The sequence below is a fragment of the Lichenostomus cassidix genome, chromosome 3 (assembly GCF_008360975.1).
Source record: "Lichenostomus cassidix isolate B80296 chromosome 3, HeHo_3.0, whole genome shotgun sequence".
NCBI classification, from domain to species: domain Eukaryota; kingdom Metazoa; phylum Chordata; class Aves; order Passeriformes; family Meliphagidae; genus Lichenostomus; species Lichenostomus cassidix.
Genome location: NC_139483.1, coordinates 52,977,717 through 53,101,692, shown reverse-complemented (window position 1 = coordinate 53,101,692; position 123,976 = coordinate 52,977,717). Strand labels below are relative to the sequence as shown.

At 37.9% G+C, this 123,976-nt stretch overlaps 1 protein-coding gene across 1 annotated transcript; it reads right to left on the bottom strand.

Moving 5' to 3' along the window:
• Positions 1–18,464: 18,464 nt before the first annotated feature.
• NOX3 (NADPH oxidase 3) lies at positions 18,465–57,280 on the bottom strand. The gene is made up of 13 exons (XM_085057398.1): positions 57,236–57,280; positions 56,466–56,561; positions 56,153–56,263; positions 54,222–54,306; positions 45,509–45,654; positions 42,661–42,842; positions 39,833–39,962; positions 36,600–36,692; positions 35,293–35,546; positions 31,728–31,890; positions 24,352–24,498; positions 21,183–21,307; positions 18,465–18,950 (listed from the first exon to the last, which is right to left on the bottom strand). The coding sequence occupies exons 1-13, from the start codon at positions 57,278–57,280 to the stop codon at positions 18,824–18,826; spliced, it is 1,704 nt and encodes a 567-aa protein (XP_084913524.1). The 3' UTR covers positions 18,465–18,823.
• Between the last annotated feature and the right edge of the window lie 66,696 nt (positions 57,281–123,976).

Sequence of the window (123,976 nt, the reverse complement as noted above, 5' to 3'; positions counted from 1 at the left end):
CTGTTGGTGAAAATGTGGGATTTCAAATTATATTTGTTACTAGCCCAGTGATAGTAGCTCAATTCCAAAAGGGCTTTACAAGAAGCTAATATAAGGGTGTTCTTTTCTGCTTAAAATCTGAAGAAATTTGAAGGAATATAGGCTGCATCTCAGGAGGAACAAGTATGAAAGTGGCATGGGATCAGTTGGGTTTATGACCAGCTGAGGCATCCAGGCTATTTTAGCTCTCAACCAAAAAATATGCCAATTCAAGTTTTTCTCTACATGGAAAATGTCATGTAAGAGCATTGTTTTAATAATGCATTTCCTACTTGATTGTCGCCAAGGCTGATCATTTTCATCTCACAATCTCAAAGCTTCTCAGTCTTTGTGTACAAAGATTGTTCTGCCATGGTTAAAAGAGCACACTTTTTCTTGCTTAGATGTCCATACATAAAAGTTTCCAAGTATTTAATTTGGTTATAACTCTTTCTGTAATAATGACAAGCTATAATAGGTTTGTAATTAAATACTTGAATGAAATTCTGTAATCTCTGCTAATACTTCTACCTGTAGAAACTTTTTGGTAGAAAAATTGCTTTCTAAAATAAAAAACCCAGTTTACAGCTGAAATGTGTTCAGATCATTTTGCTGGCTGTGGTAGCATCAGATCAGTCAGACTTCTGCAAGCAATTTTTTGCATGCAATCACCCTATTTGATACACTGTTGTTATTAGAATCATTGCTGTTCCTGTTTGTTTTTCATATTTAATTGCTGCTTTACCAGTAAATTATTATCTCAACACACGATCTCTGCCTTTTGTCACTTTTTTACTGGTGGGGGGCAGGGGGAATGGAAACAGCTGCTTGGAGTTTAATTTCCAGCTGGTTTTAAACCACAACATCTCATCCTTTATAGAAGGTGTCTCCAAATAAGTCTTGCATACTCTGCGAGAGGAAAAGCGAGCCTTCCAAACTTTTATTTGGCCATTCTGCTTATTCCAGCCATTTCATGCCTTTTCAAGTTAGGTAGGGTCTGCAGGAAGAGCAGGCCCTAGCTAACAAATTATTGTCCTAACAAAATTCATAAAAGACATGTGGGAGAAGGAAGCTGGAAGGAATTTTCCCATTCCTGTGAATGCCTGACACCCATCCTGGGACTCTCCAGCCTCTTTCTCCCTTGCTTTGCTGGAGTTGTCCTGGGAAGATATTTCTGATTCCTTACCACAAAGGTACCCATGTAACAACAAGGGGTTATGAGCACCACAGTCAGGAGAGTCCTTAAATATGCAGAAAGAGTGTGGAATATAGAGAGCACTTGTATAAATAACAATAATAAAACTTTAATGACCTCTTAAGTTAGACTTTGGACAACTCCGTTTTCATACTGGAGCCTGGCCCAAGAATTTATTAAAGAAGATCTTAATCTATTTTCTTTTATTCCTCCAGGGTGAGAGCAATTGACAAAATCATTAACAAAATAATACAGAATTTTGGAGTGCTGGAGAAATGTTTTATTTGGAGAATGGCAGCAACCCACCGTCTGCTTATTTCATCATTCTGTTGTGTCATGACCTTACACGCAGATCCTGCTAATTTTGAAGCCATTGTAACATTCAGCACATATTCCATAGATCCTGTAGATGCCAGAGAAAGATAAACTGGGCATGTGAAGAAGCTCAGGGTCAAGTTCTGAGATCAGCTGTGCAGAGACACCATCATGGGATTGCTTTGAATTCTCATGACTACAGCCTCAGTTCAGGTTCACCTGCCAGCATTGCAAGGGTTGAAGCCAAAGTTGCATCTGTAAAGATGAAAAAGCATGTTTGCCAGTGTGTAAGTTAATTTTACAGATTTGCTGAGCTCATTTGTAGATACTAATTAATTACTGGTTCTATGTTCAGGTTTTTTACAATTTAAAAATAACTCCCTTTAAAAGGAACTACAGTGTTACTGAGTACAGTAGTACAAAACAATGATTTTGTTGCTTGGGAATATTGTTACTAGTTTGACATTACAGCATCATATTGTAAAAAATAGGATCCGCACCATGTTCTTGAAATGCCATGCTCCACTCAATTCTGAGACAGAAAAATCTATTTGACAATTATTTTACATCAAATTAGGGTAAGTAAGATGACAAGTTGTAAGTGTCCAAATTACATTGTAAAATGATAAGGAAATGTAACACCCAAAAGAAGATAGAGACAGAAAATCTTGTATTTTCCACTCTGCTGGAAGTATTTTCATATCACAAGGCCTCTATTCTTCAGCTTGCTCTCAGAGACACTGTTTTCTATTGTTTGTAAAAATAAAATGCTTATTATTTCTCTTACACTACCTCATAAGGATCCTAACTAGATGTTAGGAGCCCATTGCACCAGGCACTGTACAAACAAACACAGTGACTGCCCTCCCTCAGGAAGACTTTTGTGACCAAATAAAATAATGAAGAAAATAAATTAGCAAATGGGAAGAAGTTTAGGGAATACAGCAGCAGAGAAATGTGCATTTGTGTAGTCACAGTAATTTTAGAAGCCATGAGCTGCAAAAAAGTACAAAACTGTTATGAAACCTCTTCAGTTTTAACTCTGCAGAGGCTTTGTAAGATGGTTTCTTGCTCTTTGACAGTGAAGGCGATACATTTTAAAGTCCCTGTTTTGAGCTAAATGTTCTGCTCTCTTCAGTGTTTACACTCAATGTGAAATAAACTTGAACAGTACTTTGGCTATTTCTTCTGGTAGAACCAAATAATTTGGTGGAGGAGATCTTCCTGCTTATGTCAGTCTACTACTGTGGATTTGTCAGGCCACATTTTGATCAGGAACACTGTTTTTCTTGTTACCATTTCAATAATGTTGTGTAGCGAAAACTAAACACTCAAAGAATAAAGACTTCATGTTAACAAAAAATCTGGCAGAAATTCTGTCCAGACTGCTGAGTTCTTTCTTAACATAACTCAGGAAGTACAAAGATCCATGGCTTTCAGTATTGTCACAGCGGATGGCTAAAAATCATTATATTTATTTTAAAGCATTAGAATTTCTTTTAATGCTTGATTCTTCTGATGTGCCTTTTTATTTGTGAGACACTTAATCAGCTCAGGTCACATTGTAAAGCTCTAGCTGTAGCCATCCACACTAGAAAGTTTATTTTTAGTTGACAATTTTGACTTTCACTTGATAATGCCATTTTATGTGTTAGGGCATTTATAAAAAATACCAATTAATGTAAATTTTGGGTTCAAATTTGAGGAATACCAGGAATGATGAGAATCAAGATTACTCTCATTTACATTATCTCCTGGCTTCTGTAGAAATGGGGATTTTCACATTGCAAGTAGGACCTAAAACCAAAAGCTCAGACTCAGTACTGCCAGCAGCTATAGCATCATCATCTATTTGTCATTGGGAATTTTAAAGCATTGTGAAACATTGGTGTTTTAGTGAGCTTGGTCTTGTTCACCCAACACCCAAGTGTCTGTGTTGGAGAATGTTCCCTTGAGGGTAATAGTTTGCATTTTAATTAGGCTCTTGATGGAGGTTTTTTTCAAAATTAATGTTCCAGTTTTAAGCATTAAGTATCCCCAAGTAAAAAATATGGAGAGTAAAAGCTTTCTCACTTGCAACAGCTCCCACAAAGATATTCATTAAAAATACAACATACCACATTACTGGAACTCAGACTTTTGTACTCTGATTGTGTATCACGGGAAATAAATATAAAATTACCTAAACCTTTGAGAAGCACACAGGTAGCTGTTCATTGTCACACAGTGTTGCCATCTGTGCCTCCTTTGCAATAGTTAATTTATGGTCTTGTAAAACCCACCTATGGACTAGGAGTGGTACAAAGCCTTGTATGTCCCCCACGGAGGGAAATCACAAACCAGATTATGTCCCTGGATTTTCCTTCCCTGCTGCCACGTGTGTTTTGCAGGATAGTTTAAAAACATATCTTTGCCTCATGTGGACCTCTGAACAATGTATTAGAGTTAGATGAGGTCCTTGAACTCCTCTTCTTCCTTGCTTGTGTCAGGCAAGATAGCTGCTGTCTGATCCCTCAGAAATAAGCAATACCCTTTTTAAGTGCCTCATAGCTGTGGTGGGTTGTTTATGCTCCTAGAAAATGTGACATGAAAAAAGAGGACAGAGAAGAAACCTTTTAGCTTCAGTTCTCTAGCCTCTGTCTTTCAAGTCCAGAGGTGGCATTTGGGTCTGGGAGCTTGAGCATGAAAAAATTTATGTCTTCAGTGTGTGGGGAAGGGGATTTATAAAATGCGGAAGGCAGAAACTTCGGGGCATGAATGTTGGGCTAAGCTGTGTGGCCACTGGGTGCCACTCTCGTTCCACGACGAGTGAGCTGCTGTGTCTTTAGCAAGGACCAGAAAGTTTACTGACTCCACTGAACGTCCTTATGTTGATTCAGGCTGCCAGAATACGAATGCCATATATTCTGCCTAGCAGAAATAAAAAGCAGAAGGTCAATGATAGACTCTTACAGTAAGCAAGAAAGGAAGATTCAGCAAGCAAAATCCAAGCAGTAAAACCTGGAAGTTCAAGTCTGCTGAATATACCGCATGTAAGGGTAGGTTGTTAATCATAGTTGGGAGCTCCTAAGAAGGCAATGTCAGAATTTGTATTTTCCTAAGGAAAGTATGAAGAAGCTGATTTTAAAATCTATTTTTAAAATAAAGCATTTAATCAACAGATTTTAAATAATTTTTTTGCATGTAATGCAGCTGGTAAAATAAAACCTCTGTTTGAACCATTACCTATTTCTATCATTAGAGAGCTGTAACAACCACAGCATTTTGACCATGCATTTCTAAGGGGGCAAACAACCACCACTGCTGTAGTACTGAGTATGGGAGAGTAAAGCTAAGTGCAATGATTTCTCTGTCCAGACTAAGAGAAGTGCTAAATAGAAATAAAAAATCTTTAGCAAGACATTGCTCCCCTCATCAACTGTTTTAGTTTCTTTTTCTAAATATATTATTCTGAGGCTTTACCTGGCATAAATTGCTACAGTTCTGTTAAAAGCTGTGGTGACAGCACTGATTTCTAATAGGTGGGGAATGCTTTTTAATTCTTCTATGTCTTGTTGGTTTGATTTGATTTTAAACAAAAAATATTCAAACATCTTAGAAAATGCAACAGTGACCTGTGCACTTCTGGATATATTCTGTCATTCTGTGATCTGAAAATGGAGGTGGATGGAGAGATTTCCTTCTGGCTTTTCACTTGTGGAATTCTTGTTTGAAGTTAATTTGGAGCCACTGCTTCTCTTGGACTGCTAATGAATGTATCTTCTTAGCCCTATGTATTAAATAGTATCTATTCAATGTTGTATTCAAAGCTTAGAATGGATATTTTTTTAATTGTAGTTATACCCAGAGGCCCCCAGCAGAAGTCTAGCATGTCAGAAATTTTACTAGCACTGCAGAAGATGTGACTTCTGTCAGGGAAACCTTGCCATGTGAATCCAAAGAATAGGTGAAAGTGGATGCTGGCAGTTTAAGAGAAGAAGGAGGCACTGAGTTAGTAGTGGTCTGCATGACAAGCTATGGTCTCAGCAAGGCAGCATTTTTCCTATAGAATCACAAAAGAAGGATCTGAAGGGTACAGTGATGGAACTCTGCTGATGTTTACAGGGAGGGCAGAGGGGAAGAAACATCAAGGTGCTTCTTTGAAACACGGGCTACTCTCATGACCCATGGCCTCTCAACAATAAGTAAGTTTCAAGGAAGCAGCCTCAGAAATATTTGTACAGAAGCTAGTGAACGTGAGAGTTTGTGGCATATGTTGCAATATAAAAGGTGAAGCTGTGGAAGATATAAAGAGAGGAGGGATCAGACCAAAGCAAGAGGTAGGGAGAAATGTGATGAAGGATGGATGACAAGTGGTGCAAGGAAGCATTTATAAAAGCCAGAGAGAAGGTTATTTCATTTTGCAAGATATGAAGAGTTGAGAATTGGATGAGAACTTTAACTCTATTTATGAAAACTGTAGCTTACAGATGTGTAGAAAGATCTGCAAAGCAAAGTTTGGGGATGAGGCCAAATTAGACATCCAAGGTGATAACGATAATCTGATTATATGAGTAGATGGGAGCACAGTGATCAGAAAAAGCATGGCTAGGAAAGAACATTCTAAGGAGGTTTTTGTCCAGGCCATCCCACCCCAGGCCTCATTCTGGGTGTAGAGGTACACATTGGATATGTTAGCTCTTGTTCCCCACTACGCTAAGAGTAAAGCGAGATCAAGAGTAAAAAGCAGTTGCAAAATACTCCATATACTTGATAGCAGAAAGAATTTGGAAAGTATTTGAAGGAAAGGAGGAGTCTGCCAGGACTGAAGCTGTACATTGAGGAGGATATGAAAGCTTGGATCTGGCTATGATTTAGAAGGACAGCTGAGTATTAGAGAAGATTCAGCCAAGACTCAGAAGCTTTATTGCTCTAAGTACCTTGGAAACTTTGGTTCTGTGTCAAATAAAAGGCGTTAAACAGGAATTTAAATCAGCAGGAGTCTAAGGCATGGCTTCACCTGGGAAAGCAGCTCACTGACTTGTAGTGTCACAGTAGTGAAGAAGAGTGGTAATAGGACATTGAGAGACTTTTGGGTGAAGATAAGTGGCTTATGTTTGATATGAGAGAAATAGAGACTTCTTTTGATTAAACCCGCAGTAACTAGGCTGCACAGGGTCTAAATACCTTTTTAGATATTACTAGAGCCTGCAGTCAATTATGTGACACTGCTGGAAAAGAAGTCCTTAGAGACTTGAGATCTCTGTGCAAGGACTTAGTTTGCTAGGTGGTGTATCAAGATGTATGTCTGAATATCCATAGTATCAAAGTACCTCATCTGCACATTCCATGTAATCATAGCAGCTGGATATGGAACAAGTACAGCTGATACAGGGACTAGAAAGGCATTTAATATAACTTTCAGTTTTCAGCAATAACAGAGCTTACCAATATCCATTCATTAACTCCAGGCTGGTTTTTTCAATGGCTATTCACCATGTATCTTGCATTGTATCAGTTCCAAGCATCAGAGTGGGTCAAATTCAGGTGCTTAATTTTTTAGTACTATTCTAGTAACCAATACAAAATGCAGATACTACAAGCTAAAACAATTGGTACTTTTCAGAGATCTTAAATGAACTATATTCTCCAACCATTTCTTGGTTGCCTTGGATAATTGCCTCACAAAGTGTTTTCTTACACTTAGGCAGTGATTTTGTATAGTTAGAAAGGCACTCAGCTGACCTGCTTATAAACACATCTGACAATGTCTTATTCTTAACCAGTCATGTAGCTTCCTCTTTGAGATCTGTGATAGGTTTTCTCTGAGGAATCATGTAGATCCTCTGCCAAGACCCATATTTGAATTGCTAAGGTTAGTTTGGACAGCACAACGTTGAATTTAACACGTCCTCCTTGTTTTCCAAAATTACAGTAGATTATCATGTCTCCATTTCCCCACTAAATAAATGACATCACAGCTTCTACAGTGACCTTGGTATCTCAAATGAGACATGACAATTACTGACACTTGGGTGTTGTTTTTCATCAGAAAGCAAAAATCTTATTTTTGGTAAATAGCTCAACACTGAATTACATCAGCATTGAGAATACTCTATGAGATGTAGGTTACTGGCAAAGGCTCCAACTCTGTGCAATTTCTCCATCAGACTGAGTATAAATCAGATCACATTTTTACTTTTGGTCCTTGTTTTTTTCTCTGCAGGTACAATATTCCTTGGTGCTACCTTATGTATAAAAATGAAAAGGCAGAAACTTACATAAATGGCCCTGAGACTTGTAAAATTGCAAGCAGGAAATACAGCAATGTCTTTACAGTGTCACAGAATTGTTAAGGTTGGAAGGAAGCTCTTGAGATAATCTAGACGTGTGTTTCAGCTTGTGCCCATTTCCTCTTGTCCTGTCACTAGGAACCACTGAGAAGAGTCTGGATCTCTTTTTCTTCATTTTCTCTCATCAGGTACTAAAGACACTGATAAGATCCCTCTGAGCCTTCTCTTCTCCAAACTCTTTTGGCCTGTTCTCTCATGCTCCAGATCCATAATTATTTTAGTGGTCCTTTGATGGATTCAGTCTGGTAAATCCGTATCTTATTCTGGGTAGCACAGCCCTGGACCCACCACTCCAGACGTGTCTCACCGATAAGGATTGCCTCCCTCATCCTGCTCTTCCTAATGCTCCCCCAGATGCTATTATATTTGATTTTTTTTTATTTGAATCAAGATCTGGTGTTTCGAAGTTCTGATCCTTCATTCTGTTCTATCCTCAGGACATCTGCCTTTCACTGAGGATCCTATAGGGGATAAACTGCATCTCATTTGCTGTTCATCTGTAGAGTGAACTAAGCAGTGTGGTTACCTGTCTTGGACTTTTGCCTGCCCCAGAAACACAGGTGGTTTCCAAGCCAACCTGAAGAGACTTTTTCTGGCATACATCACTATCCTCCATTCTGGACATGATTTTCATTGTTTCGAACTGGTAGGAGGAAAGTACATTTTCTTCTAGGCAGCTACACAAGTGCACATAATTTGATTAATGATCCATAACAGATAGTTTCACAGTCCCAGTTTCAAGTCTAAACCTATACGCAGCAGGGTCACAGCTGTTTGTCGCCATCACTTTATATGACTTCAGTTATCAGTGTCTCTTCAGCCACATGGTAGAAAGCTGCATCCAATAAATCTGCCTTGGGTCTGTTACTCAGCTTTGGGAATTCTGACTTGTCTGCTACCTGTATGCTTCCACTGTAGTTCTAGAAACTCTCCAGCAAACTTTGAGATGCAGCTACTGGTAGTCAACATGAGGGATCCATAGACATCAGTTTTTGACTGCTCACAGTGAAATCAAAGGACCTCTCCCTTCTGCTAAGGTGGTCACCTCTCCTGAATCAATTCTGTTATCCACCGTGATTCCCTGTGTGTATGGGCAGAGAAAACTACATCCAGCGCAGAAGGAGGGGCAGCCTAGAAGTTCAGGAGGAGTTGACAAACTTAAGAGCTCAAGACCTTAGGGTTTTGACTCCTTTGGTCGTCTTAAAGCCCAAATCAAAAATCCTATCAATTTTTTACGTTATATAATTTTTCCAGAACTAAGGACATTGCCAGAAGCAAAACTTTTCTTTGTGTGACACCAGATAGAAAGCTATTTCAAAATCAATGATTCATCAAGGGAACATGTTTCTGAGTGAGCTGTACAAACTCCTGAGCTGCAGTGCTGGTGTTGTCCTGAATATGAGTCTGAAAAGAACATTCCCTGCCTAAATTATCAGTATCACTTTTCTGCAGTCAGAGATGGCACCTCTATGCCTTGTGCCATGCAGCATGCCATGTCACACAAAGACATCCCATTCACTTCTGGGACATATATGGACCTCGGAGATCACGCTGAAACATTTCTAAAGGAGCTTCTGCCATGTTAATATTCCCTCTCTCTGTGTGACATATCTGAAAAAATATTATTGCTAGGACTTCCACCTACTTTACAGCTTCCTGCGGCTCATGTTGCCCTACCACCCATTCTGCCACTGAGCAAGTCCTTGTTGTCCATATTTGCTCCACTGTGGGACTGATCTTCATATCTTCAGACAATGATAGAGGATTGCCAAAGCCTGCTGGTTTGAGTCTCTTAAGGTGGCTCAGTTTGCATGTCACAACCAAGGCAAACACCAGGCAGAAGAAGACAATAATCCCACTTCAAGATAGCCTGGGAAAGCCTTCCAGATACTCCTGATAGAAGGAAGAACTATGCTTCAATGAACAATGGTCTCTAGAAATGCTGTGCCCCCTCTTGCACTTCCTCTGCCACTCCCTTTCCCTTCACTTCTTCCCAATTACAGTGTGCTGGTTCTCCACAAAGAGAAAGCCCTCTTGCCTTTGACGTGGCTTAGTATTGAAAATACTAATCTATATATGTCACATATTTATGTCACATGGATGCCTGCATTGTATTGAAAGTCAATGCGATTTAGTCTCCTAACTCAATTCTTTTTGAAATGTTACCTTTGATAATCTCTTGTATTTGATGAAAAATCCAGTTGCAAATATAATTTTGATGTAGTTGATAACCTAGACAACTAAATGGTATGATATTCAGCAGCTGTAGCATCATTTAGAGACATTAGCAGATGTGGGTTTTATAGCCATATTCTTCTGATCATCCTCTCCCAGCCTAAACACACATTGAAATCTTACTCTTGCCTGTTTCAGAAAGAAAAGTATCCAAACAAGAGCATCAAGGTTTGCAAATGAAAGAGAAAGGCTTGAAAGCACTGTCACGGACAGCGTCTCAAAGTCATTTTGCTAAATGTGAAAATAACTTGCAAATACTATAGATTCATACTCATCTTAAGAATGGTCTGTGCTTTTTTCTGCTCCTAAGGTAAAGGGATCTGCTCAGTCTAGCTTTGGTTTTTATTTTAATATTTTCATATTTATAGTCTTCCAGACATCTTCACGCAAAAATTATTCTGCTTTAAAAAATTGCATAGTTCATGCTGTCAGCGCTGTCATTGGGCTTTGATACTTGGATATTCAAGTCCTTTACTGAAGCAGCTGTGTAAGACTGAGCTGACAAAAGTACCTTTTCTAGAGCTTCCAAACAGAGATGTACAAGGAGTAACTCTGTGCAGATAATTAAAGGATGTTTTTTTGCAGAAAGTGCTTTTGCAATATAAAGTCATTCTGTATTTAAATATCTTAGGTAATCTGGGTTTAGGGAGATTTTTACTTTAATTGTTCATCTTTTCCCTTCCCATAGCACAGTTTAATCATGTGCTCCCTCCTTTTAAAGTGACTGGGTGGAATTTTAAGTGACAGCATACTAAAAAAGTAATTCAGCTGTGGAGCCGCTATAATTCTGATGGTTTGGGTTCAGCCCTACATGCGAGCATTAATTAGCTTCAGTTCATGAAGCAGGCTTTCAATGACTGAATTTCTGGATTGATACTGTCTTTTAGAGTAGTTTTCACTCCTCATCCTAACAGTATGCTCCAGTGCTTTGTGGTGTTGGCAACTAGCGGAGTTGAACTTGCACAGTTAGGTATGAATTATATTTTCCCCCCTCAAATTTATTTTCTTAGCAGGGAATTTTGAAAATGCATAGATCCCTTTCCTCTGATGAGCCTTGGATCTTTGTACACTAGTTAACACCAATCAAAAGAAATGGGATAAAATCAGCATAATAAAATACCTTCTGTTCTATTCTTCCCAACTGCAAATGTTCGTAAATGTTTTCTGATTACTTCTACAGAAAGTGAAGTGTTCTAAAGCCTTCCTTCCCTAGCACTATTATAATAGGAAATACTAGTGAATAGAATGAGAAGGAATGAATTTACTCTTGTAAATAGTATTATTGCAGCACAGCTTTAACATAAGCTGGGCAATAACCAAATACATTAGTCTGGGTGACTACGGAGCCAGTAAGTGAGATGATAAAGAGTCACAATGAAGACTTCATATCTGGTTATGTTAGAATTTGTTTTAAGCTGTTAATGGAGGATAGACATAAGAAATAACCAGCTCCCCCATTGCAATCTTAGAAAATTCTCTTAGTACAGGCAAGGTGACAGAAATCAGAAAGCAAACAAACGTGGTGTTGCCTCAAATGGTCATAAAGGGGATGAGTGCATCCCAGGAAACTGGAGCAGAATGTTGCTTATTTACCTGGCTTTATTATTTTTATTGTATATTCTTGACAAGAATTGTTTAAAGAGGAGCTTTAATGCACTTGAACATTTTCGGATCTGCCCTACATAAAAATGAAATCTTGGCTTTCCTGACAGTGTAATGCTGTGCTGTCTGGTATTTAGCTGAATCCTGTAATGGGAGGTAACAAGCATTTTCCTGTGTTCTTTTCTCAGAGTAGAATCAGGCTTGAGTCCAGCATCAAAATCTATGTTCAGATATTTAATAATATTTCTTAGTAAAAACTCCAAATCTTGTTTCTTTTCTGATAATTTTTTTTTGTTTGTTTTAAATGTCCTATTTTATCTCAGAAATCATTCATGTCTGCCAGAGGATCTACTTTTCATGTGCATGCTTTATATCATAGATAGAATTCTAGGAGTAAGTGAGTATGAATCATACTGGTCCTGAGAATCAAAACACTTGCTTTCAAACCATGCTGCCCAATAACAATATTAACCATTGCCAGTAGAACAGAAAATAATTCAAATCAGTTTTATGTTCAGTCAGAAAGCTCACAGATACTTTTAAGGGTCATGTCAAATATATGTAATACAGTTTACAGAAGAAGGAGATTGCTGTAACAGTTCAAGCTATAGTCTTTGTCCTGAAAGCCTGTTTAATCCTTGTCCTGACTTTTCTTTGAGAGTTTGAGGCAAACCACTTAGCATTTCTGTGTCTCAGTTCCTCATCTATAACTGGAAGTAATAAATTTTCTCTCTGACAATGACATTGTGAGAAAACATACATTCAAAGCATTTTGAGTTCCACTTGGAACTTTATTCATGGCTATCTACATGTATAGGAATAAGACAATCAGCATGTAGCAAAGCACTGGCTATTTAATTATAAACAAACCAGACAGTTTAGAGATTCTTTTTTTTTTTTTTTTGCTTTGAAGTTCAGTGTTCAATATTTGCAATATATCATTTTGCACTGATGTTGACTAACAGCTGAATTCTGCTGTCCTCATTTTGGCAAATCTCTGTTTAACTTTTTTGTTTTGATTCCAAAGTTTCAGCTGAGCAGATACTGTTTCTTTTGGTTTTGCTAAAAGCTCTTGCAGTTCAGCACCTCCCAGCGGCAGACCATTTTGAAGACATTTTCAGGCTCCTTTGAGAAGGCACAGTTATAGAAGGATGATCGACTTGCTCAGATAGATGTGGGGCGGCAAGCGTTTGTTGTTGTACTTGATGTTTCTTACTATAGATACATCTTTGTAATGCCAACCACATGATAATATATAGTTGATGTACATTCCAGTCAGAGAAATTGTACTTGGGAGTGTTTGTATTACACAAAGTCCAGTTCAGTCAAATCTATCTGTTCTCCCCATGATTTGTATTTCAAGTAACTTCAGTGTTGACCAGTATCACAGCATACATTTGTTTGTTTCATCCTCAAACCTTTGATATTAAATTCAAAGTTGTCCAACTGCGCCTCTTAACTATATTCCTCTTGCCAGCATGGTAAGGAATCTAAAAAAGGGTGATCTTAAATGGCTAACTCTGCATTGGTATGCATTCTGCATAGCCCTCTGAATTTTCTTTGCAGCATGCAAACTCAGAAAATTACATGGATATTTTACTAATATCAATGAGCAAATGGTAGGCATTCTTCAATCTAAACATTTTTATCTAAATGTAATGTAATTGTACAGTAATGTATAATTAATGGATGTGATATGTTGCAGGTTGATTATGTGCCTGCGACCTTTTTGAATTTGAAGTTTGTCTTTCATTTTTTTAACCTTGATGAATTCCTAGAAACATGAGAACAAATACATTGTGCTTGTTACAGTAAGAGGGAATCGTGTGTGTGATATCCAAAGCAGATAGCTATCTGCAAATTTCCTGTGTGCGTCGACACTGCAACTGCTGTGTGTTAACTTGGGCTTGTGCACACACCCTTATCTTTGCTCACAAAGTCCCATTTAGTTCAGTTTTTTGACAGTAATGATTTCTGTGAAGGTTTTTGCAGCCTTAGACAGAGGCAGGAGGAAAAATGTTGCTTTTGTACAAAGAACCAGTCTGAAGCAAGGGCACAGGAGATTCAGTGTTTAAGGCAGTGATACTGGGGAATGGTCAGCAGTAGGTTGGAGACCAGGGATTCTCTCTCAGAGGACAGGCTCTTATCTGCCCTCTCTCCTCCTTATTTGCATATATCCACAGAATAAAATGTTCAGATCTGCATATTCATCGTTTGGCCAAAATAAAAGAAGATAAAAGCTCCCCCCAAGCCCACTTTTTTTTTTCTTAATAAAAGCTGTAAGACCACTAAAAACTAGGACTTTTATTAGAGTGTATAAGTGCAATCAGATTTATCTGTGTACCTTAAGGCAAGCGTGATTTTAAGTTATCTTTCATATTCAGAATTACTGTACCAGAGAAATGGTCTCTAGACAAGAATCAAGACAGTCTGGTAGTTTAATAGCTGAATAATAGAGATCAGCCTTCAGGACCCAGCCTTGAGCCTGACATCAGTCCTCTGCGCATGAGCTTCAAAGGAAACCATATTTAGTCCTCTAGGACAGTAAAAAGATTGTTTGAAGTTAGTAAAGCACATGTGTAAGTATTGGCAGGCTCAGGGCTTTTATCCTCAATGAATACAAATGTCTTACCATGTTAGAAGTCATTATTGTTTAGAAATAATAGATGCAAATATTTGAAGCAGATAGCCTTTGAAATATGCCTGTTTGAGTGGTTCATTATACTATACAACTTTTGTTTCCTTCTGTGTATTCTGAAAGGATACTAATATATCTTTTAAAGAGTTTAAGCTTTTTTTGTCCTTTCTTGCTTTTGAAAGGAGAAAAAGTGTGTTTCCATGTCAACTAACACATTTGTTCCCATATATTAAGACCATTGTGTAATTGAGATTTTTTTCACTGCAAGATATAACTTGTTGAAGGACAAGTAGACTCTTGTTAAATAGACTATACTGGTTAGAGTTTTAAAATGCAAATCACCAGCCCACTCTCATTTGAACGTATTCAGTAACATGTAAGTAGACATTCCTGGAAAATGTGACTGCAGCTTTAATGAAATGGACACTCAATTTTATTCTGCAGAAATGCAGAATTTCTCAGACAATGAAGTGATCACACTTTAAGGAGTCAGAGTTGCTGCTGCAGAATAGAGAACCTGACTGAGGTGAGAAAGCCTCAGCTCAGCCAGGTTCCAGCACAAGGAAGGTTTAGGCCAGCCAGTCCTTAATAGGGTGTCCTCCACCTTGTAAGTGGTCACCAAGGTGACTTCACGCCTGGTACTTGATTGCCTGAGAAGTGTCAGGAGATGTAGTGAAATATTGCACCTTCCAGCCCATCACCTGCTATGCTGCTTTGACCCTCACAGGTTTGCATCCCTCATTACTTCGCTGACTATGCATGTTTCATTTAAGCTTTTTGTATTTATAGAGCAAGCTGGGTGGAAGCACTGCCACATTTTTCGTTTTCTTTTCTCTGTTCCTGAAGAAATTCAGGTAACTTTCCATCAAGAAAAAAAGACAGCACTGAAATTGTTGACCAGTTGAGATTATAAATCTACCGTGTCATTTAGTTTATTACTTTTCTGAAGGCAACTAAGCTGCCTTTAAGGCAGTTCTTATAAAATCTCCTGCTAATCAGGAATACTCCAACCTTTGAAAAGTTTGTCACTTTTTTGCAGTTAACAGTATTTGCACTAAATCATTTGATTATACCTAAAAGCAGGAAAGAAGCTGAGAGTCCTTGTAATGGTGTTGATATGGCACAGAGATCCTATGATGGATTTTCTGCTAAGAGTGGTGGTTTCTCTTTAATATTTTAGTATAAACTAAGGAACAGATTTACTAAAAATAATTTCTACTACATACAACTTAGAAGAAGGGGGAGAGGGGGGAAAGCCAGAACATATAAGCCCATGTATTTCAATTTATAATTCCTAGTGAATAAACTTAAATTATCATAACAGAACTTCAATCATTATAATAGCACTCTTTTTATTGTAAGAGCCAAAGTAATTAATCTGTATATTTATGATCCTTGTCTATGATTAGTTTTCTGTCACAGGATGTGGTGAATCTGTGCTGTTATGACTATATTTTATTTAATAATATTTTCCTACACAGTGCTGAACACTTCCTGCTGAAGCAGCTGAATGGACAAATCCATGAAGATATCTTTCATTTTTCCTGACAGTGAATGATGTTTCCATATATAAACATAATAATAGAGTCGTTACATATGCACTCACATTATCATAGCTGCTGTGTGCTCAGTGTTATTCAAAACAAGGCAGGAAGCCAAATTTTCCTAGTTCCCATTTTGATTCAAATTGTATTTGTAATAAAGGGATTTTCATTCAATCTAAATGCAGTTTCATCCTCATCCAACAAACCTCCCCACTTTTTTTTTATTATTATTATTATTTTTCCTTTATTCTAGGTCACTCAGTCTTGATGCAAGTGAAATTCTCCTCTGGTGGTGATAACAGCAGTGCTACTCAATGAACTATAACAAGGGCTCTAAATGCATCTCCTGTAGCATACCACAGTGATTTGCAAAAGTGGGAATAAATCAAAGCAGTGAAGAGATGCCATGTTGAGCCAGAAGCTAAATGTTACATCTTGTTGCATGAGGCTGGGGGGAGAACAGATCCTGTTTCTCTGGCAGCACAATATCTTTGTGCTTGTTACCTCCGATCCAACCCCATTAAGACAATCATTCAGAATCTGCAGGAAATTGTCACCTCTTTCTTTCATGCAATGGCAGCTGGTATTGGTGCCTACACACATTTCTCATTTCCTTCAAGATTTCCAACACACATAAAAAAAAAGAAGCTTAATTTATATTAGAAAATGTGTCAGCTTACCCTGAGGCTCAGCACGGGCACCAGGGGAAAAAATAAAAGATAAATGCCTCTAGGTGAACTGGCAGAGGCTCTAATTCTCTACTCACTCTACTGCTGCACAGTATGCTCTGCATTAATCATTTCACATAGGCAGGCATTTAAAAAAACTTCAACTATTTTAAAACAAAGATGCATTGCCCTAAACTTCACAATAACACAACTGTATATTGTGGAACAGTTTCAGTTCACACACACATATTCCCTACTCGAAAATGTATAAAATAACATTGGAGTCTTTCATAATTTTTATTGTTCTGTTTCTTTTGTCTATACAGTTATGTCCCCTCCAGTGGGCATTTTTTTGTCCATGGGTAAGTATGCTTATATAATGTTGATGTTTGTTGTCATTCGAATGCTGACATACACAGGATGTTTCCTGTCTCCCATTTTTATCAAGTTGGATAAGTGCATTATGTGATCCTAGTGAACTGTTACACCTCAGTCCAACTCAAATACAGGTTGTTTTTAACTTTTGGTGCTAGAATAGAGGGAAATACTTTTTCTCCCTTTTGTGGCTTTTGGGAATGTTGCATGATGGGGAGGGAGTGGATGACCAACAACCAAATGAACAAGTGATGAACTGGAGCAACAAATAAAGTGTGCAGGATGATGTGAACAGGAGAGGGGTCACAACTAGCAAAACAAGGCAGAAGAGGGCCTTCTGCAAGGGTATCCACACCAACAAGGAAGTGCCTATAGAAAAGCAGAGTGGGGGAAATTAAAGCACCAGTTTTGGAAAACTCACATGACTGGATACCTTTCTGAAGTGCATGTACACTAACACACATGGCATGGAGAGGACACAGGAGGAATTCAATGCTTAGAAGTTTCCCTTGCAGTGTGGTCCTAGAGAGAAGAGGGATCCAGGGGAACTGGGAGGTTTTCAAGAATCACCAGGTTCAAAAATGATCTCTCTTACTGTGGATTAAGTCAATTGAAGATGGTAGGAGCCTTGTATGGTTGAACAAATCCCTCCTGACAGAACTGAAGCACAAAAGGAGGCATACAAGAGGTGGAAGAAAGGACAGGTGATGCAGAGAGTAGAGACGATGACTGTGTGGGGATGGGGTCAGGAAAACCAAAGCCCATTGGGAGTTAAATCTGTCGAGAGAAGTGAAGGGCAAGAGGAGGAGCTGCTATGCTGTCAATAGCAAAAAGAAGGCTAGGAAAATATTGCTTTGCTGCTGACTGGGTGCCCAAGGCCAGGGAGAAAGGTAGAGGTACCCAATGTCTGTCTTGCCTCAGGTAAGGCTGACCTTCAGAGATCCCTGGCTTCTGAGGCAAGTGAGAGGAACTGAAACAATTCATACTTAACCTCAGTAAAGGAAGATCATGTTAGGGATATTTTAAACAAGTCCGTGGAAACTGATGGTATGCATCTGCAAGTGCTGAGGGAACTGACCATTCTGTATTTTTGAATAGTCATGGTAATGGGAGACAGCTCCTGAGTAATGGGAGAATGCAAATGTCTATTCACTCTTCATAGAATCAGCTCTGAGCAAGAGGTTTGGAGTAGATGCCAGGAGTGCCTTCCCACCTCAATCACTGCATCAAGAACCTTTTTTCCATAGTTTCAGTTACATGTCTCAGGAGATCCATTAAATGAGTGCAAAAATTTCTGGAGTTTCTTTAGCATATTAAATCTAAGTACATATTAGTCGATGGCATACACAGCCACCATTCTCGCAGAAATAGCAGGTTTAAATGGTGCATAGTTTGTAGGGCAAAAGGAATTTGTTCCTTTGGAATTTTACAGTATGTATAGAAATAGTATTGCTATGGCACAAAAGATAATGTGGATATGGATATGTGTGCAGTGGGAATGTAAAATCAGAACACCAGGAAGGAAAATACTTTCAATGGGCATGATTTAAACAGCAGGAATATATTGCCAGTGATCATACACAACAGCAAAATACAACTCTAAATGTCCATTTTATTCATGCCCTTTTCTTCAAAGGTTCACTTCAATTATGGTTTGTGGGTATTTTCACACAGGTGTAGAGGGATTCAGAGCTTCATTAAGTAAGCAACGAAAAGGCTAAGGAAGAGTCCAAATCTTTAGTTGGTATAGGATGGCATTTTTCTACTGAAGTAAATACACCTCTTTCAATTTGAAACTCTTAATATCTGGCCTGAATGCTGCAGAATGAGTAGAGGACAGGAGAAGGTGAGAAAAAACCACACAATTTGGTAATATCTATTATATAGTTAAGAAGTACAGCCTAGAAACTTTCTTTGTTATAGTGAAACTGAACTCCTCTTGGATCAACTGACGAATATGAGTTGCATGTCTTTTGCAGGATTTTAGAGAGAGACTTAGGTCCACAGAAGAATACGCCAATACTGTTGCTGTAATCAAAATAACAACAAGAAATGTGAGAGTAGCAGCGTAAATGGATACATTGTGCCTTTTGGCTGCTTCCAGCTTTGCATCTTTTCAAATGATCTTTTGAGAAATATATCTGAAAACTCTTGTGTTACTGCATATTTTGTGTTATGTACTGTATAACTTGTGTTGTTATATTAGAATATAATAATTTTAATACTTTCATGTTTATTATGTCTTATTACATTATTTATTAGGATTGCTATATTAGAGGTCACAAATTATTTTAAATGGTAGCTCTTTGGTTTTGATCTTCATAGCTCTTTCGATCAGAGGCAAACACAATTCTTGGGCTGAAAATTTTAAGTGCTTTTTCTCCAGCTGAGTTAATACACAAAAATAATACACAAAAATACACAAAATGCTCAGTTACTTCTGAGTTTCCTTCTCCTCTCCACCCCCCCTCACCAATGTCTAACACTTTTCTGCCTACAGACAATTTTTAAATGGCTGATTCAATAACAACATTTGTAAATAAGTACTTCTTATAAAATAAGAACATGACAAATGTGACAAACAACTGTGTTCATATGTGCACAAGAATTACAGGGAGCTGGTAACCTGGTTGCCTGCTGGAAACTGCCTAAAGGGTTTGCCTCCAAGTACACTACACATACTGTTTTAAAACATATGTGCAGGCACAGATTCACACGTGTTGGGCTGCTGGGGAAAGCTCAATCTGCATAAATGCAGTGCAAGTGACAAGTGATAGCATGAGTTTAAAGAAGTTTACTCATGTAAAGAAGGGGCTGTGGATATGATTTTGGTGCCCAAGCCATAGATAATCCCCATAAGTCGTGCCCATATTGCTCTGGTGGTCAATTGCACCAGGTTTAACCTGGAGTGGTATATTCTATATTCCTGCTAATCTGCTAAAAGACAGTTGCAGCCAAGGGGAACTCTGTCAATCTAGGTTCAGGACCCTGAAATTTAGTCAGTTCCTAAAAGCTAATTGTTTTATCACAAAGTAGAAACTCTTTAGTTTTACTCTTAAATCTTTTATAACTCAGAGCAAGAAAAAACAGGGTTTTTTTTCCCATAAGGAATCCTTATTTCATGCAAGGTTTTCTTTCAAAGTTTCAATATTGACCAGAAACTTGGGCATCTAGGTTCAGGGAAAAAATGGAGATTTTTCTGTCAGTTTACGACTGGCTTTCTACAGAACTAGCTCAAGACTCAGTATAGAAAGCTAATGCCCATCTCCCCTTTCAGCAACAGAAAAACATTTTTTATCTCACCTGTACTTAACAAAAGTAACTAACAAAAAGTAATGTTTCAACTATAACTTTAAAAGCTCTGTTTAGGTAGTAGAATCCTTACGAAAGGTCTTTCAAAAGTCATATTTTCTATTCTTGGCCTTTTTATGGTTTTAATCTTTCATATTTCCTGATTGTATTTATTTTGACCTCCATCAAGCGAATTCTCTATTACTGTTATTTTTGCAATTTTATGGTATTCTTGTAGCTTACTGTATTCTCTTTGATCTCTTCCCTTTCAGCTTTTTCTTGGGTCTTTTTCATCTTTTAAAAAAAGTTTTCTCCTTTTTCTTTTCGTATCTCTGTCTCCCAAGTGCCTGCCTTTATTTTGCATTAGCAGGTAAATGTTTGGAAATCACAAAGTCACAAAGATTCTGGAATTTTCTACTGCTGAACACAAAATATTTCAAATTCTTGCTTCAAAGGCTTTCAGGAACAAAGAAGCTTTTCTCAGACCACTAGCAAATCCACCAAGTTCAAATGAACTGTCTTTGCCAGCAGAGATGAACTAATAACAGAACAGCATAGTCTTGCAAGAGCAGCCAAATATGTTAAGGGAACAAACATATCCTTGACATCATAAGAAAAAAATCACAGTTTATCTCTTTAATAACCATCTTCAAGGGAAATTAATGCTACTTTGTCCTTTGTGCAGAACAGTAATTGGATTGTGTGTTTCAATTATATCTGGACAAAGGCCAGGATATTGAAATACTTCTAAATATTAGATTTTCTTGTCCAAAAATTAGATTTTATTGGCATTCTCTTTCCGAGATTTCTTCATTAAAAGCTTCATTAAGCATAAATCTTCTTTCCACGCAGCAAAAAAAGAAGAAATTATTTTAAAAGGGTCATTTAGAAAGGTTTGCTCTCCCCTCCTCCCACTGTTTATGCTGAGAGAAGAGTTACCTAACAAGGTTAGAAACCAGTCTGCCTTACCTAGGATGGTTTTCAACTAGTTGCTTGAACTCATTGTCCCAGTTTGGCCTTCCATAACAGGTTTTCTGTCTCAAACCAGTAATTACGTCCATCTTGTCATCACAATGTAGGGCTATGTGAGTAGCCTAAAGGCAAATTTACGAGATAATAATTTTAGAGTCAACAACATATATTCTAAGTAAGAGGCAAAAGCAATAATGCAGCTTTGCTGTGAAAGATGGAATGAGGGAAAGGAAACTGTGTAATTATCAAATGGGAGGGGAGAGGGAGGGGGAGAGGGAGAGGGAGAGGGAGAGGGAGAGGGAGAGGGAGAGGGAGAGGGAGAGGGAGAGGGAAAGGGAGAGGGAGAGTATTATTCAGGAGTTGACAATATTACTAAAATTGTAAAAAAGCACTTCCAAAGATACCCAAGACCCAAATCTAGAGCATTCTGTTTCTGATGGAAAAGACATATCAGGGGTAAAAGCAGGGTTCCAGCAGAGGACCACAAAGATGATGAGGGGTATGGAGCAGCTGGAACAGCTGCCCAGGGAGGATGGGGAGTCTCCCTCTCTGGAGACACTCAAGACGTACCAAGACAAGTCCCTGTGTCACCTGCTCTAAGTGAACCTGCCTTGGCAGGGGGTTGGACTGGATGATCTCCCAAGGTCCCTTCCAGCCCTAAAAATTCAGTGATTCTATAAAAAACCCTGATTGTTTTGACTCTTCTCCTCAGGTGGAGGCAGGTACAGAAAGTGGATCATCTCAGGTGAAGCACTGAACCAAGTGAGGGGCACAGTTCCCAAGCGCCAGGAAAAAAAATCCTGATTTTCATGGGCATTTACTGTCCTTCAGCTCCTATACTACACCCATTACCATGCTATCTGAGTACTTCCCAGGTACTTAAAAACAAAAACCACTGTCACTCCTAATTGTACTTCTATTGTGGAGGAGTAATATGCTTGTTTCCAGCACAGACTATCATCATTGCTGTCACTATCAAGAAATTACCAGAGGAAAGCTAAGTTTAAAAACGGGCTTTGCATTTAGTCCAGGCCCTAGTATGAACTGAGCATCATTATCATCTTTTGCAGAAGTGGTTGCTGAAATTTAGATCCATTTCCTGGGAATACTATATATTTCTTCTTCTAATGAGTCTTCCATGTTCCTTACCAACACAATTATTCTCGTCAAGCAAAGTTGTCACAAGAGGTCGTGTTTCTAAAAGCTTCTTCTTGTTAGTTTGAGCCACTGTCATGAAGGACTTGGAATAGTCTAAGAAAGAACTTGAAAGTGTTTGGTGAGAGTGGGAGGTAGAAAACTGCAGAATTTTTCAATTGTTTGCAGCAAAATTTTTCCATTGAGAAGATGGGCTGTTCTCATTAAGTGGAAGTTTCCCAGGATTTTTGGTGCTAGTCTTTGCAGTAGCTCACAGTGTTAAAATTGCCTAGGAGTCTCAGGGGCATTGCAGGGAGCAAGAGGCTGAAACACAAGTTTTTTTCCAAGCAGAGGCAGAAGACCATGTGCCTGATTTTCTTGACCATCTGTTGCCAACATGGAATCTGCAAAGATCTCAAAGCACTGAACAAACATGTCTGAGGAGTAGACACATGTCAGTGAAGCAGGGTGTACTAGAAGGTGTAAAGTGCCCATCCTCCTTGGGTTCAGCTTCGCTTGACTGCTGGTCATGTCTGTGGTGAGACAGGGGAGAGAATGCAGTGAATGTTGTTTTGTTTTTTGCCAGGGGAGAAGTAAAATATCATTCAAATATTTCTGGTGGTGAAGCTCAAATTTTGAGGTGGGATGAAGAGGAATTTACTAAATATAATAAGTTCTGTAAGATGAGGGAGTTTTGTGGGTATCTGAAGAAGGTGAGGTTGTTACTGAGCACAGTGCCCAGGGCTTGGTCAGAGTAGGAGAAACAGCCACTGAGGAGAATTCCTCTGACAGAAATGGAGATAGCTGATGGAGTTGAAGAGAAGAAGGGTTCTGAAGGAGGCCCTTCAGAAATGTGCAGGTCACACAAGTCAAGAGACACAGACACCCCAGCAAGAACAGTTGTCACTCTGCCTGACTTCTGGCCTGATGTTTGCCCAAGAGGGAAGTGAGGTGATAGTTGAAAGATGAGGGCAACTTGTGTTTTGTTAGGTTCCCCAATAGCTTCTTTAACAGCAGGTTTTAGACAATACCCTGTGATATTGCAAATGCAGAGCAGTAGTTTCTATAACTACCATATACTTCACAATGGGAGTAGATTTTTCTGAATACAGCTTTATGCACATACCTCATTACTTGACAGAAACTCTGAGGAAAGCAGAAAGAAACAATGGGGGTTTTGTACCAGCAGAGGTAAAAAAGGAAAAGCTCTATGAAATCTGTATTTTTTTCATCTCTGCTAGACAGTCCTTCATTCAACAGAGACAGCAGGAAATAAAACAGTAGAGCAAAGGCTTTCCTGTGAGAGTTTTTCTGGCAGGTGCCTAACTAATCACTGCATGGTCTGAGTGATCCATTAAAAAGGAAAGAGAGAGAGACAGAGAGAGACAGAGAGAAAATCAACATATTTGTGTTTAGGTGAAGACTAAAGAAGCTGGATAATATTGACCCAGTCTAAGAATTAAGTGCCTGAGGTTGTACAATCCAATGAAATTATGAGATAGCAAATTTAAAGTCACTCAGAAAAAATGTCTTTTCAAACAACATGAATTAGACCACAGAGTTGGTTGCCAAAATGTTCTAAGTGCAGCAGTTTTCAAAAGTGCACTGGATATATATAGATATGTGAACAACAGAAGTTATAGTAAATAATAAGAGTAAACAAAACCAACACTTTTTAGACAGCTGTCCATGTTTCAGTACAAAAATGCCAGAATCTAATGAAAGACTGTTCCAAAGATGTGGACAAAATGTTCCTTGACAAGCTTCTGAAAGCTCTATTCACTTGTCTGTGAGACACCTGGTAACCATCTTTGCCCAAGACAAAATGTAGGACTGGAAGAATCACTGGCTTGATTTCGCTATTCTTGTTGTCCTAAATGTGAGATGCAAAGAGACGTCTTAGTGTCTTCATATTTACAGTTCTTTGTCTCTCTGCTTCATCCATCATTTATTCAGCTGTTCCTGTTCCATATGTTACCATACTGGAAAAGTAAGGTACATTAACTCAGACTTGTAACAGTTTCATTATTACCTGACTTTCATCCCAGCTAGTAAGAAATATGTGATAGCTTAGAAAATCATTTTTCCATTTTTCAGCCATTTTTGTTTCCAAATGGAACAGAAGATCAGCAAACCACTCAAAGGCTGATGGGTCTCTACAAATCCAGTAAAAATAAACCTGTCAAATAAAATAAAGAGATTTAACAAGAAGCAAACTTTCAATAAAGCTTCCTAATTACTGGCTGAACTTATTAACCATACAGTATGTGACTCTTCTCCACTCTAAATTTATTGTAAACATAATTACACATAATTTTGATGATTTAAAATTTTTATTTTCTTCTTAAACAATGAGTGAATATATTAATGTGCTAGTAAAAATAGGCTATGGACAAACTTCCCATATATCTCTGCCAGTGTATCTCAGCTTTCGCTTGTAATACCTAGCCCTTCATTTCTTTGCAAATAGCTTGATAATTATTTGAAATTTTGGATTTATTTAATTTCATTTTCATTCAGCATAGAAGCAAGGAATTCCTTGTTTCTCAAGACCTTATGCCATAGTTTAACAGTTGATGTTGCCAAAACATAGTTATATTCTTCAAGTCATATACCCTGTATAAAATAGGTGAGAGAATGTCCCTGGGGTTTTTTTGTTTGTTTGTTTGGGGTTTTGTTGTTTGGTTTTTTTTAAATGTATTTCATGTTTAAATTGGAACTTCTAGTTCCTAGAGAAACATGAGACTATAATTTTACAATTGTCGAAAGGGTGAAATGAGCCACTCTCCCATGACTGGTTTTCTATTGGTTGAAACCCTCCTCTCTGCCAAAAATTGACGCAGTTTCTCTCATCCAGATTTCACTAGTTTCACTTTTCATCTCGTTTTGTTTGTTTTCTATTGATTGGAGAGCCTGATATCAAAGTTTTGTTCCACAGGTAGAAATTAGAGTCTGGGATCACGTATTCCTGTAATTGTGTCTATGGCAAACCAAACGTTCCTGGGATCTGTCACTGAGAGGCATCCTTTAATCATTCCTGTGGCTTGTTTTTCCTACTCTACTGCAGTAAATCACAAATATAGCAGAGTTTTACTTTCTTTTTTTTTAAAGAAAGAAGCTAATTTATTAATATCTTGGCACAAAGTAATGCTTGCATAGGAAAAAAATCTTTCAAACTAGGTGGTTAGTCATTGTCCATATGATGAGAGTTTCTATTTCAAGAGTCCTTCCTCTGGTATCTTCAGCTGCAGCAGTGGGTATCCACAAGAACCTTTTTCTGCTCAGTTTTTATGGCCAGCTGGCCAGGGATCATTGTGACCACTCCAGCATGTGCATGATCTATTGTGATCTATCTTCTTAACTGCACATAAACCATCTTGTTACTAATTAGCTATTTCTAGAAAGCTGTCCTAAATGACCACTTCTGCAGGAACGGTTTCTGATGACCATTTGCAAATGTCTTGTCTGTGTACAAGTTAATAAACTTTGCAGCAGAAATTGCCTCAGGATTGACGAGATTCTCTGGTCAGGATATCAATGCACTGAGACTCAGGCCTTCCTAGGCTCATCAGGAATTACCTTAGGGAGTCTTCAGCACAGTCATGATTTCCCAATTGGAAATCTCCTCTAGCAATGCTCTGCTGTGTAGAGGACTGGGACCAGTGGGATGGGACCAGTCCAGCGGGATGCCCTGGTTTTAGCTCAGTGCCTTGTATGAAGCCAATCCAGATGTGGAGGTGACTCAGGTGTGAGTTCCTGTACTACGCAGAGGATGAATGTCTGAAGTTCCCAGGTTGTCTGCCCAGGCACTACCCTGATGAGAGTCTGAAGCAAAATTACAAGACAAGTCTGATTGCAATTCTTACTACTCAAATTCTGCAGCTCTTGCCCCACCCTTCATCATTTTTTTCACGAGGTGGTGCCAAACCTCGAATGGGCCTCTGCAGGCTGTGTATTTTCATACATTATCCAAAGAAGTAATTCACAAACGTGGAGGAAGTCTAAAAATACACCATCTCAGATGTAAAAGGAATGGCATGAAGGACAATGTATAATCTTATAAAAACTGGATGATTGGAACTTATTTATTATTATTTATTGTGACTGTGATTTTTATTTTGTTGCAAAATCCCTTATCTTCCTCCAACCCATCTCCTTTTCTGCTCACCAGCCCCTCTGTCTTTTATTGTACTGCAATATCAAAGGTGGTCTGGAAGGTATGTCCCCAAGGCAATCATTGTGGTGATTTCAATGTTTAGGAAATTGTAGCTCTTTTCCACAGGATCAATGAGATAAAAATGCACACTGGACACTTCTGAAGTGAAAAACCAGAGAAAGAAACCAGAAAGCTATAAAGAGATATCCCGAAGATTTAATATACTAGGTGGTCAGACTTCTGGTAAGGTGGTGGGACAAAAATGTGGTAATACCATGTTTCAGTGGAGATTTGGTGAAAGACATTAACAGTAATTTGAGATGTTTCCTAGATCTGAGTGTACTGTAAGGGACCATCTGTGGTTTATGTAAGAAATATAAATGATGTATGATCCCAGAAACAGAGATAAGGCATTCAGGGTTAAGTAGGGTATTTTTACAGCCCAGGAATAAGACTGTCTGTGGAATTTTAGTACCAACCATCTTGTCTGTTTGCTTTTTCCGCTTCTGTTTCAATATTTTGCCTTAAATATGACCTTATTGCCTTATGGAGGGGGGGTTGCTGCTGATTTATGCTGGCATAGGTTATGAGGAAAAAGCAAGCCCACTGACTTTACAGAATTTCATATTTGTGGCCAGCAACAGCATTATTTTAAATTACCAAAACTAGGCAAGATTCATAGCCTTAACCTTTACGTAACTTTTTTGTGTATGAGTCCTAAAGTCCCCACTTTTTCTACATCCTCAGCACCTCAAAAATCAGCCCACTAAGTGCTGTCAGTCTGTATCACACCATAGCTGTTGATTTGTAGTGAGAACTTTCTTCCCCCAGACTCTACTTGATCATCTTATTTCTCAAGTTTTTTCAGCAGTTCATTTTGTGGAAATGTATATTTAGTATGTGTGTGGAGAGGAGATATGTATTTCCAAATGAATAAAGAATTGTTCATTGGGTAGCAACTGGGAGCATGTGGGCAGGACTGGGAGATAAGCACATTCAGGGAAGGAGGAAGAAAAACTAGCCAATGAGTTGAGACAATATGATCTTCGAATTGGGGAGCTGGTTTCCAGAACATCAGCCTATGGATCTTGAAGGAGTGCTTTTAGCTGTTTGCAGGCCTGGCTGTCACAGTAACAGCCAGTCCAAGTGCTTGGGTCAAGCTGTCTCTGGCACAGTCCTCTCAGGAAAGAATGCAGCTTTCTGAAGCTGCAGAAATTCCTGAAGCTCCTCCTGTGGTACCCCTTGCATTGCCTCTGATTTTCACATTAGAGGTGGCGAGCATTTGGTGATGAAGAAAGACTGTCATTACAAGAAGTATTTTTGGCTGTGATTATAATCTTAGAAAGAAAAGAGATAGTGAAGAAGGATGGCGTATGGGTAAATGGAATTAGTTTCCCTTAGATCAGAGAGGACTTCTAGTCTAATATGTTGAAATAAATGGTGTTTACAAAGAAGTCTTTCTTTCTTTACACTGACTGCCCATAGCATAGTACAACATATTACATGTATAATTAAAATACAATAAATGCACAAAAAATTAATCCTTATTAAAACAGTAGAATAAAGTAGCACCAGTGCATCTCTATAATTGAAAATTATTCTAAATCCTCTTTTTTTTTCTTGTAAGCCTCATACAATTATCTGACTGCAATTATTTAGGACCCTTAAAAATCTGGTTTAGATTTATCTTCCATTACTCTCCACCCACCCTACTGCCATCAATTGCATTCATCAGCTTGATGGCTTGCCCAAGTAAACTGTCTTAAATTTTCCAAGTGCTCTTTTTGCAAATTGAGTTAGATGCAGTATTGCTATTAATCAGATCTGTAATGCAGGGGTTTGAGTAGTCGCTTATTTCTGTAATGCTCTGCTCCCTTGCAATTCATCCATATTTATCCTTCAATTTGCAAAATCCTGAATTTTGTACAATAGCAAGAGCAAGAGCAAGAGCTGTGTTACCTCCTTCCTGTAAGGTGAAAGAACATTCTTTGTAAATCAGCTTCCATCATGAGGAAAGTCATTAATAATTATCTGTTGATGAGCATCCATCTGTTTCACCCTGCTCCCTGAAGGCAGAGTTGGAACTGCAGCTCCAGGCAAAGCCAGCTTTTCACTAAAGGGGTGTCTGAGGAGGACACTCCTCATCCCTGACTCTTGCTGCTCCTTCTTAGGCCTGACTATCCCTGCTAAAACCTCTTGCACCTGCAGCTGGGCACCTCCCACCAAGCATCCAGTCCTTCCTGCTCTTGGGTGTGCTACATTACCTGTGGGCTGGAGCATACAAAAAAAGAAAATCAGAGCTCTCCCTCTGTGTAATTAATTGATCAAGGCAGCCACTCCAGGTCAGGCATAGCAGTGCCTGCAGCCTGGGTCATGCAGGAGATGGGGATTTGGCAGCCTGCAGGAGGCACTGATTTACAGTTAGGGTGGCAGAAAATGGCCTTTCCTATAAGTGCATAATGAGGTTCAAATTCGTATTCCTAAATTTGAGGCAAGAAGCTTAACCTGATCTCAAATAAGATAAAAACCAGAAGATTTGACAGAAGAAAGAGACCAGGTTTTTAGGTCAAGACAAGATTTTAGTGCAGAAGGCTGTGGGCTGGGGCAGAGATTTACCTCAGGCAGGGAAGTCGGTCTCAAAGCAAAAGGAAGAGGCTGATTTTGTTTTCCTCTCAGTATGTAGCTAAACTTACTGCCACAACATGCTATGGTTGTCTGAGGTCTACATGGATTCAAAAAACAATTAGACTACGTTATGGAAGAAAAAGCTACAATGGGATGATAAAGACAGAGCTACAGCTCTTGTATCAAGGCATTACTGAGCTACAAGTAGCTCAACAGTGAGAAAGTGTTCCCTAAAAACTAATCACCATATGATTTTTGTGGTCTGTATATTTTTCTCTAGGTGTTCCTGAAGAGCCACCATTGGAGACAGGATACTGGGCTAGAAGGACCTTCAGTGGTACTCAGTAGGACCTTTCATGCATCTTTTGTAGGGAAGAGAAAGTGGATGTTTGCTAACACTAGAATCTGATGGATCAGTAAAATTTTATCAATTTCAGTAGCAATTGATCTGAAAAATGAGACCACTAATGTGAAAAAAAAAAGCATATTATGGATAACTAAAGCCCATAGAAACTTTCTGGCCATGACTAGTAGTACATGCAAAAGAATTATGGGGAAATGAGGGCTCTAAGGCTATTTAATTGGGAAGAATCAATTAGATAAATGTGTACTCCTTTTGATTTGCTAGGTTTTTTAAATTATACAGCTGCAGACATTATGGAAACTATGAGTATTTATATCTGAGCCATATGTGGGCAACACTAAGAAATATTAGTTCAATAAGCATAATGATAGCTGTACTCAAATCAAAGCGAAGTTGTTAAAAAAAAGGAAAACCTCTTATTTATTTCCTTAATAGACATTTCTATGGTACTCATCATGGCAGAAAGAGAGTGCTGAATACTTTGAGGAAGACTAAATTATTTGTAATTATACCACAAGTGGAAGCTTTTAACCAATGGAAAAAAAATGTGGAGCTACCCTGATATTAATCGCTCTCACTGAGATGACTGCTAAATTTTTTAAGTAATGCTGTGAACTTCCCCACGACCTTTCATCCACACTTTCAAAATATTTTACAAGCGCTGATGAAATTTAGCCTCATAACACCTGTGAAAATAAACACCACCATTCCCACTGCACCAATAAGGAAGCCAAGATATAAAGAAAAGACAAGCAGAAATCATGATAATTTTGTACTTCACAGGAATTCAGAAAAACTAAACTGTATAGCAGAAAACCATGGCGGAATGCACGATGCATTTATCTTTGCAGGCACACTTACCCGAGATTCTCCCTAAGCTATGAATGAGCACCCTCAGGTATACTATTGATGCATAGTTAAATTCTGTTCTTTTCCCCTTAAGATAGCAGCAATGACAATAACAACACCTTTGCTTGTATACATGTAGAATACACATAATGTGCATATATAAAGTGTATATGCATATGCACAGCTCTTCTTCCAGTGAAAAAGATCATTCTGGTACAATCATAGTGTTTGCAAATACACTTATTTTCGAATATAGCATGTATTTCCATTTTTATTTCCCTCCCTTCTCAGTGCTTTTTCTGCCTCAAAGATCCCCCCTGGCAATTTGAACCTGTCCTCAACTCCTCAGTTGCTAAAATCCCAGACGCTTTTTCAGTGGCAGCTTGTCATTAAGATGCCAGTCTTAACACTCTTTCATTTAAAGAGATCAGCCCCTTGGTCCTGCAATCAGCTCCATATGTATTGACCCTTTCAGAGATCTGTCCACTCCAATGCAATTTCAATGTTTGTCCTTAAATATGAAATGTTGAACAGTTCCTGATTCAGCTTTTACACTGGAAAATGGGCTAAAAGAAGCTGCAAGGTCCAGAAGCTACAACTTGCCATGATGGATATGGAAGAGAATGTTTAATGGTGACTTTTTTTCTCCATTACCTTCTTACCCTCACCCCGCTTCACCTATTTTCTCTCCTTCACCTATCCTCCCCCAGTGCTCCCTCACATGCCATTAGCAGAAGGCATATAACAGGTTAGAAAATCAAGAGTATGTTAATTTAATTGGTGCCACCTTTGCCTTATAGACCCAAATATATTTTTTCAACAAAATAATTACAGTGGTTTGAGGGAGTAATATGCATGTTGCTATATGCATCTCATCTGGAGCTTAAATGCCTTTTTTATTCCTTCTGTGCTGGTTAATATCCTGACTTTGCAATGTGAGAAAAGCAGCAAATGACTGCTAATGCAGCATTCTGGACCAGGACATGCTGCCAAAAGACCCTCATGAAACTTGCAGCTGGACAAAGAGTAAGTGCTGCTCTTCACTTCTGATTGAGATGACCTTGCAGGATTTACTTTTGGTAAGAAAGAGGGTAAGTTCCTCTTGCAGTTCTCTAATTAGCTGTATAGCTATGAAAGACATTCCACAGTTATCTCCAGTTGCTATTGAAAATCTGATTCTTCAACTTTTACAAATAACACTGCAGCTACAGCTACCTTCTTTCTCGGGGAATGACAGTGAATTCAGGAGACTTTACCCCACAACAGTTCCTAAGGCAGCTGGAAAGCAAGTGACTGCCTCTCAGAGCAAGTTATAGCACTCAAGTGAGCCTCTAGCTCTGAATTGCCTCTCTCTCCTGGCTAAATAGGCTCACTTGTGGAACTTTTGAATGAAGCAATAAACTTTCCCACCTACCTTCTGCAGTGCCAGTATTGTGTTGGGGTTACAGCATTTGTACCAAATGGATTTTAAAATAGAGGCAAATGGCGTGACTCCAATTCCTGCTGCAATGCAGACGCTGACTGGATAGTGGAAGATGTCTGTAGTTGCAGATCCATATGGTCCATCCACAGCCAGTCTACAGCAACAAGATATTTAGTTGAGAGTCAACAATGCATAAAGTGACAGAAAGGTCACCATTTGTTGGGCTACACATTTTCAAAACATAATTTATGTTAAGATAAAAGAGAAAAGACATGTCTAAGATGGCATGTAAATTGCCCATACAAATACATTTAATTTTCAGTGGGTGCCATTTAATAGCAAAGCAACTGTCTTTTCTGAAATTAGAGAACAAGAGCACCCATGTGGATTTGGGGCTTGGCCATCTATTTAAGCATGCAATTGCAATTTTCTGGCTTTCTGAAATGTGATTAGTCATATAATTGCATGTCCAAATTTAACTGTGGAATTTGCATATTTAATTATGAATCACTGAAAAGCATCCTGTTTTAGAGCTTTATTTGTTGTATTGTACATATCAAAGTAAAGAGGAACAGATTATAGTAATAATTTTTAAAAGTTCTGTATTTGAGTTAAAGTAATAAAAGAGAAGGCAAGAAAAAGGTCATCATATGCAAGGAAACTACTATTTTCTCATCTCTTTCCGTAAAAGCAGTATTTCAGGAATATATTTTTGGCATACTACTGTACTTAGTATCTGACATAAAGGCAAAATGTGTAAGGAGAAGTGCTTGTTTATGTTACTACCTCCTGTAATCAATGATACTGATGACAAGAAATTAATTCTGGTCAACAATCAAAGATGAGAAAGATTACTGAATGATCAGATTCATTCCTTTAGTGACATGGAATGTAAATACATGTAGTACTTTGGAGTGCTCTTTCCAGCCTGTCTTCATACAACATACATGCTCTGGAAGATGGTTTCACTAACTCCCTGTCTTTAGGGGGAAAAAACCCCCCAAAAAAACAAACAACTTTTTCTTCCTTTTAGATTTTTCTGTTATTTTGTGCTCTTTATTGCATGAATCATCCTTAAAATTTATCCTTAAATAGTGCAAACAAGTGGGCACACATAATTAAAAGGAAGTGTTTTAATAGGAAAAGAAAGTGGGATCCCCAGGCAATGCTACACACAAATATAGGGACACAACGTATCTAAAACCTTATTGTTACTTTTTTAAAATCTGAGCAAACATTTTCCCTTTTATTTCAATATTTAAAATGCCCTGAAAGTGTGATAGCAAAAAAATCTGCTACTCCAGCATAACTTCTGGAAATCTGACCTTAGACATAAAGATTTTTTTTTTTTTTAATATGTACAGTTATTCAGATTATTGCCCAGCCCAGTATTTTTTGAGCACTCAAAACTGTGGTATATATGTACAGTGCCTAAGACCAGCTTTCAGATAAGCTTTCTGTGTAGTTCAATGTGAGGCTGGAAGCAATTCTCATTGTTGTCAGTAGATTGAGAAAAAATTGATCTGGGAGAAATTTCAAGGATTCTCTAGTCCGTTGCTGTGCTATAAGACAGGTTCAATTATTTCTGAATCTTTCCTTGGAGAGATTTGTCTTGTCAGTCTGCTCCTAAATCCTCAGGTGACAGAGATCCCATCATTGGTTTGAATGCCTTACTCGGCCATAGCTATACAGCTTAGCCAAATACAAAGCCTCAGAGAAGCAGGGAGGAGAAAGAGAAGGAGAAACTGAGCTATGCAACTCATTCATTTGATCTAGAGAGAGTGGAGGAAGGTAGTAAACAAAGTGACCAAAAAAATTACATTTGCATTTGCCAAAGAGAAGTAGAAAATAGTGCTATGGACTTTGTGGTTTGGATTGTCCATATTCTTCATCTCTATGTCCACAATTCCATTAGAAAAGAAGTTAGACTTATGGGGAAGGCAGAAGAAATATTTCTTTTTGAAAAAGTATAATTAACAGATTCTATGATTATTTTTAGAATTTAAACATATGCTGACCACCATGATGATTGTGTAGTACTCCTGACTGTAAAGGAAGTTAGATTTTGGGGCAATGTATTAAAACAGCAATTAAGTCAGCCAAAATCCTGAAGAGACCTAATAGGGTACTTGATTATTTTCACAGGAGTAGTTTATTCTGTGGTTTTAGCTCCCAAATTGGTCAGAAATCACAACTGTCTTTGCAACCTATATATTTGCATGAACACTTTAATCTTCTTTTAGTAGTTAAACACCACATATTTTATTCTTAACCCTAACTTATTATTCAGTTGCTATGTCTCCTGTCTTCTGCTCCATTTCTGCTGTATGTTATTTTTTAATATAGTCACCAATTTGGTGTATATCTTTAGATATTGAAACTGTGAAAAAAGACCTGGTTTTTGCTTTATTACTGGTTTAACTATTGAAATATTCTTTTTAGGATATTGTGAGAAAGAAACTTAAGTATGTAATTTGGTACCCTAACAAGATTAAAAAGAAGAGTGTTTACATATGACAGTACTGTTAATTTCAACCCTGCATTGTGGCAAGTGACATTTGATAACATTTTTCTCTTTCTCATTTTTAACACTTGCTGTCAATCACTTTGAACAATTTTTGGTCCAGTTCTGCTGAAATGGCATACTTCTCATTCCAGTTGCCTTTAACAAAGGCACTAATTACATTTCTAATTCTTGTTCATACAATGCAAGGACTGGACCAGACTTTTGTCTCTGCACTCACCCTCTAGGAAACCCCTGCAGCTCAGAGGTGTCTCTAAGCTTTCCAGGGGGAAATCAGTCCCTCCTGTCCCAGGTCCTACACCCTCCACCAGAATTTAAATGATCCTGTGCTGGGCTCTTCTTTGCTGAAAAATCTCCCCTATTCCTGCAAGCAGTGCAGGAGTAGAGCTACATGGTTTGAATCCATTATGCGTAGAGCCAGATGCTTAGCTGGTGTAAGTCAGGATGTCTCCATTGTCTCCAGAGCATCCCTGCTAACTTGGAACAACAGAGCAGCAACTTTTGCTTGTATTAAGATGCCACAGATGCAGAATTTGAACACAAATTTTGAACACAGAAACCACCTTTCTAAAGTGAAGCAAGGTTTAGGCAGAAGTTTCAGGGACCACAAAATATCTAAGTAACTGAAAGGGAAAAACTGGAATTTTGGATGGTAAGAGATGGGTACTATCAGAGCATAAGCATAGAGACACAAATCTAGCAGATATCTTCCAGTGTTGTTAAACAACCGTCTTTCAAAATTGATATCTTTAGGTGTAGATAAAGTTAGAGATCTAGATGCTAGCAGCAGAGATAAGGATATTGATACAGACTTTAAGTCTTGGATTAGTTGTCATGTCTTCTTGGTAGCTGCTGGCCCCAGTTCATGGCTATTTGTCTGTGGTATTTTTTAGCATAATGTCATATTTATGAATCCAGATCTGCAATCTAATAATGTATCATAAAAAATACATGCAAAATCAATTAAAAACATTAACATTTATTTTAAAATACAGAAATAACATTAAAAAATATATAGTTTATTATTCAAACCTTGGTAACATCCACAATTCCTTGAAAGCTTTTTCCTCTGCTCCAAAGGCCTTGAAGAGGGCTGCAGTCCAATCCCCAACAACCCGTATGTGGACACTGAAGTAGTCCTCCTCAGGAGCTGAGGTGAGGGTGAAAGGGTGCCACTCCAGCTGTGAGACAGATGGGCACTGCAGAAAGACATACTGACCAGCTCCCATTTTAAAGCCATGTTTCTTCATGTGAAGCTCCAGGACTCCAGAGGAATGTGTCACCACCTAAAGAGTAATAAAGGGACAAATTTAATTTTTGTTCAGAAGGGTAAATGTTTGTTTTCATTACGTTACAGATATCCTAACCTGCATGTTACAGTGTTTTTTCCCAATAGCTTGAGAGCATGTACAGTGTGTATTGTGGGACAGCTTGACTTCTGAGGGCAAGAGACAGAGGAAAGGAGGTAACAATTCAACAATTTATCAACTTTCTTAGTGTAACCTGTGCAAAAGTATTGCTTAATTAATTAGAATAATTCCATAATTCCTAGTTTTACTCTCATGTAACACTGCTAACTCTGTAGGATTATGAAGGAAAAAAGCACAGTGAGCTCAATTCTAATACACTTTTAGAAAGAGGTAATCTCAGTTAAGCAGCAGTTTTGTATGTCACACACAGTACACTGAGATTCTCACATCACAGCCACTCTGTGAAATCAGCAGCAAGACTTATCCCACATCCTGTTCCCCTCACACAAGATACACCTCTTCCTGATCCCTGGCTTGGTATGTGTGGACTCAGCTGCTTCTATAGTGACATCCCCAATCTATTCTGATGTGACTTAAGTAGTACCTTGGCACACAGCTGGGAGAAATCACTACAGTGGTATTAGTAAAGCTTTGACGATATAACTGACTATATAACTATATATGCTAACTGATAATATAACCCTTCATCTCCTCAGAAGCCTCCAGATTTTGAAAGTAAAAACCTTGTGCTGCTATTGAAGTCAATACTCTCTTACATTAACTGTCGTGGAACATGGTTTTAGTTCATTAAAAACAGAGACCACAACTAGATGTTTGTGTTATGGTGGTGTAAAGTCTGGTACTTCATTAATCAAGTGTGGTCCCATATGGAATATTCCTATGGATTTGCTATTGGAATAAATGCAAAATGTAAAATCAATATTTGGCTGAAACCATGGTAATGATTGAAAAGTTGCTGAAGCTAGGACTGAAAAATGAGGTCCTAATATAGAGAAGTTACCTTTACACGATAAAAAGTCATTGACATAATGTGTTTTTTTATGCAGATATGCCAGCTATGTTACATACCTTCGTAATGACCACCTCCTGTCGAAATCTCCAAAACCTAATGACCCTTTCACAGATGTACAACACCATAGGACTTAAAACCCACTTCCAAGCCTGTAGAAAATTGCATATTAAAAAGCAACATTTATTTGAATGTCCACAAAAATACTTTCCTTTTCCGGTTTAAATCAGCAGTTAGCCTAAAATTAAATTATTTTATTTTCTTCTGTGATTTTTGGTTTGTCATTCTCAAGACAGTATTTGCGTGGCTGCTGTAGCAGTTCTGGCTTTCTTGTGGAATAGACATATGGGACTCCCTCACAAATGCACTCCAAAAGCAGTGCTAATATCTATCTGTACTCTGGCCAAGAAAAGTCCTTTAAAATATTTTCCTATTAAAAGGCAAAGGATTAATCTATTTAGGTGTTGTTACATACAGATGTCATTGGACCTGAAGCTGTAGAGATGTACACATTTATACAATAGTACCCATAGACTTACAATATTTTTTTCCCAGAGTCTAAAGTATTTCACAGTGGTCAGATAGGAATAGCTGTTATTGTCAGCTGTGAGTTTTCTGATGGTGCGTGAGAAAACATTAAGTCCCAAATATTCAATTAGAGAAATGGGATACATTTCCATTTAATCCATTAGTCAACTCTGTATAAATACTTTTTTTTTTTGGCCTAGGAAACAAAGTTGGTCATACTTTAAGTATTGCAGATGATTGCTGTGCTTGTGCTTGCTAATCGTATGTACTGATCACTGTAACAATCAGAGATACTTGGCTATTCAAGTATACAAGCTGATGATTTCACTGAGTTGCACTGATAGCTAAGATAATTAGATGTAATTGAATCTTCATGATTTAAAAAGAATGTTGGGGTTTTTTTTCCTGGAAGAGATACTGTTTTGTTCCCACTCTTGTTAATTACACAGCTCATTCTAGCAAACTGAATGCTCCACAATCATGTGTCTTTTAAAATCACCAAAGAATAACTTGCTGAAACATTGACTTTGCTCCACAAGCTGGGTAACAGGAGTTACAAAGTATCTTTTATGAGGAACAAGCCATAAAATTATGTGGCTTCCTTAGAAAGTGCTAAGAGGATGGAGTGGCAATTTCCCAAGGTTAAGTCTGGAAAATTAAATTTAAAAAAAAAAAAAGGAGCGCATGATTTAATAATGGGAAGAAACCAGCCTAAGCCAGAAGATTCTCAGCTAAAGCAGAAACTCAACACACCCGTTGTCCCTAAATACTACAGGTGTCTCTGCACAGTAGGTAATCTCATGTCTTGAATACATTTGCATATATCAAGCCACAATAATGATGAGATCTGTTTTTCCTCCCTTCCATTTGTGCTACCTGTAAATAAAAGCATGTGACAGGAATGATAAGGTTGCAGGCTACCCTGTGTGAGATCTCAGCTGGGATTTTAAATGTGCCATCACTCCAGTGCAATGGAGCATTCAATCCAAAATATCTCTTGGCTGGGTTGGGACAACAGGGCATCCACCAGGAGAGATGGGCTCCTGAGCAGCACAGCTGCTGGCTGGCTAATCAGGGCATCAGTATCCTTGCCCAAGCAGTGTTTCCTCCTGTAATGAGAATGAACTGAGATGGGTGGTGATGGCTCAGGCCAGGCTGTGAGGATGAAAGTCTGGGTGCCCTGGGTGCAAGAGAGGTTTTACATCATCCTCATCAGGCACCAGGCTGGGCTGCTTCCTACCTGCTGAAATATGGAGCAGGAGAGCAGGTGTGGCATGACTGAGAGGGGCTCTGCCGTGGTAGCCTCCCCCAGGAGCTGTGGCCAGCCTGCTGTGCCCTCTGGGGTCACTTCACACTGTCCCAGCTGTGCACAAGGCTGTCCCCTTCCTGTTTAGTCCCACCTGCACAGACCTTGCCATGGCTTTTTAGCCTCTGAGTGAATTTGTGCTGTTTCTCTGCGGTGTCTAGCAGATATCACACCACAGCACATTACACATCCAGCAAGGCACTGTTCATATAGATGATCTATATGTCATATGGTATTATCACAATTCATTTAAGGTAATGTGACTTTGTAAGTATGGCCCTGGGTAGGCAGGAAAGTGTGACAAAATAGGTTTAACACAGAGAAGTGGAAGCTCTTTCCAGTTAGTTTTATGATAATGAATGTCAAGACATGCTGTTGGAAGTAAGCTTGTGTCTGTATTCATGGTGCATAGCCATGTATTGATTTTTATGGTGACATTGTAGCTGCAATTTTTAGAGAGGCATTCATTTTCTCATTAATATGCAGGTTGGATAGTGGCTAACAATAGTTTAGTTTAAGAAAAATCTATGTCAGCCATTAAAAGAGCTACTAGACACTGAATACTAATTTTTCTCCTTTACTTTAGGATTTCCTTTGGTATGTTTTCTCTTTTTGGAGGAAACAACAGAAACTTGCATATGAGCAAGCTAAATCTTGAGCTGAAAATGTTAAATGATTTTGTTTGTATGCAAGACATCTGACATACTGTACAAGTCTGCTACTTAATTACCCCCTGTGGATTTGCAATCTTGTTCTAACAAAATCATCCTTCCATGGGACATTTTTCCTGCCTTTTGCCTTTCCCTTTCATAATTCATTGTTTCAAATTCTCTGCTTTTTCCCTAACTTAAGACATCAAGGCTGGACAATATAAAGCGTGTGCCCCAAAGCAAGGACATGATTTTCTCTCCACCTTATTGTCCCTTGGTATTTAAACTATCCATACTAAAATTCTGTTAGTTAAAATAATAATATTAATTTGCATCCCTAGCTTTACAGTTTTATTGTATTTTCTGTATCTCTACCCTCATAAGGTTTTCACTTGGATGTTATCTTTGTGCAACGAACACATCAAGGATATTTGTGATACTGAATTATTCAAAATAAATGTATACAACAGATCAGACAGAGTACAATTTTGACATTCATACCCTTCAAAGAGTATGTTAGTTAGTCTACATGAACAAATGATCTTCCAGAAATAAAAATTGCTGTTAATGACATCAAAATTGTATACAATACTCTTCACCTGTATGAATCTATACTGATTACAGAGGAGGTTTGGATCACTATCTTAATGCACGGGGAGAGGTCATGGAACAGGAATGTGAAACGACCCTCTAAACATGACACTAAGTGCCAGCCGCTAGCATATGCTCCAGCCCCCTGCTCCCTAAGACATTTGGCCTCCCAAGAAAGGACATTAAGTTGAAAACAGAAGACAAATATCACTCTTACCACAGGTTTGTTGCCAGAAAACTGTGGCAGAGGGCACTGAGTGGCGTTCTCCCATTCCCAGTAGTGATCTTTACAGTAAGTGGCATTGTGAAGCAGCAGACTCTGAGGCGTCTGACCTCGGACAAGCTGACTTAAAACAAAAATGTTCATCAGTGATATGCCTCTTTCTATGGTTTCTGTGCCTCTCTAAGTTTTTCTCTAGTAATTGAATGCCAGTTCTGAGATAAATGAAAGTTTGAGAACCGGCCATTTCAAACCTGCTCTCCTGTTCAAATTACCTTTTCTTTAGTTTTGCAGAGACTTTTTGACCAAAGGAAAGAAGTGAGCTATAGTATTGGTATCCATCACTGCAGCTGAACTGCAGAGAGCCCTTGCACGGAAAAATGTACATTTCACTGTATGTGGCAAAATTTGATTTCCAAGTTCTTTGGAGTAGGCTCTTTGACCTCCTCTGTATTTGAACATCTGGTAGTGTTTAGTAAAGTGATAAAATCTAATAGTGACAGACCTACTCTACCCTTTACTGCTTTCCAAATGCATTTTTAAAAGCTACAAATAAAGTTGGAGGAGTGTAATTAGATGTATACTGTCTAAACATACTAAATTCTAGCTTCCTTACTTCTGAGAATGTTAATGATGTGAATTTTTCAGAATATATCAGTCCTGACTGTTCAGTTTAAATGTGTTTCACCTGGTATTGATTACGAGCAGAGAAGGAAGATTTTTATGGGGAAACCCTGTTTGCTTCATATAATTTCTCTGAATTTTCCCTTCCATACTTTGACTCTGCCACCAGTTCAGACAGAAAGGAGTTAGGCTTGAGTGAGGTTTTTTCAGCCACCTAGGAAGAAGGGAGAAGTGGGAGGTGGATGAATCCTTGTGGTTTGACTCTCATGTAGGGATGTTGTAGGGCAGGAGGAAGCTGCACTCCTAGCCTGGAGCAAGCAGAATGCTCATTGAATGAGCATATCGATAGGGCTCTTCAGACAGTGTCCCATTTTTGGGGAAGTCTCTGGCTGAGTAGTGCTGGTCAACTGGCTAGACAGAGGGAACTTACAAAGCTGAAGGTTTTTAAGGGCTCATTATAGTTGTTTGAAGTTAGATTCTAAAAGTTTTGCCAGAGAGGGAGGGGGACATTTTAATCAGGCCAGGATACAGTATACAGCATCTGCTTGCAGCTCTGCCTCTGTAAAATGGAACTAATTAATTGGGCCAATTTCAGGAAAACTCAAAGCCAAACTGGATGTGGCAACTCTCAAACCACAAGGAAAGAGGTGAGAAAAGTAACACACCACAGAACATTGTACTGGCTGCTCCCTGATGATGCTATCCATGCAGCTCCAGAGAACAGGCACATGCACACACTGCTGTGGGCTAGGCACTGTGTCAAAGAGTCATGGTCTGTGCATATTTTAGTGGTGGGCAATAGCATCTGAATATTTTATGAGACAGACATAAAAAGTGTATTGTGATAACAAGGACAGACTGGTGGGATTTTTAGCAACCTGGTCTAGTGGGAGGTGTCCCTTCCCATGGCAGGGGTTTGGAGCTAGATGATCCTTAATGTCCATTCCAGCACAAATCATTCTGTGATTCTGTGAACACCAAATGACTGTACTTGGATCTGAAAAGCTTAACTACAGCTTGCGGCCATGTGTACACAAGTTAGTCAGCAGGAAAAGATCTATGGAGCAAAGCTATCTTTGAAGGCCCCTCACTGGACATGACTGAGGCCTGCCCAGGGATTAGGACTAGGTCTGGCTTGGTCCTGTGAATGAATCACTTGTTAGCTCTTGGCACAGAGAAATGTGTGCCTGTCAGTGTATTTCCACCCCAAACACTGGGTTATGCAGCCCAGGCATTGTACCATGGCATGAGCCCAATCTAGGGAATGAGGAGGGCCATGAGATTTACCACTGGATTAAAATGTGAATGCATATGCACTGCTGTAGATTCATATGAACGCTATCATACAGAAATGAGAAAAGGAAATGGAGGGTAGCACAAAAGGGAGAAGCAGATAATACCAGTGGAGCTGGAAACAGAAGATGGAAATGTTTTCAGCTTGAAGTGCATTTCTGCTCTCTGCATTGATCAGTCCCTGAGCTTCTCAGGGAAGGTCCCATGCATCTGCTGTCCCTCACTGTAAGAGCCAGCATCCTCTACTAAGAGGACAGACCTTCCTTTTGTGCTGAGGAACAGGGAGACAAACAGCAACCAGGCAGTCATCCTGTCCCTAAAAGCCTCTGACTGGGCTAGGCATAAGCCTGAGTTGTTTGTTACTGCAGTCATTTAAACCAGGTTTGTAGTATAGTATCTACTGCTACTACACAGTGTGTCTGTATAGTGAGGAAATTTGGGGTTCTGTTCCTTGCAGAGAAAGGTTAAAATCACCTTACATTTATGAATGCAGAGAATAGCCACAGAGACATCTACCACAGGGCAGATGACATGCTGACAGCTTGTCAAGCTTCTACAAGGTCTCTTGCAAAAAGTCTTACAAGAGCTATGAGCTGTAAGCTCTATCCCTTACTAATTTGAACCCACAAAGATTTGATTCCTGATTGTTAATGTCCTCAGTTCCCAATCATGAAAGTTCATTCATTGATAAGGTGCAGGTTGTAAGATGGTATATCCTTTAGAATAAACTAAATTACACTTTCAGTCCATATAAAAGTGATGTGTTTTAACTTCAGAATGTTTTAATTTTGTAATCTCACCAAAGATCCCAGCAGTTTGTTAATAGAAAAGTGTGGGCTTATAGATTTGGATGGTGTTTCATCTCAAACTGTGTACATAGACCCCATGTATTTTACACAGAACCTTACCCCATGCCATGGATTATTAAACCAGTGAAGAAAACCACAAAGAGATGATGGGTGTACCAGAACACCTCATAGCATGACCTTCTGATGAGCTCAGTGGATGAAGTCATGATGAGAATTAAAGCCACAGTTATCACAACTCCAGTTATTCCAGCTATTGTGGTTAGTACTTCTCCTGTTGTGTTCTAGAATAAGAATACATTATTAGTATTAGTTCTAGTTGTTAATCCTGTTATAATTGTTATTTTTATTACTATTTCTGTTACTTTCTTTATTGTTACTGTTGCTGCAATTACATGTGAAGCCAAAATCTTCAACACAGGAAAAAGAAAAACAGAACAAGACATGGAGGCAAGGTAATCCTTCATTTTACCACAGAACAGCATGGAAAGACATCCTTCTGCTCCATTTCTATTCAGGCTTATTCCAGACAGATATGTAAATATTTGCTGTCACTTACTTGTTTCAGGAATTGAACGGAGGAAATTAGACATTCTCATTCATACTATTAGAAATTTTGCTTACATAAAAATGTGCCAGAAAAAATAAAAATTGCTAGAGACATGAGAAGATTAAACCTAGAAATGTAATAAAGGAAATAGCACAGGAAACCAGCTTATTTATGTGAGGGTGATAAAGTCAGTTGTTAAGACACCTGCAACCATAAAGGTGTGGAACTCTTTTGTGCTTACTTTACTTCAGAGTTTGTGGGGAGGTAGAAGCCCTTAAATGGTGCACAAAGATGGCATACTCTCATTTACTTTAAAAACATATCTTGTTTACCTGTTCCTTGCATTTATCTGGAGATACATTGCATAATAATTTGATTTATTTTTTAAAAGACATATTTATATTTACATTTTTATACTTGTCAATTATGACATTAATATGCTGGGATAGAACATGTTCCTTCTTGTTCATGACTCACAGATGTCAGCACAGGTCTGGTATATCTGTCTAAAACCACCAAAATAAACTGAAGTGAGAGCAAAGATGTATTTTGAACACAACAGTCAGATGCTGATTGCAGTTATAAAGTGCAAATCGTGAAGAACAACAGTAAAAATCTCACATGCAAGATGAGAATCAAGCTAAATATGCCAGCAGAGTGTAAATGAAGTCCCAATTTGGCCTACAAAGCATGTCTATCTGTTTTCCCTGTGATGATGCACAGGAATGAAGGAGCTCAGCACGTCTTCTGGATACTGATTTGGTTCTACAGCTTAATACACTAGGAGAAAAAAAAACAACCCTGTATTGTACTTGTAAAGTGCACTCATTTGATATGGAAATCCTGGAGGTGATAAAAGTCCACAATGCCATTTTTACAGTCACTTTTTACGGAAAAATAATTCTTTCAAATTCTCACACTTGACAGCACACAGTACATTTTCAAATTGGTACCTACCTGCGAAGAGTGTGTTCAGATCCTATTACATATTAACAGGATTGATCTAGGTGATATTTTGAACATTTCCACTACAGTGGCTAGTTTGAATGTTGAGATGAAAAAAGGCAAAATGTCAAAGACACTTAGTACATTGCTTCTATGGCAGTAGGATGAAACTGAAAAGAAAGTCTGAATTGTTGATCTCAGAACTTTCTTCTCTGAAGTTAGGAGCAATCTTTTGTTTGCTTCTCTTCACAATTTATTAATTCTGAGTTCAACTACTGAGACACAAGTGAGTGATAAAAGAAATATAAATATTAGAGGTTAGAATAAAACTAGGCTGTAAATTGAAAGGTAATTGTGGAGTGTATTACTATGAGAAATCTAAGAAAGGATCTCAAAATATTCTAGCCTTCCTCCTCAAGGGTATTTAGGATCTTAATGCTAATTAGAGACCTACCTCACAATTATATAATTATGGGAATGCTTACTGGCAAAAAAAAAATTCATGCTGAGAGATGGTAAGTTCCTGTCCAGAGCTGTGAGCTTTGTTCTGCTCCTGGGGAGCACCTCACAGGCATGCTGTGAAGGTGGTCACTGGGTGTACTGAAGGACTGTGCAGCTGAACCCTTGGCTTGCTGTCCTGTTCTGATAAACCTGGCTGCTTTGTCAACATGAACATGAAGACTTCTGCATTCACACCACTGACTACATCAATTTGCTTGATTTTCTTCAAATCTGAAATTGCTTACTTGTTTGTTTTGAAAGATGCAAACTCCATGCTATCTAAACTGGAAAGGAACTAAGAAGAAGCAGGACAAGCCTTGCAGCTTAAAAAGTATAGAATCCTATCAGTGGTTGTCCAGCCATCTTCTCAGTTTGTTTCTTGTTTCAGTGCTTCACATCACTGACCAAAAGGGCACCACTCCATGGTGTTCAAGCATGGAGTATTATATTTCATGCTGACTATGTAGGAATTTTCTAAAGATCAGAAGAATATGAACAATGAGGGCAGAATTAGCCCCCAGATTGGGAAGGTGCTGCACAATCTTCAGGAGACGCAAATAGCAAATGTGAAAGAAATATTGTGAAGTGCTATTGCTGTTAGGTTCTTTTTCTTTCTGAAAAGAAGTTGTGTTTGTTCCATGTATTGATAGTTTCATTTTGGGGTTTTTTAAAATTCTTTGCAGGTTTATCTAATTGCCTACTATTCACAACACTCCTTATCCTCCCCCCACCAGCTGTCTCCTGACAAACTAATTAAAATATTATAGACATTTCTTTGAGCTTAGTAACCTGAAAATTGCAGCTCTGAGTAAGTGTTTTCAGCTGAAATTGAGGTTAACCTTTGGCAGCACCTTCTCACTCTGGTTAAAAGGCTTTGAAATACAGTTTTACCGACAATAGAACCCACAGAGAAAAACTTTTTAAATGAGGAAACCTAAAAAAGTGACAGCTTACTGTTTCATAGGTCCTGATTGGGTTCAAGTAGCTTTCATTTGGGCTCTTGCCAAGACCAGAAAGTTTATTCTGTAACTCCCCAGCTTCTTTTGACTGGCTGGAATGATAGCGCTCGATGTTGATCAAGTGGGCAACAATATGGATGGCTGCATGAGAGAAAGAGTGGTGTGAAATTACAGGCACGCCTGTATGTGCCCACACTGCCAGAAGGAACTTCATTATGCACACTGCGAACTATTTGAAAAGCTCAGGCATAAATTGAGAGTTTTGCATGGATTAAGCTGACAATAAAAAGAGAATTTTATCAACTGCATGTCTAATATGAAGTGACGGCTTCACAGTGGAGAGGATAGGAACAGCTCCAGGGTCACCTCCCAGGTTTACAGTCAAGTGCCTTGCAGTCTACAGTGTCATCAAAGGAGGACCTCTTGGGAGCTGATGTAAAAGTGTATGCCTCTGATTTTACATTGTTCAAAATTAGGTAAATTGATTAAAATTCCTATTTTAAATTAATATGCTAGGATGTGCAATAGTTTACCATTGCTGCACAGGATACTGTGTTCATTGGTTTCAGCATGGGACAGTTTGCAACTTGCACTAGAGATGCTTTCAAAATCTGTCCCATATTAACAAGTAGCTGTAGCTTTACTTTATGCAGGGGAAGCCTGGGGAAGCCACAGGAACTATGATTTTAATTAAAAGAGAGAATTGCACTGTTAGATCTGATTTGTCCTGAGTATCATATATCGCCCCTACTTCTGGCCTGCTCTTAAAAGGTATATGAAATGGTCAGTTTAGAAAAATGCCTTAGATTGAAGTAAGAACTCCCCTGTAATTATTTTCCTGGGTGGAAAGAGTATAATTTCAAGAGTGGAAAAGGAGGGACTTTGTTTTATTATTGGCTAACATAGATAAAGTTGTAATCAAGCCAGGTGCAGGGCTTCATATTTCAATATGAGAAATTCTCAATTCCGTTACAGGAAAGTTGTAATTAATGCAAAATATTAAATGCCAAAGGATGAAAAAATGACAATGAAAGATAATTTTATGTTTACAGCAGAGCTATTTCTAGTTTTTATAATTAGCTTCTTGTTATCATCTCTCCTTCAGTGGTTATCTGTTTCTGTCCCTGACCATTTAAAAAACCTTTCAAAAAAGCAATATTTGTAGTAAATCAAATATGATCTTCCCTGAACAATATTCTCAAAAAATATTCTTTTTTTCTATTTTTATTTTCTTTTCTTCCCCCTACTCCTCTCCTCTCCTCTCCTCTCCTCTCCTCTCCTCTCCTCTCCTCTCCTCTCCTCTCCTCTCCTCTCCTCTCCTCTCCTCTCCTCTCCTCTCCTCTCCTCTCCTCTCCTCTCCTCTCCTCTCCTCTCCTCTCCTCTCCTCTCCTCTCCTCTCCTCTCCTCTCCTCTCCTCTCCTCTTGCCTTTTTCTCCCTTTTTTTTAAATATGGAATGAAATGTGGATGAAAATAATGTCTTACTATACAAGTCAGTGTGTAATCTTAGACGCAAACACAGGATTAAATGCATGAGGACTTTTGTATTGCTGATCTTTTATGTGCCTATCCTCTTAGTGAGCTCCCTCACTCCACATGCTGAAGTCCAGCTCCTCTGCAACCACTGGAGACATGGGAATACGAGTTAAAGTAGGATGCTGGCCATGGAAATGGTTAAAGCAGCCAGTGCAAGAAGGTAAAACATTCCCTTCTACCATAGGTTGGTTATTCCATGTGTCCAGGCTGGAGAGAGGCTATTTTTACTCTGTACTTCTGAGGTGATCCTTCTAGAGCAGTGGATGTGCTGTGGTTGGTTGATTGTCAGGATGCACTTCATTCAAAACATAATGTTAACTTAGGGACTCCCCCCACCACTCCTTGACACCTGCTTCACCTCATTGCCTCGTGCTTAGATATTCACTGGGAGATGAATGACCTATTTGAAAATCCTTGTTACATTAAATTTAAAGTAAGGCTTTAAACCAAATCACATGTCCTAGTCATTGGGTTGACTGGTTATTCTCTTTTGAGCTGTCTCCTGATGAAACCCTTAATAAAAATAATCCAATATTTATTGACACAGGCATCCCCAGTGAATATCCTGAGCACCCAAACTGCAAAATCAAGCTCCCATTTCTCCTGAATCTTTGGCCCAATGAATAATAAATTATTTATACAAGCTGGAATAGCTTCAGCAGGATGGAGAGTGAATCCAAATGGGTATGAACTGCACAGAGATAAAATGAGACTGGAAATTGGAAGACAGATTCATGCCATCAAAGGAATGAGACTCTAAAATAACCTTTCAATAAACGGGATAATGGGATCAAGCAATCTAAAGAGCTTTCAGCTGAAGGTTGGTCATTTTATGAAATGGTGTCTATGACGTGACGGTGAGCATCAGAGGGTACTGGACTCGGTGACCCAGCCTGTCCTGCAGGTGCTGGTGCGGATGAGGTGCTGCATGGGGAACAGTCTGGCCAGCATCAGGTGGGAGATGCTTCCCGGAGCCTGGGCATGACAGCATATTCCCAGCACCCAGGCAGTGCTGGGATGCGGAAAGGAAGCTTACACTGGACCACAAGCAGCGAGTGAGATGTGTGGATTTAGGCTGTCAAAACCCGAGAGCCCAAGAAGCTCCGAGCTGCATGGTTTGGGTGGCAGCTGTGTGGGGGCTGTGGCAATCTGTTCCCCAGTATACAACTGGTGTATAAGCAGTATATAAACACTGTTTATGTATTTAAGTGTAACAGCACATTTAAGTGCTGAGTGGGAAGGGGAGAACTGTTCTTACAAGGGCTCCTTTCAGAACAGATGTGTTGGCCTGGTAAGGATGTTATCTGATCCAGCTGGAAGGGAACCAAGTCATTGCTTGATGAGGACCTGATTTCTTTGACATCTAAAAAGGCTCACTTGTAGGACAGGAGTGTGGGGTAACTGACTGCTGTCTTTGGTAAGTTGTGGAGTTACATGCTGCACATTGTCTGGTACTGGGCTAAGAGAAAGAAGAAATAAAAATTTCAAAGGATGGAAACCCCTGACATTCAATCTCTAAGTGGACTTCTATTAAGCAGTTTGATTTTGGCATCTACTACTGATGACTGTAACTTGGGCCTCTTGCTCTCTGTACGTAAAGGATGCTCTTTATAACTCTGGTATGATGTAATAGTCCTCATAGCCTAGGGACCATGGGAATTTCACACAGTTAGGGTCTATAGTGGTGTTTTACCAAAGCTTGCCTGCAGCCTGTCAGCTACGGGTTTTGGATTATTTTTACTCATTTAGAATAACAACATTGACCAATTGTGGAGGTTTGAATCTCTGTTCATAGCAAAACACACTTTCTCCCTTTCACCCTCAAAACAATAGATTTTTTAAAAGTACTGCAAACTTTAAAGTATTCACATGAACTGATGACATTTCTGTTGTTCAGAATGCTAAAAAATCTTGTCCTTTCCCCAAATTTCAGGATTCTACACGATTTATATGAATTCTAGTCATGTCAGCAATGACAGGATGTCTAATGCTATCTGGTAAATGCCATGTTGAGAGTGAAATTATGCACTAGTTTTCTCCAGACAGACAGAGGTCCACATTTCCTAACAGAGTATTTCTAGTCTTGGATAGAAAAAAAAAAATGGGTTTAATGGATAGAGCTTCTCAAGAAAGTCTTGAGATTAAAGTTTGATGAAGAGCAGTCATGTTGCAAGTTTCCCCTGGAAGAAGAGATCCGCTACTTGTAACCTAGCTAGTAAGATTTGTCTGCAGGCTGTTAGAGGACACTGTCTTTTCCATCTGCATATTGTTCTGTTTCTCTGTGTTTCTATCAATGGAAACATCGTCCTACCTTCTTATTTTGGATTTACCTTATCTTCCCTTCTGGGTGACATTCTTTCCTCTGACAAGTAGAGGACATTATAAGTGTAGAAGACTTCCAGAATGAACAGGAGAGTTGTTGTTGTTTTTTCCTGCAAGCTACTCTGTGGTAGATGTTAATGTACAGAGCATAATGATATACTGAAAATTATTAACATTTAAACTAATGATGTACTGAATATGTTGGTTTACCTGAGTCTCCCATGATCTTACATATTGGCTGGAGTGCTATTAGACTAATACTTCTGATGGTTTTTTTTGTGCTGCTAGCAAAAAATGATGCAATCTAAAAATGAATTATAGCTGGATGGTAAGAGTAATGCAAAGACCTAATTCCATTTTCAGTGTGGTTCATTTAATGTATAATAGTTCTTGCCGAATAAAAAGTCTGGCACTGAACACATTGCCATTAACTAAAATATTTTACATCCCTAAAGTGCATTTTCTGAAGGTCTTTGCATCTGCAGCGTATAGAATTCACTAAGTAATTCCAAAATTAATATGCAGATTTCTGAAGTCAGAGCTTACCACAGCTGGTATTTTTTTTCCTCTGCACCACTTATCTAAGTTAACCATGAGGGCAAAGTTTAAGGTATTACATCTCTGGATTTTCAGTTCAATTTTTTCCTCATTCTGCAGATCCAAATATAACATATGGAATAAATCATCCATTCTTTTAAACAAAGTTCTTTTTTATAACATTTCACGAATACTGAAGGATTTTGACTGTTGTTTTTAATGACATCTGGAACCTCTGAAGCACTTAACATACATTAATTTGTATTTGACCCTGGGATGTTCCATCTAGTCCACCTCTGAGATCAAATAAAAGGTTTTATTGGAAGGAGTGAGGGAGGAAAAGGATTGCTATTAGAGCATGGTGTTTACTGTACATATCCTTAAATACAAAGAGATGTAATTAAATTACCTTGAAAGTATGGTCAATTTAGCTAGTCTTTCAGCCAATTGTGCCTTCAGTGAAGCATGCACAACTCTCATTGAACTAAACAGAAATTTCATGTGTTTATCTGAGGACAAGATTTCACTCTCTCTTTTTCTGCATGCCTGTACAGGATAATAATCAAATTGGAGCTTGCTGCTAGCAGTTAGATGTTTTGATTAAACAGCCTATCCTGATAAAGTCAAAGGGTCAAATCCTGGCCTTTCTGCCCACAGTGGAGACAGCAACTTTCCAAGCAGATAAACCAAACACAGACAATTCTGCCTGCGACCAAGCCTAGATTCTTTTTTGCCACCCACTGTCTCGTGCCTTTCCTAGTTACACAGAACCCTTAATTCAACTTCATGCTGTCTTTGTGGACTAAAAATGGGCAGGTTGTTCAAAATTTACAATAGTGACCACACACGTACTTGCATTGTATTTTTTTTTAAAGAATGGTTATAAACATCAAAGAAGACCATGACTTGGACCATTTTGTATCTTAGCTGGAAGCTTATAATCTTTAATTTAATACAATTTCCTTCCTAGTACTTGCACTAAGTCTGGATTTAAACAATCTGATGGAAAAAAAAGTTTAATGGTAGTTTGATTTTCTGTAATTTCTGGAAGTACAACACTGAGATATCAGCTAAACCTCCTTTGAAGATAAGCATCTGCTTCCCTGAAAACTTAATCACTTACACAAAAATGTGACTCAGATCACCAAAGCCCTTCACATGGTGTACCAAAAAGTGGTTGAAAATGGAAAGGTTTCCTAATATTTTTAGCTATAGATTTTTCTTGTCAGAAGCCAAACACATATCAGCATATTTCTCTATTAATTTTGCAGGTTTTTAAAGAAAATCACACTGCTGGAATTTTTAAGGAGCAAGAACCACCATTTCAAACAGCTTAACTCCAAACAACCTTGCCATCCTTCCCCTATTTCCCCTCGATTCCTTAAACTCTATTAATATCATAATTCAAAGATTGTTGGAGCAAAATATCTATATAACCTTACTGCAAACACCAAAGCAATGTAAATAGTTTGTTCTTCAAGATATGCACAACATTTCAAAGTAAAAAAATAAAAATCCTCCCAACACTCCCCACTTCAGAAAATGTATGAATGTGCTTTTTTGAGAAGGTAAAAACAATACAGTAAGAGGTAGGTGTTGTAGAAAACATTATTTACTAGGTCCTGTAGTGTCTTTAAGTTTCAGGACACTGCCTCTCAACTGAAAAGTCTCTTTTGCATTAGAAAGCACAGAATTATTTGCACTGATCAAACTGAGAGTGCATGAAACTCTGATTTTATTCTAGCAGAGTTACGGGTCTATAAGGAAGATTTATTAGTGGCTGAATAACTCCCAGACAGCTCTTATCACAGACAGGCATGCAGAACGCAGGAAGCCAAACTAAGCAGAATTCCCTTTACTGAATTTTCAATGATGCCCTTGATTATAGATAGCATTGTTTACTCTCTCTCTTTCCTCCAACTTCCCTCTTCCACTAGTCTCTAATTATATCCCTTTATGACCTGACCAATTAAAGCCTGCTCTTGAATTTGTATTAGAGCTGATGAAAAATTAAAGGTACAGATGTACTTTTTCCAAGGCCAGGCACACCTCAGCTGAGCTTGCTGCCTGTTAGAAGCCAGACAATACTAATGCTGCACTGACTATTTTTAGCACACTATTAAATAAATATGCTGGAATAACACCACCTGGCAAGCCAAGATGAATACATGTTACTTTAATAATAAAGGAGTTTACATTTTTATATTGCGAGGCTAAGCTTACTGATCTGATCTTCAAATTGGTTTAACTTCTTGCTGCCACATTTAGACTATTGATCATACAAGGGAGAACATCCATTTAACTAAGAATTACTAAATTGCAATAGACTAATAGGAGTTGACTATGGTTTTGCGTAATAAAAGGCAATATAGGTAGTACTAGGATAAATAATGTATCAGTTGAGAGGAAAATGGCATCTATTTACACATCATTTTAACACTCTTAGGTTTTATTAAAAAGGATTCCATGTACTTGTGGGTACCAGTCTGAATTGTTGCTTTTCTGTCACAATGTGTTCTGTATATTTTATTTTTCTATGAACTTAAAATTGAATTTCAGGCAATTGAGTTTCTGGACATTTTTTACCCAAGACTCACTATACAGTGATGTAGTGTTTTTCCAAATATGATTGCTGTTTCTCACTTGACTATTAAGGAAGCAGGAATTCATAAGCTGTCATGCTTTGTTCATTAGAGTTCCTTGTATTGTGTTTTCTTTCTCAAATATCTCATCAACTACTTTTCCACTTTATATTTTAGAAAAAAATCAACCAACCCAAATAACAACCATAAAATGAACCCTTGATTTCTCCCTAGAGAGTGATTCAAATGAGAATTATATGATCATGCTTTCTGTAACTTGACATCAGCTCCTGTATTTTTTCCCTTGAAATTAGTGAAGCCATAAAGTAATCACTTTTCTGATAGACTTGCACTTCCCAAACTGTCCACTTTAAAGTGAGAGCAAACATTTTAATATTAATGTGAAAAACAAAAACAAAAAAGGCTTGACTGTGCAGTTTTGCATTCTTTTTGGAGCATGACTTATTATATACCCAGTAGAGTTGGTTAAGTTATGTTCCTGAGTTGATTTATTAATTAAAGAAGCAATGTTGCACTCTGTAGGAATCTGCTCTATGGTGAAACTGAGCTCTGATGAATGAGTGGACATGACAGGTAAGTTATTAATGATAACACACTGTAAGAGGCATGTTTGCATCCTGTAGCCTTCCCCTCTGAATTCTTTAGCATGACAGACAGAAAACAAACTTTAACTATTGATTCCTGTTGGCAATCCTGACTTCATATTCTTGTCTCACTGCATGAGGACATTAACAGCCTATACACGCAAAAGCAGCTCCCTCATGGAGGCTGAAAAAAATATTGGGACCAGAATCCACCCTGACAGCCTGGGGGTAGAACTCTTACCCTGCAATGTCTTATGCTTGCAAATAGCCCTGATTAATTCCTCTGTCTCCTTCACATTTTCTAAGAGAAATACCATCTCAGATACCTCTCCATCTCTGTGTTCATGTCCTTCTTCACACTGGCTTTTGTTCATTCCTCTCTGTACATCCTGTTTCCTCAAGCTATCTCCTGTTCCCCTCATGTCCTCTGAATTCCTACAAACTTCGGTCTTCTCCAGGTACTTTTACTACTTAGAGAACAGGAAGGTGCCATGTCTTTTTCCCAGCCAGGTGAAAAAGCACCTCAGTAAGTCATTAGGACCAGCAGAACTGATAAATTTTGATCTCAAGATGCTGTTTTTCCCTCAAGGGGGTCATTAGTTTCTTTTATCAGTCACCTACTTAAAATAAATATTTAGGAATCCATTGGTTTTGAGACACCTGCCTCTCTCAAATTCAGATTAAATTTATTACCTGGTTGAAAAATTATTGAAGATGCATTTGTTGACAGATGTGCTTTGTGACTCATAAGCCATTTTGTTACGGAATCAGACAGTAAATGTTATGTCATCTCCTCAAACATCTACCCTGAGGGATTCAATGGAAGTTATTTACACTAAATTTTAAGAGCACACAAATTGGTCAGATTAACTAAGTGACAAATGGTATTTACTCTTCAGATTGAAAGTTTATTGCCTTAACAGTCAAACTCTTCTCAAGCAAAAAAGATTACAAATGGTTAATCAGGTGGGACTCCTACACATATTTAAAGCTGCAGTCAACAAATGATTGCACTAAAATAGCACATCTCAGAGCTGATGGGGATTACAGCATTAGACAGAATCACTGTGAAATTCAAAACAGTTCAAAGACAAAGAAGAAAAAAAAATAAAACCAAAAAAGGCTTACTTGCATTTAACGCTATTCCATAGGCAACCATCTTGTGAAATGTGATGTTTTTGTCAAGCTGTCTCCTCAGTGCTCCTCCACAGCACTTGGTGAAAAAGCAGAACTTGTTTTGTATCATTCCTATTGATGTTTACAACTCACATATTGGACAGGAGAATAGTTCAGAACATTTGCAAATGGAACGCTGAAGGAATTCAGTGGAAGTTTTGGGTTAGTTTGTGACTCAGGTAACTTTCCTGAGTGACACTCCAGGGTTTCTGAAACTATTCAGCCTATGTGGGGGCTCAAAAAAGGGTTTGATAAAGCTGTGCAACACTTAGCTGTGATTTGTGAGTGGTTTATCTGAGCTGCCATTAACTCATTTGCTGGTGTAAGGACACCAGGCTGGGTCATCACTGCCTTGAGAACTTGGCTTTAGCTGCATGAGCCCAGCTGAAGTGCTGGCAAAGCCAGCTTGCAATGAAAACATTTTCTCTGCTTTCAGGAAATGCGCACCCTGGGAAGATGAGGCTGTCTAGACCTCAGGTGGCTGCATGCTGATGTGTTACTGAGCCATGCTCCCATTATTGGAAAGGCTCGCCAGTGCTGTGCTCACGGCCAGCTGGGTGCCCCTGCAGAGCCAGCCGGGGCTGGGGGCACTGAGTCAAAACTAACATGCTCTGCTGGAACCCAGACAGCACTCATGGACTGAATTCAGTCTCTGAGTGGTGGTGTGGGTGTCTGGATTGCTTGCACAACATGGCATGGTGCCATGCCAAAGATCCTGGCATGTATCCGCATTGTTTCCCAGCTAATAAGCCTTCCAAAAATCTGGAGCACCACAGGATGTGATGTCAATGTGCAGCACCTCCCTGGAGAGTCACTGGATCCAGCCCAGTACTGACCATGCTGGAGCCAGTCAAGCTGCTCTGCACCATTCTCCTCAAGGGCAGAATGTTGTCCAGAAAAGCAAAATATTATCCGTGAGAAGAGTTCCAGTTCTCTGAGTTCTTACTCAGCATCTAAATGGGCATGCATATATTCTGTGCTATTTTACAAAATGATTCAGAAGGCCAAGACACCTTTTTTTTTTTTTTTTTTTTTTGTAAATGTAAATGTTCAACTCCTGAACTCCAGCAATGATATAAGTATTGATTCCCAGCCTAAAGACTGGTTAACATCCAAGCCTAACAATCAAGGAAACAAAAAAAGGCAGAACTGAAATAAGAACCAGCTTACTATAAAATAACTGAATCTTACCATTTCTAAATTCCTGTTGTTCTTGGAGTCATAAAGTGATCAGTGATTTTTTTTACCCAAACATGTGGCACTGAAATTGCTCTTAATATTAATAATTATTATATTATAATAATTCAATGCAAGTTGAACTTACAGCTAATAGAGCTAAATGCTTAAGTGCATCCTATCTGTGATTCCAAGGTTAATGTAAACACCTCTGAGCAGATGACCACTCTGTTACAAATACGCATTCACCACAAATGAAGACCTGAATGGTGGCCACTCAGATAGAAGTGTTTAAACATGTTCATTATTACCCTTAGAACATTTTTATCTATCTGAACACTTTATTTCTACAATTTTCACTTTGCAGCTTGAGAGAATACACATGATGGATATGAATTTTCTCCATTTGGCCAAGTCGCATTATTATGTCCCTTTTTTTTGTAGCTTCTCACTTTTCTCTTCGTGACACCATGCTATGCAGCAGCTGCCAAAATCAGTGTTGCATTTAGAGCACTGTGTTAAACAAGTCATTTGTTTCTCTTCAGTCATGAATACTGACAATTTAAATGGTAATAACTAGGCAATAGTGTACAGGCTTCTCTATCAAAAATTAAAATTCCTTGGAAAATGTTTGATATGGATAATACTGCTGAACTACAGAAATAAAAATGAGAAGATAATATGGCTATTTGAGAAATGATACTTACAATGCTTGCTCCTCTTAAGAATGAAATGAGGTTTCTACAGACTGGTAACAGGATTAGCATGCAGTTAAAATTAAGGCACGTTGCAGAAGCTCTTGCCCAAGCCAGCGTTGACTGTACATATAACAACATAAAGAAATTAAATTACAAGCTTGGTATAGGAAGAGCAAAAGAAAGAATATACTATATTAATATAATACTCTTATGTGGGAAAATTACTGTTGAAGCATCAAAAGTTTTATGAAGGATGTAAATAAAATCAGACTATGAGTATATTCTTCTTGTGAAACCCTTTAACAGTCAGACTCATACTTACTCCCAGCATAATCCGTGTATAAATGTAAGCATTGTCATCTTCATACCAGTGGAAGGTATCAATAAACAAATAAAAGTTCAGTCCCAGCCACACCAGCTACAAAGCAGAGAGGCTGCAGTTTAGTGACATTTACAGTATTTCTTAATGCATATAAAGCTGGTTATGGTTATAGTTTTAAGAGAATCTGAGAGATGTTTCAAAATCAGTGTGCAATGCAGTTCTTGATCACAGATGATAGAAATAAAAAAAAAAATGCCTACTAGAATGAGGCTATCTTTTAGCAAATGCAGGGTTATAGTCCTACCCCCAGATCCCCAGTAGAGGTTATAAATGGTGTTTACTGTGTCATGGTAAACTTGCTCTTAAGCACAGGCCTTAACCTGGTCTCTTAAAAGGCAAAAAATGCTAAAATTAAAAAATTACAGAAATGGGGGTAGTTAGGAGCTAAGGAAATTCCTTTCTCTGCTCCCCATACACGATTTTCACCAAACCGTCTGAAAATAATTCAGAATATAATTTCAATTAGAATTGGAAACCCCTGCTGCATTTATCTGACGACTAAAGTACATGGACTTAAAAATAATTAAAAATAAAACACTAGGACTTTAAATTGTTTTTAAGACTAGTTATAAAAAGGCTATTGAATATTTTATAGCAAGTTTTACATTAAGCTTGGGAGTGTTACTGTAAGCAAACCATAAAATGTCTTTTAAACAAGCTTAAAATATTTATATATATCCAATTAGATTTTTAATGGTAAAAATACTCACTAATAACAGCACTGAGAGTTTTTCATTCAAAATCCAGCATCCCATCCTGAGTGCCTCTCCCTGTGCTTGCAGCAGCTGTCTCTTGCCTTTCAGTGTAACCTGAGTTCTCTCGTCCATTCCTTGGGCTTTTCTACTCACTCCTTTTTTCTTTAGTTTTTAATAAGCACCTAGTGGGAGCATGAGCTCTCTCTAGGAATTTTCTAATTAAAGGTTGCCTGACAAGAACAGATCACCCAAGTGACAAGTCTCATGATCTGTGTAAATAAAATGCTGGTCATTGTCCAGTCCTTTCTCTCTCCAGAGCTATTTCTCAGCAAATGAGAGATGCTGTCATTAAATTGTCCTCTTGTACTAACATGCATTTGGGTGAGGGGTTTTTTGCTTTGTTTTTGCCATTTGAACAGGGTGCAACATTTCTTCGTGATCTGTCTTTTAATTCAGTGGCAAACGACATCATCCCTTATGTGTGTATCATATGGGAGCATGTCCTGGTGAGGGAACTGCATTTACCCTTGGCTCCCCTTGCCAGAAGCTGTGCAAATTTTGCCTGTAGTAATCTCATTCTTTCTCTAGTAAAACCATTTCCTTAAGGCTTTCCTGACTTGCCTGTGAAGGAGACTTTTCTGTGACAAAATAACTGAAAATTTCTTAAAGTTGAGATGCTACTGAGCTCAGCTACTTTTTAAAGCAGTGCTAATGGCCATTAACATGAGTTAGCGGAACCATGAGAATGTCATTGCAAATGTTTTGAATGTGAACATTTACAAGGGATTTGCTTTGAGCTTTATTTTTCTTGGATGGTAAAATTAAGTATTATTTAACAAACTTTATGACAAGCCATGTGCAGTAATTGGCCACTGTCCATTATGTAACTTGATATAGGCTGTCCCCACAACCACCGGCTTTATAGTAGCTTTGGTAATGCAGGAGCTAACAAGATAGTGAATCTTGCTGTATTTTTCAGGGGTCAAAAGATGAGAAAATAAGGGAGAAGGGAAGAAGAATGTGCAGATGGTAAAGAGAAATGCTAGTAAGGTCAGATGCCAATTTTAACTACTTAAAAAAAAAGAGGAGGGAGAGAAAATCCACTATCTGGATTAGCTGTACTTCAAAGGGAAATGCAGCACTGCGATGTTCTGCTTTGAAGTTCAGCCGATCCAGACAGCAATTTTCTAAACTGAGTTAAAACTGGCATCTGAAATAGATTTTTTTTCAGAGTACAGCAGATTCATATGCTGGTTTAGGCTCCAAAATTTGTCTGGATCAGCAGCTGTACTTCAAAGCAGCACATCTCAGTACAGCATTTGACTTTGAAGTGCATGTGGTCCAGATGCCAGCGCTCTTAAAGGAGCCAATGAATCAACTGCACTTTAATTTTTGTCTGTTGAAACAGCTATGTTTTTTCTCATATATAACGGTAATGTGTGTGGTCTCCAGTATGTTATCTATCAATAAAAACATAAAGTTAACAGAAAAGCTTTTTATTGCTTCATTTTGACCAAAGGAACTGGTCAACATCATTTTATTATACTGATTTGCAGTGATCTCAGCCAATTTCTAGCACAAACTATTCAGACAAGACTCAGGAAAGGACATTTTATTGATTAAAGATGTAATGGTATTCCATTTTGTAATTGTTTTATCATTATCATGAGCTACAACTGTCCTAAAAAGGATATAGAAAAAGGATGAAAAGGGGTTCATTCTAGCAGTTGGGTAGAAAGCGACAGGCAACTCTGTCATTAGTGTAAAAGGTCAGTTTTTGCATGGAAAGAGGTTTATGAGATGCTTAGTTCTTCCATGTAAGTATCTCAGCATTAATGTCAATGTTTGTATCAATTACTGCTACAGACCTCAATCACAGTTAGTTCTATTCTATTTGACAGCAACCTCTATCTGAGGTTGTTCATAATTTTTTCAAAGTGCTTTGAACAGTGCTTACCCTTTGCAAGACAAATTAATTATTAGCATGAGACTGCATACATATACCTATATATATTTCATTTTGCTAGGCTATCCTATTTTGACTATTAGATATGCATGCCTTGTTTCTCAAAGGCAAAGTCATTTCAGTTGGCTCTGAACTCTGCCCTAGCCCTTTCACAGTTTTCCTGTGTGCTTGACTTTGTGTCTGTTAGTAACCTGGATCAACTTTATGAGCTTCACTATGCTACTTATGGAGGCAGATATAGGTAAAAAAGTGATCCAGAGAGTCAGAGTGCTGTAAGGTTGCAGACCAACTGAAGCCATTTAATTGCTAGCTATATCAGGGGATATGGTGTGTATTAAAATGTACAAAGTATGGCACTGCTGTGTTCTGTAATTTTTACATTATCTCCACATAATGTTTTCCAAAAATGTTTAAGTGGAAGACAGATTTGCCTCTGATGAATGAAGAAGCTGAAGAGTTGGATAAACCATTAACTTTTGTGAAAAGAGAAACTGCTGAAGTTAATCAGAGATCAAACCCTTTCCTTTTTTTTTTTTGTTTTGTTTAAGTTTTGTGTGTGTGTGTTTTGTGGGTTTTGTTTGTTTGTTTCTCCCTATAAAGATGACTTTGAGGAAAGAGAGGCCAAAGTTCATTTTTGGTTGTTCTTCAGTGCTATGATTCTAGCTTTACAAAAGAACACTGAATTTCCATAAGGAGTGGCTGAGTGACTAGTAGCATTAAAAAACAGCTATATAATTTTTAGAGATTTTCTTATAGTGGGGCTTTATTTTTTATATTTAACTGCCTCATTAATGTTAATGCCTTTTTTCTTTTATGAACTGTACCCACATTATGGATGGGGAACTGTTTTGCAGTTAGAGAACATTCATAAAATCCCCAAAGCTCTAAAAGACTGATGTAATAGCAGCCTTGTCAGTGCCAAAATTCAAAAATCATCAGATTGTTCTAAAATTTATGAAAGTAAAAAATAGTTTGGGGTACAGTACAGAGACTTCAAGGGCATCTGGATTCCCATTTACAGCTTTTTATCAGTAACAGTGTGTTTATTTTTTAATAAAATATTAAAGCCCTTGGCCCTAAAAGTCGGCTCGAACAAGAACAAAAAAATGCAGTTATCGAAACAGTTGTGATGCAGCTGGCAGAATTAGCAAGGGTATAGCAAGTATTGACTACATCCACAAATTCAGTCATTGTTCACAAGGCACAAAATTTTGAGAAGCTTCTTTTTCTATACAGAAAAGCAGAATAAAGTTTCATAACCCCTTTAAATGTTGAACTCCATAAGCCAGTGCAATAAAACAGTTCCTTTCCCTCTGATAGCAGACCTGATGTTGGTATTAGGGATATCTCAACTGATATGCAGTGCCAGGATCTGGATTTGCATATGCTGTGATGCCTGCAGAGTCAAGAGCAGGAGTCAATAGCATGGCAAAATACAAAGGGTCTGGGATCAAAATCCAAAATCATGTTGGAGGCTAAAAGGGGGTTTGTCACTGACCAGTGTGGGAGCAACTGATTGTTGTTTCTTCCTAAAATGTGGCTCAGCACCCTGTTTGCAGACTGGCTCTTTCCTCAAGCCAATAGAAAAGTTTATCAATGAGAAACCTAACAGTTCTGTCTTGGGAGATAACCAATTCCCAGCCAAATAATATTAATATATGAATCCAGATCTTTTCTCTCTCAAGGGACTCTTTTATTGCCTTGCTCACACCGTAATCAAAATATATTCAGGAGCAATTTCAGATGTTCAAAATCTATCTGTTTTAGTAAGCGCCAAAATCTCCCAGCTCTTGACTGTGCATCTCCAGAAATAGAGTATCATACCTTCCTAATTACATGTGCAAAATTCTAGTTTTCCCACAAGAGCTGTTTTCCACCATAATAAAATGAAACAATCCAAAACAATCCTTCAAAGCAGCTGAAATCTTGCACAAATATATGCGTCCACAGGTTACCCAGAAGAATTTTCCTCTTAGCTATTTTGTAGGTAGCAAGCTATGGAAAACATTAGTTTAAAGATAAGTTACGAAAAGGGAAGAACAAGGAGCAGGAGGAAAAAGGGAGGACTAGCATCCATGATTCACATCCCCCAGAGGCAGGGCATCACCAACGCAATGGAGAAAGTATTGAGAGGGACTCCATGTGGTATAAAAGGGTGGTTCGGGTTCCACATCAGCACACAACCAATTCCTTAATACTACTGTAGATACATAATCCTCTCCATGCTCTCCAGGGCTGGTCAGATCAAGGATGAGACCTGGTGACAAAGATCATGGCAAAGCTGAGTTTTTTTCCCCTCAGTTTTTACTGGTAAGACTGTCTTTCAGTTATTCCAGGCCACAGGCAAGCTGGAAAGTGTAGAGCATAGAAGGTGTACTTTTGGTGAAGGAAAATCAGGCTAGCCACGTTTGAGCCACCTGGGCATAGGCAAGTGTGTGGAACCTGATGGAACACACTCAAGAGTGCTGACCTGGCTGGTGTCACTGAGAACACTCCAACCATCTTTGAAAGGTCAAAGCCATTGGGGGAGCTCCTGAGGGCTAGAAGAGAGCAAGTGTCACTTCTGTCTTCAAGAAGGGCAAGGAGCATCTGGGCAACCTGAAGTGGTCAGTGTCAGCTCAGTCTTGAGGAAGATGATGGACCAAATCTACCTGGGAACCATTTTCAGACATCTGAAAGACGGGATGGGAACAGTCCCCATTACTTTACAATGAGCTGGGCCACCCAGTGAGTGAAAAATGCATACTTACTGGATTGAGTCCAGTCAGGGCCACAACAGTGCTTAGAGGGTTGGAGGATTCTTTGTGAGGGGAAAAGCTGAGAGACTGTTCAGCCTGAAGAAAGAAGCGCAGACTCGAGGGATCTTATGCAAATAAATACCTGATGGGAGGGTGCAAAGGAAATGGAGACCAACCCTTCTCAGCGATATTCAGGATCAGAGGCAGTGGGCACAAACTGAAACACAGCAGGTTCTGTCTGAACATCAGGAAACTCCTGCTGCGATGGTAACTGGCACAGATTGCCCAAAGAAGTTATGGAGTTTTGCTCCTTGGAGATACTTATCAACAATATGAACAAAGCCCCAAGCAACATGGTGTAGAGGACCTGGCACTGAGCTCTGAGAAAGGACGTTGGACAGGGACATTTCCAGTGATCCTTTCCGATGTCAGACATTTTGAATGTCTGAAATTTCCATTTAGTTTACCAGAACAATGTAAAGGGAGCGTTCTGAAGTTTCTTACTCTAGACTACCGGCATATTTAATTTAATTTAATTAATTTGTCTTTTGTTAAAATTTTCATGAGGAAGTTATTAGATTAGTCTGATTTTATTTCTGGCTCTAATTTAGAACTTTGTGATCCCATTAGCAGTCCGTTTTTATGAGCAGGATATGTTTTGGAGTGCTAGATTGAATATTTTCAGGGGAATATTTTATAGGATTTTCAGTTGATGCAGCCTTAAATTTTTCAATGGATACACCAAAAATAGTAAGAAGGACACATAGGTATTTAAGAGATGGCATATATCCTTAAAATGAATAACAATGACACAAAAAATAGACTTCAATTAAATTAATATATGGACTTGTACATAGGTATGTTTTTACAACTGTGTGCCACAAATAATTTTTAAAAAAACACTCATCATCATGCAAATTCCTTATTTGCATAGTAGTAAAATGGTATGTTATGTGAATGGTTTTCAATGAATGATTTTACTCGTTTAGACTTTATATTCTTTCTTGAATTCATTCTGAGATTATCATTAAACTCTATTTCATATTAAATTAAAAATGAATTACAGTTTGCTCAGCATAGGAGCATTAAAAGGTCACTCCTATGTACTCCTTGGTGTCAGTAATCATATGCACATGCAGGAAGAGTAACAATACGTGCAGCCTTTCCAGATGGCTATTCACAAGTGTGCACAGAACAGAGGTCAAGAGCTAAGAGTTCACCTAGTTGAAAGCATTTTCCTAGGATGTTCAAAATGGAAATTGTATTTTAAAGTAATTACAGCCCATCATTTTTAACACTGCAGTATAGCAACATATAAAAACATAAGCCGTAAGTGTTCTGGACTCATTTCTCTGCCTCTAAAATGTTATTTGCTTCTATTACCTGAAATTCAAATAAGTCAGTGGCACTGTCTGTAAAGTATCTGTTGTGAGAAGAAGCCATGAAGAGGCATAGGCAGGGGTGGGTGATGAGGATTGAATACATGAAGAAGAAGTGAAGAAAAAATTAATAAAGACAAAATGGGAGGATAACATATTTTAAAAGTGTTTTCATAGTTTAAGCAACAGTGCTCTTGTGAGTGTTTCCAGTTGATGCCTTTCTTCTTTCAACATTGTCTCCCCACACCTTTCTCCCCTCTCCTAAATCTATTCTAAAAGCAGAGTAAGTTTTTGCAACTAAGAATAATTAGTCCTATGCCAGACTTCTCCAATGTCTCATGCCAATGTGTCAAGTAGGTGAGAAGTCTTGCAATTGGCGACACATTTGATTTAACTTGCTGTGGACAAAGAAAGTAATGAAGTTTTGTAATAAAAGGCTTAGTGGCTGCACATGCGTTAAACATCTCACGATTTGGTCCTTACATTTAAATTTTGAGGGTTTCCTTCTAATAGGACCCCAATTTCATGCATTTGCACCTGCAGTGGAGTAATTCCCAATCAGTGGAGGCAGAAGGCTAAGCAAGGAGAAGGAAGCAGCAGATTAGCTCATGTCCTTTTCTCACATCCCTTCCCCTTTGGGCATGGTGTGGGGACTTCTTCCTCCTATCCACAATATATGCAGGGCTGTCTCCTGCCATGCTTTATTTAGAAAGCAACACAAGCAGCAAAATCAGCTCCCATCTTCTCCAGCCAGGCAGTGACCAGCAGTGTCCCTGCTGGTGCAGCACCACCCCACTGCCCTGGCCCCATGGCCTTACCCCACCCACACCTGCTCTCCACAGGCATCACCCCTCACCAGGGCTCTGGGAAGTCAGCTCTTACATCATTTTGCCCCAAATTTAGATTAACATTGCAAGTGCCTCAAGGTTCTGAGGTGTCTGCAGTTTCTGTGGAACTGTAAATGTGCTTTATTTTAAGTATGAACATAAAGGTAATGGCAAGAATGTGGTGATTATAGTATTTAATGTATGCCTGTTTATATTGTAGTTACAACTAAGGATAATGAATTCAATTTCTTTAAAGTCTTTCCCAACACAGTGCTTTAAACCAAAAAAGATTAAAGTTGGTTTATATTCGGATATTGCTCATTTCAGATCTTGTAAAGGTTTTAACAACTCTCTATGGTTTGAGAATAAAGAAATTAAAAGACAATTAAAGGACTATAAGTAAACTGCTATTAATTTAAAAGTTGAGCAACGTTTTAAAAATGTATTTTATAGAAATATGACCTTGAGGGACACCTATTTACAAACAGTGCTAATTTTTAAATTGTTTTAACAGCGATTCAGTTCCCATGTTCTGTTTCATTTACTTCAATATTCACTTCATTGTATTTGAATTGTATGTATTTTATTATACAATTTTAGAATCTTATAATAATAATAATATATTTTTATTATATAATATTGTATTTTTCATTCAAAACATACACTCATTTTTTGGTGGCTCTTGCTATACTAAACATGCTGTTCAAACATTTCTATTTAGTCTTAATATCAAACTCTGTAAGAAAAATATGAGCTATTATTGAAGGAAAAATCAGAAGGGGAGATTAAGTGACTTGTCAAAGGGTCACAGCAACTATTAACAGGTTGTGGCTCATAAGCAGTTCATAAGACTTTTGCTATTTGTATGTTGTTTTGAAAAAAACTGAAACATTCTTCATATAAGACATTACAACTCCACTCTTAATTGTTATTATAGCAAAGAAAATGGCAATGTGTAATCACTAGACCAGAATGTTTTTAATGTGATTAGATAGATTAGTTGAGAGAATGGCAGTAAGAAACAAAAAGGAAGATGACAAGAGATTTATTGCTGAATTCATTATTTGTCTTCTAAAGATTTTCAGCTCATGTATTATTATTACTTTTAAAATGGGAAACAGCTACCATAGCTTATGAGACCTGCTCCAGCATCCCTGTCCTGACATTATGGCTGGTTCTGGCTTTAGAGACTGGGACCTTTCCCTGGGACAGGATCGGCTGTATAGGGAGTGTCTCCATCCCCTGCCCAGCCTGGGGAGGAAACTCCATGCACACCCACATGCTGGTTCATCCTGCAGCCTTGGCCATTTCAAACAAAATGCCCTCTGAATATCTGTTTATATATGTAAGAATAAAATTGTGTGCACAGGATGAAGCTTTGTTTCCTGGCATGCAGTGACTTCAGAAAAGTTTGTGGTTTTGAGCAGAAAGCTGACTCATTCTGAATTCCTATTCCCGTGGGCGAGACAATGGCTAAGTGGTTGTGGGAGTCCTGAGTAGGAGTAGGAATATGACATGCTGTATAGCATTGGTAAAACCTGTAGAGGAAAATGCACCAGAACTAGTAGTCAAAAATTATGTAGAAAAATTGGTAACAGTAGAGAAGATGGCCAGAAAGATCAGGACTGAAGATAATGCCGTCCTTTGAAACACTTTTGCACACACTCAGTTCTAAATATTTTTCACCCTTTCCCCACGAACAGTGTCCAAAAATCTCAGCTTTCAGTTGACAAAGAAATGGACCACATCCTAGACCTTGTTGTGGTGACAGCCTTGAAAACATAAATCAAGTGTAAACTGATCTAATGATGTTTTCCGGACCTTAAAGACATCATGGGATGATTGCTGAGGAACATGAAGTGCCCTACACATATGAATGAACTATTAACTCAAACCCACAAATGACAGCCTATGGTTCATTGAAAGCTGAAACTGCATGGACAGTACACAATAAATGTAATTTCAGACACACCATATAAATCATGCTGTGCACAACAGTATGCAATGCTATATTTAATCAAATAAAATAATCCTTTAAAATAAATGTTTCACATGAAATTCTTACTGTATTTCTAAAATCATAAGGAGCTTTCCTCAGATTGTGCTTACAAGACAGATTAATCAGGGCTGTGGTAAAGTGAGTGGATCTTCCATCAAAGCTGGCCTAAGTTTAGTGACATCACAAAGAGTGGCAATCTGTAAACTGAGCCTGTCAGAGACTGGGCGTATTTATTAAAACATATAATTTATCCTTGAACTTAGGTGCTGAACTAGACTGGTTTAAATTGAATGAGATGGGGCAGAAGAGCCTACAAGAGAAAAGCAATGATGAAGGTAGCTAATTAAAGTTCTAAAGGAACAGATTTTGACTTACACCATCCCATAATTTGCTTTTCCTTTAATGACTTCCCTCTGTCTCCTATACATGTAAATTACACTGTCTGAACATCCACTGAATGCTAAATTGTAAGTTTTTTTCCTACTTCATTCTCTTTCATCCAAAATCTGGTTCTCAAAGCCATTAAAAAATTTATTGATTTTCAGTTTTCCACCACAGACTAATATTTGGCTCAGCATGTATTGGTCAAAATTATGGCATTGCATTTGGCAATATTTGTTCATGCTGATATTTTATATTCAAAACAAATGAACGTTTTATATTTTTTGAATTTTCCATTTTTATTTTTCCCTTTGAAAAGGAAAATTATCAGGAATTACATTAAAATAGTCAAACCCAGATGCTTATAATTTGTATAATTAAAGTAGTTTAACTGTCTTAAGAAGCTTTGGAGATTAATTCCATGAAAATTGTTTCCTCACACAGTTTTGAATATAAAACATTTCACAATCTGAATTTTTTTGCAATGCTGTTTATGTACAAAGAAAACTGGTCATTTGATAAATGATTTTTGATAAATGTGATGCCTCTCACTATAACTGTGTGGCACCTATAGCCATATGCCTGATAAAGATTTCATAAATGTGACTCTTTTTGTTTTCTAGTTTTGGCTTTTATCCATGAATTTTACAAATACTTTCATGATTTTTCAAAATGTGGAAAGTACATGCAAGAAGTCAACATAGGAGGTTATTTGTGTGTGGTGTTGATTACTTTCCTGTTGATATTGAACTGACCTTAAACTTTCTGCCTAAAATTTTCTTTTTTTAAAAAAAGAATGGGTTTGTACCTTATCTGCTACTTGCCCAGCTGGCAGTGAAGGATGCAAATCTGACCTCACCCTGACCTGATCAGTGATCTGCTTCTAACAATGATTTAAGGAACCTGTTTATACAATGTCCTGGTTTTGACTGGGATGGAACTGATTTTCTTCCTAGCAGTTGCTGTAGTACTGTGTTTTGGACTCAGGATGAGAATAACACACTGATATTTTGGTTGGTGCTGAGCAGTCCTTACACTAAGTCTAGGACTTTTCAGCTTATTGTGAGTGCCTTGACAGCATGTAGGCTGGGGGTGCACAACAAGCTGGGAGGGGACACAGCCAGGACAGCTGACCCCAGCTGACCAATAGGATGGATATTCCATTGCATGTGGTGTCATGCTTAACAATAAAACTGGGAGGGAGCTGGCTGCAGGGGGTGGAGGCCTGCTGCTCATGGACTAGCTGAGCATCAGTCAGCAGGTGGTGAGCAATTGCATCACTTGTTTTGTATATTCTCCCATTATTATTACTATTTTCCCTTTCCTATTCTGTCCTATTAGACTGCCTTTATCTCAACCCACTGGTTTTACCTTTTCTTTGATTTCTCTTCCCCCGTCCTACTGGGAGGGAGTGATCACATGGCTGTGTGGTGTTTAGCTGCCTGCTGGGATAAACTGCGACAACAGCTTAGGAGTTAAGGCTGATGCTAAGAATTTTTCAACATATTAACTTGAACATGAAGCCAGTTTTCTGCCCTGAAGAATTAAGATGGGAAAGATGCAGCCACCGTGTATTTGTGGACAACAGGCTAAGAGCTGTTTGTCTGCACAGGTCTTCTGTGGGCCAAAATGTCATTGTGAGGGGAGGAACTCAAGTTTTATGAATTTTCATTATCCTCTTTCTTACCCAGCACCTACCTGCTGGAGGATGATGGGGGATGGAGTCAGACTGCAGGGGAAGTGGCACAGGAAAGGTGCTTGTGTAAAGGGGGGCACTTGCACTTTCATTTTTACATGTGATTGTTTTGACTCTTGCTCTTTGGACAGAGAGAATTGCCTTAGATTCCAGATTGCCTTGTAATTGAGCAAAACAGCATGCAGCTGACAGTCCTAAATTTGTTGTGCAAATGAACACACCAATTTGAGTGTCCACAACAAGCAAGGGTGTTCCATCAAACCTTAGAGAAAACTGGGCACATCTCATTGACACCCTGCAATGGAAGGAGGTTTGTTTGTATCAGGCCTAAAACAGGTGCCTCAAAGGGGATGGGTTGAACTAAATGCAATAATTTGAAAAGTAGTCTCAATGTGATGGAGGAGTAATGTGGAGGTTTTACCTCTGAGTTGCCAGCTAGAGGGCCGGCCGTAGGGGCAGGGACAGCCTGTGCTGTCACACTCATGGTGACAGTGAGATCAGCCCATGAGCCCCTGCGGCAACGTATGCACCAGCTAAGAGGATCATTGGCCCGGACGCCTCCCCCGCCCCTTTCCCATATATGGTTTAGTTTCCAGACTGTTCTTCTTTGTTCCCCTCCTAAGTTGTACCCCATTGGTTGGTTTGGATTATGTATCCTCCCCTCCCCTGTAATGATTGGTTGTTACCCCTGTCCCTCTTCCCTATGGCTTTCCCGGTTGGCCTGCATGCCAAACCACTCCCTCTCTCCTTCCCCTTAAGACTCTATGTCCCTGGGTGCTCAACGGTCATCTTGTCCTGCTGCTTGGGGCCATTTTGTCCTGCTCACTGGGACATCTTGCTGCCCGACACCAACTGCCACCGACAGCTTGCAGCCTCCGGAGCTCCAGACCCCGCGCCCATCCCTGCTTCTCCGCCCCGTCTCTCCTTCCCCGGACCTTCCCTACTGCGCCACATAATAAACCACTGGAGAACCGCAGACTGCCTGTTGTGCGTCCTTCTGCCGCGCGCCCCCAGCCTACCCACCTGCTTTCTTTTTATTTTCTACAACAGAGTAAGTTGCAGAACAGGTGATGCAGGAAGAGTTTGACCTTTCTTTAGTTTGTATTAAGATTCAGCTCCCTTCAAAGACAGGGAAGGAAAGCCACGAGTTTATTGCATGTGTTTTTAGACATGAATGGACTAAGTGAGAGGGCTAAAATGGCCTAAGTTGCACTGTTTTCTGGAGGTTTGTTTGTGAATGACTTGTCAGCTTTATCTTCCTGAGTAAAAAGTAATGATGCAAGCAAATGTAATCAATTATGGCAATCTATGGTGCATCTGTATATACCTGTAGCTTCATTTTCCTATTTTCTGTATGTTTATAATGTGTCTTCTAGAGATCTGAAGTGGAAATCAGTCAGCTCCCATGTTTGACAGGAATAATGGGAAAGGACAAATTTGTATTATGGTGGAGAGTGATAAAAACAACTAGGTGATAGGAACAAGACAAGAAGACAAAGTGTTTCTTGAGGGGAAGCTTGATGGAGGATCCTAACCAACACTGCAACATCCCCTGAATGAGCAGGGGCAGTAAAACACAGACAGTGTTTGGCCTCTGTTGAAGTTCTTGAGGCTTAAAATATTTGGGTGGTGGAGTAGCTGCTCTCCCTGATGGCAACCTGGTGACTAGCTGACAGGGAGTGCAAAACCAGATGCTCTTACAAAGAGATGTTTTCAATGTAATAGCTAGAATTGTGCATATATTTAATTAATGGGTACTGTTTCCAAGGTTGACAGTGAAAGCACCCTTTAATCTTTACTTCTCTGCCTTTCATAAATATATAGTGAAAAACTTGCCGTAGTTTTGGGGGTTTTTTTCAGATTAAAAATGGCATTTGCAACTTACTTTTTAAAACTACTGTCTTCTCATGGGAAATTCTGAAAGCATTTTCTATAGAAATAATTCTGTTTCTAGAGCATATATGTTTTTTTATCACATTTCCCTATTGATTACTAGATATATTTGCATAAAAATACGCACATAGGAATTTATCATTTGCTGCTGCTTTTTTCTGACTTGAAATAAAAATCCCTGTGGAACAAATGTACTCCTAAGCAACAGAAATTTTCATAGGAGTATTTCATTTTAAATAAAAACAAGCAGAGAAAAAACTACCCTGAAAATATTACTTGCTACTTTTGGAAAATAGTTTTTACTAATGGCTTCCACAAAGCTCTTAATACAATAATCATGCTTTTAAAGCTCTCTTCTAATTTAGTTGTAACCAGCATAGTATAATGCAGAAAAATTGATAGCCTGTCCCACATTAGTATCGTTGTAGTCTGTTCAGAAAATCTTGCACTGCTTGCCAAAATGGTCTTGCAATTAAATTTTGTCTTACATCTAAGGACGGTCAAAAGAGTAATTTTGCAAAAGTGACCATGCTGGGTAGAAAAATAGAGCTATGTTTTGTGTATATTTCCCCATAATATATTTTTAGTATTCCCATGTAACCTGTAAAGGCAATTCATTAAGTCCATATATAATAATTTGTTCTTCTGAGTGGCCCCAGGCCTTTCTGGTTATTATACTTTTGATTCTTTAATAATGACTAGCACAATAGGTGTCTTCTAACTAGCTGAGTTATTTTCAAATCCTTTTTCTTTTTCCCGTTACAAGGGTTGGTTTAGTTGTTTTTTCTTTTTTTTTTAATTCTCATCCTAAACAGCAAGATCCTTATTCATAGCCAGAATATACAAGGTAAGAACAAATCCAGAAAACATTCCACCTTGAATATTTCTAAGACTTTGGAAAGAAGGCTAGACCAAATACTTCTTCTAGCTTCATGTAACCTTCCTTTGCACTGGCAAGGATTCTGCTCGCTGAGCCATTCAGCAATGACAACTTAAAGAGCTGCTCCTTCCCCTCTCCACCCAAACTCCTGTGTGATTTCTCTGCCAGCCCATCCTCAGGGCTGCTTCAGGGGCAGCCTGAAGGCACAATTAGAAGACAAAGTGTAAACGTCACCTTCTGACAGTGTGCATGATGGGGGAATTAACACTGGTTTGGTGCAACTTCTCCAGTGAACTTCCATTGATTAGAAATGAAAGCTGAATCAATATAACACTCCCTATCATAGACATGGTGAAGTTTTGATCTTAGCAGAAATTTCATACATCTTTGGGAAAGTCTAAAGACCAGACAACATCACAAATAAATAGCATATTCTAAGAAAGGCCTTTTTACAAGAAAAAAATCCCAAGAATGATGATGACAAGAGACAAGAGAGCCCTCTTCAAATTTATTTCTCGGCTCTAGAAATCTGAGGTAAGAGAAATTGGAAATAATTTGGCTACATAATATCAAGTGGCACCTTGCAGATCTTACCAGAGTGATACAGATAGGGAATGTCAACATTTTTCTGTTTAAAATTTTTAGTTTAAAAAAATCATTGTATGTTTTTTACTGTTTTATTATCTATTATGTTAAGTTTAAAAGAGTAAGTTCTTCTAAATGTATTTCTTTTAGAGTATGAAATTCATGTCTTAGATTTGGATACCAACAGACATATCAAGAAGTTTAATTTAAAGATTGAAGGTGTAAGACACCATAAATTTAATAAGCATAAGGCAGAAGTACATAGCAGGGGCTTATCCTCTGAGGACCTTTGAAAGTGGTCTCCAGAAAAGAGGGGAAGCCAGCCGTGAAATCCTGGTAAGGAAGAGTCACCCTGGAGTGCACCTTTGCCAACAGAACCTGTACCAGAACCCTTTCCTGTGTTTGCTCTAGAAAAATGCCACTCATATTCAGCTCATCCCAGTTTTGGAACAACCGATTACAATATTACCCTACTTCGAGCTCTTTGATGTACAGGGGGAAAGTGTAAAGAAAGTGAGGAGAGAAGAAGATTCATCTGAACTTCATCCAAAAGCACAGACAAAGGTGGGTGATGATTCATCCCCCCAGCTGTACTGTAACTGATGAAACTGAATTACATCAGCTCCTTGAACTGCTGAAAATGTCTGTTGTGTCAGTCATTTCTCCCCCTAATGTTTCTGAGGGAGATGATAGCCCATGGATTCTTCTCAGTGTGCTCCCCAGTTGATGGGAGCAACTAGAGCTGAAATGATGTCCTTGCAAGGAATTCCTTGTATGCTAGAAGGTGGAAAGGTATCAAAGTTTTTCCCTAGTATGCTGGCGTAACTTCAAAAAAGATGGATTAAGAGTATTAAATGAACTTTTCTGTATTATGGAAAAATATTACAGAACTTTCAGCACTTGAGAACAGTACAGGAACTCTTATTTTTAATGAATTCTAAAAAGAACATTGATTCTCTTTGTTCCACTTACTATCAAATTAGCTAAAGATTTTTATATGATTATTAATTATACCTAAAACAAAGTGTAATTATATTTTGCAATTAGGTTAGGGATGAAAAGACCTTAATTTGGTCATTTTTTTTCTAAAAGGACAATATGTAACCTTTTCATATTCAACTGAGTAATAATGGGCATCTTTGTATCCCATTCTTCAGCCTAAGAGCAGTTTAAAGTATGTATAGGTAATAAATGACCTCATATATTGTATTTATCAGAACAGAGCCTCGACAGGATATGTTTGGTGAATTAGTAAATGAAATAATTTCATCCAATTTTCTAAGATTCTGCAAAGTGGAAGTAGAATATTTAGTCCTTGATGTGATACAAATATCTAGTACTGATGAGGCAGTTTTTGTACCCTATGGCAGCTAAAAACAAATAAAGCCTGGAATATTGAAATTCTGCAAGACATCTTATGGAATGTCTTGCTACTCCACACAACAGTCCATTAGATCTGTGGAAGTCAGATGTCCCCAAGAGGTTTCTCTCCACAGAGTTCTTTTCCACAGCTCTGAAGTCAGTCATACAATAGGCACAGGACTGACTTTGTTTGAGTTAAATCATTTAAAGTGATCTTTAATCTCTGTAAGTGCCTAATGTAAATTCAAAAGTTTAGAAGATGAAGATATTTCCCTCTCTATGAAACCAATATGTAATTCTCTGATAGCTAAAGTCAGATGGGAAAGAACACACTTATGGTTTTTGCCACTATATATTTAACTTAGAGGGGTCTGTCCAGTGATATCTGATTTTGTAGTCATTGAAGGATCTCTCAGTCTTTGTACATTGTGATAAAAAGCACAGAGTAAACTTCCTAATGAGCTAACAGCATACAAGGTGTGAAGTCAAGCTACAAGTACAAACTATTGACTTTGCTGATTTTGGGTGCCATTTGCACAGTTTAGCCCCCCATTTTCCAGCCACAGTACTTCATCTGGTTTTAGTACCGAATTACTCAAAACCTACCTCATTATGATAGTTTCAAACTTGGTGACTTTTGAAATAAAAGAACAGAAGGATACCTTTATTTCATAGTTTAGCTTCATTATGAAGTGGCAAGGGAAAGATTTGTAGTTAATGATGGTCCGAATACATGCTTTAAATTGTTGGCTTAAAACAGCAATTCTAGTTAATCAGCTTTCACGTAGGAAAAAAGAAAGTATTTACTCAAAGCTGGAGCTAGGAAGTTATTTCTTTCTATCTCTGTAAAAGATCATAAATTTCTCTCACAACCTTTCAGCAATTTAGATGTGTAATTGGGCCTTCAAGACACACTCTGCATTGACACGTGTAATATTAAATTCCTATCACTGTGATTTATATACCTAGCTAGTAGTTCTGCGAGCTACTAAGTATAAACATTGAATTTAAAAGCATACCCCCACACACAGTGATTGAAATTCTGTTACCTTTATCATTGATTCAAGAAGAGCAAAGTTATCATCCAGTGGTTTTCAACTTGCCATGAAGGTATCAAGGCTTTAAGAGAAAATCAAATTACATAAAACTAGTGAAGAAATTGCATACAAAACAGCAATTCTTTCACTACCCATTATAAAAAATGGCAATAAAAGAAAGGAAAAATGTAAGAAGCAACATTTTTTAAGCCTCTTAATTTCCGAATTGTAAATTCTTTCAAGAAAATAGGTAAACTTAGTAAGATTAAAAGGAGCTTGAGAGCATCTCCTGAAATCTGATAGTCAAGTAATTCAATTGCATTCTGTTTCATAGAATAAATCTGGTAGATAAGGCTATGCCTGTGTTCTCTCTGATTCATACCATGTGTCACGTTATGCTTTGGCTCTGGCATTTCTGGTATTCCAAAGGATAATGTATCATTAGATTAAATTATGTCCTCCTGAGATAAATAAAACAAATATTATTTAAGAAAACCAAAACAATAAAAGATACTTTTCTAGCTATAATATTGCCTTTAATGCACTATGGAAACACTGATTGTGACACAAATGAGCTTATTCCTGAATACTTTTGTATTTTATATGCATTTTTTGTTAAATATTATACAAATATTAATCTGTATAAACACCTAATTGACTCTAAATCAGTACAGATAATATTCAAATGTTTAATTCTATGAGTGTTATTTGGCTGAATGGACATACTGGCTTTCCTGATGTCTACTCACCTGAACTGAGCAGTAAGAACTTGACAGAATTTGTCCAGAAAGGCTTTTTTTACCCCCTCCCAATATTTAGAAATATTTGTGATGCAAGTGCTTTCCAGTAGCAGAATTACTTTGGGAATTTCCACAGGGACATTGTTTTGTCTGGAAAGTAGCTAGGATATGTGGTTGTTGAGAAATGCTCCAGGAGCTCGTTATGCTGTCTGGAAAGGTTTGGGGATGTTAAAGTGAGGTTCAGATGTGCTTCCCACCTGGTGGAGAGAAGAGAGGAGGAAGGAAAGCAAGTTAGGACTGCTGCTGGCAGAGCAGTATCCACCAGTTTGAGAAGGAAATAATTTCAAACTGGGGCTTTGCCGTAAAGTGATGGTTGGGCTAGGTGACCTTAAAATCTCATTTCCAACCTAAACTACTGTATGATTCTATGAAAATGGGTTCCTCAGCCTTAGTTTGGGAGTCAGATGCCATGATATATTTGAGATCTAGAAATAAATGTTTTATGTGGGAACCTCCAAGATGTTTTCTGTCATGAAAGTGAAACCATTTCACAGGGAAACCACATACTGACAGAAAAGAAGGTACAAAATGCTGAGGACATCTGCTTTGCTTTTCATCAACCTCACTGTCTTTAGCTGGTCACTCTAAATCAAATCAGCTCTTTTGAGATATTAGTAACAATATCAGACTTTGTTTCTTGTACTCAGAATGAGGTAAGAAAGGGAGCACACACATACAGCACTGCAGGCAGGTGCATTGACAGGTAGAACTGCTCAGAGTTTCTCAGAAATTACTAAGATTGCTTGAAAGGTGCAGATCAGAAGAATAAAGGTCTATCCAGCACCATGCTTCCAGATTTGTGCTTCCTCTGAGTTGCGATGTATAACCTGCGATGGAGGCAGCAGGCTATGCTATATCATGCCCAAAGGAGAAGGAATCCAGATGGTGCATCACTGTTGTTGGAAGATGCACACTTCCACTAACTGGAAAAGTTAATATTTACTATGCTAAGCTGGCCCTATGAATAAGCCTATGTGAAATGGAATTAAATGGTTAATTTTACTGATAATGTGTCTGCTATAAACTTTCAATCTATTTGTTTAAAGGGCAACTGGTTACAGAATCCCATCTCTGGCTTGTACCACATGCTTCAAATTAAGATTAAGATCAGTGCCAAATAGTGTTTGGAAGGGATTTTGAATTTCTGTATCACTGATCCCTAGGGGGAAAAAAGGAGAGACACTCTGGTGTATGCAGTTTTACTTCAGTGGCAAAGAGCACTTTTGTAAATAAGCTTGAGACTTCTTGCTGCCTGAAAAAAATAATTTGTCTTTAGGGCTCCATCTTTATACATGCAGCCATTTAGAAATAAACATTTTCCTTCTCAAGTGTCTTGAGAACAAAAGATCAAGAACTGAAGCTTTACGCAGGGGGTTTCAGAAGAGAAAAATTTTTTTGTCTGCTTCTCCCACTTCAAAAGTAGATCCTCTCAGACACCAGGTTATGACTGAGAATTTTGCAGAGATTTATGGAGAGGTTTATTACATCTTCTTGCTTACTTCTTTTTAAACACTTCTGGACATGCATTACAATAGATGAGTGGGCATTAAAAATAATCCATAATACTTGTAAATTGAGTCAGAACCTCTGCCTTTTCCACTTCTATCTTCATTACCATTACAGAGCATGCATTTGAATCTCCCCCATGTAGGAATAATTTGTTATTTCTACTAATAGTTTGGAAAGAGTTGACACTGATTCTTCCTGCTCAGCCATTCTCCTCTACTTACAAAAAATGGAGGGGAACTGAATACATGTATTTCTCATTGATGACCTACATATATTTCATTACTTAACTCATCTTCCACATAGTGACTCCTGACTGCTGCTTCAGTAATGACCATTCTATGAACCATAGATTCATTGATACCAACAACTGCATTCCCAGTCTGTCTTAATAACAAGTAATTTGTTTAAACTGAGGCTACAAAGTACCTCTAACACATTTTGGCTGGTTTGTGAAAATGCCACAATTTCTTTATAGTGTAAATGGTGCTGTTTTCTTTACCAGGATTTAAAGTCAATAAGAACAAATCACATATAATACCTTATCAACTAATCCAATCTGTAAAATAATTATAAATTACATTGGCAAAATTTCACATTCACAGAACAGATTTTAGACCATATGTCTGTTGGTGATGCAACTGAGAATTCATCCTTAGTTCTCAGACAAGGTATGTGTGAAATTACTGTGTCATATGGCTTTGTATCTTAGGCATTTCCATTACAACATTGTCATGCCATCATTTCAGATGCTTTCAGTCACAGGTCAAATTCATCTACTGACTATATATTCACAGCAAGATATTCAGGTGCAAGAATTTCAAGATGGAATCCTACAATTCTGTAAATATTCTGTGTGGGAAAATGCACAAAAAAAAATTCTGTCAAAAATGTTGATGCTTCTAAATAAGGACTGCACAGAGAAGATGGATGCTGGGATCAGCCCCAGGAAACAGACCACTGAAGCAATTGAGCAGTAGTAATTTTACTCCCTTTTGTTGCTCCATCTGGGAAAGTAATTCAAGTACTTAAACAATATAGTAATGAGCTACACAAGCATACAAAGAGGGGTGAAATATTTTGGGTTTTAAACCAATATCCAGCAGGATTAGTAAAGATAGGACAAACTTGCCTTTGGCAGAGAAGCTACTAGGGTCTTTAAGAAAAGCAGCTTTCTTAAGAAGTCTTAGGAACAATAAAAAAAATATCTTACAGTGGAGAGATATTCAGATTTCACTGAAACCTGTGGCTAAATGCCTGGCAGGTCACTTTTGTTGGGGAAGAGGGAATGCATCTTTACCTTTGTCTTTACTTTCTTTCTGTTTTGTGGGATATTGTAGTAAACTCTTCTGCTCCAAAATAGCCTAATTGATTTACATTTTCAGAGCTCACACATTTGTCTAGTCGTAATTCTACTGCAACAAAAACAAGTAATCTTTGAGACCAGGGAGGTAATTCTACACTTGCAACTAAGTTTCATGCCACCTGTCTGTAGAGACACTACGTGGTCAGGATTTGTGCTATGCAAGTATCAGCTGACTTAGATGCAAGTTCTATGACCTTCATTTTCCTGGCAGCTGGAAGAAATCTGATTCTGTTAGCTAGCAGTCTGATCTTCCTTCTCCTGAAGCCCCTAGTGATACTGTAAATTTTATCAGATGCAGATCACATCCTAAAAGCTAAATCATTAACCATCATTTTTCAGCATTTAATTTTACATATTCTTGTGTGCAGTACATTGTAAAATGTTTAATGTTAAAGCAAATTCCTGTGTTCATCCAATGGAAAAGGAAAGGATTGAGCTGCTGCCTATTTTTGACATTTTTCTATAATCCTATTTATCTAACATTTGCTTCACAATTGTTTCTAAATACATGTATTTGGAATGCCATAAAAACTAGTTATCACCAGCTCGCTAACAAAGGTAAAAGATTACTTTTATATTTTTCCTGTTAATTATTAGCAATTCAGAGTCATTTTACTAGCATGCATTTTAACTTAAACAGTGCAGCTATTACTGGGTAAATGTACTCAAAATAACCACATTTGAAAACTGGTAATTTCTTTGCGCTTAATAACTGCTTTGCTTGATCGCTGAAAGGGATCTAAAAGTAAGATGTTCTAAGCTCTATTTATAGCTGCAGCTTCATGACTTTTTTATTTATTCACGGAATATTTTTCCTAGTAGTTTCTGGAGTATGGCATTTTGTCTGAGTCTTCAGACAAGGACACTCCATGTATTCTGGTGCTAATCAGTCCCAGGAAGTCCCTAGTACTTCAGTGAGGTAGGCCTGTGCATGTAACTGGAAAAAATACAGAAGTAACATTTCCCCTCTGCCAGTGAGATGATGGAAAGTAGGGGTTTTTTAGACTGTCTATCTAAAATGCTTTCATAAGTCTATTGGTTGCTTTTCCTGCTTATGTTATTTTAATGGTTTATCATGATATTTCTCCATGGAACAAGCCAGATATATCTGAAGATTATTTCTCCTTGTTTTGTAAAAACAGGCTGATTACCCAATTTTTTTTTTCCTGTTACACAGAGAATTTCTGTTAGAACAGAAACACAGGTTAAAAGTGGTTTTATTTGATTACATATGGCTGTCTGTCAAGGAAGCACAGACTTTTGTTATTCTGAAAATATTTACTTTAATAAGAAAACAGTCTTCAACAACCTCAAATCTGCATACACTGCAATCCTCCTTGTGTCACTTGCACAGCAGCACAGAAGAGAAGAAAAATCTCAAGAAAGAAACTTTTTTCTTCTCACAGAAGAAAAATCTCAAGAGCCACTTGTGCAGAAAACATCTAGCAGTGGCTTTCCTGCAGCCATTCTTTCCTGCTGACTGTGAAACAGTGGCAAGTTTGGGCTTGGGATATCCATTCTGCAGGATTCCTTTTCCATTATTCCACTAAGAGATGAAATTTAATACTCAGGAGTCTTTTTTTTTTTCACTGAGCTGTAATGTCCAATGGTGGACAAGTACATTTGAATAATCATTTTTTTGTGAGGACAGGTGTGAAGGAAAAAGAAAGAATTCTCTTCAAAGCTCTTTAGGTCACTAAAGCCTTTGGGAGTCAATGGAAGTTCAGGAGCTTGATATCTGAAGATATTTGAAGGTCTGGGAATTAGGTTGTAAGTGAATGGCCTTTGACTGCAAGATGCTATATGTATTCCAGCATTTGCAGAGACTGTAGATAATATGGGCAAAAACTTCTGTGACTTTAAAGGAAAAGTTGTATGAAAGTTTCCTGACTCTACCTTATTCAGTGAAGGGCATTGCTATGTGTTTTGACATATCACCAGGAAATATAATGAGATAACGTCTGGATATCAGGACTCCTGTAGCTCTTCCTTTTAAGTTGAACAGATGCATGAACTCAGAAAAAAACCTTTCAAGCTTTTTGATTTTTTTTTCCTGGTATTTAAATTAAACAAATTTAGTAAATAAGTCATGATCCCCACACTGATACAGATCAATTACTACAAGTTAGAGTGTTTTGGATATAAGCTGGGTGGTGATTTAATACATAGACATATTTAGCAATCTAGACCAACAAGAAAATCTACTAAAAAGGGAATATTAAAATAAACCTTGCCCAAGAATAGTTACACCACTCCCATGGAAACATTCTGTCATGCAGGTGCTCATCCAAATGTTGGCAGACATTCAGTTCAATACCAGAGGAATCCTGAGGAGGAAAAAAAAATCGAGATGCCACCCACCTACCTAATAATGTGTAGTTTTTGCTGTAAAACTTGCTATAAGTACTTTGAGGCAGAGAAGGTCTCCCAGGGGTAAGGACAGGAATCATGGCCCACCTATTGTTTAAGAAGCAATTATGTTGTCTAAGCAAAACATATGTGCTGCTAACAACCCCTTATTGAAAGGGCTTTTAATGGTAACAGAGTTCCCAAAGTCTCACTTTGCTACATTTAAATCTGCAATATTCATCCCTGCTATTTTGCACCTCTCGTTACAACAGCAATGATGTTCAGGATGTGTGCAGGCGCGGCGAAGATTTATATTCTCTGCCTTGGCTCAGATGCATTCAGCACACAGTGGAGGGTGGAGGATGCAAATCGCCCTTTCCTGCTGTGCCCACAACCCTGAGACAAGCCGTCACTGCCTTGCTCCATCCAGCTGTGCAGCTTTCTTCTGGAAACATCCTCTGCAGGGGCTGCGGAAGGAGCATCCCAGCCCTGCTACAGCTGGCTGCTCGCCGCTCTCCGCTCCAGCAGGGCAGGCAGCCACCAGAAGAGACAGAAACGGCTCTGTGGAGCCCAGTTTGGGATACATAAATTAGAAACACTTAATATTAACTGGTCCCCTCAGGTATATACTACAAATTGTTTGCAGAGCCTCATCCAGTTTCAGCTGTCCTCAGAAATTCAGGTAGACAGCCTTCGACTTGGAAAGCGTCCTTAATAGTGTTTTCATGGGAAATATGAAATCAAGGATCTTGATTCATCTTAGTACAAAATCTAATTTGAACTTGCTATGAAGCAGGAAAAAGAAGAGTTAAATCAGTGCAGTGTTAGTGCAGCAACAAAGAAACTGGGATGTTCTACCTAACATTTTATAGCACGAAACCAATTTTTGAAAATAATATTTAACCCTTTTTTTAATATTAGTCTTTCATAAATTGTTACTAAATATCTAAATACACTGCTTATATTACAGCCCATATTCCAAGATGTGCTAAATCTTTATTACATTATGCAGCAACTGCAAAACCTCCACATTCAAGTTACAGTTGATAACACTGTTAAGCCCAATTAAATAAGATTAAAGATTGACTGTGTAGAGTTAATGTATTTGCTAAGTACTACCTTTTCATTGTTTTTCACATTTCAAAGCATAGTCAGTACTTTCTGTTGACTGAAATTATTAATATGTATAGAATAACAGTCATAGAAAAATCAGAGATATTGAGGGATAAATTAAATATACAAGAATGTCCTAAAATGAGTTTTAAATTCTGGTATTAAACTCAATAAAAGCCAAGATATTTTGAGTGGTGCAAAAAGTACTTACTGGTAGATCAGTTTATTTGGGTATTAGCAGTTGCAGATCACAGGTTTTACATCATATTACTCCAAAATTGTTGACAAGTCAGAGATGGGTTCATATGTGTTTTTCTCATTTTCTTCTGTAATGAATTTTTGCTCTTCACAATATTACTAAAAAGATTCCTTTAGCACTCAAAAGCCTTAGCATTACAGTTTTGAAAACATCTACTTTTCAGATTTATAAACAGTATTTGTGTACTTATGTCCATTTTGGCTTGCAGAAAAAATAGAACCCACTTCACAAACTAGTATTGAGTTTCAGCATGCAAAAATTGTAAAGACCTAATTCCAGTCAAAACAATTTTTTGGTTTTATAATTTATCAATTTGTAGCTTTGTATTGTTTTAAAATATTTACTGTATTAACTCTCCTTTAACTTACACTAGCAGTTGATTAATGTTCTAACTCTCACTAAGCTTTTGTTTCAAGTGCCAATTACAATTCAGCTAACATTTTGAAAAATGTACAACATGTTCCTGTATAAAATGAGATAGCAGTGAGTCAGAGAATGTAAATCTGTAAGTTTCTATACGTTTTAACATATGACCGTGAATTATTCAGTATACTAATTACTCTTTTAGCATCTTATTTATCTTGCCTCTTATGTCTAAGAAGTATCTTGTACAATTGAAACAGTGCCTTCTCCTGCTTGGATTTCAGAAAGAGGTTCTGCAATACTTTGAAAAGAAACATGAAAGGAAATGTTTTAATGAAAACATGGTTGGAGGGTATCTACAATGGGTTAGTTATGGAAGGCACCATTTACTGTGTACCATGATATTTTTAGGTCTAGAATTAGAGTTTGTTTGTGTAGAGTAGGACTGTATGCCAACAAAATGTTTTGTACAGAAAAGCATTAACAGAACACATCAAAAGTTTAAGTGTATCTGTATTTTGAATATTGAAAACTTCCATTATTTCATGACTCAATGTGTAAACCTGTATCAGATGAGCTAAAGAGGCAAAAATTTTTTAATTTCCTCATGAGTTTGCATTCCTTTATTAGAATTTAATTTGCATTGTGGTGAAAATTACTTTTCCTAGTTTACTGTTCCTGTAGAACTGTAATGTATTTTAATGTAATTGAAATAAAAAAGCATTTATCACCAGTAGAACACTACCTGTGCTTCTAACTTTGTTGTAGTTTCCTTGCATAGAACTCATATTTCATACAGAGAATGAAAAGTGAAAGATACTCCTGAAAATATAAAGTATTCAGAAATTAGCAAGTACAAGTTTTGCTGTTCAGTCATATTCCAAATCCTTTTTTATCTACCTTCTGATAGCCTTCACATACACAGTCTGTGATAGAACCACAATTACACCCAGCTTTCCTGGGCTTTCATCCTGTGCTGTAACAGAAGGTGCTTTTTTCCTACTGTAAAACATTCTTCCTTTAATCACAGTACATTCTGCACACTTAATGAGGTAGGGGTATGTTATCATGTCATTAAAGACCATATCATGATATATAATAAACGGGAGCTGATTTAAGACTGCATCACCTTTGATGTGCTTGAATTTGCAACTGTAATTTTCTTCTTTTTGTATGTTATGTAAATATAAACCCAAATTCTGTTTTATTCAACTACACTGAAATCATGTAGATCACTACATGACTTACTCAGGCCATCTACTTTCACAGCTCTTCATAGCCTTTGGACTTTCATAGGTTTGTTTCTTATAATTTTTCCATGGGTGATCATCTGTCTAGGTTTATCTGCAGTACATTTTTTTAGTAGTTTTGTGTCAGCCTTTTAAAAGTATGATCACTTCAAGATAAACAATGGTACCAGTATTATAGTGAATTGCCCATAATGTTTGAGTCAACAGCAGCAATTCCTTAGTGACTCTAAGGGGGAAAAAAGCTCAGTTATAATGACAGACATATTTTGGCACTGGTAAAGCATACTTTACTATGGGGAGGTCCTTCTCCAAAGATTGCATTGAACGTTGTGTGTAGATCGTCAGGGAACTATTTTGATGCTGAAAGGGCAAACCCACAGGTACACAGGGCAGGCACATCCTACTCTAACCTTCAGGGAAAACCAGCTCAAGGATTGCTTTTCAATGCTTTTTTACTTATAGCTAATACCTTAAAAAAGGAAGGGGGGGGGGGATGAAGAGGAGAACAGAAAATTTGTTTAAAAGATTTAATTTAATTTAAGGTGATTCTTCATTGTTCTCACATAACTCATTATTTCTTTCATTGCCAAAATGCACAGAACAAGAAGTGGCAAATGAGATTTCTTCTTTTTCTTCACTCCAGTCATAAGTCTTCAAGAATCAGCTTTCCCAGCTGAACAAAACCCAATTTAATCATTGAAAAGGGAGCAAATCCTGTGTCCAGGGATCAGAAAGAAAGTCAGAATCCAAAACAGTGAATTATTCAAATATCAAAAAGTTGAAGCACTGGACACGAAGGTACACAGAACAGTGTTAGTAAAACAACAAAGTTACAAAGGGACCACTAAAAACATCGCATTCCTTATATCTAATCAGTATTTTTGCTATAAATAGAAACTAGTTGTTTAAACAAATTGTCATATTTTCAACATCTCCATTCGGCCCTTTCTTTTGAAATGACCTGCTTTTGAACCACTGTTTAGTTTCACATTGTTTTCAACTCTAAAATTACATCAGCAAACAATGTAACAAATCACTCATTTTATTTCATTGCATCTTCCACTTTCAGATTTTTCACTTGCATTTTTCCCAGAAAGAAACTGTCTTCCAGTTTGTCCACAGTATAGCTTTGATGCTGTATGTACTTTAATTGTTGTATTTCTGAATCTCTGTTGCTAAAAAATGACCACCAGTGCATTCTTGTGTATGTTTGACCTATTGATCCAGATATAGGAGGTACAGTGACAATATAATTACTTTTTTCACATTGAGATCTTGATTAAAAATGGACACTGTACTCCACTTGTCATTTTGGGCAGGAGCTTAATATAAAGTCTCCATTCAAAGAACTTAATTCCCATATTAGTGGAAAAAGCTATGTCACACAAAGCTGTCTAATGATGCATGCTGCTTCGAGGTAGCTTCACAGTATTTCCCTCCCCTGCTTTGACAGGCACAGCTGTAGTCTGTCCATCTCCAGAAATAGCTCTGCCAGTGCATGCATCACTTTTCTGATGCTTGACATACCCACCTGTACCTGTATCTGTTGCCTGACGCAGATCAGTGACCACAGACACCTTTCTTTCTTCTCCCTCCAGGAGGAGAGTGTCCTGGGGGAGCCACCTGCCTTCTCTCTTTCTCCCATAGGAAAACTTGCCTAAATTCTCCAGGCTGAATTGCCTGGTGAAATTTAGGACACAATAAACCCAACTGATGCTTTGAAGATGTCATTTCAGCAGTGTAACAGAAGCAACCTCTCTGGAATGGACTGAAACAGCTTGGGAAAAATATTTTTAAAAAGTAGAAGCATTATTCCCAAATTAAATTTATCACTGAGAGTGTTGTCAGCACTTTTATGTGTGGTATAGATATAATACTTGAATGACTTTGAAAATAGCTCCATGGCTTTTCAAGAAATAGTTTTAAGTAAGACTAATTAACTTCAAAGAAAGAAGGAGTAAAAAGGGTTTTCTCTTTTATTTAGTTTTTAGTTAAGTGCTGTCTCAAATTAAATGAATCATGAAAAATTCAAATTGTTAGAGTGCCACCCCTATAATTTGATCACTATTTAATTTGATTTTTTGTTTTATTTAATCAGAGCTACAGGAACCAGCTCATTTGTACTGTAAATTACACAACTTCTGCCCTTTATTTCATATATGGTTGATCACTTTTGGCAGATATGATTGGATTATCTAATCATTGGCTGTATGAAATTGCCATTTAATCAATAGGGAAGGTCAAAATTTCTCAATGTGATCCTGAAGCAGAGTATCTAAGGAAGTTGGAGGCTGGTGAAAACCAGCTAAACTTTTATATGTTTGCAACGTTATTATTGACTGTAGGTTCATTATTACCATAACAAATGACTCCTTTATCTTCTCTTGCCACTTCGGGTTTGATGGCCAAACCTATGGCTTTGGTTATTGATTACATCTACTGATGACTTGATGGATTTAGCCCTTTTCCTCATCAGTGTACTTGATTGTTGTTTGAGACAAGAGATAATGAGTTTTATACTCCCTGTTCTGCAAATAGGTAGTTAAGGGATAGACATGTTCAGTCACCAAATAAGTCACTGAATATAAAGCTAATTTCCTACTGTTTAAAAACATATCCACACTTATTTGGTAGTCTGCAGACATTGACAAACTGGCAGAATACGCTTCATCCTTATTGCTCCATCATCTGTCATGCAAGCCAAGTAATAATACAGTGTCCTGTGCTCTGCCTTTTGAGTTGTGGTTGTCTTACGTTGGGGCTTTTGGTCCTTGTTAGTCTGCAGATATGTTTGACTTTTTTCAGGATGGCTGATATTGTTCTCAGGTTATGCTCTGGTTAATGACCAGACTAATGATTTCCTCTAACTTTTATCATACATCCAAATGTTTGAAATATGTATTGTGATATTTAGTTTGAATGGGTTCTGCTGTGTGCACCTCCCACCCTGAGGACATTTATTTCATATCCTTTTCATCAATACAAATCCAAATATATTCCCAGGTAAGTGAATCTAGGTAGTCCATTTTTTTCAGCTATTCATTTCAGCTGTTTTATTATTAGTCTTGTTGTTGTTGTTATTGTTATTTTATAGGGTATATTAGTTAGTAAGGGGGTCCATTAAATATGATGTTGGCACAGACAGAGGAATGGATGTCTGGAAGCTTAGTTATCACAACAAACACATCTGGCTAGCCAGGTAAAGGCTGACCTGTTTTGCTGACCTGTAGAGAGAGCAGAAGCTTTAGTGACCACTGGTAGGGGAATATGTGATTTGGGGAATAGTCTGTTTCTGGCACATATATTGTTCAGTAAAGCGAAGGATTAGGAATAGAGACTGCAGGTGGCTTTTTGATAGTAAATATAGAGACCCCAGTTTAAGAGCTGGGCTGAGAAGAAAATATCTCCATCTGGTCCTGCTACAAATTTTCTGGGGAGAGTTTTGCTGTTCAATGACAACCAAAGATCCTCATTCTTTCTACAACTCTGTGAAGGTATGGGAAGAAGGAACTGAAATGGATCATAATGACCAGGTTGAGAAAATTTTATAGGAACAGTCCTTGCTGAGGCTTTGTGTGCCTTATTTGGAATTTTCTGTGTAAACTGATATTCTGAAGGGAGCAGATTAAATGAGTCAGAGGAGCAGGACCACCCTACAGAGGAGAAAGGTGATGACAACAGACCAATGATGACAATGATAAGGCAATGACAGCTGGATCATAGCAAATATGTATGTGCTCTGCTCCAAGACTATCCTTAGTAGGCCTCCGTATCAGAAGCTCTTTTCAAATTCATGGTTAAAGGGGAAGTTAACAGCAGCAGCAGAAGGGTTTGGGTTTGCCTTCAGACAAACCTGAGGCTTGTCCTTGCACAGGAATTGCTGCTCTCACCTCTCTGTGCCTCAAAGTGATCAATGGTCAATAGGACTGTGTGGAGATAAGTCAAATGGCAATGGAACATGACAACAGGAAAAAAGTCATGGGACTCAGACATGCATGTTTCTTGTTTCAGCTCTCATGACATCCTGCCTTAGTTCCCCATTAAACAAAGCAGATCTTTTAGGAATTCCCAATGTTCCTCTCGCTCCAGGAACATGTTCTCTCATTTGCATGTGTTTTCACTGTTATTAACAATGTTGGTAACCAAATTACTTCATTTCTAGATCACAGGCAAATCCATGAAAATATTCTGCCTTTTCTTTCCAAATTAAACTTACTCCAAAGTGGTTAAATATAAATTATTATCTGTTGACCTCACATGCAATCAGACCCCTGCCGTGTTCATTCTGGACCAAGTTCAATCACAATAAAGTAATGTCTTTTTGACCTTAATGCATCCATTTCAATTTATTGCAGCTTTTGTAGTAATTCTTTCTTCAGCTGCTTTTCCTAGTGTGAATTTTATTAATTTTGTTTGTTTCTGAAGCACTGTATTCAGAGTACATGACAGGAGAAACAAAGAACAAAAGAAAAGAAAAAAAAATTAAAATACTGTGACATATACAAAATTACTAAAGTCACCTTGCTAAAATTTATGAGTCTCATCTTAATATTTTGGGGGGAATTTTAGTGGATTCTTGTCAATAGAACTCTAAAACTATCCCCCCTCAAAAGAAAAAAAATCCAAAGAACTTGTTAGTCTTCAAGTCATAAAAATAGACTAAAAAAACTCACATGTATGTATTTTCTACAGAAGTTTAAAAGATGAACCAGTAGGTCAAAATCAAGTTGCAAACCTCTCAAGAATAATAAGACAGTAAACTTGATGTTGCATGATATTTGACATACAGCAAATCACTATTTACATTTTATCCCAAAACATTTACCTGAGAAAAGGTCATGGCGTTAAATTTGGAGACATTTACAGCAATTGCCAAATGTTTACTATCTTCATGAATGTCATGCTTCTTAGTCAAAAGAAGGTTGATGCGCTAAATGTCAATTATTTCAAGTTGTTTGATGGCAGCACAGATTGCCAAGCAATATAAAAAGAGGTTTAATAAATATTATATACACTGTTAACCATTAATCTTGCCTAACTCTAGAGGTTAGAGTTTCACACGGAGAGGATTTATGACAAGCAACTGTGCAGGACATTAAAACTCAATTATTGCTGTCCTAGATGAAGGCATTATCATTAAGTCCTGGAAGCAGTACCTTGTTTCTTCTGATACTGCTGTCAAAACTTAGGAAAGCATCAGGGGCAATTAAATTACTTTGGGAAATCATGCCATTATGCTTCCCCTTGCAATATTTTGTCCTTTTCGGACTAAGCAATGAAAGGGCTAGTCAGTACTCATTGCAAGAAATCTAGAAATTCAAATGGTGTTTCCTATTGAGCTATGAGCAAAGCTTTTTTGCTAGGAACCCCATCTCTTGGAGCTCACCCAAATGTTACACCTATGGGAGTACAGGTTAATGACATCAAAATTCTACGTCTATAAAGTAAATGTCTAATATGCATGTCTAATAACTTACATATCCACCTATTCCAGAGCAGATATTACCATAAAACATTGCTCAGAGGGTAGTACTTGGTCAAGGTAGTACTGGAAACTTCTTGGAAAGAGTTGTAGAAACAAAGCAATTGGGATTTCAGCCTTAGAGTCTGATTCCTATATACAGAGTGAAGTTCAGAACATTTAATTGGGCTGCTACACAAGCCTGAAGTCCTGGCTGATTCCTGGTGGAGATAGAAAACATCACTCCAAGAAGTCTGGACAGAGTATTTAAAATATATACCTTTGGAAAAATTTGGTTCCTTTTTAAAATATTCACGTGGCATGTTGTAACATTCCCTGTGCTAGTTTAACTGCTGCAGTGGTACATTTGTTTTCTATTTCTTTTTTGAGTCATGCTTTTTCACATTTTGGTCTGACAGCCTCTGTGAAAATCAACTTGTTGCAGGTGATAACCACAACCACCCCAAAGCTCTTTGGGACCACCTTTCTTCAAGACAGGCATTCAAACTATCTTGCAAGCCCCCTATGCAAGTAATAAGATACCTGGTTTTGGGCATATCTGAACTTTTGGCTGACAAAATCTAGATTTCTTAAGTAGGTAGATTTTTCTAGTCTGATTAAGAAAAAAAATCCCTTGTGAAATGTTGACTGCTAAATTTTATCTGGAAAGTCTTTGTCTCTTTATCCAAATATATGCACTGTATGTACTTATATATACTATATCTGTACATAATACTTGTAGGTCATAAATTTACTTGTGTAACTAGAAACTGCAACCATTTATTTTTTAAAGCTGTAAATTGATTATTGATTCAAATCCTTAATCTAAATGTTGTATCTTACTTTCCTTACATTTCCTTTTCCCTGGAAATTTAATCCATTTGCCAATAACTGTGCGGGATACTTGGCTGCAGTGCCCTGTGATGAATTAGGAATTTTCTATAAGATACAATCAGCAATGCCAAAAGGAAAATAAATGTCTGACCTCCCTTCTGAGTTCTTGAACACACCCCAAATTCACAAAGACTATGAGAGCTCCCTCTGTCCATGCCTCTGAAAAGAAAGTTTTTAGTCTGTTAGAACATAGGAAAACCAACAGCCACCACCATCTTAGCACTGCAGTTAAACAAACTCAGGGTAGCAATGTTTACCTAAAAGTGTATATTCTTTCTTTTACCATTAAATAATTGAGCAGGTATCAAATAGCAATGTTTCAATTATTCATTAAGTTATTTCAGTTTCTAAAAAGATGGCTGTAGGCAAATAAGTGTCATTTGTATTTAACTGTGAACACTTTCATGAGGTTTGCTAATCAGATCTTCAGTGCTTGGACCACAGAGAATCTTTATTCGTATAGAAAACCCAGTAAAACTACTCAGTATTGACCACAGAATAATTCTGATAAGAATAGGGAAGATTTCTGCTTTCTTCCCTCCCTTTCTTCTGGGAAATGAACTTGAAAGTCTTGTTTACTTGCTGAGATTGGAACAATACCTGTAATAGCTATGAATTTTTCCATAAAATGTGATAAAATTTCCATCCTTCCCACCTTCAATAACCAAGACCTTTAGCACAGTGTACCTATGATTTGTAGGGTAAAAGCATATTTTTCTACATGAAAGCAAAGCTACTGTTCCACTGTGTACGCTTGTGGCTAGACTTATACAAACTAATAAAGAGCAGGGACCACAGTCTGTTCCCTGGCCCTGAGGGCAAGTGCATGTCCTGGCTTACATCTGTCCAACTAAACTCCCTCCTCCTGCACCAAATCAGATGCCTTCATCCCTACTGCTTACTGGATCACTTCTAGTCCAAGCTACCCAGCAGTTCAGGGTAGGGCCCTGTCTGGGAATATGGTATCTGGCTCAGCCACAGCCTTGATACAGCCTGCTAAAAATTATACACAGAATATTTGCATGGGAGTACACAAACTTTGATCCTACACTTCAGTTTACTGTAATACAGGCAGTCTCTATGTCCACTTTCCTGCTGAATGCCTTCTCTACTCCATTTCTAAACAGTATAAACCCTCTTCTGTGTTTTGTCTTCTGTTACGTATTTTACAGCATTGTTTGCAGGTTGAGTTAAAACTTGATTTATTCCTTCTTTGCCCTATATAAATAGCCACACATTGTGAGAGTCTGTAAATATCCAGGCTTCTTTTCCAAAGAGTTTCTTCCATTACTTAAAAATGCATTCTTTCATTCTTCAAATCAGGACAGTATTGGAAAAGTCAGTCTACAACTGGTTGAAGCTGAACAGCTTTACCCTCCTTTAATTTATCCAGAGGACCTTTCTTAAGTTTCCACTACAACATTTGCAGTGCGAGAGCTGGCAGAAGGTTAAGTAAAAATAACCCAGGACTGCAAAGATAAATCAGATGCAGACAGGAAATAATTTCCATGTCTGAGTTAAATCTCTGTTGCACATTTCATTGCAGAAGCTATCACAGTGATAGGCTCACTGTAAGATCCTGAAAAGAAATCTTTGAGCTCCTGTGTTAGGTGAAATTGTTTATGGCTTTTCCCTAATTATATTAGCAAACACCTACATTAAAAGGTAGTAGATCAAAGCATTCAAGAGTGTGAAAATGTGAGTCAGAATGCTTCATAGAGTCTTAACTCCACTGTCTTATTTATATGCATGAACACATGCTATTGTTTCTGAAGGATGCCTTTCTTCTTGGGTGGGATTCATCTTTATGTAAAAGTTGAGGGTTTAGTTGTTTTATGAGCATTATTAAGAGAAGACTGGACTTCAGACAGACAAAAACCTAACTTTTTTTAAACCAAACTAAAATCTTTAAGGACTGTGAGATAAATAGAATACAGATTATTTACCCTTGACATAAAAGCCACCTTCTCTTGTTAACTGAAGTAGTAAACCTTATGATGTGTTGATTTGTTGGTACTGGAATGTGTTTGGACAAAGTCAAGAGAAATACTGTTTTGACAGGAACAAAATATGATGTATAATCTTTTGAACCTGTATGATGTATACACACAATGCTCAATAAAGATAACACTATGATTTTAATGATTCTGTGCCAAAAGTTCAAAATGAAGCTGTTCTTTACCAATATAATAATGGCGCTCAGTTTATTATGGAGTGATGCTTATGGCATATACTTAACTAATTAATAGATAATTTAGCTGATTTGGAGATAAAAATTATAGTTCTTTGGAAATATTTGCAAAGTTGATGTCTTAATACCTCATCTCCATCCTAGATTTGTTAGATGTGTTTAAACAGCACGTAAAGAACAGGAATTGCACAGCGAAAAGAAATATATTAGTTAAAAAATCTTCATCACTAAAATCAAAATACTAACAGATCACTCAGGTTCTCCACAAAGTCCTGGCTTGACAGAAACAAGATGTAAGGCAGGTATCAATAATAAAAAAAATGTAAAAACTTTAGTGAATTCTTACACATATAACAATGTAGGTTTGCTTTTGCAGATCATCTGGTTACTTTTACAGTCAATAGATAAAAAGACATTTGTAAAATACAACCCTTTTTCAAGCAAAATTTCAGATCAGGTGAAATTATTTTCTCTTTACAACACTTTCTCTCAAACAGATGTAAGGACGGTGAATGGTGACCAGCTCATGATGCTGTAGATTTGTAAACTTAGTGAGATAAATTTACTTTCAATTTAAAGATTAACTAGTAAGTGGGAAATTAATAATTGATCCATATTTATTATTTCCCTGTTGCAGCTTAACAAAGGTTGTTGCTGTGCAATACACCATCTGCACTGAATAAGGCAGCTTCTTTTGCGTGTGCCCGAGAGGAAGGAGAGAAATTACTGTGCTGGTGCATGTGTTTAGGCACCAATGTACAAAGCTTCAGAGTAACACACTCGTGTTTCTGTGAACTGCACAGTGCACTTATTCCACCAGGGATTCTGACATCTTTCATAAATGCATTGGCAGAGTGTCTACAGCAACTTTAAATTAAAGTTAGCCAGAGGACCTGGCTCTTCACCAAGGAAAAGCCAGAAGAAATTCTGCCTTGTGGCTCTTCTCAGCTAGCACAAGCATGTTCTCCCCAGGTCAGGGGAGCCAAAGAGCAGTTTGAAAAGGTATTCTGTTATCTCTTTGCCACATGCCTAATGTTTAGGAAAGTGTTGGTACCATGTCCATCCAGATTTATATTTTTATTCTCCTTCCTCCCTGCTCCCCTGTTTCAACATCTTATTGCTGCCTATTCACATGGATATGTTTTAGAGAAGAAGTTCTTAGGAGATAGTCATAAACTAAATATATGCAGGATAAGAAAAAATAAAATTGATTATTTTTCAAGTGCTTACCTTTGTCACAGGCACAGAAAAGAGAGAAGCTTCCTTCTTTGGAAGATGGGGGATTTTAACACCAAGATCTTTTTGCTGTCCATGTTGCCAGCATTTGTACTGACTCCATCTTAAATGTTTGAATCCTTTGTAATAAAAAATCCCACTGAATTTAAACCCAGTTTGGGAGAAGCAAGGACTTCTTGACTTGGCAGTGTCAGTGTCTTGGTTTAAAGAACTCAGTGTACCAAAGATCCGTACAGGATCAACAAACTAAACAAACCATCTATTAATGCGTTCTTTCAAATTTGCTCTCTCTTCTTACCTCAGCACAGTCATCTGTTTATGTATATGCATGTGTGCACACACATGCAAGGAAGACATTAGGTTCTTGCTGTCATTTCCCAGACATCCCTTAAATCTACATAATTCTTCCCTCCAAATTAAGATTGAACTGTGCTGATGCTAATGCTTTTCTTAACCCAGTGTTAGAATATCTCTTTGTCCAGCCACATTCAGGGCTCAAGGTTTCCCCATACATGGAGTAATTTTGTCTCTTTATACCTTCCTAGGTATAGTTCTGGTGGTATCAAGGGTTATGCCCATACTCATTTTAGAAGGGCTCTTTGTCTTTGGTCTTGCTGACTTGCTGTCAAAGGCTGTTGAGATCATGGTTGTCCTACCACATCTTATCATCTGCTCTGCTGTTGGTAGTTAGTGTCAGAGAGTTTGTTAAGATACAAGGCTAACAGACTGTGATTTTCTAGCCTATGGCTGGTTGAAGTATTGTGGCAAGACACCAAAGATCACCCAGCATTTCTGTTATGATATTGGAGTGCTTTGTGAAGAAAGAACTTCATTGTTTAGACATCTATGGTTTAATGGCATTCCTACCTTTTTCTAAATACTATTTAGAAAATTCTTTTTCTGAATACTAAACCCGTATTCAAGGGGTTTAGTTTGCTTGTTTTGTCATGGTTTGCAAAGCTTACAGCATTAGGCAACAATGTCTGATGAAATTTGCTGATTTTTGTCTTCTGCTCATGTATCTGTTTAAATGAAACCTGTGGTTTTGTAAATGTCCTTCAATAGACTAACAAGCTCAGCTAAGCCTCTTAACTATTCTCATTTTCTTTGGCTCCTACTAGTCCAGGCTGTTAGTCATGGGCATGAAATCCCAATTCTTTGCAACCCAATGGAGTTCCTTGATTACATATGGAGAGCCATTAGCTGAAACAAGCTCATCATAAAGAGCACGTCTGATGCACACTGTCATGGTATGATTAATCCCAGTGCTGAATAACATGGTTGAATTACTTCAAAAATGAATTTTCAATAACTAACTAGCAATAATAGTAGTTCAGACAGGTCAGTCTATGGTCAGTTATTGCTAGGCTCTGCTAGATTCATTATAATCTGAGGTCCCTTGCAGCTTTGTCCTGATATTTTGCACACAAAATAGTCTATGAGTAGTTCTTCTGAGTGTGCATTCATGCTAACAGTAAGATGTTTGTCTTGTCCATTTTTTGCCAAGCAGTGGGCACAAGTATTTAAACACATTTTCTTTTGGATCATTGCTTAATCTTGGATAAATAATAGTCTCTTTTACACAGCAAGCCTGTTTTTCATTTGAACATGTTTTAAATGCTAAAAGAACCTGTTTGAGAGCAAGTATCCTTATTTTCTTCAAATAGCTTCAGTATTTTATTTCTTTCTGATTTTTTGTTTGTTACCAACTCCATCATTTATGCTTCGGTTTATACACATATACACAAATATTTTGTAGTATCATGTCACCTTCTTCCTCCCAGGGTCTTCCTCCAATTTTCAAAAGTCTTGTCCTCCCATTAAACTTGCTGGAAAATATCTGTTAAACACCACTTTATTTCTGTTGTGATATGCTTTCATTTTTTATTGAGATGCATTTTACATAGTTATCATACTTTCAGCATACCTTTTCCAAACGTGAAAGGTATTGAAAGGATAAACCATTGCAATCATTCCAGTTGGTGCAGGACTGAAGATTTATTATGTTGAATATACTTGCTCTGAATATCTTATAAACGTTACTACTGAAAGTGAGGAGGCACAACCTTTGGTTACATTGGACCAGAATCTCCTTTTGTATCTCTGCATTTATATCTCTGTATTTATCTTCCTGTGGCTTTCCAAGACGTCCTTTAGAATGCTGTGAATCTTCCTGTTGATGGCAGTCACCCTGGCTCACATGACATAGCACTGGCTTGAAAATAGATGTTAACTCAGACGGAACCAGGCATGCTTCTGAATTGCATCAGCCATACAGAGCTGGGAGTAGATTATCAACAAGTTTCCCTGGGACAGGGATTTTCATAGAGGATTTTTGTACTCAGACTTAACATTTCTTTTCTCCACTCCACAAAGTGCAAGTCATATATCAACCTATTCTTTCAGACGAAAATGGTGTTAATGATGTGGCATGAACCTATGGCATAGAAATTCATCTTTTCACTGAGATGCCTCTTATTAGTACAAACGTGGCTATGAGTTTCATGGAATTTTATTCTGGTTTTCTTCTGAACCGATGAAATCAGGCTTCCCTGAATATCTGCATTGCAATAGAAACACTATACATTTAGTTTTAATTATGTGCCTTTAAAGACAAATTTCTCTGTATATATGTTGTCGTTTCCTTTGAAGTCACATATTTTGCCAACTCTCATTGGATAATTCCTTCAACCATTCTGTTGTTAGATCTGTTCTCCAGGTGGGTTTTTGGTTATCACACAACAATTTCAGCTTCACAGAGGAAATTCCATAGAAAGCAATGGGCTCAGTTATCTCAAATAGCCCATGAGGATTTCTCTCTCGTCTGTATCAGTCTGCAAATATCAGGCAAGGAGAGAAAGATATTGGAAATGAAACCCAGAAGGGCTTTATATCACCTTTCTGCTGAAGATTTGGAAAAGAACAGTTTCATTAACATTTGCTTAGTTTTGTTCTTAGCAATGCAATTTGAAGTACCTCGGCAATATGCAATTTTCTTTATAATTCTGATATCATGTTTAAACTGCCTATAGGAATGGAGATCCACAGGCTAAATGAAACAAGCCTTTTGTTTAAGACTTCTCAAATATAACCTTCAGTCCCCACCGTTCAGTGCCACACGTAACACCCAGAAGTTATTTCCTGTGCATCTGTTAAGGCATAATAACACATCAAGTATCTAACTCATTGTGTTTAATAGAACAATTACAATGTCTCATTCAATACAAGGGGAATCTTTATGAAGCTGAATGCGTAGTGCATGCTTGAGGATTTCAGGGAAAATAATTTTAAAAACCATCTGATTATATAGATTTTCAGACATGGAAATATATACAGCAATTTAAGTTAAAGAATATTATCTTGGAGCTCCATTAGGTCTTATATAGCAAAAGTGAACACTTCTCAAGTAAAATATGTCAAACTTCCCTCTAAAAACAATGATCTGGTTTTGTCAGATCCTGTTAAGGACTTGATGGTTTTAATAAACTGTCTGAACTCCACTTGAATCCAGTGGTAAGAACTAATATAAAAACTTTTCTGTTTTGTGTTAACACAAAGGTCTGGCCCATCTTCCAAATCACATGAAATATATCCAGGGACTGGGCCTGAAATTTAAACCTGAGCACCTAATATTAGGACTAGATAAATGACACACCAAACCGAATATTTTTGTTTGTTTGCCTAATATTGGCACACTGTGCGTTCTATGTGGGAAAATTTTAGAGCAAAAAATGACAGACCAGAAAATTGTGCCAGAATGTGCTGGTTTTTTTGGTTGGTTTTTTTGGCAATGAACTTGAACTACCTAACCTATTTTTTGGTGGTAATATGTAATTCCCATTGTTATGAATTAGGATGCATTATAGCATATTTTGTGGAAGCCTTTTAAAAACACTTCATTAGTCCCTTCCACAGAGCTGTGTAACAACTTGTTGCTAACAGTCAGTTGTTATTCTATGGTATTTAAGAAAGTTTGCACAGCAGTGTTTCGAGATGCAGTTTCTGCTCAGACAATCGGTGAAATCCAAATGCTAACAATTACGATATCTTTCAGTTCAGTTTCTTGTAACAAGATAGCACGTTCAACCCCTGTAAGCTAAATTCCTGGCAAAAGTGATGTTAGGAATTCCATTCCAAATAAAGCAATCATTCAATATTCCTCCTCTGTTTACTCTCCAATCTTTGGAACTGATGGTTACACTGGCCAGATAGATTTACTTAAAACAGTGAAAGACATTCAGAAAGTCCATCCAATTTCTTGATTTATTTCCTAGTGATGCATAAAATAAGCTTGTCTGTGAAATAGCCATGTTGAAATTGCTATTCTCATGCATTTTTCATTGTTATTATTCGGCTAGACTGACTCTTGAGGGTCAGATTAAAATTCATTCATCTGAAGCTGTACTGGTGACAGAAGATAGTCTCAAATTAGCTCTTCCAGTTAATATCTGTACCAGCATTTGGAAAACCATTAGTACTGAGAATATTCTGATTGGGTAGTGCATGTTTTTAACAGAAATTCTTTTAGCCTTCTGTGCAATGAAAACTTAAAAAGCACTTCTTGATATCCTAGACATTTAATACAGCCTCTGCTAGCAGAACATTTTCTTTGCAGTCTTTTATTGCTGGTGATGAGAGGTCATTGCTTATTAGATAATCACATCCCTTCCCTGCAATACTGGTCATACACATTTAATACAATTATAATGCTTAACACTTATATAGTGCTTTTCTTCCAATTGCTTTACAGACATTATGTAATTAAATTCTCAGCATTCTTGGGAAATAAGCTAACTCCTTATTACAAACAGGAATATTGGGCCAGAGGCAACAACAACATTTTCAAATATAGTCTTTAATTTTTAAGTTGGAAATTGGAGCTGAACATGTCTGAAGATCAGGCTGTGTGGCAGCAAGATTACCAGTCATTTTGAAAGCTGTGGTATAAAATGTGCTACCATAGGTCACTGAAGTAGCTCGGGTGAGAAATAGGATTGAAAATCCAGTCTTGATTCTTCAGGCTTAGAGTGAGATACTGAAATCTTTCTTTCATGTAGATGGATTCTACAATCTGTACTGAGGCAAAATGCCAGCTGCCTTTGACTGAGTGTACACAGACAGGCCCTGTAGAGCTCATCCATCGCTTCCATCAGGAGACCAGAAGGCTTCTGATGAATAGTCCTAATGCACAATCATGCTTAAGCTATAAATCAATTTATTCTGAACTTCACCGAATCTTTGTCTTGCAGGAGCATACCAGAGAGCACAAGGGAGGGCAGCAGGAGAGCAAGATGGTGTCCCACATACATAACAAGGCTGCTCAATAGGAAACCAGGAGACACAACAGCTGTTTGGAAGCTCAGTCTCCACCTGGGATCATTGTCCCTCATCATCACCAGTTTTGACAGCAGCAGGCACAGAACAAAGAATGGCCTTTTGTGGGAGCACCAGCACAGACTAGCATCATTCTCCTCTTTCTCTGGGAAAAGTGATGAACCAAACTGAAACATTTCATGGACCAGATTGAAATCACTGGCTGCCCCCAGACACCAACAGCTCCATTTCCAATGCCCTCTGTTTTCTCCCAACCTCTTTTTTCTCTGTTTGCTTCCGTCACAACCCATCAGTTCACAACACACATGGCATGTTCCCTGACACTGTTGTTCCCATCTCCATATGGAACATCTGCCTCTCCTTTGGTTGTTCCTCCCCTTTGTACATATCTTGTTTCTTCAAAGTCCTTTTATTATGTTAAAATGGGTTGTACTTAAGTAACACCATCCCTGTAGTCAAAGGATGTCCATCCTCGTCCATTTCTCTTTGGATTTCAACATTATGGTAACTGCCTTGAAATATTACCTTCCCTTTGTTTTCACAGCTCAGTCTTCTACTGTGTCATCTCTTACCTCTCAATATCTATTTCGGTATCTATTCAGAAAGCTGATTGGATAAATTTTTGGTCAGGGCAAAAATTAATAATATGATCACATGCCTAAATAATTGAATAAAGCTGTCTTTCTGACCCAGAACCCAAGCAGCTGCTGAGATGTTCCTCTCTCCCATTTTTGCCTTTGGGATCAATAATCCATTGTTCTGTACAATAGCTCTCAGTATTTCACCTTCCCTCTCTGCTCCCGTCCTGCTTCCCTCTACCCAATGCCAGTGTTGGAGAGAGACTTGCTCATACATCTTTGTGAGTTTAAAGTTCTGATCTTAATCTTCCAATGGCCAGAATTGAAACAGACCTTCTTAAGATCCCATTTTGTTCCCTTCACTCTCCTCTGTGAAGAGTTTCCATGGTCCAAAGTCACCCTGTGGGTGCATCCTCAGTCTGAAGACATTACTTGCTTTATTTGAGATCATAATAAAACAGACATGATGTCCTTCAGTGTTGATTATTGTGAGGCTGTTTATCATGTTCTAGTGCTATTGTATTGTATTACTAATTTCTGTCTAGTGCTGCACTGTAGGCATATTTTTAAGCAAAAAAGAAAAACAAATATTCCCTGGCCTAAAATATTATACCCCAAATTGAATTATGTCATTAAATAAACTAACTCTTAAGCTCTTTGTTGAGGGATGTAAGGCAGTTACTATTGCAGGATTAGGAATTTGCTTTGATGATCTTGTATTTACTCTGATACTGCTTTTAAAAAAAATATTTCTCTTGTGTGTTTTAATATGTGTACATATATATAAAAATTCATTATGGAATAAGGAGAGCCTGGCAGCAATGACACAGGGAAGAAACTAAATGTCAGGAGTTTCAAATCCTGCTGACATTAGGTACTGATTCCATTCCCTTCAACAGGCTTTGGATTGTATCTCAAGAGAGTAAGGCAAATGCCTTAGTACAGAAAGTCAACTAACCATCTAAGATAGAGAGTTTCCCAGAAAAAGTGAAGGACATAGGGAATTAAATTTTTCAGAGGTGGTTAAGTATGTATACTAGGACGTCATTGAAGAAATTAAAACCATGGCAAATGGCCCTCTCTGTGGAAAAAAAAAAATATCTGAAGCAGCCCACAATAGGAGCCTGTGTGTGGGAGACTCAAGCTTGTGTTGCCCAAGCTTGGAAGGACTGGAAGAGGTTTTGGATCCAGTGAGGCTACCAGGGACCACAAGGAGGCTTCTTATACCCCACCACAGAATTTCTGCGAGGGCTTTTTTTTGCCTTTGTTTTTTGCCTTTCTCATTTCATTCACAGATGAGGCATCCAACGTTTGTGCACCCAGCATAAAGCAGTGAGGCACAGCTATGCTTGCTGGGCACAGCAGCACACATAGTCCTTCTGCATGAGAAAGCAGAGTCAGCAGACCTGTGGATTTGAGGTAGCTCAAATGTAGCACAAAGGGCATGAATTGTGCTACTTGAACCCAAGCTGTCTTGTAATGAGCCAGCTGATGCTGCTCTGCACCAGAGTGTCATTGTGCTTTCCTTTGGCTTAGGAAAGGTGACTGACGGAGGTGGTGGGATGCTTCCGTGGTGAGACTCACTGCATGTTCCTCGCTGCTGTGAAAGTCATGGCTAAACTTCGAATGTATCATATGAGATTTAAAGGTGCCACTCTTGCCTGGAATCTCAGTTACTCTATTTTAGCATAAACCAAAGTGTAGGTTGTCTAACAGAGAATAAGCTAAGTGCTAATAAAAAATGTAAACACTATTGCCATCTTGTGGTTTAACGTTGCTTCAGCAGACTTTTGTCACGGATTATACACTCCCTCTGTTACTCTGTAAACATAACACATTTTCAATTAAATAGGCGAATCAAAGTGGCACAACACAGAAGCAATGTCCAGACCTGCACATCAGAATCAATTACAGAAGTGGAGAAACAATCCTGTTTGTCTAGAAGGACTAATCTCGTGGCGAGCCACCAGGAACGCAGAGCACACAGGTCATTATTGAATGAAATAGCACTAGGTATGTTTTGTTCCATTGAAACAAAAGGACTCTGCAAAAATAAAACTTTTGGATGAATCACCCTCTTTTTTTTTTTTTTTCAGGAAAAATCACTCATGTATAAAATATGAGCCTGAGATGTTTAAAGCATGTACTGCTCCGACTGCAACGGGAAAAATACGCTGCTTTTTAAAATAAATTCTATATTGCATAGTATTAGAAAATGCTACAAGTATACGCATGTCTTAAAGAATTAAGGGTTTATTCTTTGTTTTACAGGTTCAATCCTGCTTATGCAACTCAACCTCTGAGCACAGTTAGAAACAGGATACAATATTAAATAGGGAGTGATATGCTAGATCAGATGGGTGCTCTGTGTATTTTACACATAAAGTTTATTGGAAACTTAATGTTGATTGTGTTGCAAATAATTTAATTTTTGTAAACTTTTAACTGAATAAATTTTAGGAAACTAAGTTAGAGCATCAGATTTCATTTTCTTTTTCTATATTCTGTGGCCATCACCTAAGGAATAGAACTGGGCAGGAAACAATGGAATTGTCCCATTGAATTTTGATTTTTCAAGACTTCTCCCACACTGTGCTTGTCAAACCTCAGACCCACAAATGTTTTTCAGACCTAGAAGATATTGGCTATAGGGTGGCCAGAAGCCTTGTGTTTAAAACATTTGAGATGTTAACAGCCAAGACGAAGGTCCTCAGTTGTTCTCATACCCCTGTATTCAGTATAACATTGTTCATTGCAACATGGTTCACTCTTATTGGATTTTTATCTCCATTCTTGATCAGAAAGCCCAGCCTAGACAGAAAAATATTGGCAATGATACATTTTCTTTTCTTTTTCCCATGCAAAATTTGTCTTAGTTTGGGTTTTTCACTAACTACTTTCTTATTTGATTTTTTATTTAGGAAGACTTTTCAGTTAAAAAAAAAATTGTAACAAAAACATGCGAACAATTTAAAGAAGACACAAAAGACAGATGGCCAATGACCCAAACCTATAAATTTCAAGTATGAAACATTTTGATCTGTTTAGTAATTCCACTTCTTCAGTTTTTCCATTTGGGAGCACATTCAAATTCATTCAGAGTAAATTTATATTTATGCACATTCTGATCTCTTTCTTTATATATCTATGCCTCATTTGTTTGTGTGTTTGAGTTCTTAGAACCTATTGAAGCCCAAATCCTACAGATCACACACGTTTGATTAATGTAGAGCCATGAATTTACTTTACTCTTTTGAGACACACACTGCAATTGTATGATGTAGTATAGCCTCAGTGAATTTGAAACTAATGAAGAAAAGAATACGACATCTAAAATGGATAATATTCATTGACAGTTCTCTTTCAGAAAATATTTGCTCTGGTAAGATCAGTTTATATGAGAATGCTGCAGTGATTCTTGTTACCTGCATGAATTGTGTGTTTTTGTGGGAAGGTGAGGTTTGGGTTGCAGGTAAGATATAGGTTACATTTTTGTTCTACAATGGCCTATTGAGGTTGCAGCCACCAAGGCAGAAAAACAACATACTGCCTGGATTGAACCAAGTCCTTATCACCACCTAGATCCAAATATGAAACTGTACCTAGTATTACAGCACCTGCTGCTCCTGGCATGACACCTAAACACAAGGTAGAAAGGTGCCAGACCTTGGCTAGGAGGCCACCTAAGCCAGCTGACAGGACATCTCAAGAAGGAGGATGCTGCCTTCTGGCCAAATAGGATGTTTTCCTTCCATGTCAGTCCAGTTGCAGTAAGTCATCTTCCTTTGGCTAGTGAGAAGGAAAAATGTCTTGGATGCTAGATAGTGTGTACTTTTTGGAGACCCAAGTTAGAGACCTGCTGTAGTAAATCTTTATGTCTCCTATATACAGAAAAACAGCTTTTATGAGAAAATGGAACAATGGTTACTTCACTGTGCATCAAAAGCTGGTGGCCTAAATATGCTCCTAAGAGTTAGATGTAAATCACCATGGGGAAAGATATAAATAGATATGTGTCCTTCTCATCCCAGGCTGATTTTCTTCTGCTTTGCTGCATTTATGGGCTGGTCTGTCAGATATGTTCTAGTAGGTAAAATGGGCAGCCCTTGACCATGAACTGTCCTATGGTAAAATCTTTGAGTGCATTGAAGAAGGACCAGCACCAGAAATTTACTTCTTTGGGATTAAGACCTTCTGGTTATGAGCAGACACCAATTACAGGCTTGGAGAATTGTTAATTTTTTTATTCTTTTATCCGTTAGTTCCTTCACAGACCACCTCGATGTAAAAAAATATACAATTTTTAAAAGAAAATATATTATGTTCAATTTTACTCATTCAGAGATCTCCATCAGTCTCACTAAGAGTACAAATACTGCACATGCAGCTTGCCCATGTGCGCAGGAGAAAGTTTACTAAAATTTACACTAAAGTTGTGGATATAATACTTTAAAAGATTTCGCCCAACATTTCATCACACGCTGCTAATAGATACTACATGTACAAATCCAAAACCAGATAACAAATTGCATAATATGTACACATCTATGCAGTAACTTAGTTTTTCAGAATACAGCATATATTTTTTTACACTTTCCTTTAATGTTTTCCTTTTTTCAGCTGAACAAGTGTCATTTCTTGGTTTAGATATTATTCTGTTGGCAATCCAGTGCCAGAAATTTTTTGGTGGTTGCCTTGGGAAAAACAGCTTTTTAAATCAGTGTATAAGGCAATAAGGATTTTTATTTTATTTTTTATTTTTCATATTCTGATAGTTCATTTCTCTGGAATAGAAACTATTGTCCAATATTTCCAATATTAATCCACAGGTGAGAAGAACAGAAATATGGTTGGTTGTTTTCAGTATAATCTTATCTATCTGCATTAAAAATATGGCAATGCCAGTTCACCTTTTGACACCTAGAAATTACTGATTTACCACTGATGTATGTGGGAAAAAAAGTGGCATCAATTTGGAGGGCAAACAGAACAGGCAATTCTAGCTACTGGCAATCCAAAATACATGGAAGATATTAATCAAAATTTCATTATTGTATTTAGAGTTCGAAGGACATTATCTTGCACTGGTGGAGTGAAATAAACTAAAGCTCTGATGACATTTTAATCCCACTCTGGTTATAATATTAGCGGGAAATAAGGAATTTTCATTGTTTAGGCTTAAAGCAAATGGAGTATATTAAAAATAAAACTATCTGAATATGTTAAGTATTGGTCCCTGTAGCCATAATAGAGGACCAATATTCTGCTACAGTCTTAAGAGTTCTAGTGCAAGTAACCATGCACTTAATGCTCAAGAGAATTACAGCATCACACACTTTTGTAGGAAAATGGTTAAAAATAAATTTGCTAAAAATGCAGTTGCTAAAAATGTAATTATATCTGGTCTGCAGAAGGATAAAGGGTTGAGAGTAGCTGGGCATTAGTTACTTTAAGAGAAAGATAGTTATTTGCACTAGAAGTGAAAGGAATCAATGATCTCTGAATAAGATCAGAAAGGAGTTATGCCTTCACTGCAGTTGATATATTCAGGTCTAGCAAATAGAGGCTGCCTTTTAAACTAGGACAACAAGAGCTCTCCAAAACTCAGAGAAAAAAAATGTTAAAAATGTAGAAATATATAAGCCTATCATTGTGTATTTTAGAAACTACAAAACTTAATTTCTCTCTCAAAAGATAACAGATTTTTCATCAGGTTCCTGGAAAGGTGCCATTTTGGAGTCCACATGCTTTTTTTTGCCTCTTTATATAAGAAAAATAATTAAATATTTTTCTTCCCTCCCCCATCCCATCCAGGATAGTTCATAATTTCATTGAGTAAAATATGGTAACATCTGTGCCAATTTGAAAAAATCCAGTTTTGACATAAGCACTTGGTTTTTAGGGTTTTTTTGTTTCTATGTGTTTTTTTATTTGGATTTTTTTGTTTTGTTTTGTTGCTGTTGTTGTTGCGGTAGTTTTTTTATTATTATTATTTTTTGTTTCATATGGGCCTGCCATAAAATTTGGAAATGTGTGAACTTGTCTTTCCAATTAAATGCCTTTTCTTTTCTTTAATTGGGACATCAGTGAGGATATGGCTACCACTTAAATAGCAAGTAGACCGATCGATAGCTTCTCTGTAGGGTTCACAACCAGATGGTGCAAATACCACTTCACTCAGACTTCAATAGCTAATCTGTTTCCAATGCCTTGGGATCCATTTTTCAGTGAGCAAAAGATGTTCATAGTGTGATTGAAAAGAGATGAAAATGCCCTGGCTGAATCAAACGGCTATTTTCTAACATTGCAAGACTCTCCGACCCAGACAGCAATACCAGCTCTACCAGGCCAGATACAATTCTTGTGAGAGCTGCCTCTCACATACACAGTGTCCCTTATTTCAGAGAGGTAAAACAGGCTTTCACTGGCAGTTTGAGACGGGGTTGCTACTGCCTCGCAAGAAAATTTGCCACTACCTTTCCTAAAAAGCTACAAAAATAAAAGTAGACTGTGTCTAAAATGAGGCAGTTATTAAGTGGAGAGATGCAGGGTGAATTCTTAATCCAGAAAATGAGGAATTTTCTACCATTTTAAGCTAATAGTATTTCTCAAGCTTGTGTTCTCTGAAAAATTTCCTCATGCACTGAGTATTACATGTTAAAGAGTGATATACTGGTGCATGCTGAATTACTGCACAGCTCTCCGGGTTAATGTCCTTCTGGTTTGCTTTCCCAAGTGATCACAAGACATTGCAGGGTGCTCAGTATTGCCCAAATCTACATAAATTACTGAAAATCTTAGTCTGGTAGATCTAGAAATTGACACAAAATTGTTCTTCTATAAATAGGATTTGGGAACAACAGCGATACAAATAGAAACTTACCACTTTTCTTAGAAAAAAGTCAATAGTCAATGAAATGTTTACTTTATTGAAAGGGCTTAACTGCTGAGACAGAGCAGAACACCAAATTACTTTGAGCATTTACCATTGCAGACCTTTCTGAAAGGCTGATACAAACAAAACTCCTCCTGCTTTTTGCTAATGTCTGCAAGAAACGAAGTCATCATTTGGGGAAAGGACTCTCAAAAACATTTGGTGTAAATGCATTTAATTTGAAGTGCAATTTCAATAACAACTTGCAGCTTCTTCAAAAGCATTTTCTTACCTTAAAACAGACAGTGTTTTACTGCTCTGACAACTGGACCAGTTACTTGCAATGTACATTAACAATTTAGATAGCAAAGATGTAATGTTCCCAGGCAGACTTTTAATGAAAAACTAAATGTTCTTCTTGGCCAAGCTTTGGAGGAAGTATATCAGTTTTGGCAGGCTGATAACACCAAAGAAATCTGAGGCAGTACACAAAGAAAGAACTGGGGCAAATATAACTTATAATTACTGTTGAAATGCTTTTCCTTTTTCTCTTTGGTTCAATGATTTGTCAAATTTAAGAATTATTTTCCTTTTTATCAACATGCGATTGTAAAGGTATGTGTGACAGTGCCTGCAAGTCTTGCCCAGCCACAACTTCTGTGAAAATATATGAATACAGTCGGATGAGGTTGTCATTCAACAAAAAACAGTCTTAAATATGTATACATTGACATATTTTAGACCACTTTGAGCCTGTTCCATTCAATGTGTTATTGATTGTGGTAATTTCTCCTGTTTACAAGTATAAATTGAATCAAGGGCTGTTTCATATTGTTCCTTGCAATATGGTTAGTACCTCGAGTTTAACAAAGTCAACAACATTATCTGTAAAACAAATATTTTTTCTTCAATTTCGATAGGGAATTTTTTTCCAGCAAAAAGATAATGTTAAGTGCTTTAACTTTATTGCAGTCTCAGAGGCAGTTCACTTGAAGAATGAACAGATTTCCTCATCATGTTGGAGCTATAAGCTTGAATGATCCCTTAGAGTAAGAGCTGAGCCAAAACACTGGACTATCCATGTGAAACAGTTTAACAATTCATATTAACAGGATGCATTTTGTCTCTTAATCTAAGTAATGCAGTGACTAAGAAATACATCATGGCTTGGGAAATAGTTTATCCTTAGTGTCCTGAAGCCATGATAAAGGTCTGCACTCCCAAGACTTTGTCTAGAATCCATTACTTTAGGTTATGCCATCATTTCTGCTGTCTATGGTATTTATTCTACCTACCTCTAAAAATAATTCTAAGACAGAAGATGTGTCTCAGTGCTAAGTGTCCCCCTCTGCTTGAAGACATTGACTTCCTTCCTATTGTGCCTCAGGTTTGCTTAGGAAAGTAATTTAGGCTCTTTGGTCTTTCATTTTAACAGGTCGTAAGCCCCATGAGGAGATAAAAGATATTTGCACTTAGTGCTTAGAATCACAGCCAGTGGCACCTTTATCACACTGCACCAAGTATAAACCTTTTCCTGGTCTTTTAGTCATCACTGGAGTTATGTACCTACCAAAGCCTAGAGCAGGAGATCTGAATATGCCCTTCTCTTCCTACTCCTACTTTAGAATATCTTCATCTTTGAACTAGCAAAACAGCAAGAAAAATATGAGTATTTGCTTGTTTGTTGGTTTTTTGTCTATTTCCTTATAAATTAAAGCTGTCTTGGGAAGGCTTTTCTGTCAGAAGGGAAGAGAAATTGTAACCAATATATTGAAAATGCTTCTAAAGCTGATCTATGCATAAGAGTACCTTAGAATAAACTCCAGTGTTGTCTGCCTTTACTGAACAAGTAGCAATGTTAGGCAGTCTCCTCTTTCTGATAACAGAAATTTCTTGTTTCCAAATCCACAAAAAAGGAATGCTACTACTCAGGAAATGCATTTTTTGCAGGTTGGTTTTCATAGACAGGGGAGTAGTTATTTGCATGGAACAGTTGAAAAAAAAAATTGAAGAAGAGATCAATAGCAAGGCAGAGTGTGCAGAATACAGCAATTGTGGACTTTTCTGCATAATTTTTAATATTAGCTGAATATTAATATGTCATGTATTTCTCTGTGTTTGAGAAATGCTTGTAGTTGAAGACATGGCAGCATTACCTATTATGTGGATATCTCCAGTACATATAAGTGTACAGCCACTCTAAGAATTGTTTAAGATATGTTTGGATTGTCTTTTAGTCCTGCTATCCAATAGCAGCTACTACAATAAGTAGCTCCTCTTCCTACTTTTAAATGACTGGATCAAATGAGTAGATTAAGCATTGACATTCTGATAATTCAATTTTTGTACATGTACTTCTGCAAATTTTCATTCAGAGATTGTCATAAGAAGCTTTTCTAACATTTCCTCTGAATTTGCTTCTGAAATACATTAGTGTGAAAAAGATGGGCTAGCAGATTAATTAGTGAGTAAGTGAACCAGTTAATTAATATTACAATTAAATCTGCCTGAGGTATGCTTATAGCATCCTTGGCACTTTTCAAGTAATGAAAAAGTGTTTTCTGTCTCCCTCCTTCTCAAAGCTCCACTGAAAATGTGGCTTGTCTGAAACAATGTTTCTGTGAAGCTGGTCAGAGTGAGGTACATGAGTGAGTTATCATGAGGTCAGAATTATTTTGTGTCCTGTGACATGGCTATTCCACTGCTCACAGGACTGAAATAGAATATAGAATTTGTAATTATGTACAATATGCTGCCAAAAGATCAACTTTGTTGCTTTTGGCAATCACTAATGATTTTTTTATTTTGCAAGAGCAGCATAATGTTTTATTTCTGCCCCCATTTTTCATAAAAAGTTAATTTGCATACATTTCTGCAAGAGTGAACCATGTTACTATGGGAAAAAAAGGCTCTAAGAATAGTCTGAAACAGAGAGGATTTACCATAGTCTAAACCAGAGAAGATTTATCATGAGTGAAAAACAGGAAAGAAAAGGTGAAATGAAATCATGTAACATGTTTCAGGCCCAAGTATTCATGATATAAAAAGGTTGTTTTTCCCTCTGATGGTAAATCAGGTTCCTGTTTTGTGTGTCTGGTCACCTCAATGGGGGCTAAATCCACACTGATGAGCTAGGATCAGTCCTGAGCTCCGAACATATGCTCCCCACAGCTGGTGATGTCCCCAGAGTGCTCCCCAAGCTCCATGTCTAGCACAACTTGACCCTGGAATTTACTGAGGCCAGATAAGCAGTGCATTAAAAAGAGTGCTTGGATTCCTCTGCCAAAAATAGTCACTTCAAGCTCTGGGCTGGGAGCAGCCACTTTCCTGGATCGGAAGTTTAGCACCTTATTCGGATTCCAACGTGGACACACAAACCCTGGGAGGAAGCAGCAGCAGCAGGAATTCCTGCTGGTGTTGTGCTGATAGGATTGCAGCAGTGTGCCTGGTGACCACACTCTGCATTTCCTACCAGGGGCAGAGCCTTAGCTTTGTTTCCAAACATGCAGAAGGATGCAACCTGAGCTCAAAGCGAGTGCAATCAAATTTATTTATTTATTTATTTATCTTAAATCTAAAGATTAATGCAATGATTTGGAGTAAAAAACACTGGAGAGAGAGAGAGAGAGTGGCAGAGAGAGAGAGCAACGGGCATGGCAGCCTTGGGAAGGTTAGAGTATTTCACACCTACCAGTGACAGTGCAAATGAAGATACCCACTTCTGCTGTTCATTTGAGAAATGGGGTAAAGGGAGATAAACCATGTTTTGGTTTACTTGTTTGTTTGTTTGCTGGTTTCTTTTAAACAGAAGCAAATGTATAAGGTCTTCCTGTTGGTAGTGGTCAGTGTCCAGGCAGAGATTTGTGAAGCACACTGGTAATCCCACCAACCAGCACAGTCTGGTCCAGCACACTTTCTCTCACTGGTGTAATCTGGGAGATGTCCTGGGGCTTCAGCATGTCCACTCAGAAGCTCTGCCCAGGTGTGCTGTGATGCTGACGTATCATAACTGCATCTACCTCCATCCAGGATTGCCTGCCAGGAGCTTCAGGGCTGAAATATCTGCTTAACTCTTGGGTCTGTACCTGTGGCCAGGATGGAATTTGATTGGACTTTTACAGCTGGAGTCTGAGCCCCTCTGCTCTCCAATAAAGAGATCCTGCTCACAAAATCTGTTTCCAAATTTGCCCTTTTTTCTTATGTTCCTCATGATACTTACGTAAAAACTGATAAGCGAATGCATTAATGTGTGTCTTAAACCATTGTAAAACCATAATTGTGATTATTTGCAGCTTTTTTGTCAGAGATGGTAGTTGTACTCCATATGAATGTCTAAAGTATGGATACAAAAAATGGGTTGAACAAGACTGAATTAAACTCAACTAATCTCCCTCAGCTGCATGTAAAAGGCAGCCACAATTGTTGCCAGAGTGATGTACAAGTCACAAGAGAACTAGAGGCAGCTACATAAAAAAAGATTTAAAAGACCAAAATACAAATATACAAGAATACATGAGTAATTTGGAAAACTATTTAAAAATCCTTGAAATTCATGTACTAAATTTTAATCGTCTACTTACAGTCTGAATGAGACTCCAGGACGTTTCCCCAACTGTTTAATCCTGTGATCCAGCTCATTTTCCCCTTGCTGATCCTTTTCTCTTCCCACTGGGGACCAGACCAGCAGAACAAAGCAGCTTGCCTTTCAAATGGTGAACCAAGCACTGGTGAGACATCCATATTTTAGTAAGGCTTTCCTCACAACACTCCCTTTTTGTTGGTATCCCAGAACCTGAAAGAGCCTGCAGAAAGAGGAGCAGGGCCTGCAGAAATAATTTCTGTTATCCACCCTTTGTTATGTGAAATGACCTCTATGGGTATCTGCCCTGCCTGCACTTATCTGCTGCTTCTGCTTGCACTGCAAGGTCTTTAGGCCAGGGGAGAATACCTAGGCTGCTATCACAAGATTTTTTTCTTACCCAAGCTTTCCACTTGCTCTAATAGAGATTTGTCTGTGAGTTAGGTTTTCCAGTACAAACTGAGTACAAACAAATATATTCATAAAACAAATTTTCAGATTCCTTTTTTCTACATTAACATAGATTGAAAGGACTTATCCTTCTTCCTTAGTCAACTATCAGAGCAAGCAGGAACTGGTTGTTTGGAAACTGAATCCTCACAGTTTGTATTCAGCCCATTATATTTCATGTTTTCCCACTTTTTGACTATTGTTTTTTATATTTTAACACTATTTTGAAAGAAAATGCACAATTTATGACAAGGAAAAAGTGTGAATGACTGAATCAATGCCATCATTGATCTCACTGAAAGCGGAATCAAATGCTCAGTCAAAATGAACACCTTGGAACATAATCCTACAGACTTTATTCAGATTAAATCCTTACTGAAAACACTGGGGAATTTGGTGTAAGCCTCTCATTATCAGAAACCCAGATTTCCATTGCAAAAAGCATTGCAAGACTGCTACTGGCAATTAAAATCTTCTCTTTGCCCAGGATAAATTCCTCATATAAATTTTTTTAACTGAAACTGGTTTGGGTATATGTTTGGATGAATTAGGACATGGAAAATAGGTTTGTTGATGCAGAGGGTGTGTCTGATAAATTTCTGTGCTATAACAAAATAGTACAGCTAGAATTTGTGCAAAATATAATTCAGAACAAAGTCAACTGATCACTTTGGGGTTCAGTGTTGCCATATTTGATTTTCACATCCACCAGTCCATAAGACATTAATAATTAACTTAAGGCATCTGGTAAATTATAACTGGATTTTTAACAAGTACAAGCTCCAGAGGAGGGGCATTTCTTTATATTAAAGATACTTTTAAAAAATTATTCATTTATGTTCTTGTCAGTATAATTGCATTACAAAAATCTGTGATTACTATAAATCTTTTTTGATCAAGGTGAGGAGGAAGTGGCTAGTCAGTTAAAAATAGGTTTTACTTAAGCAACTGCTTTGAAATAAAAATTATTTATTAACACAAACCATACAAAGGATGCGAATATTATTCCTCTATTGTAAATCACAAACTATTGAGACTACCTACCCAGATTCTAAAACACCCTTAGTGTATGCACGCTGATGAGAAGCATTTTTGCAAAAAATACACTTTGCATATGACATTTAAAGCAGTTGATTAAGGAAAAAGGATAATTAAAAGTTGATAGAAATGTTGGATTGCCATTTATGCACTCTCTATGTTTTATAATTGCATTAGTGTTATACAAATGTATTCCACCATTTCTGCAAGCATTAGGACTGACTGACTAGATTATTTGGAGTGAAAATATTTTAAATTATCTCTGGAATCATGTTTCTTAATATGAAAGTCTAAATATTTTTAGAGGTAGCTTTATTTTTTGGTGTAGTGCACTTGCCAGCATAGAGATAGAACATGACTAAAGGGTATCTGTAAGAAAGACATGGTCAGGTGTGTCCTGGTGCAGTGAATGCTAATATGACTTCAGTAGAAGCACATTATGCTTTTATTTCTGACTGTATACTGAATTATTTACACCTTCAAGGCAGCTGATTGAACTGCAGCATCAGTCAATTAGCAAATCAAAAATTTATATGATTCCAATTTAGCATGGAGTCCTTCTCTCTTTTTTTTTTCTTTTTAGATTTTCACCCTGACAGTGACAAATTACTCCTCTGCTGGCTGAGATTGGAAATTAAAAGCATTTAGAGCTGCTCATGCATTTATGCTAATGAGAACTTCTGATATGATTTGCATGCAAAAGAGGACAATCTGAAAGCTCATCAGTTTTTCATGCTTCCGCATTTTGATGTAGTAGGATTTTTTCTGTTTTCTGCAGAGCAGAAAAATTTTTCTTGGGGAAACAATACTCTATGTGAACAAAAAGAGTTTTTCTTTTAAGTCAGAAAGTTCCTTTTTTTTTTTTTACCCTCCAGATTCTTGTCAAATCATTTGCTTTGCTGTTTCAGAACTGCAGCCCACATTCATTAGCATTTTAGATGTTTATCAAAGGAACGATCCAGTATCTGCCATGCAAGATTATAGCTCAAGCTTCATTTTAAATTCAGCAAGAAAAAAGACCCGAGGACAGATGAGAAGAGGGACGTGCACTCTGACAAGCTTCTTCACAGATACACCCGAATTAATCCTATTTAGAGCAAAATTTGATTAATCACCAGCAGTGGTAGCTCAGTGAAGTTTAGTGAAATAGTTAACTCCAACAAATTCTGGGGACCTCTTTGCCACAAACTTTCCAGGATGCAAATAAAGAAGCCAGGCAGTACAAATGAGAGAGCAGTTAACTTTAATTTATATTTTTAAATGCTCTTGTTTAGTAAAGAGATTGCTGCCATTTCCAGGCATTTAGTTTTGCTTTCCAATAAGAAAAGATAATATGGCAAGGAAGGCTCTGGAGGTAAAAGAAACCATCAGTGGTTTTATTTTGTTTTTGCAGTGCATGCGCTAATATGTCCAGCTCTGGGGCCCCCAGCAAAAGAAGGATGTGGACCTGTTGGAGAGAGGTCAGAGGATGCTGCAAAGGTAATCAGAGGCCTGGAGCATCTCTTCTATGAAGACAGGCTGAGAGAATTGAGGCTGTTCAGCCTGGAGAAGACAAGATTCCATGGACACCTTTTAGCAGCCTTCCAGCACCTGAAGTGGACCGACAAGAAAGCTGAAGCAGGACTTTTTGCAAGAGCGTGTAGTGATGGGACAAGGGAAAATGGCTTTAAGCTGAAAGAGAGTAGGTTTAGAATAGCTGATAGAAAGATTTCACTGTGGGGATGATGAGGCCCTGGAACAGGTTGCCCTGAGATGTTGTAGGTGCCCCATTCCTTGGAAGTGTTCAAGGCCAGGCTGCATGGGGCTTTCAACAACCTGATCTGGTGAAAGGTGTCCCTACCAATGGCGGGGGGGTGGAAATAAATGATCTTTAAAGTCCCTTTCAACCCAAACCTTTATATGATTCTATGATTGCATATATTGCAGAAAGTGTAATTAAAATAACTTGCCATGTGAAAGAGGATAATAGTTTCCTGATTCTTTGCCATGTTTGAGAAGGTTGGTCAAGATATATCTGTGTATTTTTGACTTTTTGTGAATGTACAGTTTTTGTGTTGAGAGTTATCCTTTTGATGTTGGCAATCTGAAAGACCCTAACTGTTGTCCTTCATTTATAAATATTTTTGCTTTTATAATACTTGCTGAACTTTACCATAATCCATTAATTCTTTCAGCCTCCAAAAGCTACTATTTAGAGTTTTAATTGTATTTATTCCTTCTATCTTATCTTTCAGTTGATCAAATTCCAATGTATTGTTTAGTAAATCAAGGGCAAAACACAAATTATGTCTGTATGTCTGAGTTAAAATTAAGAAATTAAATTCAGATGGTAACATATTTAAACCATTCTTTCAGAATATCCCTTTACACTTTGAATCACATTTTACCCTCAGGAGCTTACAGCTGCACTGACTGCTTTCTGCATTTCAGAGGTGTTACAGAAGAGAATTTCACTCAATGACTTGGCTAGCATTGCAGTGAGGTGCTTCAGAAGCACTCAAAGGCAGCTAACAACAGGTGTATACCATTTTTTTAACATCTCCTGTCTGAAGGCAGTATTCTTGCTTCATATACTCGAAAATAAAATATCCATTCCTTCTACAGTTGAAGCAGCTCCTTATTTCTTTTGCTGCATTGATTCCTAGTAGTAGATACCTTATGTTATCCCCTGATGAGAAAGAGAGGGGTGTGGTAGGGTAATCATGGAAGGGGAAACTGGATGAAGTGTCAAGAAAGAAAACTGGGAGAAAACTAGGAGAGAAAGCATCATGCAAGTTCATAACTCAGCCTCCCTTGTCCTCTTTGACAGGGAAGTCGCAGTACAATGGAAAGTTTTGATACAGTGGTATTCTTCCTGAAAAACCCTGCTGAGATTACCCACCGGAAAATTATCCATGTGATAATGGCCTTAAGCAAGTCATAATGGCCTTAAGATGAAAGAGGGTAGGTTTAGATTAGATATTAAGAAGAAATTCTTCTCCATGAGGTTTGGCAGAGACTAGAACAGGTTGCCCAGATAAGCTGTTGGATGTCCCATCTCTGGAAGTGTTCTGGGCCAGGCTGGATGGGACTTTGAGCATCCTGGGCTAGTGGAGGGTGTCCCTGTCTTTGGCAGGGGGTTGGAACTAGAAAATCTTTAAAGTCCCTTCCAACCCAGGCCATTCTATGATTCAATGAGATTACTAAATTAAGAACATGATTTTCCTGATTGGACATCTTCTCATGCAATCTGAATTGTCTCTAGAGCTGTTTCCTAATCTCTGCTGAAATTCACTTTGTCTGCAAAGATCTCCTGAGCCAAGAATCTACTTTTTGTGTTCCCAAGTATTTAGTGCCATCCTTGCAAAGATGGGTGTATTGCCTATGGTGGACACACTTCTCTTCAATGGGAGGATTTGCAAAGGATTACATTTGATGACACTTCCAAGTTATAATTGCTTTGGTTTTGATTGAGGTATTTTTTGCTTTATTGTCCTCAATGATAATTGCCTGTGATAAGGAAGAGTTTTTGCCCTTCAGATATTTTTTCTTCAATTGATCCTACTCAATTCAGATTGAGTATCTGAGACCCTTGAAACCAGAGCTAATAGTAAAGAAAAATAATAATTTTGGAATAATTTAGATGCCAGCTTAGTTTCCCAACATAATGCAGTTAGTTCCTCATTAATGGTAAGAAAGGATGAGTCTTTGCTGCTCACAGTTCATACATCTGCTACAGCTTTATCTCTTTCCCTCTCTTGGCAAAACAGCATCTTCACAGGATACTCACAACCTGTTTTGGGGGTCAAGCCAATACTTCCTCATCCTTCAACAGACACCTTTGTAAATCACCTTTTGTCCTCCAGGGAAATAGGCTATCAACAAGAACTGGAAGATAATTCAGAAACCTCTGGTCTGGAGATGCCATGACCATTTTGGAAATAATTTTTGATCTTCTTCCTGGTCACCTCTTTGTCGCTAAAGGTTCTAGCTTGCCAGGCTGATGGGACATTTTCTGAGCCCTTAAGATGATTCTTCTCAAGATTTATATATTCGTATGTTGGTGGACACCCTTCCTTTAGGCTAGTTCAATGCTCTAACTTGTCTGTTCTCAAATGCAGCAAATGAGCAACAATTACCTTTGTGAACAGAGTGCCTCAACCATTAAAACTGCTGTCTGATGCTCTAATTGTAGCCATCATCCTCTGTTCAGCAGGGAACTGGGGATATTTGACTACAAATTTACCTGAATGCTTGCAACATACTGTCAGAAAATTGCTTTACAATCACTTATTCTTCCTGGAGATTTCTCAGCACTTGCAATTTCCCATTTATAGATCAGTTTTGGTCAGTTATTGCTGAATTTTATGTGTGCCAAGACCTCTTCATATAGATTTCTATCTGGCTTGTTTTACTGGAAGATTATTTGCTTTCTCCTTTTCTGGTAGGAACCATAATGTTGCAAATTCTTATTGTCTTCATAACACACAAAGTAGAGTATGACAAAAGGTATTACTGGGAATAATTTTCCATTCTTCAGTTTACATCTTAACACCAATGTAGACAAAGTCATGAATAGTTATAGGAAATACTTTAGAAGTGTTGTGTTATATTGCCATGTTCTCTGTGTGAAACTCCCCTTGAAGTCAGTAAGAGTTGTGTATGCTATTCAGTGGCATAATCAGGCAATAAATTATGAAAGCTCTGCAAACACCAAACATAACAAGCCACAAACAAACGACATTAACAAGTGACAAAAATACCCAATAAAAGAGTTAAAGCTAATAGTTTTGAATGTGATAAAATTCCTGTGGCTGGTAAGATTTGGCAACCTCTAGTAAGTGAGCTAGGAGGAGAAGCTTACCTTGTGCACCTGCCTACTGCAGTGTTTCCAGGCTCTTCTACTTAGCCAGTGAATCTCAATTGCCACTAGGATGCAAAACAAGGCTGAGTGGAGACTTGGGTGCTCCAGCATTGCAGCATTTCCTGCTCCAGAACGCCTCACAGTTGGCTTTGTTTGGGCTCAAATTTAATTTTCTGAAGAGTTTAACACAGATCTAACATAAAATAATATTTTAAGCCAGTGGTAATACTAGATGCTTGAAATCTCATTCCAGAAACTTTGCTTCAGGAAAAGCTGTCTACAAAAAGTGCATTTGAAAGGCTACTTTTTTTTCAGAGTACATTTTAAGTAAAATGTTGAAATAGAATTTTTCAAAATGACCACTTTAAGCCTATAATCCAAAACGGAATTACTAAAAAATTTAGAAGATCATGACACAAACAAGAGGGACTGAGAAATGTGAGCCTTGTATTGACTAAAAGTGACATTCTGAAATTGTTCTCTCAGATCTTAAAAGCCAATTAAGAATAAACAAAGGATCCCAGAGGTCTGAGATTGCTGTAGGCTTTGGAGCTGAGTCTGACTTACAAGAAACAAGATCTTTGTAGAATACAGCCCTGCTTTTCCTCAGAGTATTTGTAATGGCAAGATGATTGTGTGCTGAGATGCTGCAGCTGTTATCAGAAGCCAGCAGTTTATCACAAAGCAAAGGGGAAACTGGCTGTGATTGCAAGGGTTTTTCTGCCTTTCCATTTGGAGGATACACCCATGGTACTCCCTGGACAGTAAAGGGTTCTGACTCTGAAAGCAATCTTACTTTGCTGCTTGCAGAGTAATTCTGAAGCCCAGGCTATATGTGGGGGTGTGGAGCTCCAGCCAGCCCTGCTTTTAGAGCAGTGCTAGACTGGCCAAAAATCAATTGGGTTGACTCAGCCTCTTCTGATATCTTTTTCTTTTGGCTAGAATACACTGAAACTACTTTGAGGTTATTTTGTTTGAAAGAAGACTCATGACTTCCTGCTCACTCTTCCTTACTGTAAAAAAGAAATAATGATGCAGAAGAGGCCTTAGTCTTCCAGTACCCTCCACTCTTTCCCCAACAAAAGCAACTGAATTACCAGGGAGGTGGTGACTTCCTCTGACAAAGTTCAGGATGTCTGGCCAGTGGTTTCACCATTAGCTCCTGTCATAGTTCAGTGAATCAGTTTATTGTAGCTTTGGGTAGCACTTGAAGAGACTAAGCACTCAACAGAGGAAGGGCTCCGCAAAGAAGACAAATCAATCCTATCCTGGCTTGTTTTAAACTGTATCTGGCAGCACAGACCTCATGTAAGTGTTCAAAACTGAAAGCCAGATTCAGCCAGCATCCCATCCTCTGCCAAGTGGTCCATCAGTCCAGAACAATGAATTACATCACCAAAGCACACAAGGCTCAACCTCACTCATCCCAGGCATTCTTGCCCTTCTTGCCCCAGGGGGCCAAAGAAAGGGTCATTTTGGGAAATGGGAACAGGTAAAAATCTAAGAGGATGCAGGGGAGATCTCCTGCCATCTGGGACTAAAGAGACACTTTCTCATTGGGAAGATCCTTCTACACATCTGAAAATCTCCTCACTCCCCTGTACCTCACTGTCACAAGGCTAAGCTCTCTGTTTGCAGGTGCTATCACTCACATCATATTTTGATTTCACTTAAAAAATGTGATTTTTTAGGCAGGTGATAAGCATTGTTCAATTCTGACAAAATCAAGGGCTCTTATGGGAAAGAAACCACTCTAGTAGCTTTCTGGTCATTTATCTTTTGTTTGTAGAAAAAAAAAGAAGTGTGTGTGTTCTTAATTGATATTCATTTTGTCTTTCAAAAGTTACTTATTTTTCTTTGAAAAAAATTAAGGAAGATATAGGAAGAGGGGAGATGCATAATTTCCACAAAATATTTCATAGATGGGAATTCTTTTCTACAATTCAGCAGAGTTGAGAGTAAGAAAATGTCTATTACTGTGTTAGTAATTACAGAAGCATTTTACTTCAGTCTACAGTTTCAAAAAGACAGTGTACATTTTTCATGTCTGAAGAAAATGATTGTGGACATTTAGCCAGCAATAAACTTAGACTTATAAGCAGGTCCTACATTTACTTGAATTACTTTTATGTGTGCCAAGACAAATTTGGCCTACCTTTATATTTTTGTTTACCACTTACTAGCTTCTACTATCACAGTAGTTGTTTTATGTGGAAGGGAACATGGAGTCTTTTTTCCTCTTCCACTCTGGGTGAGTAGTTTGCTACAGGTTTAATGCATATATTTCACAAGTGCCCCTGAATAGACTGGAGGACTCAGAACGTAACTCAGCCCTAGGACTGGACACATGTATTATTGCTTAAAATGTACCTCACATCTCCTCCAAGGTAGCATCATGCCTTCTCCAAGATATCACTTTTAATCATCCAATTTCCAGGACATTTAGATTCATCTCAGCACTTGGTGTTAGTTGCTCGATGTCCAAACTGTCCAGAAAGTAAAACTTATATTCTGTGAAAAAGCAAAGCTTTAGAATTTGGTGTTGTTACACATTTGGATAAAAATGAGATCTTCTGCAATTTCTTGCAAAAATGAGGTGGCAAGACTGGGCCATCAATCATTTGCCAGCAGTTGCCTGGTTAGTCCACTCACCTGCTTTACTTGGAGTGACTTACTTGACCTCACTTCGCCCTCTCCCTCCCCAGCAAAGCCTGGGAGCTTGATGTTTGCTCTCAGATTAGTTGATGTGTTTCTCCCAAGCAGGGCTTGAGAAATTTTGCAAAGGTTTCTGAAACATTTGTTAGAATATTCTTGCCAATGTTACATCATTAGCTCCATGTTCATTGCTCTGATTTTTGAGGAGTCTTTCAGAGATGTGCTCACAAAGGTATTTCACATGTATATGCTCTCAGAAAGTGTTCTGTATGACAGTTCTGATGAAAGCTTCATAGAGCTACTCAAGATCTTGTTTTTGCTTAATGCAATTTAGATTTGATTCTTCTTTAACAATTTTCTAGATCTCCCCATGAGAATAATCTTTGAAGACATATTCAGAGTATAATTCGTCATCTAGTTTCTAAATAGCTCCAGAAAAATTCCTCTGCTCTTTGTGAAGTTGACAAGTCATTTTGCACATGTTCTTTGTGTAGATGAGATATATTAATCTGAATCCTCCTCATTGTCCCCAACAAAGGGGTAAGGGTGATAATTTTTTATATTTCTTTCTTGGATTTATGTAACTCTATGGCTAAATACAAGTTGTTGGTTAGCTTCTAGTGACTATTTAATGAGTAAATAGAATAAGGGTGAGAGAGAGATGTTTCATCTGTATTTATTTTCTGACATAGCTGACAGCTAGAGTGATATCTTCTTCTTTTTTCTTCTTTTGTTACAGTAGCACTAATCATGCCACAGAGACACATTTGTCATTATATGTAATTATGTGCAATATGTTTATATTATAATATTTTATATTGCAGAGGCATAGGTTTCATAATGTTTTTACTCCAAATTTCTTTCTGCTGAAGATTATTTCAGTTTATGCATATTTATAAATGATATTTAAAAGTACAATAGCACATTAATTATAATAAAACGTTGATTTGGAAATAGGAGCAACTAGAGAACTGATATAGATGACTGCATAACTTGTGATAGAGGAGCAACATTTTGTTAGGACTTAGGTAGCTTTACTTTGACTCCCTTAAAATACAGAGAATGACCAGAAATTACTCAGAAAGGCTGCAAATTCTTATGTGGTTAAAACAGGTCAGAGAAAACCTTGATCCTTCAGAGGCCTTTTGAGAGACCTGTTCCTCTATGGACCTGTTACTAATCCCAACAGCAATGGGTTTCCACCCTCTCATCACCACTTCCCTTTTTCTATTTCCTCCCCCATTTTCCCCAACCCAATTAGCAGATTAGCCAGCAGGCTGTGAAGCCTGCAGAAGCAGGAATTAAATTTACTTTTATCACATGCCAGACTAACTGTGGAGTTACCCAAGAGCACCAGACATACCCTCAGAGAGCCCTGTCCTTAAGGACCCCCAAGGGTGGGTAAGGAAATCAAAGATGCCATCAAAGACACCTTTAAAGTTACACCATTATCCTCCACCAAAGCTCTTCCCAGTGCTGTACAGTGAGGCCCTGGTGGCACAGGTGGGTGACAGCTGGTGGGGCCAGCAGCAGTGGGAAAGCAAGGGACTGTGTTAGTGCAGTTGACCCCTAACAAGGGTATGCTATGGGGCTGTGCAGTGCAAGTGAGAGGCAGCAAACAGCAATAACTGCAAGTCAAACACAATTCCTGCACCTGCTGCCATTGGCAGAAGGAAAAAGATATTTAATTGTGGGGGGTTTTTGACTGTGTAGTTGCAAATTAGTGTAATATGATAGTGCTGACAGGGCAGATGTAATAAGTAGGTTTTAACAGATTGAAGCAAACTTCATTATTTAGGCAATGATGTATGTTCTAACTAAAGCCATTTTTCTATACTGGTATGTTACCTCACGTTAATGTGTTAAATATTTTATCCAAATGTAAAAATATCTTCAGAGGTCAGTTATGTACAGTTCAGGCAACTTGTAGGATATGCACAAAGGTAAAAGAAAGACCTGCACCACTTTCTCCAGGTCTCAGCAGCTGTTTCAGATCTTGCTTTGTATAAACTTAAATACATCATTATTGTCTAGATTGTAAGACAGTGGACCAGACATGAGCTGCTCTTACAGGTAAAGAACAGTTCTTAAGATTGCTGAATGATTTGGGTTTGAAAATGTTTGGGGATGTACTGTATAAAGTACAATTCCGTAAGATAGCTTAAACCGAGCTATTTCTGCGCTTAGAGTATTGAGTGTGACCGCAGAAAGCAAACATTTTACCTTCAGGAGAGAGAAGTAAGGAAAGGGGGAGCACTTCAGCTATTGGACTGCATTGGAGCTGCTCACTCCACGCCTTCTGGGCTCTGGCAGAGCCCTTGGATCTACCGCAGAGTTTGAATGTTTTCACCTCTACGCAGACCATTGGATTCCTGCCTGCACACAGGGGATCATACCAATGTGAAGTTTGTTTCTGCACACAAAGCAACTGAAAAACCTTCTCTATCTGTCCTGTGGCTTTCCTCTGACTGTTAGCTCTGAATCTTTACAATTACACCCTCTGTAAAAACAAATAAAAAAATTGTAGCACAAATTCTTTGCTAATGAACTTTATTATTAATCCAATGATGCTGATAAAGAGCATTCAGTGTGAATATCTTGCCAAACTAATTAAGGTTTGAGGTTTTTTTTCCTTATCTTCATTAAATCAGAGAAACAGAGAAGAACAAGAATTGAAAAGATCTCTGAGGAGCAGAGCAGAAGAGCTGAATCACAAAAAGAGAAGACAACAAAAAAGAATTTTGGAAGAACAGGAAGGTAAAGGAAACCTTTAATAAAATATTTTTTGTTAAAATGAGAGGAAGAATTTTACAGTGCACAAATACATATTTATAGTTCACTGTGCATTTTTCTGGTTTGGTTTGCATTAATTTACTTAAACATTATTGTACATATTTTGGCTGCATGTTTTCTAAATAAGTTTGAGGAACATGTGGGAAAATTCAGTTAGGCAACAACATCCTGTAAAACTTCTAATGTTTTACAGATCACCACAGAGAAGATCAAGGTAAATACATATAAAAACACACAAATATTTGTCATAAACATGAAATAACTTGTCATAAACAGTAATAATGCTGTGTTATCACATTACAGTTATGGAGGATGTGCTACCAAGGTCTGGGAACTGACTCACTTTAAGCTTCAGGAGAAAAGCCAATCTTATTGCTCTACCCAACAGCATAGTGTGTCATGTTCTACCTCTTCTGCTTCACACAGGCCGCTGTGGCAATTTATTTCATGTATGCTATACAGAGAAGGCTTACTTATTTATGGGTTATAAAAATTAACTTTTAATGGAACACCGGCGTTAATAATCTCTAAATGGTTCCAGAGTTCTGTGGTACAAAGAAAATTTAAAAGGAGAGGATAGTAAGCGATGATTGAATTTGTGCTGTTCTCCTGCTATATTCCACTTGTTCTTTTCATTTCCTTACAATTATTTTGTAACAGACTCTGATAAAGTTTTACACCTAAAGCATCATCATAAAATATTCAGAAGTTACTATATTTTATTACTGCTGAGTAAGTACTTTGCTTTTATTCTCTGGTGGTTACTGAATGGAGCTGTATTGCTGTACGAAAGGCTAAAAAAAAGTAAAAAAATATAGACTTGAAACCTAAAGTTTGGCAACAACATGCACACACACTTTTGAGGGCATGTAAGGCTTGAAAGGCCAGGTACCACCAGCAGGTACTCTGGCAGGTTGAGGACTCCAGGGAACAGCCCCCTGCAGAATAGAGAAAGTGGAAAAATGCATGGCTCTGCCACTTTGTAATGAGAAGTGCTGTAACTACGCGCTCAGGGAAGCGTTGCTCTTGTTGATTGCCTCCTTAACATCTTTATTGTGTTAGACCTCAGCTGTGGGTCCAGTCTGTCCCATGTACAAAGGACACTGACTGGGTAGGAGGATGACATTTTGCTTAATATTTGTTTAGGAACTTTTAAACACATATCTGCAGGAGCACTGCCCTTGCAGAGGGGCATAAGGTAGGAATTGCCTGCTAGTTTTCAAGAGATTTGCACAACTCCCAGAAATCCATTTTCTCTCTTTTTTTGTGCCTCTGAACGGTCATGCATTGAGGATATTGTCAGACCTTTCCTTTATTTGTAATGGCTAATCCTTTTCTGGCAGTAAACAAAGAATCCCTTGTTACACAACAAATATTACCTACAGTGTTTGTCTGCGGCAGGTTGCACTAGTTATAGAGAAAAGAATTCACCTCCAAACCCCAGGCTTTGGAAAGAAGAAAGTGGCTTCAGTTTTATGTGTCTTGTCTGGCTAATGCCATGATTGTGCTCATGTGATATGAAGTTGTGATCTGTTTTTTTAAGGGAATCACATCTGAAAACAAATGAGTGAAGGGGTTCTCACCTCAAGCTCTTGACGATATACAAATTTCTAAATAGATACTGTTCCTTCCATGAGGACAAATTTGGAAATTTGAGTGCTTCTTCCCCTTAGTCAATGAAGAGGACACAACACTATCAGCTCTTATGCAGGGAACAGGGAAACTTCCCAAATGGTTCACACAGAGATGCCACCTCCAAACTGCCATGGGGGACATAAGGCTCAGAAAGATGCTTCAAACTCTAGACACTAGGAGAGAGAAGCATAAAGCATAACAGGAGAAGACAAGCAGATTTCAGGTATTAACAGGACTTTTGAGAACTGAGAGATCACACAACCTCTCTCACCCAAGTCCACCCTGGTTCTTATGGCTGGTATTGAACTTCTGAATCTTGAGAGATATTCTGGTTTCCACAAAATTTAAAATGACAATGAAACATTCTGGATGGATGGTTTAATGAAACACTTTCACATGATTCTCAGGAATAAAGTCCACATCAGCTTTAAACAGACTAATTTTCC

Bases quoted from the DNA above. Each gene is read 5' to 3' on its own strand.
- NOX3 (XM_085057398.1), bottom strand. From the start codon at position 57,280: ATGGGATGCTGGATTTTGAATGAAAAACTCTCAGTGCTGTTATTA. The intron at 54,307-56,152 runs GTAAGTATCATT...TTTTTCACCAAG, and splicing joins TCTTAAGAGGAGCAAGCATT to TGCTGTGGAGGAGCACTGAG. The intron at 45,655-54,221 runs GTAAGCCTTTTT...TCTCTCATGCAG, and splicing joins TGGAATAGCGTTAAATGCAA to CCATCCATATTGTTGCCCAC.